The sequence below is a fragment of the Vitis vinifera genome, chromosome 16 (assembly GCF_030704535.1).
Source record: "Vitis vinifera cultivar Pinot Noir 40024 chromosome 16, ASM3070453v1".
Lineage (NCBI taxonomy): Eukaryota > Viridiplantae > Streptophyta > Magnoliopsida > Vitales > Vitaceae > Vitis > Vitis vinifera.
In genome coordinates this window covers 18,133,446-18,277,624 of record NC_081820.1, presented here as the reverse complement: position 1 = coordinate 18,277,624, position 144,179 = coordinate 18,133,446, and the positions used below count along the sequence as shown (strand labels likewise).

General features: G+C 31.4%; 9 protein-coding genes across 11 annotated transcripts; 4 read left to right on the top strand and 5 right to left on the bottom strand.

Moving 5' to 3' along the window:
- The first annotated feature begins 3,949 nt into the window (after positions 1–3,949).
- LOC100258347 (40S ribosomal protein S20-2-like) lies at positions 3,950–7,034 on the top strand. Of its 2 annotated transcripts, none has more exons than XM_002265311.5 (4): positions 3,950–4,135; positions 4,906–5,028; positions 5,556–5,669; positions 6,620–7,034. In XM_002265311.5, the coding sequence occupies exons 2-4, from the start codon at positions 4,917–4,919 to the stop codon at positions 6,760–6,762; spliced, it is 369 nt and encodes a 122-aa protein (XP_002265347.1). In that variant the 5' UTR covers positions 3,950–4,135; positions 4,906–4,916; the 3' UTR covers positions 6,763–7,034. The 2 variants fall into 2 exon arrangements, with proteins under 2 accessions (XP_002265347.1, XP_010662389.1); XM_010664087.3 differs by having other exon boundaries at positions 3,959–4,135; positions 4,903–5,028.
- A 2,448-nt stretch (positions 7,035–9,482) lies between these two features.
- LOC100242871 (UDP-glucuronate 4-epimerase 4) lies at positions 9,483–11,106 on the bottom strand. Its single transcript, XM_002266493.4, has one exon. The coding sequence runs from the start codon at positions 10,867–10,869 to the stop codon at positions 9,643–9,645; it is 1,227 nt and encodes a 408-aa protein (XP_002266529.1). The 5' UTR covers positions 10,870–11,106; the 3' UTR covers positions 9,483–9,642.
- Positions 11,107–24,054: 12,948 nt separating this feature from the next.
- LOC100248004 (transketolase, chloroplastic) lies at positions 24,055–28,210 on the bottom strand. Its single transcript, XM_002266458.5, has 7 exons — positions 27,500–28,210; positions 26,477–26,567; positions 26,286–26,391; positions 25,904–26,186; positions 25,641–25,789; positions 25,406–25,559; positions 24,055–25,278 (listed from the first exon to the last, which is right to left on the bottom strand). The coding sequence occupies exons 1-7, from the start codon at positions 27,944–27,946 to the stop codon at positions 24,319–24,321; spliced, it is 2,190 nt and encodes a 729-aa protein (XP_002266494.2). The 5' UTR covers positions 27,947–28,210; the 3' UTR covers positions 24,055–24,318.
- A 37,930-nt stretch (positions 28,211–66,140) lies between these two features.
- Positions 66,141–67,413, top strand: LOC100266367 (protein EXORDIUM-like 3). Its single transcript, XM_002264687.5, has one exon. The coding sequence runs from the start codon at positions 66,178–66,180 to the stop codon at positions 67,222–67,224; it is 1,047 nt and encodes a 348-aa protein (XP_002264723.2). The 5' UTR covers positions 66,141–66,177; the 3' UTR covers positions 67,225–67,413.
- Positions 67,414–73,786: 6,373 nt separating this feature from the next.
- On the bottom strand, positions 73,787–78,710 carry LOC100261162 (protein LPA2). Of its 2 annotated transcripts, none has more exons than XM_002264686.5 (2): positions 78,274–78,710; positions 73,787–74,266 (listed from the first exon to the last, which is right to left on the bottom strand). In XM_002264686.5, exons 1-2 carry the CDS (start codon positions 78,653–78,655, stop codon positions 74,121–74,123), a joined length of 528 nt encoding a protein of 175 aa, XP_002264722.1. In that variant the 5' UTR covers positions 78,656–78,710; the 3' UTR covers positions 73,787–74,120. The 2 variants fall into 2 exon arrangements, with proteins under 2 accessions (XP_002264722.1, XP_059589661.1); XM_059733678.1 differs by lacking the exon at positions 73,787–74,266 and adding an exon at positions 77,718–78,164 and having other exon boundaries at positions 78,274–78,692.
- A 1,891-nt stretch (positions 78,711–80,601) lies between these two features.
- On the bottom strand, positions 80,602–81,968 carry LOC104882128 (protein neprosin). The gene is made up of 2 exons (XM_010664159.3): positions 81,828–81,968; positions 80,602–80,994 (listed from the first exon to the last, which is right to left on the bottom strand). Exons 1-2 carry the CDS (start codon positions 81,897–81,899, stop codon positions 80,602–80,604), a joined length of 465 nt encoding a protein of 154 aa, XP_010662461.2. The 5' UTR covers positions 81,900–81,968.
- Positions 81,969–88,930: 6,962 nt separating this feature from the next.
- LOC104882129 (protein neprosin) lies at positions 88,931–93,936 on the top strand. The gene is made up of 8 exons (XM_059743376.1): positions 88,931–88,984; positions 89,082–89,206; positions 90,466–90,613; positions 90,892–90,978; positions 91,926–92,138; positions 92,246–92,410; positions 92,659–92,805; positions 93,473–93,936. Exons 1-8 carry the CDS (start codon positions 88,931–88,933, stop codon positions 93,869–93,871), a joined length of 1,338 nt encoding a protein of 445 aa, XP_059599359.1. The 3' UTR covers positions 93,872–93,936.
- Positions 93,937–96,489: 2,553 nt separating this feature from the next.
- Positions 96,490–100,710, bottom strand: LOC100250930 (geraniol 8-hydroxylase). Its single transcript, XM_002264799.5, has 3 exons — positions 100,225–100,710; positions 98,380–99,371; positions 96,490–97,181 (listed from the first exon to the last, which is right to left on the bottom strand). Exons 2-3 carry the CDS (start codon positions 99,340–99,342, stop codon positions 96,552–96,554), a joined length of 1,593 nt encoding a protein of 530 aa, XP_002264835.1. The 5' UTR covers positions 99,343–99,371; positions 100,225–100,710; the 3' UTR covers positions 96,490–96,551.
- Positions 100,711–109,084: 8,374 nt separating this feature from the next.
- Positions 109,085–113,116, top strand: LOC104882131 (uncharacterized). The gene is made up of 3 exons (XM_059733859.1): positions 109,085–109,351; positions 111,039–111,827; positions 111,935–113,116. The coding sequence occupies exons 1-3, from the start codon at positions 109,342–109,344 to the stop codon at positions 111,967–111,969; spliced, it is 834 nt and encodes a 277-aa protein (XP_059589842.1). The 5' UTR covers positions 109,085–109,341; the 3' UTR covers positions 111,970–113,116.
- Positions 113,117–144,179: the final 31,063 nt, after the last annotated feature.

The window sequence follows — 144,179 nt, the reverse complement described above, 5'->3', positions numbered from 1 at the left end:
AATTGAAAGCTTTGCATGAATTGAATTCATTAGACCTAGCAACCACAAGTTGCTTAGCTTCTAATTCAAGATAATGAACTATATCATCAAAAGTCTTGAAACTCTCATTATGTGTCATGTTCACCACTATGTGTTCCCAACACTTTGGTAGAGATTCGATGACTGCCTTAACTTGTTTCTCATCAGTGATGATATGTTGAATGCCTTAAGCTCTCTTATCATTCTTTTCATCTCCTTGAGATGTTGTTTCATTGTATGGTTTGATCACATTTTGTAATTTCCAAATTTCATTACAAGTTCCCTTAGCTTTGTAGCTACAAGTCCACCATACATCTCCTTTAGAGCTTCCCACATTTCACAAGTAGTTCGATATGTCTTATACTCAATCAAGAAATCATTTTGCACACAACTCAACAATGTAATGCAAGCTAAAGATTTTTTTTTTTTTTTTTCTCTTCTAGCCCCCATAAGCTTCTTGGTCTCTTTTATGTTGAGTAAAGTTTTGTTGTTCAAGTTCTTGCATGACATGATTTAATGTTTCAAGAGTCACTTGCTCTTCAAGGATATACCAAACTTTATGATGTCAAATCTTATAGTTATAACCATTTATTTTTCTTACCCTTGTTTAGTTCTCCTATGATGTTCCTAGTTGTAGTTGACATATTTAACTATATAGCAATATTGTATAATCTTATTAATTGGTACTTTTATGGATATTGATACTCTTGTTTTAATTATCTTTTAATATGTAATAATCTTAAATTGCAATAGAAACGAAAGTTTACTATGTTCCCAATTAATTCCTATATACAATTTTAATTATTAGAAATTAGAAATAATTCATACAAGTATCTTAATCTTTGGTAAGAAATTACTTAAATTTCTTTTAACCTAAAAACTCCCACTCCATAAAAAATTATTGTACAACTAGCATGCATCAATACTATATATTAAAAATGAAAAACATATTAATTTATCAAAGGTAAATATTCATGTCATGTCTTATATATCAAATATTTACATTTCATGTACAAAGCATTAAAATGTAACATATAGAAGAAAACCTAATCTTCTCCCTAAAAGCTAAAAAGAATAACAACTAGATTATATACGATGTCTTCTATAACTCTAGATGTTATTTTCAATAACCATAATCCTCTAATATTTTTCATACATGATTGAATTTAGATTTCTCACACTTCGCAAGTTAAGAGAAACATAAAGCATTGTTGTTCTTGTTTAATGACATTTTTCACAAAGCATATGAGCCAATATTCTTTAAAAAAAAGTCGACCCATCAAAAAATTTATTCGTCAAACCCTGAGGCCGTTTTTGAATGAATTCTCATTTACATTCCAAAATTTTAACCTCTTGTTCAATTAATGACGTTTGCAAAATTCGTTTCTTATAACTTGGTGGAAAAATATATTCCACTTCTAATCTCTCAATCATATTGACGATATGATCCACATGTTGATCTACAGTATGGCTAGGATTCTTTTTGTGGTTCATGAACATATCTAATTTCAAGCAAGGTCCTAACCCCTTAGTACTTTCACATTTGTCTTCATTTTTATCATTTTAGACCTAACCAAAAAAAGATTGTAATTAATTTAATTTTAATGAGTAACATATACTCATACTTTAATTAAATATTTGAACAAATAAAAAATTTAATTGGAAAGACCCAATTGTCCATCATTTAATAAATTAAACGTTTGTTTATCATTACCTAATTATGTTTTGAACAAAACAACATATATAATTGGACTACAACCCAAAAAATTTACTAAAATTTATACTCATTGGGATACACCGTTTTTTTAATTTTTAAAAAAGAAAAATAAAAAATAAATTCTATATAAAATATAAGAACTCTTAAAAGCTTGTATTACAAAATTATTGGTTTTTAAAACTATTTAAAAAAATTAAGGCAATAAATTTTTAAAAGTAATTTTTGAGGATAGAAGGTAGGTTTCATACTATAAGAGTTCATCTTTCTTGAGGAATGGGAGAAAAAGCTTCTTAGTTTTAGAAAGAGCTTGCCATAAAAAGAAAGGAGGGTTGAAATCTACATATTGATTCAATTAAAACACCAAAAGTGTATTTGAAGGAGTTCTTAGTTATGCTAAGTTCTCCTTTCCTTTTTAACATAGCAGGGTCAGATAGTTTGAATTGTGAACATAGCTATCACTCAATCTCAAATTTGCCAGTGCACTTAAGTGAGTGCCCCTAATCAAGTAAGAATTATGTTATATCCCTTAATCAATTATTAAGTTATTGACAATCTAATGTCTTCCCTTGGTGAGGGTGTAACATCATAGCTAATTGGAATGCTTTCTTTTGTCTTTTTTGGCAATAAGAGTCCTAGTTCCCCTTTCGGAGCCCACCCTAATCTACGATCAGCCTGCTTAAGATCTAGGACCAACCTCATCACTGACAAACAAGTTTTTTATTTTTTATCCTATAAAAAGTATTTTATGAAAGGACTTGCTAAACAATAAAAAATATGTTTTTATTCTTTAACTTTAAAATAATTTTTAAAAACAAGTTTTAGAAAGCATACCAAACTAGCCTTAATATTGCTTCTACTAAAAAAATTAAATTCAAATATTTCTTTTATACACCATTAATATTTCAAGAAAAGTAAGTTTACAAAAAGATTAACATTTCAAAGGTAATAACCTCTCCTCACCAAGGGCTTATTTCATACTGTTTAGTAAAAGTTAACTTGTACCCTTCTCTCCCAATTTTTTTAATGGACAAGGAGTGAATGTTTCAATATAAACAAAAAGGAAATGTTTTTGCAGTATTTCGATGATATATCAACTATTTTTTTTTATAAAAAAAAACTCCTATAAAAGGTATTTGGTAAGTCCGCTTAATAATTTAATTTAAATTATCAAATTAATTAAATATATTTAAAAAAATAACCAAATGCTAGAATTTAAAGTTAAAAAAATTTAAATATTAAAATCAAAATAATTAACTAATTTTAACGGTCCGGATTTTAGGATGCATTTATAGTCTTTCTAACCTATAAAATACATTTGGTAGTGACTATGAAAAATGTTTTTAGTATTTCTACTACTCGAAAAAAAAAAATTTAAGTGTTAAAAAAACTAAAAACACTTCCTAAAATCACTATCAAACGCACTCTTAAGTTGTGTTTGATAGTGATTTTAAAAAACGTTTTTAGTCTATCTAATACTTAAATAATAAAAAAATTTAAGTGTTAAAAAATTTAAAAAAGCTTTCTAAAATCATTGTCAAACGGGCTCTTGGAATGTGTTTAGGAGTACTTTTTCTTGAAGTGTTTTTAGTGAAAATGTTTTTTCTTAAAATATTTTTAGGAGAATCACTTATTAAGCATTTCTCTAAAAAATACTAAACATCTGTTTGACAGTAATCACGGAAAACATTTTTAACCCTTTTAACATTTGAAAGATAAAAAAATTTTAAGTGTTAGAAATGCTAAAAATGTTTCTTATGATCACTATCAAACGTACTCTATGAATGCATTTGAGAAAAATTATAGAAAACGTTTATAACATTTTTAATACTTGAATGATAATTTTTTTAAATATAAATATTAAAAGTACTTCCTAAAATAACTACAAAACGGACTCTAATTTTTTAATTTTATGTGATTTTTAAAAATTTAAAAAGTGTTTCCTAAAATTTTTCAAACATTTTTTTTTATAAAAAATACTTTTTAGACTAAAAGTATTTCTTGAAATCACTGTGAAACAAACTTTTAAAAAAATTTATCTTTCAAATATTAAAAAAAAGATTAAAAACACATTTTTAAATCACTAATCTATCTCCCTACCCTGTTTGTTTATTCACATCAACTGGTGTCTTTTATACTCATCACTCCGCATCCGAGCAATACTGCGAGAGATTTTCTGGAATATTAAACAACCATATGCTCATATGGACATAGCCCGAATGGAAATGGGCTGGATTCGGTCACTTCGAACAAGGCCCAGCAGTGGCCCCATTTGGACCGAGAAGAAAACCTAACCCTAGGCCGTATATATAAAGTGCAGAGTCGCTGCGGCCAAAACCCTAACCCTTTGCTTCTTCAGAGTAGAAGCCGCCTTCTCTCCTCAGCTCCAGAGCTTCAGGCCAGGTGATTGCCTTTCACATTCTCTCGTTACTATTCGACCCTCTCTATGATTACCTTTTCTTCGTTTGTCGAGAAAATAGAGAAAACAGCAACTTTTTTGATGCATTTTTTGTGTTTGGTATTCTTTTGGTAATTGGATCTAGATTGGATTTCGATATTGTAAATCGTATAGTGGATGTTGTTTTGTATCCTTTTGCAAATCGTTTTGCGGCATATGATTAGGAGATCCTGTACTTTGCTTTGGTGTTACAAAATCGAGGAAAAGAAAATGGACTTCAAATCGAGTTTAAATGTTCTGGTTTATGGGTATGGTTTATTATGATTTGATTTGGAAGAACTAAACCTTTGTTTGCTTGCTGAGAAAACTCGAAACATGAGATTAATGTCGTTTCAAATTCTGTATTTCCTATTATTTTGGGTGTCGTAAAAATTCTGTTTGATTTAATGAGGAAGAAGTTTGGTTGCTGGGATAATTGAGGGAAAAATCTGTTATATAATATGTTTTGTGGTCCGTTTTGTCTAAACCCCCTGTGTTTTGCCTTCAAATTTTTGCCTTCAATTTCTTCTTCTTTTTTTTCTTTTAATGTTCTCTCACACTCTTTAGTCCAATCATTGACTAACTGAAAATTTAATTCAGTTAGCTATGTATATTTTCTGGGCAACGACATGGAGTGAAAGGAAAATTTTTGTTGATTTCTTGTCTATGTTCAAATTTGACATATCTTTTCTAAACTAACGTATAATTTATATTTCATGCATCAAATCTAAAGCAGACAAAGGGACCATGGCGTATGCAGCAATGAAACCAACAAAGCCTGGGTTGGAGGAACCCCAGGAGGCTATTCATAAGATCAGGATCACCTTGTCCTCCAAGAATGTCAAGAACCTTGAGAAAGGTCTTTTTTTATTCTTACCTGTTATTATATCCATTTAATGTTTAATTTTTTCAGAATTGATCTTCTCTATGTTAAGCTTGTTTTATTCTTTCTTGTTATTTATATTATATTTTGTTTTATTGTAATTTCTTGTTATTCTAATATGATTTACATGCATAATCAAACCCATTTTGATCATGTAAATTTATTTTTGGGTAATGTGTACAAATATTTTTTTTAAAGAAAAAACATTTTCTGCTTTCCAAAGCTCTAAAAACCAGGAAAACCACCCTGAAGATAATACATACAGTGGATGCAATGAAATTAACAGAATTAGGAATCAATGTATTTTAATTTTAATTTTGTTTTTATTGTTTTAATCACATCAGCCCCATTTGATTCTCTTCATAATGTAGCATCATTTTCTGGTACTTTGTATTTTCTGATTAATTGGTGTAAACCAGTCTGAACATTTGTTTAACTTTCTATTAGGATGGCTAGTTTTCATTTTAACTTTCTTTGTTTGTTTTTGGATTTATTGTCCACAGTGTGCGCTGATTTGGTTCGTGGTGCCAAGGACAAGAGGTTGAGGGTCAAGGGACCTGTGAGAATGCCCACCAAGGTTCTTCACATCACTACCAGGAAATCTCCCTGTGGTGAAGGTATTGATTTTGAAACCAACTGGATAGAGCTATTCACAAGTGAACCTTATTTTAGTTTTTGTTTATGCTTCTCATCTTAGCTATTGGGTTGTGCATTAGTTATATATGAAATTATAGTGGAGGGAGATCTCCAAAATAAATGGCATATCATATTCAACTATGTGAACAGTAAAATCTATGTGATGAAATATCCATTCTCTATTATGGTTTAATTTCTGACTCTAGGAAATTACCTTTTTTTTACTAATTCACTATTATTTAAAAGAGTATTGATTTGTGTGTTATGGATACTGAAAGTAGTGGGTACATGGGATGTTGCAATCTCAGGATAGACCACCAGTTTCTGGGGCTGGTTCCTGATGTGATGAGGTCTTTTTTGGTCTTAAGAGGTAAACAGAGTATTGGATTTTCAATGCTTGAGAGGGTGCTAAATTAACCAGTGCTATTCCTCTTTTCTGTAGTAAATATCAAAAACATCAACCCTGTTCATATCTTTCTGCCTATAAAAATAAATGAATAATCCCATAAGCAGTTTATGTTCTGATGTGAATGTTAATTATCTACACAAACAATACACTAAAATAGGTGTATTCTATTGTTGGGTACTTGTTGCTCCACCTATCTGAATTTCATCTCTTTAGTATGCCTAGCTCATTTAAGGTCTTCAGAGCTTGACAGTGTTCAGGATATCTTATCCATTATATTTATTTTATAATCCCTTTTAGAACAGTTGCGAGTATAGTAGCTTCTCTTGCTTTTGGGTTTTATATTCTCTATGTATCTTATCTCTAGTTCCTTGTACCTGACTAATTCTTAGCATGTGTTTTGAAGAGTGATGTTTTGCTTAAGGCTGTCATTTCCATAGCAAATGAAGTGCCACAGGCTATTTATTTCTTGACATGGAACTTCTCCCAATTCTAAATCATTGTGGCTCACTTTTTGATTCACAGGAACCAACACTTGGGACAGATTTGAGCTTCGTGTTCACAAGCGAGTGATTGATCTCTTCAGCTCTCCAGATGTAGTTAAGCAGATCACCTCCATCACAATTGAACCCGGTGTGGAGGTTGAGGTTACTATTGCAGATTCTTAAATGCACTGGGCGTTTCCTTTAGCTTTCCTATGTAGTCTGTTTAATTAGAACATTCCTTCCTTGCAGCCATCTAGGCTTTTGGAATCTATATCCTGGGCCTCGAGGGTTCAAGAAGGTTTTAGGCTCATGTGGTTCTTGTTTAAGCGTTATAATTTCAAATTTAAGAGTTTGGTACGAGGAGAGGGATTCTTGTTTTCTGTTTACGAAGTCAATTTTGGGTGCTATTAATATTTTTTGCGAACCTACCTCAGAATGGAAATACTTCTTATTTATTGTTGTGTTTTTGATGCTGAGATACATAGGCGACTTCTGAATTCTGGGTGCTTGACCTTTACCTTTTTTTAAACATGGATTTTTCCATGAGTCGCATCATATTCTAGGAACAGAATGTTTTGAAATTGTGCACCATCCCTACTTAAGTCTCTGAATCGGTGTTGCATAGCGTCCAAGTTTGCCCTATTGATCGGTTTTCCCTTGTGTGTTCTGCTGAATCTGCACATGAGCATAGGCACAAAAGATGCTATGAACAAGCTGTTGAACCTCAAATTGATTCATCATTGTGAGGGTGAAGACTCAGTGGTTTTCCCTTGGTTATTTGATGAGGATGATGGGGCGCACATTATATGTTTCATTTTTTTTCATGCTTAGCTTTTATATTTGAAAGATGTTATCAATATTAGTGTATGTTTTAAAAGTCATTCAAAAAATTTTAGATTATATGTATCGATTTTTAATTACCATTATCTTTCTAAGTACTTTAAGACTTTTATATCTTATATAAAAGTTACTATTATTTTTTGTATCTAAAAGTAGAAAATCGGAAATATATATTGAAAATATATTGAACTTGAAACTAAGTTTATGATTTATTTTTATTAATTTACCAATTTAATGTATGTGTATGAGGGCATAAAAGTGGAACTTTGAATAATTAGAAGAGAGGTCTTCCTACCCCTTCTTCAACAAAACTAAACCTATTCTCATCTCATGCTAACAAAAAGAACTTGAAGGGGTTGACGATGGGTATGAGAGATTCTCTGTCCTCTTTATTTATTTATTTTTTTAAAAATAAATTATATATATGTTTTATTTGAGAAGTATACTTTTTATTTTTTTGTGTTAAAAAGGAGAAAATGAAAAAAAAAAAAAAAAAAAGCCATTTTAAAATTGAATTATCTATATAATTGAGAAGAGATGGGGTAGGAGAAGAAAAACCCGGAAACTAGCTTAAAAGTTAAACCCACATTGGGTTTTGAAAAAAGAAAAAAAGTCTCGATCTCATTCCGAATTCACATATCTTCGTACTCAACTCATTCAATGGGTAGAGTAGGACGAGTTCCCAAAAAAACATGCCTTATTTTCATTCATAGCTAAAAACACACCTCATTCACACATGTACTTCTAAAGAAATCAAAGTCTAATAAACAAAAAAGTATGTAATTTTTTTTTTCTTCGGTCCATATATTTACATATGACCATCAATGGATGAATCTTTTTTATAAAGGATTTTTTTTTTTTCTAAAATAGGAATTCTTCCTAGCATTTTAACATATAAGGCCCATTTGGTCATATTTTTTAAAACTTGTTTTCAAAAATTATTTTTAAAATTGATGAGAAAAACAGTTTTGTCCATTTCTTAAATAAATAAATAAATAAATAGAAGTATTTTGACAAGTTATTCCTAAAAAATGTTTTCAACCAACAAAAAGAAAAAAACTCATCTGGATAAATAATTTTTTATTATATTTTTAAATAATTTTATGTTTTGATTTTATAAAAAATTTAATAGATTCAATTTATATAATATTAATTAAATTTAGTTTGTCTTATTAAAAATAAAAATAGCTTGTTAATTACGAATAAAACAAGTTAGTAGTAACCGCTCACAACTCTCCCCTCTTGTACCAATCTTTTGCCCGTGGTTTTCCCATCTAGGGTTTTCCACCTACTTATCTAAATTATTGTTTTTTTATTATTGCCCATTCTCGTTATTTTGTAACAACTTTCATTAAAAATCCTTGCTTTAATCATAAACTAATAGTTTTGATCTCATAGCTTAGTAGCAGTGACTTTACAATATGCTCGTTTTCTGCTAGTTTTCTTTTTCCTTCAATGAGATTAGATGCTTCACACACAATGTTCTTAAATTCTAAGGAATTATGCCTGCTTTGATGGGCAAAGCCAAGACTTAGCAAAGAGTTATAGGACGTTCCAAATCCCTACTTCTCTACAAACTTATGAACGAATGTGAAACATTAATGGTCAATCGCCTCCTTCTAGTACATGGGATGATTCAATGTATTAATCAATGCAGCTTAAAATTTTCAACATGTTTAGAATGATCAAATTAGTATTAAAGAAAAGTCTCCGAACCCATTTTTCTATGAATCCTAATTGTTAGCGATGTCTTCTCTATTATCGAACGGAGATGAATGTGTAGAAGAAGCAGTACATTGATAAAGATAATTTTTTCAAAAATCAAAAGAGCCATTGGATTGATGAGTCTGCTTCTGCTTGTCTTTAAGGTATCCATTTCTTTTTTTATTATGATTAGAACAAAACACAGTAAGAAAGGTATCACCATGGCCTCAAAGTTTCACAAGAAAGCCTTACAAGTAAACCAAAGACATCACTCAGAAAGCGCACAACCACCAACATGAATGAAAAGGCCAGAAAAACACGTCTTACTGAATTGAATTTCAATATGAATTAATTATAATAACTTAGTCACAAGCATTTTTGCTCATAACTTGTCTGTTTGTACAGTGTCTAGACTACCAAAAAAAGCAGAAGAGGGAAATAGAGGATATGTTCTAAATGAAATACTTAAAAAAAAAAAAAAAAATTGATAATGGGTCTACCATGAAATCCCACAAAAGCTTAATTTACAGTGGATTGATTATAGTAAGTGAGGTACCACTTGACAAATTTCTCCAACCCACTCCTCAAATCTGTAGTGGGCTTGTATCCAAGCTCCTTCTCTGCCAAACTTATATTCGCATGTGTATACATCACATCCCCGTTCCTGGGCATTGGCGTTGCAACTCGCCTGGCTTTCACCTTCAACAACCTCTCCAATATGCTTACAAGGCTCCCTACTTCCACTGGAGATGTGTTCCCAAGATTATACACTCTTAACTGGGCTGGCCTCATCTTCTTTCCCCCACTCCCAGTACTCTTCTCTGCAGTATCCAATGCTGCCAAACAACCCTTTACTATATCATCAATGTAGGTAAAATCCCTTGCAACTACCCCTCCTTTACCACCCTCAAAAATTCGTATCGAATTTCCCTGCAATATATCCTTGGTGAAGAAGAAATAGGCCATATCAGGCCTCCCCCAAGGTCCATATACTGTGAAAAACCGCAACCCGGTGATCGATAAACCGTAGATGTGATTATAGCTATGTGCAATCTCTTCACCAGCCTTCTTTGTTGCAGCATAGAGACTTGCAGGCTGGTCTGTTCGATCGGTTTCGGAGAAGGGAACCTTAGAATTGAGTCCATATACCGAGCTAGAGGATGCCCAGATAATGGCTGGCTGTGGTTTAGCCTCTTTGCAGACTTCAAGCAAGTTCACAAAACCAGAGAGGTTGCTATCGATATAGGAAGCTGGGTTCTTCATTGCATACCTCACGCCGGCCTGAGCCGCGAGGTGCATTACGTGAGTGAATTGAACAATGCTGAAAAGCTTCTTGAGAAGCACCTGGTCGTTGATATCGCCGTCGACGATGAACACGCCGGAGCTCTCCAGCATTGCTCGCCGGTCATGCTTCAATGATACATCGTAATAGTTGTTGAAGTTGTCCAGTCCCACCACGCCGTCGCCGCGGTTCCTCAGGGCGGCGGAGACATGAGAGCCAATGAAGCCGGCTGCGCCGGTGACGAGCACCGTGGAGCCGGTACTGGAGCGGGGGCTCGCCGACGACAGGACCCGCTGTTCCCACCCCTTCCCTCTGTTCCGGAGGAGACGCCTGTCGTTGTCGGACAGCAGCAAGTGGTTGCTTACGAAGCACAGGAGCACAATGAAGAATAGGCACCACCAGAACGCATATTTGGAGATGGAGAACTGGAAGCGGAAGCGGTTGGCACTGGAGAATCTCGTCATCGAGGAAATTTTCCGAGAAAATCCAAAGAAAGGGATTTTCTCAGAAAATTTCTTGAGAAAAGCAATGCGGGGTTCCAGGCTCTGAGTCTTATTTTAAGAAGCAAAAAAGCCAATGGGAAGAGAAAGACTTTGTGGGGTTTTATAGTTTAGGGGTGGGTTTAGATAAAGAGGAGGAGGTAATAAAGAGAAGAATCAAAGAAAGAAAAGGAGAAGAATTCTACCAAGAACCAAACACTGTGGCGATAGAGATGGTAATGGGAACGGCAACGACAAGTCTGTTGTCATGATTCAACTGGGTTTCTTTCTTGTGTGCACTTCCGTCCTTATCAAAATTTCATCACCTTTTTAAAAAGAGTCCTTCATAATTAATTATGTGGGAGCGTTCAGCATTTTTGAAAGATGAGTTATTGATTTTAAACGTAAGAGGCTCTAAATAAAGATAAACAACAAGTACTTTAATTAATACTTAGAAAAATCTCATTCATTAACATAATTTATGATATAATCTTTATTTCATTTTTACTCGAGTTTATCATTCGTGATTCTAAAAAGCCCTTTTAATTTCTTAGCATTAATAAATATTTTCAAATGCTAAGAAATTAAAAGGGCTTTTTAGAATCAGTATCAAACAAATTTATTAACAAACTTTATATATTATTGATTATAAAATGATTTTTGGGACAAAATAATCTTAAAAGTAAAACAAAAATCATCTTTTGTCATTCTCCCAAACTTATAGCAAATTAACTAAATTTGAAAATGCATAGTTTGTTAAAATACAAAACCGTATTTTTAAAATACAATTTCACTTAAAAAGGAGACTAGACTTGAAATTATTTAGTAATAAAAAAATGTCATTTAGGCTTAAAATTTAAAGGAAATAGAAACTTACCTATTTTTATAAAGGGTTATTTGATTACAAGGGTTATTGAAAACCTAATTTTGAAAATTCAATCTTTTATCATTTTTTGGTCTTATTTTGATAAAAATACTCTTATTCTTCTCTTATAAAACACTCATTTTTTTAATAAAAAAATACGTATAAATACTCGATATGATAAAGGGTATTTATGTAAAAAAAAATGGATTACTTTTCAAGGAAAACTGGAGAAGGGTTAAATCACAAATATAAAGATTATTTTATTATAAAGTATCTTTAAATTTTGGCTTAATCCATGTAGAAAACAAAAAATAAATAAAATTAAGAGTGATTTATTGAAGTTAGAGTTTGGTTTTCGATATTATTCCTATATAATAGTTAGAGTTTTTGTAAAACACTAGTAAATATGAGAAACTTATGTTAAGATTCTTTAACTTTTTCCCAAATATATGAGACTTTAGAGTATTATTTTTTAAATTTAATTTGCAATATGTAGTATTTAATATTTAGAATAGGAATATGGTCAAAAAAAATGAATTGGATACCTTTCCATTAATGGTATGACTAATCCGGATTCTAAAAGATATTTGAAATAGATGGGACTCAAAAACCATACAATAGAAGGTATATACATTAAATAGAGTTGTGAACATATCTTAATTATTTATATATGACAACTTACTATACAAGTCAATATTATGAAAAAAAAAATTCTCAAATTATATTTAATGATATATATGGGGAAAAAATAGATTAATATTTTCAAGAATATTATCTTGATTTAATAATAGGGAAGTGTAATTGTGTGATTGGACATTTTAATATTAATATTTTGTAAGATTAAATTAAAATAACATAAAAAGTTAATTTTTAATTTTATTTTTGGTGGGAAATTATTATTTATTTTTAATTTTTGAGCATCTTACTTAATGATTGAGAGGAAAATAATTGAGAAGATAAGAGCTTTATGTTAAATAATTACTAAATTTAAGCTAAATCCAAACTACTCTACTTTAACCCATTTGATATCTTCTTTACTTAATCAAGATGTGTGCATTAAAATATTAAAATATATGACATATTCCAAAAAAATATTAAATTTAGTTTATTAATTAATATGAGTTAAAGTTGGATGTAATTAATTTGGTAAAATTTTTGAATATGTAATCCATAGAAGGAAAGTGAATTAGAAGGAACTCCATCTTTGTAATTCAACTTGATAATATATTTGATCTCATCGTGGGAAAGGAATAATGGAAGTGATTATTTAACATATTTGTTTGATGCTCAATTAAGCCTCCCAAATAAATTCAAAAATATGCATGCTTCCTAAATTAAGAGCTCGATCATGAAAAGCAATTTTGGTGTTGGACAAATTTTAGGAAATCCTTTTAAAAATCTAAAAAATAATCTGTAGTCTTGAAAAATCACTTGTATTTTCTATAAAAAAAAAAAATACTTGGGTTATGTTGGTTCTCGAAAAATTTAAAGGAAAATAGAAGAAAAAGAAAGTAGAGAGGAAAGTAGAAAGAAACAAGTGGAGGAAAATAAAAAACAAATTCAAAATCAATAAATTATTTTTAAATGTTTTTTCAAACTAATTTCACTTATTTTCCTTTATTATATAAAGATTAAATAATTTTAAAATACATATAATTTTAATTAATTTTAATTATATTTAATTTTCTTCCATATTTTCCATAATGAAATCAAATATGAAAAAAGTATTTTCCTTAGTATTATGTTTTCGGAACCAAACACAGCCTTAAGAATGATTTTTCTACAAACACTTCCAAATAAAATATTTTCGTTAAAAATACTCTAAATAAAAATATCACCAAACACACACTAAATTGGGTCTTAAATAAAAACACTCCAAAACGCATACTACACTAGGTTTGGGTTTGGGTGGAGATTTATAATAAGAAATATTTGGTTAAAAATGATGAAATAATCCTTAAATCGGAAATCTAAGCCCTCCCATGTTTTTTCTGGAAAAGTAACCTATTTTTGACATAAATGTTCTTTTCTATTTCTAGTATTTATATGTAAGTTTAAAAAAAAAATTAATTTTTACAAGAATATAATGAGGGCATTTTTGTCCAAATGATGCCAAAAAATGATAAGAGGTTAAATTTCAAAAATTGGGTTTTGAGAGGTCTTTTAATCAAATAACCCTTATAATAACTTTTAAGAAAATTGTTTTTAAGCAAATAAAAAATAAAAAATAAAAAATAAAATTCACCTCAAGTGTATCTATTTCTTATCTAGATCCCCATGTGCTGAATAATGACTAAACATCTATCACTTTAATAATATGATGTCTATCATTAAATTCCTGATTTCTTATCTCTTCATATTTGAATTTAATAAAAACTTGTTCACCAGAATATAAACTATAAATAAAAATGGAAATTAAGATTGATGATAGTAAAATATAAAAATAAAAAATAAATTAGAATGACCGAAATTGTTGATTTCTATTTAAATAAATCACCAATATATTAACAATAAAATATAAAAGTTAAAATAAAATAAAATTGAGAAATAAATATAAAAATGATAGAAAATATTAGTTTCTGCTTAACGAGAGGGATTACCCAAACTACTTGTAGGAATACCCATACATTTGATCTCATGTTATAACTCATTCAAGTCTCATATTAATAACCGAAAAACAACAAGATCATATTATAACCCAAAATCATGATCATGTTAAATCATTAAGAAAAATAAATCGAAAGTGTATCTAGATTTATTGTGACGTAGTGAAATGAGATTTTAGTCTTCCATGTCTTCTCTAGAGAGAAAAACCTTATTTCACTCGATGATGGGATATGAGTAAATTCTTTAATTCTGTTTAGACTAGGGATCTCAACTTATTTATATATTTATTTTTATTTTATTTTTTGGCCTATCATAAAAATAAAATAAAATTAAGTGGTCTTTATACATTAAAACCCACACTTAATGAGATGCCCAAACCCAATTAAAAATTATAGGGAGAATTGTGTTTTGGACCCAAAAATTAACATTTGGTCCATTTATCATGTATATTTAAGCCTAAGACCCAAACAAAGTATGAAAATTAAGATGAAGGATATTGTCTTTCATTAATCCCTAAAATACCCTTAACCCTTACACAGGCACAAGTGAGTGTGAATTTCAATTTTTTTATGTTTTTTTTTTCTTTTTTCTATTCCCTATTAAGTATTACTTATTTCTAACTTTTTTTTTTCTTCCAATCTATATTTCTATTTTATGTCAAATAAAAAGTAATAATGTTTTTTTGTTTTTCATTTCTAAAGATATTGAATCTTTTTGCTCTTATTATAAGTAATGATAAAAATTTTGGAATTTTTCATCCAAATATTTTTTTATCTTTTTGTATTTATCTTTTAGTTTTATTTTTTATTTTTTATTTTTTATTTTAAATTTATATTACCCTTTTATTTATATTTTTCTCTTATTTTTAATTATTTTTTATATTTTCTACATTAACCATATTTTAAAAAAATTTAAAATTGACTATCACTTCACTCTATTATATATATATATATATATTGAATCTTTTTGCTCTTATTATAAGCAATGATAAAAAATTTGGGATTTTTCATCCAAATATTTTTTATCTTTTTGTATTTATTTTTTAGTTTTATTTTTTATTTTTATTTTAAATTTATATTACCCTTTCATTTATATTTTTCTCTTATTTTTAATTATTTTTTATATTTTCTACATTAACCATATTTTAAAAAAAATTAAAATTGACTATCACTTCACTCTATTATATATATATCCTTTTAGCTTTTTAATTTTTAATGTTTTTATTTTAAAATTTTTAAAAAGATAAATTTATTAAAAAAAATAACTAAGATATGAAGTTCTAATATTATATTAATAATTTTTTTTATGTAGATAGACTAATGCAAAGTATTTTGATTCACAACAAGAAAATTGTCAATACAATTTTTTAGTAAAACTTTAGAAATTAAATTTCAAATAAAATATATTATATAAAATTTTATCTAAAAATTATTGAAATTGGTATTTATTTATTTTTATTGACTTTCAAACTTCTCTAATTTTTTACTTGAAAGGTAATAGAACATGTTTAAAAAAAATTAGTTTTTCATTTTTTAAATAAATAAGTATAAATATATTAAAAAAAATTAAAGATAATCTTAGTAAAAAATTTGATAAATATGATTATAATTTTAAATATAGATTCATTTGGATAAAATTTCACCAAAAAAAAAAAATAGTGAAAAGAAAGAACATTGCTAAAACTACAAAAACAAAATATGCAATTACAAAATTTTGATGATGAAATTTAAAAATAAAATTCGAAACAATTCTTAAGTGAGAGAATTTGAGTGGGGAAAAAATATTTGAGTAGAAAAAAATGAGAAAGTTTTTCAAAATCACTTGAAATCTTGAATAAAAAATAGTCTTGTACACCTTTGTACAATTAGTAAATTTATCTTGTACAGTTAGTGTAATACCCTTGTACAATAACTCAAATTTCATACATCATCTCATGAATATCTGACAATAGGTCGGTTAACCATGTTTGCATTGGTTTGATTTAAAAAAAAAAAAAATTGTTGTATAATATTGTTTTACAATCATTATAAGTGAGGTACTTATTCAAATGACCATATACAAGTTAGATAAAGTGTGTGAGATGAATGTATGTTTAACCAATGTGTGCAAGGAATGTTATTTATCATCGATTAGGGGAAATAAACAAACAAGTTTTTCAGAATCACTTAAAATCCTTCACAAATAATAGTCTTGTACACCCTTGTACAGTTAGTATATTTGTCATGTACACTTAGTGTAAATACCTTGTACAGTGACTCAAATAAAACGTTATTTTATTTTATTTTCAATGCAAAATATAATTAAAAATAAGACAAAGAAATTACTTAAAAACTATTATTTAAGCTAAATTTATTTATTTATTTCCTTTTATTTTTGGAAATAAAGAAAAAAGAATAAAAAAATTTATTTAACCATAAGAAATATGAATATAAGATTAGTTGGAAAATTCAAAATTTATTTATTTATTTCATTTTATTTTTGGAATTAAAGAAATAAAAAATAAAAAATTTATTTAATCATAAAAAATATTGATATAAGATATGTTAAAAAAATAGAAATAACCCCAAATTTATTTACTTATTTCATTTTATTTATTAAATTATAAAGTAATTTATTTTAATATATTAAAATGTGCACAATTGATTTATTACTTTGTTAATTATGGATATATTAAAATTTTCTATTAGACAAAAAATAAATAAAGAAAATAAAATTAAAAAGAGTAATAAATATATATAATTTAGTTATTTAATTATTTTTCATATAAAAGATAGTTCCACAAAAAACACATAATTGATCAATTTATTTGTTTAATTGTAAACATATTATATTTTTTTTATTATTAAAATAACTAATGGAAAAAAATAAAAATGGATAATCAATTAATGAAATTTAATTCTTTTAATTATTTTCATATAAAAAATAGTACTAAATAAGGTTTTCAATTTTTATTTTTTAAAATAGTTTTCATTTTTTAATTAAATGTTTTTTCAAAAAGAAAATATAAAAAATATAAATCATATTACTATTTTTTAGAAAGAATTTTTTAAAATAGTTTTTGAACATAATTTTTCTTTATTTATAATTTAAAATAGAAAATAATGTTGATTTTCAATTATTTATATAAAAAAAATTAAATAATGAAAAATCCAAATTGTTAAAATAGAATTATTATGGTTGCATGAATAGTGGTGCAATAAAGACAAAAAAAAAAAGCTTATGTGAAAAGTCATTAAGTATTTTAGTCCATCACTATTTTATATTTTAATAAAAGGTAATGTATAGAAATTTGAAGGATATATTGGTCTTTTAACATCTCATATCATTTCCATCAATTATGGAAGTCATATGGACCAAATGTTAATTTTTGGGCCAACTGGGCCCAAAACACAATTCTCCCAAAATTATATATATATATAAAAAACTTATATGATAACTTTAATTGGCTAAACGAAAATGATAGCAAATAATTTACAATTAATTAACATATGTGGGCCCATTTTAATAATTCCCAACAATCTTCCACTTGGGTCACACATGTCACTTTACAATAGTACATTATTAAAGAACTTTATGAGCTCAATATTTTCTATCTTTACCAAGAAACATCTCTAAACAATTTGGTCCATCCGTTATACTAGTATATGATCAAAGCAATCTTCATTACATATTTCATAACTAAACCCATGAATGGTCACATATATCAATATAATCAACAACGTAGATCAAGTGTAGATGCATAGCATGGAAATTTCATGCAATGTAATCCCTTAACATGCCTATTTCCAATTGGTCCAACTTCATAACTCAAAAGAGTTAAACAACACACTTTCAAACTTTATTCAGAACTACGGTTCAAAGAATATAACTTTATTTCAAAGAATTCAATGAAGAAAGAATAATACTTAAATCTAATTAGAATAACATGTCAATAAGAAATGAACATCAATTAACAAACTGTCACTATACTAGCATATCACTAAGATGAACCACACCCATACCAACTACAAGCTCATCAAACATGGTAAACCCTTAGTGAGTGGATCTATAATCATGAAGTTTGTACTGATATGTTTAATAGACACTTGAAGACTATGAACTCTTTCCTTAACAACCAAAAACCTTAAGTCAATATGTTTCGATTTTGACAAGCTTCTGTTTTTAGAATATAATTTTGTAGCTTTATTATCACACTTTATTCTCAATGGTCTCTCAATGCCATCAACAATACACAATCTAGTGATAAAATTTTGCAGCGATGTTCCTAGATTCGATGCCTCATAACAAGCTATAAATTTTGCTTCCATGGTGGAAGTAGCTATAAGTGATTGCTTAACATTCTTCCATGACACAACTCCTCTAGCCAACATGAAAACATAGCCAAAAGTGGATCTTCTACTATCAAGGCAACCAATAAAGTCAAAGTTGGAATACCTCATGATCTCTAAATGATTAGATCTTCAATATGTGAGCATGAAATCTTTTGTGGATATCGCATAACCCTCTTAACTACTCTCCAATTATCTATTCCTAGGTTACTTAAACATCTTCCAAGCATACCGACTATGTATGCAATATCTGGATGCATACAAACTTGAGCATACATAAGACTCCATACTGCTGAAGCATAAATATTTTCCATCTCTTTCTTCTCAATTTTGTTCTTTAGGCATTGAAGCAAACTGAATTTATCACCCTTAGCAATGGGCATATCTCCTGGCGCACAATCCTTCATGTCAAATCTACTAAGCACTTTATCAATATATGTCTTTCTTGATAAGCCAAGAATACCACAAGAACGATCTCGATGAATTTGTATTGCCAACACAAAAGATGCATTATTAAGATCTTTCATTTCAACATTATTTGAAAGAAATCTCTTAGTTTCATGCAGTAGGCCTATATCGCTACTTGCTAAGATAATATTATTGACATACAACACCAAAAGAATAAATTTGCTACCACTAATCTTGTGATAAATACATTGATCAATAGTGTTTTCCTAAAAACCAAAAGAGGTAATCACTTCATCAAACTTCCAATACCATTGACGGGATGCTTGCTTTAAACCATAGATGGACTTCTTTAATTTGCACACTAGGTGTTTTGAATCATTAGATTCAAAGTTCTCTGGTTGCACCATTTATATCATTTCTTTAATGCCACCATTAAGAAACGTAGTCTTAACATCCATTTGATGTAGCTCTAAATCATAATGAGCTACAAGTATCACAATGATTCTAAAAAAATCTTTCAATGAAATTGGAAATAAAGTCTCTTTATAATCAATGCCTTCTTTTTTTGTGAAACCTTTGGTGACTAGACGCGCTTTATATCTTTCAATATTGCCTTTCGAATCCTGTTTGGTTTTGACAATCCATTTACAACCAATTGGTTTCGATCCTTTAAAGAATTTGACTAGATCCCAAACGTCATTGTCTTTCATTGATTTCATCTCATCATTCATGGCATTTATCCATTTATGGGAATTTACACATTGTTTAGCTTAAGTAAAAGATACTAGATCATCTTCCAATCCTATATCAAACTCTTCTTCAAGGTACACGATATAATCATTTGAAATCATGGATCTCCTCTCCCTAGTGGATCTCTTCAATGGCACCTCCAATTGAGACTGTTGTTGCCCATCTACAAGAGTAGGAGTGAGTTCTTTAGTACGAGTAGGAGATATCTCAGGAGCATCTTGATTATCTGTATTTGCATCTTGCATAATGACAGGTGCAATTAATTGCTCATTATCAATTGCAATAGTAGGAATAGTGGCATATTCCTCTTCAAATACAATGTTCCTACAAATCCTAAGTGAATGGGATTATCTCCAACCTTTATGAGCCTTTTCCCATGTTCATTAAAGGGTTAAGATGTCAGATTATCCACATAAAATAATTTGGGCTTGTGTCAAATCCCATATATCTTGATTTCCAATTTTCAATTCCTTGTTGCCTTGTTTTTTACTTTCAAACTATTTTTGCAAATCTAAACTTCTTAACTTGTTTTAAATTTTTTTTTAGGCTTAGGATTGTTGGGATTGAGCTCCTAAAGACAAGACATGATGTAATAATAAAGTCAAATTTGATTGTTCTCTTACTATCCCTTTTATGCATTGACATTAATTTAAGCATTTAATTAGTTCATATTTCTTACATTGTACATAACTTGGGTACATTAGGAGTTGAATAGAGGATACAAGCTATAAGTTCCTTATAAGTAGATAAGTTGTCAACAATCAATTCATGAATTTGGGTAATTTAACAAGGACTGTAGTGCACTATCTCCTAATTAGAGGGGTGGTTTGTCTTGATCGTCAGGATAGGTTTCCCATGGTGAGTGCATTAGTATATGTGATGTACACTAAACAAAACCTACGGTGAATCATGATGTAAGACTATCAATTTTCATGATTCACCAAGCTACTATATTGTATGAACTCTCAACCTTGAGAGAATATTAAGTTTATGTCAAAATCAACAAGAGGCTTTGATATATAAGTAAGACCTTAAAGTAGTCATATATCCTTAAGGATTAGGTTACCATTGATGAAGACTAATGGCAACAGGTATTCTCAATAGAAACATCATGATATCTCATGGGATTGAGACAATGTGTCCCCTTGAGTTATCCAAAGGGCATGTGATCATGAAATCTGTGGTCATAATAATTCTTTTAGTGAAATTTGACATGTTCCTTGAAACTAAAGTATGTCAATTAATCATATAATAAGTGGGATCTGTAACTCAAGGATTAGGGATATAATCTTGATAAGTGATAACATTATCTTATTAGATTACAAACACCAATTCATGGGAAGTTTGCATGCAGTGGATAGTTGGTCATTGACCTAACCTTTGTCTCATTGTTATTTACATAGAGTATTGGAGTGTAGTTGATTCTCTATAGTAGGATGTTAAATCAAATTCAGAATTAGATTATGAGGGAACCAATACTCATATGGGTCCTAGTGATCCCCGTTCCAAACTCATCTACCATGTCAGCAAGGTTTATGAGGGCTGGATGGGTTCTTGGTTCACTCATGTGCATAAAGGTGTTTTGTTAATTATACAAGGTTGCATAAGGGATAATAAATAAGGTCTTTAGATTGAATTAATTAATTAATTAGATGGTCATGTGTGGTTAATTAACCAATTAGGACTCATTTTGGGCTAAATTAAGTGACCCAAACCCATATGGGTTCAAGTCACATAAGCACATGGCTTTAGATAGTCGTCTTTCACTTTCAGAGAGAGAGCCTAGATTTCTACTTTTCCATACCCCATACTTTTGAGTACTAAGATCATGGTTCGAGTCATCGAGTAGAAGATTTTGGGTGAACGGGACCTCCAAACTATCCATATACATTCTTAACTATAAGGAATTGATTTTGGAACATCTAAATTCAAGTATGAGTACTTTATCTCTAAATTTATAGTATAACGGTTTTTTTTATCATTTTATTCCACTGTGATAGATTTAGAGATGTCTAGGGACAGATGCATGCACCTTATGAGATCCAAGGTTCAGGAACGAAGTAATCCGAAGTTCCCAATAAGAATGTGTTTTAGACATCATGAATGTGTCAAATAATTCTCTTGGTTAAAAAACCCTTTGTCTAGCTTGTTGAATAATTTTTTTTTCTCAAGTGCTTATTTACAACTATTTTTGCATGCCAAATTGTTTTTGTAAATCAGTCCTACCTCTTTGATTTTTAATTATATTTTAGTATTGGATTATGTTCTACACATCTTAAATGACTTAGGGAGCTTTTACCCCATTCAAAAATCTTTTGTTATGCTTATTTAGATGGATAGATCAACTGTCATTCATATGGTGGAAATACTAACATTGAAAAAAAAATGCAATGAAAAGAATATAAAAACAAAAAGTGAAAAAAAAATATATAAATATATTTAAAACATCTCATTTAGGACATATTTACTAAACTTCATGAAAAAAAAAATCACTCAAAAAGGAAAAGGGAGAATATTAGGAGAGAAAATCATGATTAGGGAATATTAGGAAAAGAAATCAAAATAAAGAATTCTATTAAAGTTTTTATTTGTAAAACAAAATCAAAATGAATTTGTTTGCCCTTAAAGTGAATAATTTTATTACTTTACCCTTATGCACATAATTTTCACAATTATTATTCAAGGTTAAAAAAAATATTTAAATGGAATTGAAAATGAATGAAATTTATTTTATTAACATCTTCATTTTTTTAAAAATAATTAATTTAAATTATGAATTTATTTTTAAAATAGAAATGCTTGTTGTTTGGGGCTTAATTAGACATAATATTATTTTTTAAAATATTTGTTGTATAGCGGTATTGAAGACATCTTGGGTGATGTTTAGCATGATAAAAATTCAATTTTGTTTCAAAAAGAAAAAATTAATCACTAGGGTTTTCTAAGATTAAATATTATTTTAAAATTTGATAAATATGTAATATTTTTAATAATTTTAAAATATTTAAATATTTTTATTAACTTTACATATTCAAATGTAAAATTACTTAATTATTATTATAATTATAATTATTTATTTTCATATATTTACTAATTATTTTTAATATTGGGTTAAAATTTTCTTGATTCCCTTTCCAAGAATCACATTCCTCTAGTATGACAGAGGACCCATTCCTCCCCTTTGGAGAATGAATTTCCCTTAAATTTGTGGGATCCATACCCCCTTTCATTCCTATACGCACGTAAACAAGGAAATGAAAAGAAAATGAATCGATCTCGTTTCTTTCATTCTCTTTCTTTGAAGTAAAGATGTCATTATTTTAATCTTTTATATAAGAATTAGATAATTAAAAATTTCATAATTTTTTAATTAATTGTAATTATATTTTATTTTCTTTCATTATTTTCATAGAAATCAAATAATTTTTTAATATTATAATAAAATCATAAATTATATTTTTATTAGAAAATATATTATTTTATTATATGTTAGAAAAAATAATATTTTATTATATTCATAAATTTTGGTATTAATGAATTTATTATTTACGTTTTAAATTATTTTTAAAAATTAATAGGCTTATTTACAAATCTAAGGATTTAAGTTTTGTTTATTTTGTGTAACCAAAAAAAATTAAAAAATAATCATTCTACATAGAAATTAGATTGTGTTTCTTTTTTAAAAAAAATCGGTTGAAAATAATTTTTATTTATTTTTTAAAAATTATTCCCTATTTCATTTTATTTTTAAAAACTGAAAATAAAGAACGATAATCAAACGATGTTATGAATTTTTAAAAGCTATATTCTGTATAAAATATATATGTTTTTAAAAACTTCACGAAACAGGCTATATTTATTATATATTTAATTATTTAAAAATAAAATAAAAATGGCAAGTCTTAGGAATAAGAGCAGATGCAAGGAATATCCAAAAAAAACTAGGCAGGGCCGCAGGAGTAAGGAAGAGTCAAGGATAAGTAGGTGAGAGTGAGGAGCCACACAGGCATCACAGGCATAGGAATACCTTAGCCCATACACGAAAAGGATTGCCTTAGCCTCATTGGATGGCTTCAATCCACTCCTAAATCGATTTCTGTCCTCACAAAATCACCCACATCCCCCCCTTCCATGCCAACCATTCACATCTATTTTCCCGGATAACCATTGAAAAAGAGAGAATTGCTCCCAGTCCCATCGCAACACAACATATAAAAAGAAACATGCGAGGATAATATAACACATTTGAGACCATCCTTTGTAAAACTACATTTTGTCATATCCCGGGAGACTCATCTCAAATGAGAAATCACCAACTTCATTGATAAAAGACCAAAAAAAACAACAAAAACACATTCCCTTATTACTTTTTCTTATTTTGCTAAAGCTAAAGCTCAAGCTCTTCTCTGCTGAATTCCCTGAAATCCCATCAAAATGACAATGAACCAACCGAAGGACTACAATACAGGTCTAGGCCTACCAAACTGCCTTAGCTGCTTCAATTACAGCCTCCACTGTAATTCCAAACTCCTTGTAGATCTTTCCTGCTGGTGCACTTGCTCCAAATCGGTCAATGCCAATCGCCTTTCCCTTGCTTCCTACAATCTTCTCCCATCCAAATGTGGATCCTGCTTCAATACTGACTCTAGCTGTTACAGCAGCTGGGAGGACACTTTCCTTGTATGCATCGGACTGGTCATCAAACAACTCCCAGGAAACCAGGGATACCACCCTTACAGTCTTTCCTTCCTTCCTCAGCTCATCTCCTGCCTTGGCAGCAATCTCCAATTCGGACCCAGTTCCAATCAAAATAACATCTGGCTTATTGCCTGAAGAATTGTCAGAAATGGCGTAACCTCCTTTCTCAACTCCTGCAATGGATGTTCCAGGAAGCTGAGGAAGCTTTTGACGTGAGAGAGCAAGAATCGAGGGTCTCTTTCTGTTAACAACTGCAACCTTATATGCACCAGCAGTCTCATTTCCATCAGCAGGACGGAGCATTAGAATATTTGGCATGGCTCTGAAGCTTGCCAGATGCTCAATTGGTTGATGAGTTGGTCCATCCTCTCCAAGCCCAATTGAATCATGGGTCATCACATAAATAACTCCAGCTTCACTTAAGGCAGAAATCCTAATGGCGGCCCTCATGTAGTCGGTGAAAACAAAGAAGGTCGCACAGTAGGGAATAAGGCCAAGGCTGTGCAGAGCAATTCCATTGCAGATGGCACCCATTCCGTGCTCCCTGACACCAAAACGGACATTTCGCTCTTCAGGGGTGCCTTTTTGGAAGTCACCAAACATTTTCAGCAAAGTCATGTTGGAGGAAGCAAGATCTGCACTGCCACCTAGGAGCCCAGGAAGAACTTTGGCCAGAGCATTAAGACATTGTTGAGACAGATTTCTGGTAGCATCAGCAGCACTTTCAGGAGTGTAAGTCTGAGAAAAAGACAGAAAATAACGTTTTACTAAAAGCAATAAAAAGTGCAAAAATTGTACGTTCATGATCATCATTAGGAAAATTGCAAGTCCATGAACACCGTGATTAGGGAAATCCATCACTCACCGGAAGTGCTTTATCCCAACCAGCAGGTAGTTCACCAGTGATGATGGACTTTAATTCTGCTGCTTCTTCTTTGTATTTCTTCTCATACTCTGCAAACTTGGCATTCCATTCAGCTTCAAGGGCAGCTCCATCAGGGATGTGGCGGCTCCAGTGCCTGTGAAACACAAGAAGCTCACTAAAGGATTCAAACTTAATTTGAAACATGAAGCAAAAGCAACCTTCTCAATTTCAATACTTTTTGACATCCTCTGGCACGTGGAATGGCTCGTGAGGCCAACCAAGGTTCTTCCTTGTTGCATCTACTTCTTTAGCACCCAATGCACTCCCATGAACACTATATGAGTTTGCCTTGTTAGGAGAACCATAACCAATGGTAGTTGTCACCTGCATAAACAGAGAAGTTTATAGAGGTAAAGTCCAACTTCAGAAAAGGGGGAAAAGAAGTTTAAGTTGGAACTCTCTTGACCAAAACCTTAAAGATCATGTTGGAGAAATGACCTTAATCAATGTGGGCTTGTCTTTAACAGCCTTTGCTTCCTTGATGGCAGCACGAATTTCATCATACCCAGTGTTACCATTCTTCACCCAAATCACATGCCACCCAAGTCCCTCAAAACGGGTGTCAACACTTTCAGTAAATGCAATTTCAGTGTCACCATCAATTGAAATGTGGTTATCATCATAAAATGCAATCAGCTTCCCAAGCCCCCAGTGCCCAGCAAGGGAACAAACTTCATTTGAAATTCCTTCCATTTGACATCCATCACCAAGTATCACATACCTAAGAATAATCAATATCAAAAAACCAAACAAGTAAGGCCAAATGATTGTATACATTGAGATAGGAAACAGAACAAGAACACCAAGAATGAGGATTTACGTGTAGTGGTCGACAATCTCATTGTCAGGTTTGTTGAATCTTGCAGCCAAATGCTTCTCCACAGCGGCCAAACCAACAGCATTGGCAATACCCTGACCAAGAGGGCCTATAAAAGCAATAACACATAAGGACCGGTTATTAGCATTCTAACATACAGACATTGAATTAAGTTTCAAGGAACAGCAGCCAACCAGTTGTCACTTCAACCCCAGGTGTCTCGAAGTTCTCTGGGTGACCAGGAGTTCTACTTCCCCATTGTCGGAAAGACTTCAAATCCTCTTCCTGAGCAATCAAATCCCAGAGGGGGAAGTCATGAACAAAATTAAAATGTGATATAATCTGAAGAAACATATGGATTTCTTTCATCAGCATATATCCTTAAACTTTTTTGTTTGTGCTAGTCTCAGCTCAGGCTTCAATTATTACAGTTTTTTCTTTTCCTTCCCTTTCCCATGAATCCCACTTTGTCCTACCATCCAAAGTAAACTAGCTATTTTCCTGCCCAAAGTTTATTCAATCAGGATTTCACCTCAACAATTTTAAAATAAAGATTCCTGCTAAGAAGTTCACAAAAGAGTTCAAATCTAGTTTATGAGCTCTAGCCCAGAATTTCAAAAGAAAAACAACCCATGCAAGTGAGACTAATACAACTAATTGGCTTAATTTAGTTCAGCCTGCAATTTCCGACAATCCAAAGGATGAAAAATACAAAATTTAAAACTTCATTTTTTTTTTCTTCTCTTTCTCAGCCCGACCCAGAAACATTTCTTTCCTTTTCCTCAATTCCTTCAGGCAACCAAACAAAACCCAGATGAAACCCCAGAATCAAAACCAATGCAATTAACATAAGTACTAAAAAAAAACTCAATTTAACAACAAAAGGTTCATTTTCCTTTCATTTCTGGCCAGTCTTCCTAGGAACCAAACGAAACCCAAATCAACAAATTAGCACACCCAGAATCATGCCCTTTTTTGCTCAGCTTTCTCAGAAAACAAACAGAACGCAAATGAAAAAAAAAATTAAAAATTAAAAAAAGCCCCGATTCAAAACCAATTCAATTACCAAAAATAATCAAAGAAACTAAATTCAAGATTAAAAAATTCACTTTTCTTTTGTTTTGCTAAACTCTGGCAAAGCCCATATACCAAAAATAAAAAATAAAAAGATTAAAAATATACATTTAAAAAAAATGCACTGGAAATAAAAAATTCACCTTAACACTGTCATAGCCAGCAAGATGAAGTAAAGCATACTGCAACATACAGCCGTGGCCAGCGGAGAGAACGAATCGATCACGATTGAACCAGTAGGGGTTGGAGGGGTTGTACCTCATGACCTCATCGTACAGTATATGACCCATGGGAGCACACCCCATGGGCAGACCTGGGTGACCGGAATTCGCCTTCTCCACTGCGTCTATCGACAGAAATCTTATCGTGTTGATCGACTTCTCCACCAGAGACGTGTCCGCCTTCTGGAGCGTCTCCACCGCCGCCGCCCTAACGGTGGCCCTTGCGCGCCTTCCATGGCGGGTGCGTAAAGCCTGTGTCTTTGGGGTGAGACCCGACAGGGAGAGGCGGTTGGGGTGTGGGGTGGAGCTGTGGTGGTTGAGGGTGCGGGGGAGGAGATAGAGCGATGACGAAGCAGAAGCAGCCGCCATGGTGGTGGTTGATGGTGGCTCTGGGTAGTTGTAGAGAGAGAAATAGGGGTGTCTCTCTCTCTATGTGAAGGCTCTTATTGTATGGATTGGGTTCGTTACGGGGACGAAGAGAGATAGACCTAAAGGATCGAGCTTTCAAGTGTGTTGTCCGATGGGCACAAGTTGTCTGACAATTACAACCGTTGGATGTGGAGAGAGTAAATTGTGGCCGTTGAGTTTGGCTATGAAACCATCGCCTTTCATTTGTTCCTTTTTCCTCATATTTTATCGATTTCCCCTCGTCCTTTAGAAACAAATAAAAAAGAAATTATCATATGCCACCTGGCAAAATGTCCTTTCTTTTTTTTCGAAACCATTACCTGTATCATATGCCACCTGGCAAAATATCCTTTCTTTTTTAATTTATATAATTTTTTTAAAAAAAAAAAATTATAGATGAAAAGGTTTCTAATCTATATAATTTCATGAAATGATTGATCTTTATTACATTGAAATTTGGAAAGAAATTAATTTTGATTTTTTTATTTATTTTTAAATATTATGCCTTTTATATACTGTTGATGGGATATACTAGAGATGACAATGAATTGAATAACTTTTTTTACTGTATTTTAAAAATTAGAAAATAATAATATTTTTTATAAGAACTTCTAAAGACTTACATATAAAATAAAAAAAATTTTAAAAGTAATGCTTTAAAAAATTGTTTTGAAAAAATTGAGATATCAAAAAAAAAAAATTTCTTGAATCTTAAAATTTCTTAAATGATTTTTAAAGATATAAGGTAAGTTTATATTTGTTGAAAAAAAAATTACATCATATAAAAGTTCCTTGTTTTATAAAAATAAAAAAGGAAGTATATTCAAAAGCATTATTTACCATTTAATGAATTATAAAAAAGGAATAGATGAAAAAAGGAATTATAAAAAAAAAATGAATTATGTAAACATGCATTATTTATCATATAGATGAAAAAAAAAATTCATTTCATGTCGTGAAATAGTATCGACCTATTGTATGTGTTTTGATCTTAAAGTAACATTTTTTTAGGCTTAAAATATATTTGGTGGTTGAACGGTGTATCATCCTTGACATATAAAAGCATTTTTTGATAATGTATGGTAAAACACTCTTCTATTGTATGAAATTACCATTATTTTTCCCAAAATGCTCTCCCATAAACATGCATTTTTTTGGACCGTTTTTTCATCCATATATTTGTAAATGGTGCATATTTACATACTTCCCCATTTTTATATTTTTTATTTTTTATTTTTTATTTTTTTAATATAGGAAAGGGAATAATAATTTTATTTTCGGTTACGGCCACAATAATGAATGTGCAATTTAAAAAAAAAAATACTAGATGTGGGTAAGTCCAAGATACCTTACATGCTATCTAATAAAGTTTAAAATATTTAATTTTGTGTAAATTGTGATTGATTTATAATCTCTTAAATGCATACTATATTTTATATGTATATGCTTACGAGTTTATTGCATGATATGTATAAAGGGATCAGAATTCATGCGTTCTTGAAAATTTGGAGGAAAAAAAATGAGAAAAAGAAAATATAAAATAAATAATAAAGAAAAATAGAAAATAGTTTAAACTTAATATATTATTTTTTGCATAATTGTTTCATCTTTTTCTTTTCTTTTTTATATATAAATTAAATAATTAGACATACATATTTTTTAACTAATTTTAATTTTATATATAAATATATTTCTTATTTTTCATGGTTTTATCATTTTAAATGCATGAACCTTTGTAAATTATTTTTTACCATATTTAATGAAATAATTTAAATTAGATTTAGGAGTTTTCCATGAATATATTCATTATTAAAAAAAATATTAATTTCAAATGAATGATATAATAGACTAATAATTCAATTAAGAATATGATATTAATCAATAAATAATATTTATAAATATTAAATATATTATCCAATAATATTTGATGATAAATTAAAATTTATTATGGTAATTTGAAAATTAATTTTAATAATTAGGTTGTGTTTGGTTTGAACAACGTTTTCTAGTTTTAATTTTCTATTTTCATTTTAGCTTTTATTTTCGGTGTTTCTTTTTTTGAAAATTCATTTGATTAATAAGAGTGAAAAATGTTTTGTTAAATAAAAGTTGTAGAACATTATTTGGTTTTAAGTTAAAAGAAAAAATTGTGAAAAAAAAATATATGTAAAATTTTATATAATTTATGCCATTTTATGAGACTTATTATTACAATGAATAATATTATTTCTTTTATAAGACACATGATGTGATATTAAGTAGCAATAATGATAATTATTATTATATTTTATAAATATTAATTTTATATTTCATTTTTTATTATTCTTTTTATTTTAAAATATTTAATAAAATTTTCTAATATATTTATAATTAATCAAGTAAAGTATTTTAATATAAAAATATATTCATTTATAAAATCGAGTCTAATAAATAAACAACATATTTATAAGATATATAATATTTGTTTTGAGATAATATTGTATTTATATTAATATTTCTTTTATACCAATAATACTTAATATTCCCTTTATATCGAACCCACAAAGTCTTTTAGTTTCAATTTAAAAAAAAAAAATTTCTAAGAAAATTTTGAAAATACCAAAATGATATTTTTACTTTTTTCCATTTTTTGAGCTCAATTTTCTAGAAAATTAAAATGAAAAAATATAATCCAAACATATTTTTAAAGTTGAATTTTGTTTTCTTTGAAAATAAAAGTAGAAGAAGAGAATAAAAAACCTTACTTTAATGTCGTTTCCAAAAGGCAAACAATGTGATAGGGGGGAATGATTTACTATCAATCGAACTAATGGTGAAAAACCAAAAAGGGAATATGTTGAAGGAACATTAAGGGTAGGTGGAATGGGAATTCACAAGGTAGAATGGTGGGTCAAAGGTTTTTGTTGAATGAACATTAGGGGTTGGTGGAAATTCAAAAAGGTAACATGGTGCGTTGAAGGAAAGTTATGAATGGATGTCGATTGAAGGTAGGTGTCAATTGAAAAGTTTTTTTTGACTTATAGAGTAATAAAATTTTTAAAGAATTTAGGAATGAGTGGAGAGTGATTTTAGGAATGGGAAAAGCAATTCCTACTTCTAAGCATTTTGGTAAAATTTAAAATTTATTTTTAATAATTTTAAAAAGTATATTAATGATCCTTTAACTAAAATTTGGTACATTTTGTTTCAAAATCATTTTTATTATTAAGTATGTAACTTGGGTGCGTTGCTTCAATCTAACTTAAACCTAATCCTATGTTTAGTCAAATTTAAGCAATCATCTTTAATACTTGAATTAGAATTGTGTTAGATTTTTTCAATTTGAACTCAATTTGGTTGAATTTGGAGTAAAGTTTGAACTGTAACGACTTACTTCCAACCGTATAGATACTATCTGTTTTAAACCCAAAAAAGTTCTTATGATTTTAAAACACGTTTACAGGGTTATAAGGAGTCCATATTTAAATAGCGTCAGAAACTTTTCACCTTATTCAATATCACCTTATTCAATATAGGATGTCACAAATACCCTCATACAGACACAACATCCTAATTAATAATAATTTAATAAGTTTCCAAATTTTCATAAGAGTTGTGTCTTTTTCGAAAAAAATAAAAAATTCAAAAACTATGTTATGGCTTTTGTATGAAAGAAAAAAAGGAGGGAAAGGAAAAAAAGTAAAAATTTGACATTTATATTGATAAAAAAAGAGTGAAAAAAAAAAAGGTGTGGTACAAATATGGCAATTTTGGTGATAGCATAAAGAAGTTTTGAAGGGTAATTTTGGAATTATAAATGAGTAACGATTTCAGTGCATGTGAGATGGATGAGTAGGTGTCAATCTTGGGTTGGTGAAACCAAAATTCAAAAGAAACTAACTTTCATAGGAAGCAAGTGGGGGTTGCCTTAGGCCGAATTGGATGGACAAAGTCAAGCGGTTGTTGGATGTACACATCTTCCCTAAGACTTTCCCTGCAAAAAAGTATTGAAAATGTCCGGATATATCCCGAATATATGAATATATATTGCGTTCACGTCGTCGATTTTGACTTCCTGATTTTAAGCCAAAATTCTTTTCTGGGCTCAACTCATAGCCCATTGTGTGGGCCCGCACGTCCAGCCCAGTGCAGCTTGATGTGGTTGACGTATAAGAGCTGCTCTCTGTTTAAATATATCATTACATTCCGATGTGGGATGGCATTTCAACATTTAAAATTTAAAATTTAAAATTTTTAGTGCTGTTGGGTCAAGGATTTGAACTCAAACACTCCACGCTTAGAAGGGGAAAGAACATATCACCAACTTTTACTTTGATATATATATACATTTTGGGTCAATTACATTAAAGGAATTTTAGATTTTTTTTTTCTAAATAGATTTGATAAATATTATCATTGATCATATTTGTGCCAATTACATTTACAAAATAACTTTAACATGTGTATTCTTACTTATTTTATCATTTTCTTTTTTCTAGTTTTTCAAACATTTGCATGAATTTTGAATAATTTTAATCAATCGATATATTTTTGTCAAGATATATGATATTTTCGATATATCTATAAAATTAAATACTGATATATATGAATTTATCGATATTTATGACACATTTGTTTATAAATTATAGCTTAAATCAAAATTAATCGGGAGTTGGTTTAATTAAAAAAACCTCTTTACCATAAAAAAAAATTTAAAGAAAAATAAAATGTTTAACAAAGTTTAAAAATTATTTTTAAAAAGTTAAAAAATTACTTATAATGTTTTCGAAAAAAATATTATATATGTGATTCTCTCGAAAATACTTTTACAAAAAACATTGTCACTATAAACACTTCTAAATATTATTGGGTTTAGGTTGTTCGGCATCTCAACCCAAGTCTAACCCAAATTGAATTACGGTTGGCTTTTGGGCCAAATCACAACCCAAATTGTAAAAGGAGCTGCCAAGCCGGCCCGAAATAAGTTGGGGTGAACTCAAACAAGTTGGTCCCGATCAAGAATGCACTTTCGGGCATTCTCTAATTAATGAAGGCCTTGTTGCATTTAGGTGTATAGTTTCTGGGTTTTTGATGGGCCTACTGGGCTTTGGTTTCCAAGTTGGGCTGGGTCAGTTTTCTTGCCCCATTAGTTGGGGTTACTGAACATTTTTGCCCTGTTCTCGGCAATAATATTTGAATATGTATAAATAGTTTGGCCCTGTTTGACAGCTAAAATGAGAATGTCTTTTTATTTAAAAATAAAAAATAAAAATGAAAATGACACTTAAACATAGTTAGCAAGTTTCTAAAATATTTATTAAAAAATAGTCATTTTTAAAATATTAAAATAGTATATTTTGAATATTTAACAACATGAAAATTTTAGGGCTCGATTATGCTTGTTTTTAATTTAAGTTTATGAACAATTTTTTTTAATATTTTATAAAAATAAGAGTGTTTGACAAATTGTTTTTTAATTTTTTTTTCAAAAAATAAAAATAAAAAGAAAATTATTTGGATAAGTTGTTTTCAAAAATAAGCTTTCTATTTTGATTTTGTAAAGATATTGTAAATTCAATTTATACAATATTAATTAAATTTAATTCAAATCTTATTAAAAATAAATAAAAATAGTTTTATAATTAAAAATAAATAGTTTTTAGTAAAATATGAATAATACTATTTAATAAATTCATAAATTATATGTTTATAAAAAAAGCGCTTTTTCACAATATATTATAAAAATATGTTTATAAACGTTTTTCTAAAAGCATAATTGATTTTTTTTGTTAAAAATGAATAATAATCATTTAAAAATAATAATTTTTTTATAATATTTATTTAGAATAAATAAAGTTTAATTTTTTTAACATCTAAATAAGTGGAAGTTTTCACTAAATGTATATATTTAGTCCTCAATTATTAACAATGTATATTTGGAATGCTTTGATTTAATTTGTAATTAATTGAACCAATTATTTTAATTTCAAATTATTTAAAATTAGAAAATTTATTAAAAAAATTAAATTATTAATTATGTATTACTTAATTTAGAATCTATTTACTTAATTAAAAAAAATATAATTGTGTGTATAGAAAAAACAATAAAGTCATGACTTCATTTTTGGTCCATTATTTTTTATAAGGATTAAATCCATTTTTTGAGTTATAAATTATTTTAAAAAAACATTAAACTTATTAATAAATTTAATATAAAATGCCGTTTGATTTGAAATTTATTTCTCTAGTGAGAAAATTTATAAAAAAAAATATAATCATGTATAGAAAAGAAATAATAGGGTCATTATGGACCAATGTTTATTCATAATTTTCTTTTATATTAACTTTTCACTATTTAAGTTTGAAATTATTTTTAAAAATTTATAAACTTGTTAATGAATCCAAAAGATTAAGTACTTCTTAATTATTGTTTAATTATCTATTTAAGAAAATCAGAAAAATATTATTTTATGTAAAAAATAAACAATACAATTATTCTAGACTAATTTTTGTTCATAAATTTCTAATATTATTTAGATCATTATTTAAGTTTTAAGTTATTTTTAAAAATTGTTGGATTCATTGATAAATCCAACTACGTTTTGCTTAATTTGGAATTTATTTTCCTAGAGAAAAATTTACAAAAATATAATTACATGTAAAGAAAACTAATCAAATCATTCAAAATGAATTTTGGTTTATAACTTTCTAATGTGATTAAGTTCCATGACTTTATAGTACCATTGAAATCGGTTTTAGAGATTCAAACTATTTTTAAAAATTAATAAATTCTATATATGAAATATAGTATAATTTGGATTTTTATTTGTTGGATGAAAAATGTTAGAGTTAAAGAAAATTTAGAAAAAGAAAAACACGTGTAATTCAAAGGAAAACCATATTTGAAGTTATGTCGTGGAGAGAGAAAATGAATAAAGGCAAGTGTTACTATCTTCTAGATTTTCGTTGGGATAGTTTACATAGAGGTAAGAAGGAAATATTTAATCATAGCATTCATATTTTAAGTGCACAATTGAAAAAAAAACATTTACCATTTGAAATAATAAATAAAGAATGTTATAAGAAATGCATAGTTTTCCTCTTGAAAAACAAGTTGAGATTTGTTATTGCTTCAATGACTCTTCACAACTTTAAAAGGATTAATGTTAGAACATATATAGAATTTATACCTTATGATGATCAGTGATTAAAATATCGAGATACTTCGGCGATATATCACCCGAAATATTGAGTATCGATGCATCTCGATATATGGAAAACAAATATTAGTATCACGATATTTTTGTAAGGTTTGGTCGGCATGGAGCCAACCACTAGGGCAAGTTTGCCCTTTGATATATAAACCGCACCAAACATATACAAACTCAAATTCATCATATAAACATAATTTAATATATATATATATATATATATATATATATATATATTAAAGAACAAATTAATTATAATTATTTTATAATTAAATGAAAATTTTTCATCTATTTGAATACCAAAAATATAAAAATTATCATGATAATTTTCTTCATAGTGTTTTTAATATCATTAATAGATTAATTAAATATTAAAAATTATACATATATGATCATTTATTTTATATCATTTAATACAATTAAATTAAATGAATTATAATTTTAATATTAAATATATTTTAAAATTAGATATATTATAATCAAATATCATAATATTATTATCGAATAATATTTAATATAATTTAATAATAAATGTTTACTTATGAAATTCATTTTTTTTTTATTAGCACATACAATATTATTATCAAATATGATAAATTATGTTATACATATATCAATTTATTGAAAAAAATAATTTTAAATATCTATTATATTTCTAATTTTATTTTTAAGTGTTTTTTCTTCTATTTTTATACTTTTTTTATTTTTATTTTTATCAATTTTAGGTTCATCGATATTTTATGTCAAAATATCTGCTGATATATCTGATATATCCATAAAATGAAAGTATAGATATATCCGTAATTACCGATATTTTCATCATTGATGATGATGATCAAGGGTTGCTTTCACCTAATGGAGGGAGTAGAGTGGATTCATTTATTGAGGAAGGTGGTTCATATCATGCAAAAAAGATAGAAAAAGAATGTAATCAAATTACAAATTTTTATGTCTTGTTGATATTTTATTATGGCACTAATACGTAAGAATCAAAATTTTGAAAGGTGAAAGTGTAAGGTGAGGCGTTCGTGTGTTCGTGAGACGAGACATAAGTCTCAAAGCGTTAAGGCGTAAGCCTTTTAAGACCCTCATTTTATAATTAATAAATATTTTAAATTATATAAAAAAAAATAACTTAACATAAATCGAAAACATGAAAACGATCTATTAGAATCATAAAAAAAAACCATAACTAAGTCACAAAATAGAAAATAGAGTCAACCATACTAATAGTTCTAAAATTTTACAAATAACCACAACTAAGTCACAAAATGAAAAATAGAGTCAACCATATTAATAGTTCTAAACTTTCACAAAAAACCACAACTAAGTCATAAAATAACAAAGAGAGTTGAACACATATGACTAAAATGTTTCAACTTAAAGCCTCTTCTCCAATGTCATCATCATCCTCATCCAATGTATCAACTAGGTGTAAATATTATAAGTTCATTAATACATTTAGTCACATTTATAACTTAAAAATTTTAGTACTCACTTGCAAATTCATCATGTTTCTTTTTGTTGGAATATGAAAAAATCATATTATCCAATGATACTTGAGTTTCATAGTCTTTGGATGACACAACTTTAACAACATCAACATTGAATAGCTCATTATCTTCAAGCCAACAAAGATCAGGAGGAAGGATGGGAGCTTTTTTTTCCACAATCCATTCATCATCCGAATTAATCTCATATACCAAAATCATATTAACATTTTGTTTCCTTTGTAGACTTCGCTCTCTTAATCTAGTATTGTACCTCACATACACTACAGCATTTAACCTCTTACGTTCAAGTCTATTTCATTTTTTTTGTATGGATTTACAAATAATAAAAGAAATAACTTTGTGTTAACAAGAAATTAAAGTTATCTAACACTAAAAATAGAAACATATGTATACAAATTTTGAAAATAGAAGTATTATTGATTCAAAAGTACTTCAATTTTTCTCACATTATGAAGCACTGCAGGTAAGGCTAAGGACTCAAATAGCAAACTTTTGCAACTCCGGTGTTGAACCCCCAAAACGAATCCACCAACTTATAGGACTTCTTAATTTTCAAGAATCAATTGTAACACGACTACCAAATCCACCCATTATTTTATGAGTTCAATTGAATGTCAGCTTTTAAATGATCTTAATAATCCAACATCATATCTATGCATTCAAACAATCTCTTCCTCACTTCATCTACATTAGAGAACTTATCTTCATATCGTAATTGAATATTAATATAATAACCTGTTGCATGTAAAAGTCGATGAAGTTGTGAAGTCCATCTTGCATCTATTTTTCTCCAAATTAGGCCATATTTTCTCTTTATGTCCTCACAATTAAATGCAATCTTCTCATTAGCTGAATCCATCAACTCATAAGTATAACTCATTGTTAACATTTCCTCTTAATCAACCTCTCTTAAGATACTAACTAATGAAATAGTGGTTTTTATATAAAAAGCAACATGAGGCCAAAAATTTGGATCAAACAACACTATACTTTAAGGTTTTACACTTTCTACCTTCTTGGCCCATATACTTGAATACCAATTTTCAAATAAGAACATTGTTATAAGAGTTTGTTTTTGCTTATAAAGACTTTGGAGAGTAAGAAATGCAATAGCAAATTGTGTAATTTTTGGACAAATAAGTTCATGGTTTTTTGTAAATGTTCACATCAAGCTAAGAACCCAAGTATATCTATATATGAACTTCACTACTTGCCTAGCTCGTAAAAGTTTATTATTATGAACATTTAGCTTTCCAACATCCTCCAATATCAATTCAATACAATGAGCAACACAAGGAGTCCACCACAATCTTTTCCTCTTTCCCATAAGCCTTGTTTTAGCATTCACATAATTAGAGGCATTATCAGTAATAACTTGCACAACATTCTCCACTTTAATTTCTTCAAACACCTCGTCAAGATATTTGAACATCAATTCTCATTTTTCTTATTGTATCATATGCATCAATTGATTTTATAAATCATGTGCCAATAAGATTATTCGCCAAAAAATTTATAAGACACCTACTCTTTTCATCTGTCCAACTATCTAACATAATTGGACATCCATACTGCTTCCAAGCTTTTTTGTGCTCTCCCATCATGATATTTATGTCATTCACCTCTTCTTTAAAAATCCATGTCCTGAATTCATACATAGAGGGAGGCTTAAACCTAGGTCCAAAATTTGCCATAGCATTAATCATAAGAACCCAATAAGGATCATTCACTATATTGAATAGGAAACCTTTTAAGTACATAAACTAACCAATTTTTCTACACACTTCCTTCTTTTATTCTTGCTTCCACTTAGAATTCAAAGTACTTTGTCTAGGTTATGAAATGGTGAATTTATCCATGGGTCCCTTAGGTATAGGTTCCCCACTCCCACTTTTCAATATCCTTATTGTTTTAAAAAAGGCACTCTCATGTGTTGAAATTGGATCCATACCAATTTCTTGGAGCAATTCATTTCTTTTTTATTTTTTATCCTTATAATTGGTCAATGCCTCTTTGCATTCTAATCTAGCATCTTCACTAACTTTGTTGCATGGTTTTATACCATGATGAGTTCCGACTAAGTGATGTTTAAGTCTATTCACCCCTCTTGTACATCTTTGATTGCAAAATTTATATATTATATACTTCTCCCTCAAACCTTCAATAACATACTTCAACATAAGATCTTTTTCTAAAGTTTTTTAATCGGAGGAACTCATTCTAAAAATAAGAGTAATAATAATAATAATCAAATTTCTATATATAATAATATAATTGATTTAAAAAAGTAATAAGACATAATTCACTTGAAATTTAATTTTTCAATTTGTGATTTAAAAAAGCAAAACAAAATAACATAAACAAAATATTTTCAAAATTGAAGAAAAAAAAATCAAAAATCACTATTTATTTGTCACTATTACTGTTCACCATTTAGTGTTTTTTATAAGAAAATCAAAACAATGAATAAGTTAAAATTTTTAGAAAAACTGAAATAGTGAATAAGGTAGAAAATTTGAATGAAAAAAAAAAAAAAAAGTGGAGTTAGCATAGTGAATAGGGAATAATAGTGATTAGTATTGTAAAAATTGAATGGAGTTGTCAAAAAAATAAGATAAAGTAAAAAAAAAAATTTTAAATCAAAATAGTGGGTGGGTCGATGAAATCAAAGTGCAAAACTTTGTAAGTGAGAACAAAAGTAAAAAATAAATAAATAAATAAAATTAAAAAAATGAAAAACCATAACGATGGGTCGTGAAATCAAAATTGAGAGAAAATAGAGAAATATAGATGAGGAAAAGTGAGACTAAGAAGAGAATAAGGGATTGAGATAGATAACCAACCTATGGAAAATCTAGAGATGAAACAACAATCGATCTTCTCACTGCATCGTCATTGAAAGTACAAAACAACAAGAAAATGTCGTCAAAGACTCGCAATGAGAAAAGAGCAACAATTCTATTGTTGGGAGGTTATTAGAGAAGAGGTTGATATTCAAATTGTCGAAGGTAGAGAGAGCTATGATTAGGTTTCTTTCTTAAAATCATTTTTTATTTGCTCTTCAATGGGTTTTGGGAGGTTTAACTAAGTTTTTTTTTTTTTAAATTTTATTGACCACCTCAGCAAACCAAAAAAGCCCATGCTTTACTAAGGGAGACGTCAAAGGCATACCCAATGCTCACCTCAAAAGCACCTCAAGCCAAAATGCATGTGTCTTTTGTGTTCTTTGCTTTTTTCCAACACTTTAGGTATTTTCAAAACATTTTGCCTCAAAGCACACCTCATTGCATGCCTAAAAAACACCTTTTAAAACATTGGTAAGAATAGTGTCTTTTTCCTTTTTTTTGTTAAAAAATATTTATCTTATTTACTTTTAATAAGTTTGTTTTTTTTTTTGAAGAAACTAAATTGATACGTAATTATATACTTGCTTTATTTTGAAAAATTATCTTTAATTCAATGTTTCTTTATTGATTTAGATCTTTTTGTAAGTATTTTTCAAAATTTTATCATAGTGATAAAAAAAATATTATTTTTAAGCTAATGCATAAATAAATAATTTGTTTATTTTGAAAAAATATTATATCATGATTGTTATTTGTTTATTAATCCAAATCTTTTTGTAAATATCTTTCAAAATTTTCTTGTAATCATAAAAATTATTATTTTAGTTTTTTTTTTCAATATAGATGTTTATATATTCTTTTGTCATGAAAAATTATTGGTCTATTGTAATATTTTCTTTTTGAAATTAAATTTGTATGTCCTTTTTGGTAATTTATTAATATTAAAAGCATTTTTGTAATCATGTGACACATTATCAAAAATATTATTAGAATCACTTATCTTATTATCATAAAACTATTTTTCATGTAACTGATCTTAAAGAAAACATCATAAGTTAGAAGCATTTTTACTAAAAATGTTGTCAAACAAGTTCTAAGTTTTATAAAAGACTCTTTATGATGATCTCTTTGATTTTAAAAAATGTAAAAATAATAATAATAATAATAATAAAATGAAGGAAACATAAGGGGTGTTAAGTCATGTATAGCTATAAGTAAACCAAATTAGTTATACTAATCTATACTTGGTTAATTACTTTTGATATTGTTAGCTAGTTAGTTATAAGGTTATTATACAACTATTGATTGCAACCAACTTTTATACACATGAATATAAAATCATCTTTCACAAAATGAGAGAGATTTGAGAAGATTTTTCCAAAAACTCTTTTCTTTGTTTCAATTTCTTTATTTTTATTTTTATTTCAAGCTTTTCATGGTATCAAACATCTAACAATGGAATGTCACTCATTCAATATGACTCCATTGCAAGGTTCTAAAATAACTCTAACTACTGGATCTGGTATGATTACTGGGATAAATGTTTCTTGGTAGAAGATATGATTTCTTGGATTGAGGTTTATTCGTTTTTAAGTAAATATGTAACTCAACAAAAAATTTCCTTACTTGTCCAATAGCTCATATGACAAACCAATCGTTTCCAACACTTGGTTAATGTCTTATAATCAAACTCAATCGTAATAACTTTCCCACCTAGCACATGCAACTGCTTAATGTGGTGGTTGCAAATGAGTTTAATGATATTCTTGATGGAACTCGACCATGTCCTCCACTATTTATTCCTTATCCAAATTCTACCTCTACCTCAACAATCATATCTATAGATGTAAATCTAGAATACATCACCTGGCAATATCAAAATTGATTGGTGATGAGTTAGTCTTATTCTTCACTCACTAAACCAATGATGACTCAAATCATGAGTTACAATACAACTTATAAAATCTAGGAAGCTTTAGGACGTAGTTTCACTTCCAATTCTCAAGCTCATAAAGTAGAGCTTTATCTACATCTTCAAACTATACGCAAAGGTGGCTTGAGCATGCCCTAGAAAAGTGCTTGCCCTCAATGATGTTCTTCATGTGTCAAATATCGGTTGGAACTTGGTGTCAGTATCTTTGCTTGGGAAAAGAGGAGTGAGGATATTATTTGACTCTGATAAAATAGTTTTAACCAAGAATGACGCATTTGTGGGGAAGGACTATTGTAATCAAGGTTTATTTATGTTGAATTTTTATGATATTATCAATAATAATGCATCTTCTTCTTCTGCTTATATAGTTGATTCTTGTAATATTTGGCATGGTAGACTAGGATATGTGAACTTTTCATATATGAAGAAAAGGGTTGAATTGAGTTTAATCCTTAAATTGTCCTTAGAAAACCATGGAAAATGTGAATCCTGTGTAGAATCTAAAACCACAAAGAATCCAGCAAATCAGTTGAAAGAGAATCAAATCTACTAAGTTTAATACACAATGACTTAGGAAACCTAAAAAATACAATGACTAGAGGTGGTAAACGATTTTACATAACTTTCATAAATGACTACTCAAGGTATACAAGGGTATATCTTTTGAGAAACAAAGATGAAGCAAGACATGTTTTCATTAAGTATAAAAATGAAGTGGAAAATCAACTGAGTAAGACAATTAAAAGGCTTAGAACTGATAGGGGAGAAGAGTAAGAGTCCAACCCCTTTAATTCTTTTTGTGAAGATTATGGGATCATTCACAAAACTACTCCTCCTCTTTATTCCCCTGAGTCTAATGGAGTAGTTTAAAGGAAAAATAGAACCTCAAAAGAAATTATGAATGCAATGTTGGTAAGTTAGGAGCACTCTTGAACTTGTGGGAGGAAGCTATCCTCTCTGCTTGTCATATTCAAAATAAAATACCTTACAAGAAAACTAGTAAAAAATCTTATGAGTTGTGGAAGGGTTATGCACCTAATATAGCATACCTGAAAGTGTGGGGGTGTTTAGCTAAAATATTTTTCCTTGAACCTTAAAAATGAAAACTAGGTCCTAAAACCTTTGATACAATGTTCATTGGCTATGCTGAGAATAGTGCGGCATATAGGTTTCTTGTTACTAAGTTAGAAAATAATCTTGTAGATGTTAATACCATAATAGAAACAAAGAATGCAAATTTCTTTGAAAACATTTTTCCTATGAAACTAAATTGTGAACAAGTTCAAAAAAACAAGTAAAGATGAGTCTATTGAACCTTCTGAATTTGAACCTAGAAGAAGAAAAGAGATAGGAAAGAAACAAACCTTGGAGATGGTTTCTACACTTTCCTAATAAATGAGGACCCTAGATCCTACAAAGAAGTTATAACTTCTCCTGATGCACTATTATGGAAGGAGGCCATTAACAGTGAAATTGAATCAATCATGCATAACCATACATGGGAGTTAATAGATTTACCCCTTGATGCAAAGACTATTGGTTGTAAGTGGATCCTTAAAAGAAAGTTAAAACAAGATGGGTCCATAGAGAAGTATAAAGCTCATTTAGTTGTCAAAGGCTTTAAATAAAGGAAAAATGTAGATTACTTTGACACATTTGCCCCTATGACTAGAATAGCATCAATTAAAGTATTGATCACTTTAGCTTCCATTCATAATCTGGTGATACACCAAATGGATGTCAAGACTGCATTCTTGAATGGGGATTTGGAAGAGAAAATTTATATGGAACAATCTAAGGGTTGTGTGATTCCAAGGAAAGAGAAAAAGGTGTGTAGGCTGGTTAAATAACTATATGGGTTAAAACAAGCTCCCAAACAGTGGCACAACAAGATTGATCATGTGTTAGTAACCAATGGATTTTCCATTAATGATGTTGATAAGTGTATCTACAGCAAGTATGAGGATAACACATGTATAGTCATCTGCCTTTATGTTGATGACATGTTGATCTTTGGAACTAGCCTAGAGGTTGTGTGTGAGACCAAGAAATTCCTAAGTTCTAAGTTTGATATGAAAGACCTAGGAAAGATAGAGGTGATTCTAGGAATTAAAATAACTAGAACACCTGTTGGGTTTAAACTTTCTCAATAGCACTATGTTGAGAAGATCCTAAGGAAGTTTGAACACTTTGATTGTAAACCAATGTCAACTCCTTATGATCCTATCTCATAGCTAAAGAAAAACAAAGAACATAGTGTTGTCCAAATAGAGTATGCTTAGATCATAGGGAGCCTAATGCACTTAATGAACTGTATTAGACCTAATATTGCTTATGTAGTAGGTAAATTGAGTCGGTATACCCAAAGTCCTAATCAAAACCATTGGACTGCTGTTTGTAGAGTCCTTAAGTATTTGAGAGGCACCATTAACTATGGTTTGTGCTTTAGTGGATTTCCAAGTGTCCTTGAAGGATTTAGTGATGCAAATTGGATATCAAATTCAGATGAAATGAAATCCACTAGTCGATATGTTTTCATCCTTGGTGGAAATGCAATTTCTTAGAAGTCTACCAAGCAAACTTGCATTACTTGGTCTACTATAGAGGTTGAGTTTATTATCTTAGAAAAAGGCAAGTTCCGAGGCTGAGTGGCTTAGAAACCTCTTAGCAGATATCCCTTTATGAATGAGACCAAGCCCGTCTGTGTCTATGCGTTGTGATAGCCAAGCTTCAATTGCTAAGGCTAAGAGTAAAATATTTAATGGGAATAACAGGCATATACGCCTAAGGCACAATATTGTGTGGCAGCTGCTTGAAACAAGGATTATATCCCTAGAATTTGTGAGGTCGGAGTTGAATTTGGTCGATCCTTTGACCAAACCACTAAATAAGAAACTAGTGGAAGAAACATCAAGGGGGATGAGGCTTATGCCTATTATAGAAGTTAAAAGTGGTGGTAACCCAACCTATTATAATGGAAATTCCATGAAATAAGTTCATAGGGTTAATAACAAACCACTTATTGACTTAAGGTTCTCTATCAACTTTAATAGTATGAGAGTCTATCTCTATGGTGTAGATATAATGCATTCTGCATTGATTAAGGTTGAGTGTTTACTCTTAATGAATACCATATTCCTTATGAATGGTATGTTTAAATGTAGAACATACTTGATGGATTCACCTATATGAGAGTGGAAGTGGGGCCGCTTCCTATGAGAACTTAGGTAGGTTCTCTATAGCTCTCATGAATATCCAGACAGGGTGCATGGCCTATTTATGCCAACCCGTTTTGTACAGCTCGTAGTGTAGTTGAGAAAACCAATGTGGATAAAAGTCCCTTGAGTTACATCAAGAAACATTGGTTCATAAAAATTTATTTTCACTATGTTTTGTGATTTAATACTTATTTGTCCTAAGACTGGTTCATAGCCTTTGGGCACCAATACTAATGCATTGGATTCTTTTTTCTTCCAAAAAATAAATAAAAAATTTCATGTTTACACTTTGTGGGGGATTGTAGGAAGAATGTAAATGTGAAAAGTGTTTTTTGCTTGTCCCACATAGGAAAAAGAGGAACACCTTTAGTGGGTCTATTAACTAGCTCACTTTCCTTAGCCTAATGGGCTTGTGAAGAGGTGTGGGAGAGCCTCGCACGCCCATAGAGCCCAAGCCCATTTGAGTGAGGCTTTGGGTTGGTTGGGCCAGAATTCCTTAATGCGAGTTATGTCCACACATGCATCCTACATGGGGGTTTCCCCCCTTCTCTTGCGCATGTACGCATGCAATCTCCACTAATTTTTACAAAATTCAAAATAATTTTTTAAAATTTTATTCTGTTATTCTTTTATTTTTGGGAAAAGTCTCATTGGGATTGTGCCAGTAGAGTCTTGTTTGGACTGTGTTAGTGGCTTATAAAAGTAGGTCACCACTCCTCTCTACATACCAATTTTTAAAAGAGTTTTTCAGAAAGCCTTTCATACATCTATCTAGAGGAATATTTCAGAACCCGAGTTGTACATGTCTCACTTATAGAGATAAGAGAAGAGAGAACAACTTTTGCAACAATGGGAGACACTTATTGGTTTCTTAACACAAAAGTTACACATCATTTCACACCTAATCTTAATAATATGATGATCCATAATCCATTTGCTGGTAATGACAAAGTAATTGTTGATAAGGGCTTATCTATTGTAAATATTGGTAAATTTTCTTTTAACTATTCAAGTGGTTCTCTGATTTTCAATGATTTCTTGTATGTTCCCTCTATTTTGATTAACTTGATTAGTGTGCAACATTTTTACTTAGATAATGGCACCTTTATTGAATTTTATCCTTCTCATTTTGCGGTAAAGGATCAAAAAACCAGACTTGTTCTTCTTCAAAGGAAACTATAAACTTCCTACCGCACCAAGAGATATTGGCAAACCATTGGCATTTTATACTACTAATAACACTTCAAATGCTAGTTCTTTGAGGTTTTGGCATAATAAAATGGGTTATGTCTCTTTGAAGTAAGAAATAAGCTCATAGGTATAAGTTGGTCTACAAAAGAAACAAAGTTCCATCATTCCCATGGTTCCAAACCACGTAGTCCTTCTCAGACGCGAGAAACGTACTCATGTCAATTAGAACGCATCTTCAAGTTTCAAAACGCAACATTTTGGCCCGTGGACTTTTGGAGGGCTGTTTAAGAGCTATGTAAGAGTTGATAGCTAGTTGGGTTAGGCTATTTGGGTTGTGCGGGCTATAACAAGATGATGGGGGTTGATGGTGATGCAAATGGGGAATGGTTGGTGAAAATTGGTAGCTTTAGGATTGAAGTCGGGTGGTGTTTGAATGGTGGAATGAGTGGAGAAAGTAGTGAGAGGATAGGGGTTCAGTGGGTTAGCTGATGAGTGTGGTGGGGAAGGATTTTAAGAGAGGGTCACATGCACCTGGGCAATAAAGAGGAAAGAAGCTTGTACAGGACGAGTGGAGGAAGAGAGGTTCGGATCAAAATGGCTAAATGGGTTTCTCTTGGGTGAGCTTGATGGGTTGTTCCTTTCCTGAAGTTTGGTAACATTGATACGGTTTACCATAAGCCAAGGGGTCTTCGTTTCATAAGGTAATGGAGGCCACCAAACAAAATGGTATGATTCCAAACATTAAAACAAGATATTTGCAACCATTGGATTTCCTGGATAAACCATGTCAAAACCAACTGGAACAAGGCATTTGGCTCCTTGCTCGCTGAGTAGCTCAAATTCCGGAAGTGAGCTCTTAAATACGATCTCAAGTTCACATTACTCTCTTTATTCTCTTCTTTACCCACATACTTGAGCCAAAGTGGCTCATTACATGGGAAATTTATGCATGGAGAGAATGGCTTGGTAGGTTTCGGAATGAACCTTATCTTCTCTTTTGTCGTTATTTGTCCCATCACAACGTGAATTTTGAGTTTGCTGAAGGGATAAGTTGAGGACCTGGGGCCATTTCTAGCTTGCTCTCTATGATTGTGGGCTGCTAATGGGTGCAAGAAATGTTTCCCCCTCTCCTACTATTCTTTCAACTCACAAACAACGTTTGGAGTAAGGCGCAAGAGTGAAAGAAAAAAAAAAAAAAAACAAAGCAGCACAGCTAAGAATAAGGGAAGTATGTGAACCCAATCAGTAGTCATAATCAAATCCATTAGTACTCTTATCCATTGTAGTGCATTTCATTTATGAGATACATCAATTGGATATCAAGATAGAGTTTTTAAACAGTCATCTTCATGTTAACATCTATATGATGCAACTAAACATTTTCATAACAAATGGTCTTATGTGTACAAGAAAGCATAGGGAAGCATGGTGGTGTTTTAAGATCTTGTAGGTAGATAACAATCTACTCATTGAGAATTATGTACAAGCATTATCATTAATTAAGTCTAGTTATCTACTTAATTCTAGATGAAAATCTAAAAAAAAACGTAATATATTCTTGAGATTAAAGTCTTTTAGGACTACAAGAATAGAAAATTGTACTATATCACCTACACTAATAAGCATCTGGTCAAGCGCATGATGCATGACTCTAAGAAGGATTTGTTACCCTTAAGTTTGGAGTTGTCTTTCTCAATATCAATGTCCTTAGACATCTGAAGAGAGAACTTGCATTAAGGCAATACTTCATGCCTCTGTAAATGGTAGCCTCATGTATGTGATGTTATGTGCTAGACTAGATATCTACTTTTCTATAGAAATAGTCAATAAATATTAGTCCAATTCAGGATTGGAGCTTTGGTGGATGTCAAGCATATACTCAAGTATCTTAGAAGAACGAAGTAATATATGTTTGTAAGTCCTTGTGATGAGTTAACACTCCTTGGTGCCAGGAATTAGACGTTAGTCTGATAAGGACTCTCCTGAATCTACATTTAGGTATGTGTATACTCTAAGTTGTATTGTTACTACTTCTGAAGCAACAAAGGAAGTAATGTTCCTTTTGGAACTATGAGCAATTTCCTTAGTTGTAACATCCATGATCTTTTTTTGTGATAACAATGGGACGATGGCACACTCTAAAGAATCAAAGTGCTACTGGAAAGGAAAACACATAAAGAGGAAATGTTAGTTTTTTATGAAATAGTTAAAAAAAAAAAAAGGTGATATAACCATGGAGCATATTTTTCTAAGATGTCCAATATGCTTTTAGGGCTAGTAGGATTTTGTAAGGATAGAGCCCTTAAAACCAAGATATGATGTAGCAAAGTTAGACATATGCTTTCACTTTTCTATCCATCATTTGCACTAATATTGATTTAAGTATTCAAGCTCATTTCACTTACATTGTACATAACTTAGGTGCATTAGAAGTTGCACAAAAGATACAAGTCATGGATTCCTTATAAGATGATAAGTAGTTCACAATCAATTAATGGATTTGGGAAATCTGGTAAAGACTATAGTGCACTACCTCCTAATTAAAGAGATGACTTGTCTTAGTCGTCAAGATAGGGTTACCATAGTGGGTGCACTAATATGTATAATTACATATTAGACATAACTTACAGTGAATCAAGACATAAGGCTATCGATCATCATGATTTACCAAGCTACTATATCATATGAAGTCTAAACCTTGAGAGGATATTGAGCATCTACTAAAATCAATAGAAAGTTTTTATCTATGAGTAAGACCCTAAAGTGGTCATATATCACTCATGAATTGGATCACTGTTGATGGAAACTGGTTGCAAAAAGTATTCTCAATAGAGACACTATGATATCTCATAGGACTAAGACACTGTATCCCCTTAGGTGATCCAAAGGACTTGTGATCATGAAATTTGTGATTAGAGTAATTCTTTAAGTGAAATTTCACATATACTCTTTATAAGCTATAGTATGTCAGTTGATTACATAATAGAAGGATTTGTGACTAAATGATTGGAAAGGTAATCTTGATGGGTTTATAGCACTACCTTGTTAGATTACAAACACTGATTCATAGGGAGTGTGCATATAATGAATAGTAAGTCATAGACCCAAGCTTTAGTTTATTGTAATTTCATAAGATATTGGAGTGTAGTTGACTCTCTTAAGTGAAGTGATGATTCACCTTCAGAATTGAATTATGAGGAAGCTAGTATTTTCCTATGGGTCTTAGTAGTCCTCACTTGAACTCTTAGTTGATGGTGGCATGCTTGTTTTGAGGGATTTATGTTTCTAATTCAAAATGTACATAAGGACATTTTGGTAAAAATGCAAGATTGCACTAGATCTTATGAATTGACTTTCTAGATTAAGCTAATTAATTCGTTAGAGCTCAATAGGGTTAATTAATTAATTAATTAGGACCTAGGTGGGCTAAAGTAAATGACTTAGGCTCAATTTGGGCTTTAGTCACTTAATCCCATAGGGAACCCTATATAAACCTCTTTAAGGGGTTAGGGTTAAGATATTTTGTATATCATCTTTAAAAAAGCCTTTAAATCGAAACCCTAGCCACCCTCATGGGAAAAAGAAAAGTCCACCCTTTTCCTATGTCTAAACCCATGGAAGGAGTGATCGGGTGGAAAACTCTTGGGTAGATGAGTTCTACCATACCCATGACATCTTTTTTGAAGTAGATTCAATGTTGGAACATCCAGATCACAAATATGTAACCATATCTCTAGATCTAGGTTTTAATATGTTTTTATAGTCATAGTTTTCTATTACGTTAGATCTAAAGAGCCAAAGGATAAGGATCATGCACCCTACAAGATCTAGGGCCCAAGAATGAAGTAATTTGGAATCCCCAACACAACCTTGTTATCCAAACTACTACTTGTGAACCCTCTTCCTTCATACAAGTTATGTTACATTTTGAGTGGTAAGCTATTATGCAGGCTAAGTATGCTACTCTTCTCACCAATTCCACATGTTCATTGGTTCTAAAACCTATTAATAAACATATTATTGGTTGTAAGTGGGTGTACAAATTGAAACTCAAGGTCGATGGTTCAGTTGATCATTTTAAAACCCATTTAGTTTGAAAGGGTTTTAATTAGACCTATGGTATCAATTATTTTAAAACTTCTCACCCTATTATTAAACCAACTACCATATGACTTGTTCTTTTTCTAGCTATTTCTTCAAGAGCTTTCTATCTCATCTACTTCCCTTTTTTTTTCTATTTTGTGACAATCTTTCAACCATTTTTCTTGTTACCAATACTATATTTCATTCTTGAGTTAAGCATGTGGACCTAGATTGTTAAGTGGCATTTTTAAAAATAGTTCTTAAAATAAAACTAGAAAACAACAAAACTATGATTAAAAAACCTCAAATACGAAAAACAAAAAAACAAAAAAACAAAAAAACAATTTATTTAAAAACTTAAATGCAAAAAAGAAAATTATTCTAAAAAAAAAACTTTGTTTTTGCAACAAATTCTCAAAAACTGTTTTCAATCAAAGAGAAACCCTTAACATGAATGGAAATTAGTAACAACTAAAAATTGTAAGCTCAGGTATCATCTATGAAATAAATTAATGTTGAAAACTTGAAATCATAGTGACTCTAAGATTGAAGAAATAAACGAAAATCAGGCAAATGAGTGTAAAATAAAAAAAAAATTAAAAATTAAATTAAAAAAATAAAAATGAAAGAGAGAAGATATGTATTAATTTGAACAGTTGGCATGATTAAATATGCCCCTTGCTGCACTCAGTTGTATAACTTCTGGGCTTTTAATGGGCCGACCATTCCGGTGGCTTCCAGGTTGGGCTGGCCCATAATTCAATCATATAAGATACATATATATAATTTTGGAAGCTACCATACCATGCCACCACATCCTACCATTGATGTGGAATTCGATGATATTTATTGGATTTCTATTACATATTAAAGTAATGTTATTCTATCCAAAACAATTATCCAATTAGGCCATTGGATTAAGAATATTTCATAAATTGATTTTATTAAAAATCATGTAACATTTCATTAAATCTTGTAAAAATATCCCACCAACAAATATCTTGTTTAGAAAATAAGCATTTTTGTAATATTTTATTAAAATATTTTCCCGTGGCATATCATTAAAAATATTTCATTAAATAATTTTAAAATATATAAATGTTTAATTAATGTTGATTAAAAATGAAAAAAAATTATATACTTTTCATGAATCAAACATAACATTTAGTTTTATATCAATTTTTTTTTATGTACTTCATAAAATATGGATATTTAAAAAAAAAAAAAAGTATAAAGAAATCAAATGAAAGTACAAAGAAATAAAACTTAAGTTGACAAATAAATAAAGGGGTTCGGTAAAACTTAATACTTATCATTTAACGACCTAAATTGACTTTAAGTTAAATTGTATTTAAATTGTTGGTTTAAAACTTATTATTTAATTTTTACTCTAAATATTAAAGTTGTTTGATAAATTAATTTAAAATTTTATTTTAAATCATCATATTGACATATTTATCCTTATAAATTATAAGTAAAGCAAAAAAAGTCAAATAACAGTGAAGGTCGTGGAATAGCAAAAAAGTTTATGAAAGTAATTAGGACAAATGAGGGTAAAAAAGTAAAATGAAGATGTGGACTTGAGAATAAGTTAATTGTTTTTACTTATTACTTAAAGTTGTTTTTTACTTTAAGTCATGCTATTAAACTATTTTACCTAACATATTTAATTTACTTAATTACTTAAATTAAGTTATTGATTTACTTTAAGTTACTAAGTTGATTTACCAAATACCCACTTAATTTAAAAAATAAAATATGAATCAAAAATACTATTACAAGGATTCATTTTGATTGGACATTAGTTTTTTATTCTATAGTAATATAGTCGTACTTATAGAAAAAAGAATTCGAACTGTTGAATATGTGTGGTAATATTAAGATTGTCACATAAAAGTATAAACGAATAAAATATAGATATAAAGATACAAATAAATTATATTAGAATTCAAATAATAAGACTTGAAAATATATACATGATATTACCTAATTAATGATGTTTTTTTATAGATATTGAAAAACTCATAATACAAAAGTATAAACGAATGAAATCTAAATACAAAGATAAAAATCTATGAGATTACTCATAAACAATAAGACTTAAAAATTATATATACGACACTACATAATTAATTGTGTCTTTTCAATAGACATCAAACAAATCATCGAATGAGAGTAAAAACGAATGAGATTTAGGTATAAAGATATAAATAAATTATATTAGAGTATAAACAATGAGACTTGAAGATAAATACGTGACATTACCCAATTGATAATGTCTTTTCAATTAACATCGGGAAAATACATTTGTGTTTTCTGTAGATGCAATAATAGTTTTATTCAACAACTTCTTCCACAAGTTGACATGCACCATGTTTCTCCCTCAAGATTTTTTTGTCCTTTAAATTTGTTTTATTCAGTCACTTCTTACGCAAGCTAACATGTAATGTACTTCTTTCTCTAGATATTTTTATTTTTCAAATTGTTTTATTTAATGACTTCTTACACAAGCTCATATGCAACATAATTTCTCTCTCTACATTTTTCACTTTTTCTTATTGTCTTATTACATAACTTCTTATAAAAGTTGAGTTCAATTCTTTGAAATTATTTACTTTTTAATTGTTATATTTTAAAAATAATTAGTACTTCGAAAAATGCAAAATTTTTAGGATATCTTTCTTATTTTTTGCTTTTAAAAATAAAAACTTTTATATAAAAATACAAATTTGTATATAAAAATTATAAATTCATCTTATATCTTAAAATTTTGCTTTCAAAAACTTTAAAAATAATTATATTACTTTTAAAAATTGTTAAAAAAGTAAAAGTTTTTGAATATCTTATTCTTTTAATCAATTGTTAAAAATAATTATATTTTCAATGTAAGCTTATAAGAACTCTTATAGTTTATATAAAATGTATTATTATTATTATTATTATTATTATTATTATTATTATTATTATTATTATTATTTAAAAAAAACATATTTAAATATATACTAAAAATTTTAATTTTAAAAATAAGAATTAAAAAAATCAAAGTTTACAAAGTAAGATGAGTATCAAGGGTATGATATCTCGCATAAGATAAAAAAGAAAATTATTGGAATATTCCTTTTAATAACACTCATTTGAATTTAAAGTGAATAATATTTAAGTGCGAGTCTTTTCAAATGACACTCCAAGTTATGATCGAAAGAATATCGAGAACAGTATGTGATGAGACAAAAAGAAATAAAGAAGGAAAGAAATAGTATTAGAAATAGGAATTTTGGTATGTAATAGAGATTATTGTGTTTTGTAATGATTGTAAATTGGTAGGAAAAGCAGAAATGTTAAATCATAAAATGTAATAAATGAAGAGAAAAGAAGGAGCTTCTTTCGGCTCTTTTTCAAAAAAACAAAGATTTGTGGTCTCTTTTAATCATTCATACCAACAGACATGATGTGTGCCTCACTTGACTTTTCATCTCTCATCAAAATCATCACACCCTTGTTTTCTTTGCTTTTATAAAACATGTTTTTCAAATTTCTTTTTTTTATTCCTTTTTTTTTCAATGAAATTCAGGGTGATCAATTAGTTCTTCATTATTTACTAAGCTTAAATCCAATAAGCCACTAATGGGTCTCGATGTTAAAGTTTGATGCGATTTACCAACACCATACAAATTCAATGAATTTTTCATGTATTTGGGTTAAGTATAAATGAATTTTAGTTAAATTTATATCAATTTATATAACTCATTTAACAAATAAATAATTTTTTTATCAATATGTATAACATAAATTTAATCCAAATTAATTCATCTAATAATCCCGTTATTAATTTAATTATATATTTAAATTATTTAATTCATATTTGACTTATTTTAAATTTATTTTTAAATAAATAGATCAATTATGTCATAAACATGTTGATGAAGACATTATTCATATAAATATATATAAGACCTAACTCAACTTGATTATTAAGTAGGAAATTCTGATTATTAAATGAGTTAAATTGATTACACGACATGTTACCTACTTAATAACTAATTAATATTTGGCTTTATACCTTTAACATGATTATTATTCGTGTCAAATTTGGATTGAACTATGTAGTGAAATACTTAAACTTTGACACAATGGGAATATGATGGTTGATTTGTCACCCCTTATTTAAACAAAAAATAAAAACAAAGGGTTTGTTGAGTTTTTCTAAGACTGTCTTCTATTTTTTCAAAACAAAAGAAAGCAAAAATACATATTTATTAATTAAAAAATACAAAAAAATATTTTTAAGTTTTCAAATAACATCTTTTAATTATTTTTTCATTTATTTTTTAAGATGGTTTCAAAAAATAATTATCTAAATACAACCAATGATAGAATAAAATAAAATATTACAAATATAAGTTATTTTAAAATATATCAAAAAAAATTTAGAAAACATGTTAAAAAAAATTCTTAAATGGACTTTTGTTAGATGAGACATCAAAAAACTACATTCCAAAATTATTTTTGAAAACACTTTCCAAACATAGTCAAAACTACTTAGGCTCCATTTGAATCCTAAATAATATGTTTGACTGTAAGAAAGTATTAAAAAAAAAAAAGAAAAAAAAATTGGTAAGGTTACATTTGGTTAGAAAAAATTGAGGAGAGTTATAAAAAAAAGACAATAAAGAGCAAAAATTTAAAAAGAAATGTGAAAGAAAAAAATTAAAATTAATAAATTATTGATTTTCAAATATTTAGTTTTAAGAAAAAAATAAAATATAATTGAAATTAATTGAAAACTTATAATAATAATAATAATAATATCTTGTCAAATATGAGCCTGAAAGCCATCATTGTAGGTGACAAGCATAAATTGTGGGCATGAAAGTTGATATATTATCCTACCCACCAAAAACACGAGACTCATAAATATTCCACACCTGAAACAAGGTTACCACACTCTCATTTATATGGTTTGTGTTGAGTTAGATGGAGATTATTATTGTGTATACTTATGGAACTCATCAACTGTTATCTCATACATTAAATGTAACATTCCCTAGCCCAACCCCCACATTCATGCATACTTTTATTTTATATCTATCTATCTATCTACCTCTATATATATAATAATGCCATTATGAAGGAACTCGTATATATCGGCAAAACTACAATTATTGTTAACCAAGGAAAATAATTCTTAGTAAAGACAAGATATGTTTGAATCAAAAAAATCGATTATGAAATCAAGATTTTGCCAATTAAAAAGGATATTTCAATCAACTAGACTCATGTTGTCAGTTGTTTCATATCTTAAATAAATTCACACTCAAAAAATTTGTTAGATTAGTAAATTCACATCTCTTACAAACGATGTAGTCTTCTGTCTCTATCCATCCATCTATATATAATAATGTAACCATAATAATGGATATTAATTACCTATTATAATATTTGATTTAAATTAAGGTTTTGTTTACTTCTTTCTGAGCTTGAGGAAGAAGACGTAAGGAAAGTCTAAATGATTTTTTTAATTTAATTTTGTAATGAAAAATATTAAAAAATAAAATACATTTAAAATTAATTAAAATTTTATATATATTTAAATTATTTAAAATTTATATAAAAGTGATAAAATAAGTGCAATTAGTTTATACAACATATAAAAATATTTTTTTGATTTTAAATTTATAAAAATGATACAATTGTATAGTAATTTTCTATATTATTAATTTATTTTTGAAAATTTTTATTTTTATTTTAAATGCTGTTTCCTTTATCATTTTTAATGTTCTTTAAAGAAAGAAAGAAAGAAAAAAGTTACATGAAGTGTGTTGAATTGTATAAGTGTCGTACCATTATTGGGAAGTGAGGTGGTGAAAGAGTTAGTTGCACGTAGGCAACAACTTCAAGTGTCTTGAATGGTGTAAATAGCATATAAATATCTGAAGTACGACCTGCCAATGGAAAGTGAGGTGGTGAAAAAAGTTGGTTGAATGTATAGAAACGAAGGTGAATCAAGCAAAATCTTTGAAAATTTCGTAAGCGGCATATGGGATTTTCCTGGTATACACTTCCAATTATTCTCACCTGGATTCAACCTAAATATTATTTTATTTTTATTTTTATTTTTTTCTTTTTTCAACCTTTTCCTACCACCAGTCACGGCCACCCTCATACTCAAAAGTCAAGCAACTCTTAAAAGTGGAATTATTTGTTTTCAAACCTACGACTTTGGGGATTCCCATATATATATTTTATATATATATGTATATGTATATCTATATAGTGCCCGTGGAGGCAAGGTAGGGCTTTCTAAAATTTTTTCAAACACCAAAATTAAATTGGAAAGCACTTCCAAAATAACAAAAAATTAGTTTTTGAAATGGTCAAAAGCATTGGATATCGGCAAAAGTTGATTTAGAGTGTATTTGGATATCGGTTAAAGTTGATTTAAAGTGTGTTTGGGAGTGATTTTAAGAAGTGTTTAACTTTTCTAACACTTAAAATATAAAATTTTTTAAGTATTATAAAACCAAAAACATTTCTTAAAATCACTATTAAACACACTCTAAAATTGCATTTAGTAGTGATTCTAAAAAATATTTTTAATTTATCTAACAATTAAATGTTAAAAAATTTAAAAACACATCTTAAAATCACTATCAAACGGGCTCCGAGAATTTATTTGAAAACGATTTTAGGAAGTATTTTTAATTTTTTTAATATTTAAAAAATAAAAATTTCAAGTATTAGAAATATTAGAAACATTTTCTAAAACTATCATCAAAAGCATTGTTATTATATGTTCAAAATACTTAAAAATATATATTTTTAAAAATAAAGGGTATGTTTGCGAATTGTTTTTTAAAATAGATTTCTATTCTTCAAAACAAAAATTATAATATGCTTTTGAAAACTAATTTTTTTTCTATTTTAAGTATAGAAAATAAAGTATTTTCAGACAACATCTTTTAACTAGTTTCACTTATTTTTTTAAAGTCGTTTTAAGAAATAATTATACAAACATATAAAATTATTAAAAATAAAATACTATATATAAAAATCATTTTTAAAATATATTTAAAAATATTAAAAACATGTTAAAAACATTTTAGGTTTTCAAATAAACTTTTATTTTACAAAAATCACAAAACAGTTTTAAAAAATTATTGTCAAAAACTATTTTTAAAAATGCGAAACAAACCCAAAATATCTTCCTTGATTGCATTTATGGTTCTTTTGTTTTAAGAGACATTAAAACTTAAATGTACTTTATAATAGAGTAGCTTTTCCTAAGAGAGTCAAAGAAGTTAGAATTTACAAGTTGGGGAGAGTTACCCAAATGCTAAAATTTTCAAAATATCTTAATTATTCTTGAAAAAAAAAATTTAAGTATATTTTTCATATATAAGATAGAATTAAAAATGAGATTTATCATATTATATTTTATAAAATGAAAATTTTAATTTTTAGAATATTCTAAAAAGAAATAAAAAAAATACCTAACTAGTTTCAAAGAAGCACTCCAAATAATAAAAGGCAGAATCATTATTTATTTATTTATTTATTATCATTTTTATCATTATTATAAGAAGAATATTTAATCTTGGAAAAATATCTCAAATAATCCCTTCTTAATTTATTTATATATATAAAAACATAATTATGGTATAAAAGTAGGTCTAAAAATGGTCCTCATCCTCCAACATTTGACAGCTGCGAGCTGAGAATCTACTTGTATTTTCCAAATAATATTATTATAAGAAACAAATATATAAATATAAGAAAGTTACAAAGGAATGAAATTTCGTAAATGATACAAATAAATAGAATTCGGATACAAAACGATAAAACTTGAGTTGTAAACATCACCTCATCTAATTACTGATACATTTTCCATAGTTATAAAAAAAATTAAAAATACATCTTGATATAATAATCGAACATTGCCGGAAAATACTAACATCTTGTCTTGATAATAATTTTTTATTTTTCAAAACAAGAAAATTACGTGTAATAACTAGAAAATTAAAAAGAAAATGGGTTTTATTCTTAAAAATAAAAAAAATGATATTCTTGCAAAACATTGTATTTTTAAAAAATATCTTTTAATTATTCTTAAATATTTTTACTTATTTGTAGGATTATTTTAAAAATAATTATACAAATATAAAAATAAAATGTTATACTTAAAAATTATATTTAAGAATATTAAAAACATGTTTAAAAATATTTTAAATTTCAAATAGATTTTTATTTTCAGAATATTAGCATCAAAATTTGATTTTGAAAATCGTTACTTTCGTTAGAGTATATTTGAGAATTGTTTTTTAAAATAGTTTTTTTTTTTTTAGAATAAAACATAGAAAATATATTTGATAATTAAAAATTATTTTCCTTTTTAAGAACATAAACTATGGTGTTTTTAACAAATATTTTTTAATTGTTTTTATTATTTTTTTAGGATTGTTTTAAGAAATAATTATACAAATATATAGAATAATTAAAAATAAAATATTAGATATAAAAATTATTTTTTAAAATATTTTAATTTTTCAAATCAATTTTTATTCTAGAGAATAATTTTAAAAATTAATTTTTAAAACAGTTAGCAGGTAAGATATTAAAACTTGGAATTTGAGTCATTAAAAATATGATCCAACCTAATAAGTGGTAGCTTGTAAATAGTTACCCAAAAAGTATAGTTAAGTGGCGTACCCTTGGGTGCGTGTCACATGTGTACGTACAAAAATCGGTGGGTGTGGTCGGCACGCGCCACCACCGAAAGTAACCGCGGAATGACAGAGCATGCAGCGCACTAATCCCACAGCAGACCAAAGTTTTCGCAACAATGTCTCAGTCTCACACTCACACATTGGAATTGGGAACGGAGAAGAAAGCGCGTGAGATGGTCGGCCACGCGCCAGGCATGACAATGAGAGAACCAGCAAGTTGAGTTGAAGGGGGGTGGAGTGGTGATTGATGGCTGATGGAGAGTGAGGGCCCCACAAGAGATCGCTGTCCATCTGTCAATCTCTCTCAATCCCAAAGCTAGCTGTTTGATTACTACTTTCTTTCCATCATTTCCACCACCGCAATTTCCTCCGTGACGACACACCTCCTTCACTTCTCTTTCCAATTTCTATTTACACATAAATATAAAATTAAATATGGACAAAAATCCAACAAGGATATACTAAAAAATAAATTCCAACAAATTAAAGAAAAAACATATATAATAATAAATAAAATTAAAGTATAAAATGATGATACTAATCCATCAAAAAATGGAATGTTGTTGTATAAAAACAAATGACAACTTGTGATGGTACCATTATTTATAGAATCATTTTAATTTTTATTATAAATGAAAAGATGTATCGTAATAAAAAATTATCGAAAAGACATTACTAATCATATAATATTATTATTTAATTTGAATCTTATTTTTCGTATCGTAATCTTATTTTTTTATAGTTTGATATGTTTTAACATATCTCGTAAAAAATTTTGTTTAATTAATTAATTATCCATAGTTGAAGGATATCAACAAAGAAATTATCCCAAAGGATGTCATATAACTCAAAAGTCAATTCATCTTGGCAACCAACCAAGTGATGGATCATGCCCACACATTTCCATATCATCCACTCACGAGTCATGAGTCATGAGTCATGACCCCCCTTCATGATTGCCCTTCTCTTACTCTGATCATATTTTCAATCCTCTCATAGCATAAGATTAAATTATCATAGTTAATGTAAATTCTCCTATTATTCTCTCATATCTCAAGAACAAGAACAAAAGCAAAATTCAAGGGCTTGAAGAGACATGGGCATTATTGAGTGATTTTATTACTGGGACTGGATTGGTTGATGGGACAGAAGGAGGGCATTGCCTTAATGTGAGTAATTCTTAGTAATTGGGATAGTTATGATGAAAAGATTGCCAGGGTGTAAAGGGGTGTTTGGGAGGGGTTTTTAGGTTTAAAAGCCTTTTTTTTGGGGGGTTCCATGCTAAAAAAATCTACCTCAACTGCATTCCTCCTGTTAATTGCTTGTGTTTGCTACATTACTTTTCAGCTGCTTTGTCAAATGGGTCTCCAAAAAGTGGAACAAAAATATCTTGGAAATGAGTAAATTTGTATCCAATCATTCATTCTTAGGTGAAACTCAGGCTGGTTAGATAGGATAGATGTGGTGAATTCAAGCTCAACCCCAGATAATGGTTGTTCGGTACCTGTTTTTAAAAACACTATCCACAAAAAGAAATTAAAAAAAAAAAAAAATCAAATCAAATAAATTTGATAATAAAAAATAGAAATTAATTTTTTATTCTTAAAAATAAAAAATAAGATGTCTAGGACATCTTTTATTTGTTTATAAATGTTTTACACTGTGTTTTTTTGAAATTATTTTAAGAAATAATTACCAAAATATGGAGAATAATTAAAAATAAAACATCCTATATAAAAATTATTTTTATATATGGAAAACGGATTTAAACCATTTTAAATTCCTAAATAGATATTTGTTTTACAAAGTTTTAGAGAATAATTTTTAAAAATAATTACCAAATAAGACCTAAAAATTTAAATTTTGCATTTTATTCATTTGTATCTTAGTCTCATTTGTTTTTATTATATTCTTTTATAATTCTGATTTCATACATTTATGCCCTTATCAAATGATTTAAATCTCATCAAACACTTTCAATCCCAATATTACAAATTTGATGAGTATCGAATTACTACTCTTAACATTTTTCTAAAACTTATTTACTTGAAACCCAATTTAGCTTTTGGTTTAACTTAAATTTGATCCAAACTTATTTTTCTAAACTTGAGTTCAAATCAAATTAGATTCGAGTTAGCAAATATATGGTACAGATAATTCAACTAATAAACATTATATAAGTATAACATCCATTTTCCTAAATATTTTTAAATATAAAAAATAGTTATTCATAATTAATGCACTAAATCTTCATGTGAGAGATAGTTTTTTAGATGGAATAATATCGTATTATTTGATTAAAAAGACGAAATAATCTTATATTTTTAAATCTAATTTTTAGTATATTTTTATCCAAATAATTAATATTTTTTTCTAAAAATATTTTCTATATCTTTTTTGTAAAAATAATATTTTTTTAAAAAAAATTATATGAAAGTAATAAAAATATTAAGAAATATTTACATAAAAAAATGAATTATTTTCTACGTTGGGACACGGGAAAGACTACTTTTATAAATTTAAGATTATTTCATCTATTTTAATAAATAATCCTTATTTATTCTTAACACTAATAAAAATAAAAACACTTTCAAAAAAATAAAATTAATTATTTGTACTTTTTACTCCCCGAAGAAGCAAAAAATTGAAATCTTGGCCAAGACGTGGCTACAAATAAAAATAAGGGGTTTAGGTTAATAATGTTGGGAATGGGGCCCCGAGTGGCTCAACCTCTATGGACGGTCCACATTGAGCATAAAATCTATGGAGACATAAATAAAGAAAAATAGAATAGAAGAAAAGGAAAAATGGAAAGCATACCCACATTTTAAGGATGTCCTGCATCCAAAGGACAGCAATGAGGGCCCCCTGCTCTGACCCTTGTACCACTATGACGACAATTTGGTCTTTTTGGTATTTTCAACCATATTATCTTACACTTTTTTTCTTAAAGGCTGGGCTTCTCTGTACCCGCTTCCCCAAATTCCTCTCCATTTTTACATTAGATTCCCGATTACCCAAAGTGCAGAAATGTTTTTAGTCTTTCAAAAAATATTTTCAGGAGAATCATCTATGAAATGTTTTTTTACAAAACATTACAATTGATTTTTCAAAATTTGAAAAATGTTTTCTAATTTTCTTTTTCAAAAGTACTTTTTGGATTAAAAGTGTTTTTTAAAAACACTACCAATAGGCTCTTAATAAGTACTTTTTTATTAGTAAGATTTTGTTTGTCAGTGTTTTTAAAAACATTTTAAAAATTATTTAAAAAAAATTAAATATCTAATAAAATTTAAAAAACGCTTTTAAAAAATAAAAAATCGCTTATAGTGTTTCCTAAAACACACTTTAGAGTATGTTTGAGAGTGATTTTTAAAAATATTTTTAATATTTCTAATACTTAAATGATAAAGAATTTTAAATGTTATAAATATTAAAAACATTTTTTAGAAATATTAAAAAACACTTATATAAGAGCAATTAAAAGAGAAACACTATCACATCAAGTCTATTGATAACGCGTCATTTCTAATACTCAAAAAATAAAAAATTTTAAATATTAGAAAAACTAAAAATATATCCTAAATTTACTATCAAATGCACTCTAAGTGTTTAATAAAATTTAAGAAATATTTTTAAAATTTGAAAAATTATTCTATAGTATTGAAAAATCACTTATAACATTTTATGGAGAAAACTTCTTGAGTAATTCTTTTAAAAACACTTCATAAGAAATTATTTTAAGGAAAAACACTTTCAATAGATATACACGAGAGTATCAAATTGGGAGAGAGATGATTAAGGTGGATATGGACACCAATTATTTTTTAATCTCAAAAATACCCCCTGAATCGTACCGCGGGAGGTGTTACCCCCCGCACCCCCAACCTATCATCCGCCCTTAATAATAAAAATACAAGCTTGAATGACAAATGTCATCATTCCACTTCACTTTACTTCGACATTTGCCTCTTTTTTTCCATATATATTTTACTTTCAATTCACATACTACAATACCATGAAACAAGATTTTGATAATATTTTAACATATTAATTGATTTAACAATTTAAAATATTTGGTAATAAGTCAATAACATGTATTTAATTATTTGGACAACTCCAAAAATAAAAATAATTTCTATTTTTTATTATGTTTTAGTGATGTTAATGGTAAGATTAGTCTTTGATATTGTGTTGAACTGTCAATTTTCCTAAGGCTATATTTGGTTATGGGAAAGCAGTAAAGAAAGAAAAAAATATTAAGGAAAATAATTTTTTCATGTTTGATTTTATTGTGAAAAATGCAAAAAAAAGTTAAATATAATTAAAATTATTAAGAAATTTATATATTTTTAAATAATTTAATCTATATATAAAAAAGTTAAATACATGAAAAAAAGTTTGAAGTGACATATAAAAATAATTTATTACTTTTAAATTTATTTTTTATTTTCTTTCTTTCTATTTTTTTTTTCTTTATTTTCATTCCCTCACATTTTCCTTCAATATTCTTGAGAAACAAATATAGCCTAAATGTTTGCGGACATCATGCTTCTTAATGGTTATCACATTGGAGAGAGTTTTTCTTTTTCTTTTTATTTATTTATTTTTTGATAACTCTTTTTAGCCAATTTGGAAAATAATTTTTGTGGTAGATTATTGTGCATGTAAAAGTACTTTATTGAATGTAAATCTATTTTTTATTGTTTATTTCCTTTTATTATTTATTATTTATTTTCTTTTTCATGTATTTTCTCTCAAAATTTCCTATGTTTGGTTCCTAGATAGTAATAGCGAAAGGAAAAAAAAATGCTAAAAAAATAAATTTTTTATGTTTGGTTTCAATATGAAAAATATGAAAGAAAATAAAATATAAGTAAAATGAGTTCAAAATTTATATATTTTTAAATTACTTAATGTTTGGTTCCTAGATAGAAATAGCGAAAGAAAAAAAAATGCTAAAAAAATAAAATTTTCATGTTTGATTTCAATATGAAAAATACGAAAGAAAATAAAATATAAGTAAAATGACATATAAAATAATTTATTAATTTTAAATCTAATTTTTCTTACTTCCTCTCAATTTTTTCCTCCTCACATTTTTCAATAACCAAACATTACCTTAACGTAATAGTAAGATCACATTCAGTATTATGCATTGAAATAAATAATACACTAAAATTTTAATATTAATTTTATTTTAGCATTTAAAAATAAAAATAAAAATACTATTTAAAGCAATTAAGGGTATTAAATGATGGGGCTTGGCATTGTACATTTGTGCATAAGGAGATGGTAGAGGAGAGCAGCAAAAACTTAAAGGAGCCAAGTCATGAATTCAAAACAACTACTCATAAAGAAATTTAAATGCTGGCTTTGAGCAAAGGGATCACCTTCAATTTCTTCAACAACAATTCGTACCCACCATTACTTAAATTAAATTAATAACTGAACCAACTATTTTGTAGTAATTACTTAGCCCATCAAATTTTCCTGAGTACCAAACAAAATCTAAGGCTTCGTTTGACTTTTGTTTTCAATAATAGTTTCTTTTTCTCTTTTTTTCTTTTTTTTGAAAAATAAAAATAAAAATGAAAATATGTTTGGTTATTCATTTTTCCAAAACAAAATTTCAGAAATTATTATGAAATTAAGTCGTTTTTTAGAACATGTTTTAATTGTTTTCTAAATGTTATTTTACACAATAATTATATCCATATGGAGAATGATTAAAAAAATAAAATATTAAAGATTAAAGTCTTTTTTAAATATATTTGAAAACATAGAAAACAAGTTGAAAACATTCATTCTAAGTATCCAAACAATTTTAGTTTTTATTTTTTTTATTCTAGAATATAAAAGAGAATTGTTTTTACAAAATATTCTTAAATGATAATTTTTTAAAACATTTTCAAAACTTAGAGTCTATTTAGTAACTGTGTTTTAGAATAATTTTATATTTTTCAAAACCAAAAAAAAAATTTGGAAAATTAGTTTGATAATCAAAATCTATTTTTTATTTTTTTTTTAGGGCGTTTTCAAAGAATATTTTTTAGTTGTTTTGTCTTATTTTCTAAGAGTTATTTAAAAAAATAATTATATAAAGATGTAGAATGATTAAAAATAAAATATTAAATATAAAAATTATTTTAAAACATATTTAAAAATATTAAAAACATGTTAAAAATATTATAGATTGAAAAAAACATTGTTTTATAAAATATCAAATAACAGTATAAAAAACTATTATTAAATACTGTTTTTTTAAAACTGTTTTTGAAAACAGTTACGACATACCATAGTTTAAATATGTTTTATGTTTTTTTGTATAAAAAATCTAAATTCTTACATTTTAATTATTTTTTTAAAAATTATTATATTTTCAAGATGGGTTTGTAAGAATTTTTGTATTTTGTATACACGTTATTATTGTTTTAAAATTTTTGGGCTGTTTTCACTTTTTTGTTGGGTGTTGTTAAAAATTAATTATGTAAATATGGAAAATGATTAAACATAAACCCATAAAAAACATAATAAGAAAATTTTAAAATTTTAAATAGATTTTTATTAATGAGAACATAAGAAAATTGTTTTTAAAAAATGTTCTTAAATAACTATTTTTGAAAATGTTCCCAAATAATTCCTAAAATTTCCTTCCAATATCATTTTTGTTTTTTGATTTTAAAAATAAAAACTTTTATATTTTTAGAGCCATTGTATCGTAAATATAAGATTAAATTTGATAATTATTTTTGAACAGTTATAAAATTTAGCTTTTGAGAAGGGATTTTGATTCTTTAATGTTTTATAAAACAAATGTCAATTTGGAAATTTGAAATATTTTTAATATGTTTTCTATATTTTTAAAAATAATTTTTTATTTTTAATCATTTTTCATATTTAAATATAATTATTTTTTAAAATAATAGTAAAAAATAAGTAAAAATAATTAAAAGATGTTTTCTAAAAACATATTTTATAAAACTGTTTTTTATTTTCTGGATGCTAAATTATCAGCTGCAACTTACAGGCAGTTTTCAAGTGAATTTTTAGCCAGGTGGCAGTAGAGGAGGAGTATTATAGAGAAGGGTTGCAGAGATGGCAGGTGGATCGAATCACAGAGAGTGCCCTCCCAAAGGGGCCAGAGAATGGACCCTTAAAATCAAAAGACGTGAACAAAAGGCATAATTACAAAGCTACCCCCAACCCTCAAATTCCCGCCCTATACAAAACAAAAAGTGATCAGACATGGGATGAGATGACGACGGACCATGATGAGGATGCTCCCATTCTGACCTGTAGGCCCCACCCTCACAACTATACTTTAAGAATCTACCTGTCCTCCATTAACCCACATTTCCATACCATGAGCGCCCCCGCACTCGAATATTATTAAATCAAATTATAGTTGATCATTTTCAAAATTTAAATTAATTCTTCTCTCTGTGTATATATATAGCCTCCGCAGCATAGATTGCATACTCAGCCACTCAAATGGGCCAGGGCTGTGTCCGCCGGTTCTCGGCGCCCACTCTTCCCATGCTTCTCGCCCTTATCCTACTTTTCCTACACCTCTTCGCCGGCAACGCCGTCGCTTGGCGGCCGTGGCCTAATCACAATGTAAACGCCACCGATCTCCAGTTCGGCGGCTCCAAGAAGTACGAGGGCTCATCGGAGTTCGTCCACCTCAGGTACCATATGGGTCCGGTGCTGACGGAGAACATCACCGTCAACATCATCTGGTACGGCACGTGGCAGAGGGCCCAGAAGAAGATCATCCGGGAGTTCATCAACTCGATCTCCTCCCGCGACGCCAAGCGGCCCTCCGTCGCCGGATGGTGGCGCACGGTGACGTTCTACACCGACCAGACGGGCGCCAACATCTCCCGCTCGCTGCACCTCGCGGCAGAGAAGAGCGACCGGTTCTACTCCCACGGGAAGAAGCTCACCCGCTTATCGATACAGTCTGTGATCAAAAGTGCGGTGACAGCCAAAACGAAGCCGTTGCCCATCAACCCAAAAAGTGGGATCTACCTGCTCCTCACATCTGATGACGTGTACGTCCAGGATTTCTGCGGTCAGGTCTGTGGCTTCCACTACTTCACCTTCCCATCAATAGTGGGCTACACGCTGCCGTACGCCTGGGTGGGCAACTCCGCCAAACTATGCCCAGGCATGTGCGCCTACCCCTTCGCCGTACCGGATTACATCCCGGGCCTCAAACCGCTAAAATCACCCAACGGTGACGCAGGCATAGACGGAATGATAAGCGTGATTGGCCACGAGATTGCTGAACTGGCAACGAACCCCCTGGTGAACGCATGGTACGCCGGGACGGACCCAGTTTTTCCAGTGGAGATTGCGGATCTCTGTGAGGGGATTTACGGCACTGGCGGTGGGGGTTCATACACCGGTCAGCTCTTAGACGGCGAGGATGGCGCCACGTACAACATGAATGGCATCAGACGGCGGTTCTTGGTTCAGTGGCTGTGGAGCCACGTGCTGAGTTATTGCACTGGCCCGAACGCACTGGATCAGTAATATTTCCCTATTTCTTTCTTCTTCTTCTTCTTTTTTTTTTTTAATTTGAATTTTTTTTTGGGGTGTTTTTGTTGGGGACCTGGTAATGCATAATTAAGTAGTTGTTAAGTTAGTTAAGTTTGTTAAAAATGTAATAATATTTACGTATACTTTGTTCGTATACTAAATAGATTTTGGTGTTTCCCGCCATATTTTCAAGTAGGTGGAGATGGGGTGGAAAATACATTTTTGTTTGTGCTGGTGGCGTGTTTTTGTTTTTTCTGTTTTTTGTTTTCTTGTTTCTGGTATTATTTGTTTTTTTTTTCAAAAATTGGAAGAGAAAAAAGAGAAAAAAGAGAAAAGAGAGAGGGAGGAGCAAAGCACATAGGGACATGCGATAAAGGGACCTTACCTTTTGCAAGCTTCACTTTTTCCGGACACGAAGCAATTATTTTGTTTTTAGAGAATATATTTCATAACAATATGGCCCCGTTTGGTTCGGGATATACCAAGGATAGATAGAAAGAAAAACTGATTTTGATTATGAAAATTTTATATATTTTTAAATTATTTAATTTTTATATAATAAAGAAAAATTAAATAAAATAAATTTGAAGAAGTATATAAAATTAATTTATTTGATTTAAATCTATTTTACATTTTATATTTTTTTGTCCTATTTTTTCTTAAATTTTCAAAAATAAAACATGGTATGTGTGGTTTTAACTTCAATGGTTTTATTTATAGTATCAAAGAATTCTAATAAAATGTCATTAAAAATAGAATAATTGATGATAGAAAATAAAGTTTTCGATCGTTAACCGAGGTAGTTCAATAGGTTCGATCTTGGGTTTGCTCTCCAATGATCACTAAATCGAGTCCCCGAGAATCATTGTTATTTTCTATTAACATAGACAATTTATTTAGTTACAACATTAACTAAAAAATATTGGTGGGATATGTATCAACCATCAAACTCAACACCTACTTTATGGGGATTTGAGCTGCGAGGGTTATGAGGCAGCACAGCAGCGAGGCCTCTTTTTTTTTCAAACTATTTTGAATGCTTTTTCTGTCTTTTCCTTTCTTAAAGTGACCAACTTTTGTCCTGTTTCACTCACTGCCCTACCAATCATCCCTGCCACCCTTGCTCCCCTCTTTCCATTTTTTTTTTTTTACAATCTAATTTATAAAAAATAAGAAAAATAATGTATGACTCAAAATATATATATATATATATATATATAACTTTAAACCTACTACATTCTCACCACAACTACTTAATTATTTTTAAAAATAATACTAAAAAAACAAATTTAAAAAAAAAAAATGAAAATAATTTCTTTAATTTTTATAAAATAAAAATCTATTTAAAACCTAAAATATTTTTAATCCATTTTAAATAATTTTATAAATAATATTTTATTTTTAATTATTCTATATATTTGTATAATTATTTTTTAAAATAATATGAAACAATCGATGTTATATGAAAATACCTTTTTATTTTTATTTTTAAAAATAGAAAATAAAAAATATTTTTTTATTATCAAATATGTTTTTTATTTATTTTTTTAAAAATAAAAAATTATTCTAGAAAATAGTTTCCAACCAAACCCTCATGATATATTTTTTTATTATAAATATTTTTAAATAAAAATAAATTAAGTGTGCGTTTCATAATAATTATAGAAATATTTATAATATTTAAATGATAATTTTTTTTTAATTATTAAAAATATTAAAAAAACATTTTAAATAAACTCTAAAAAAATTAGACCATTCTTGATAGAATGTTTGTTGATATTATATCAAACATATTGAAAAGGAAAATATTTGTTTTGAAATATTGAGGAAAAGAATATATATATTATAAAATCAGTGGTTGGGCCCAGTTTGGTTGAAGACCGTGAAACCCTAACCCAAAAGGTTGGCAAATTGAGGAGAATGGTCAGACGACTCAGACGGCAAACTAAACACATTTGACTCCAACTGGAAGCCACTCAAGAACCCATTAAAATCCAATTACTTTTCTAATTTCAATTAAATATTATTATTAGCAGTCAACATCGGCGGAAAGTGCAGCCGCGCATGAAAACTTGGTCTTCTGTCTTGACCCTAAAGGATTTTTATTTATTTTTAAAATGATACTTTTATAAAAAAAATCATTCAGTTTAATTATGCCTATCTTCTCCTATTAATATTAGGAAAGAATGGTGAGGGTATCCCCATTCAACTTTTTAGGAGTCAATTTGGTAATGATTTTAAGGTACGATTTTAATATTTTTAATATTTAAAAATTTGTATTTTTTAATTGTTAGAATGGTTAAAAATATTTTTTAAAATTTAATAGATTTTAAAAATACATTTAAAAATAATTTTAGAAAATAATTTTAATATCTTTAACACTTAAATAATAATAAAAAATTTAAATATTAAAAATATTAAAAACACTCCTAGAATAAATAGCAAAAACGCTCTAAGTCTTATTTGATAACTTGTTTTGAAATATATTTCTATTTTTCATTAAAAAAAAAAAGAGGAAAAAACACTTTTAATGATCATAAAAATTAAAAACAGATTTCTAACATTAAAAATAGAGTATTTTTAAATTGTTATCTATTGCTTTTATGTGTTTTTTAAAAACTGTTTTAAAAAATAATGATAAAAATATGAAAAATGATTAAAAGAAAAACACTACATTAAAAACATTTTGGTTATGTTTGGTTATTAGAAAATACTAAAAAAAAAATGTAAAGGAAAATGATTTTATCATATTTGATTGTTAATGAAAAATATCAAAGAAAATCAAATATAATTAAAACTAGTTAGAAACTCATGTATTTTTAAATTATTTAATCTTTATATCGATAAGTTAAAATAAGTAAAACGAGTTTAAAGTAGTAAATAAAATTATTTTTTATTTTCCTTCACTTTCTTTTCCTTTTACTTTTCCTTTGTATTTTCCATCCCTTATAATTCCCTCAAAATTTTCAAGAACCAAACATAGCCGAAAAGGTTCCTAAACAAACATTTGTTTTATAGAACATTATAAAATTATTTTTAAAAATTATTTTTAGAAACTATTTTTTAGAATTATTTTTTAAAACAGTTACCAAATAGGGTCTTAGTCTACTGTTTAAAGTATACAAAAAAATCCGAATCGAGAAATAAAGGTACAACAAAATAAAGGATACAAAATAATGAATTTTAAATACACATATAAGGTCATATGATTAGTTGTATTCTTTTAGGTTATGTTTGGTTTTCGAAAAGTTTGAGGGAAAATGAGAAAGAGAGAAAATAGAGAGGAAAAGTAAATGAAAAGGAAAAATGAAGAAAAATAAAAAATAAATTCAAAGTCAATGAATTGTTTTGATATACTACTTCATACTTTTTTCACATATTTCAATCTTCTATATAAAAATTGAATAATTTAAAAATATATAAATTTATTAATAATTTTAATTATATTTGATTTTTTTTATAACAAAACCAAATATAAAAAATTATTTTTCTCAATATTTCTTCTCTTTCCCTAATACTTTCCGGGAACCAAAACCTTGCAGTAATAAACCCTAATATTAATATTAAGATTGGAAAGGGTAATGGTTATTTAGTTTTGATGATCTCCAAAGAGAGATGGAGAACCTACCAATCAAATTAGGTGACAATAAGGTATAGTATTTATAGAAAGGAGTAGAATGTGTGTTGGAATTTATCAATTGTCATTGCTTGAGCGGTTTCATTTGGGTTGTGTTATTAGTTATTAGTTATAAGTCATAAATAAGGGAGGATGAATTTATGTTCAAAACTTGTGTTGATTAGAGGGTTTTCAGTCTCTATCAATATTATGGGGATGGCGATGTTTTGAATCTTCAACCATAATGTTTAATGATGGAATTTAATTGACAAGTATTGGATAATATGTCGGTAATGACTTGAACATGTTGGATTGAGTTAGATTTGAGTTATCGGATAGTATGTCGGTAATGACTCGAACATGTTAGATTGAGTTAGATTTGAGTTAAATAATAATTTATATCGTACTATATGCTAAAATAAAATAAAAATATATTGTCAAAATAAAATGAAGTATATGGATGTTATTTAAAAAATTTATATTAAAATTTCGAAATAATTTTAAAAATTCAATCTAAATATTGAGAATAAGATATTATATTTTGGGTTTAAATTATAATCAACAAACTTTTATAATAAAAATGATTTTCAAAATTTAGTAATAAAAGCCTAAGACTTTAATATACAAATTATACAAGATGGAGGATTTTTTAGGGATTAAGGGAGGAATTTTTTTTTTTGAACCTGAAAAAAATTTCTCTTCACCACCTGCAACAAAAGCCCATTTGAGAAAATTAGAATTATAAGGCATGGGAATGAATTCTATTTTAATTAGCTGTGGAAATAAAACAATTTTAAGAAATAGTTTTTATTTTAAAATTGAAATTTATAAAGATATCATTTTTAGAGAAATTTTAATTATTAAAATAAAATAATAACAATATTTTATTTTTATCAGAAAATATTTTGAAACATGTTTTACTTAATATTTTCATTTAAAGAAATCAATAATCAGCTTAAATGATTATCTAAAATTTTGAAATTAATTTTTAAAATTTTCTTGTGCGTATTTTTTGATTATTTTTAAAAACGGATGAAAATAACTTCTATTTTTTTAAAGAAATTATTATCTATTTTATTTTGTTTTTAAAAAATTGAAAATAAATAACAATAATCAAACAGTGTTATAAATTTTTAAAAACTATTTTCTGTTTTTAAAAACAAAAAAATTGTTTTTAAAAACTTTGTCAAATAAGTTTTAATTTTTTCTAAGTAAAAACATTTTCAATCATTATGAAGTGTTTTAAAATTTTCAAAATATACCCATTTAATTATTTTTAAAAAAAGAAGAGGAGAAAGTAGAATGGCATGGGAAGGGAGAAAGGGGTATTGTATAATAAGAATTTTAGAGGGGGTGGGGGACCTCAGAAGCTCCATCATCTTATTTTGGCACTCAGAGTAAGAGAGAGATAGCCAATTTATATATTGAATGAGTTGGAATTTGGAAGTGAGGGACCAACATCCATTTTTTTTTTTTAAATTTTTTTATTTTGTAGCAGGCCATCTAATGATTGAGTGGTCCTGCATGTAGGTGACTCCAACACTTCCCCAAGGGTCAGTGTTTTGCATTCAATGTAATGATTTTGACAAATTTAATTTGATCCAGCAAATTTCATGATTTTCTTTAATTAGTTGTAACATTTTTAAATTTAATTTGGACTACCCTTGGGCTTAAATTTATATAGTTCTTAAAGTTTAATATTTTTAATACATATCACCAAGTTTTGTCAGCTAGTTTAAAGTTTTATTAAAGAATTAATTAGTTAAAATGGATGAAATAATTTTTAAATTTTTAAATTTAATATTTCTTATTTTTTTTCTTAAAAGATAATTTATTTTTTTACATAAATGTTTTTTATCATTTCAAGTATTTACACGTAGATTTTTTTTAAAATATAATTTTTTAAAGAAAATAATAAAGACATTTTATCATAAAAAAATTAAAACTTAAATAATCGGATTTTCAAACAACCTTTTAATAAAAAAAACCCTTTGTTAAACTTCATCAATATATATATATATATAAAAGGATCAACCCAAGTAGAAGTGGAGAAAGGTGGAAGAGTGTCCACCCACTATGGATGTGGTGGCTCCATAAAATTATTGGCCTATTTGATACTTTAAAAAAATAAAAAATAGATGGATTTTTGAAAAAAAAAATTTCTTTTGTCAGATTTTATTCTGAAAATAAGGCTACATGGTTTTTGAGAATTAAAAAAAAAATAGAAAATCATGTTTATAATAAAAAATAAAAAATAATTTTTTGTTTTTAAAAATAAAAAATAAGATTTTTTTTGAGAATATATTATTTTTGTTGTTTTCACTTCTTCTACAAAGATTGTTTTAAAAAAATAATGAAATAAATATGAAAAATAATTGAAAGTAAAACATTACATATATAACAGCTTTTGAAAATGTCCTTAAAAAAAAAATTACTTTTTAAGAACAATTTTCATAAACGTTTTCAAACAGACCTAAGTTTTTTTTTTTTAAAGAGTATTATAAGCAATAATTAAAAAGATGAATAATAATTTGAAAACTTGTGCATCGTACATGGAAAATTAGACTCCAAGACTATTTTACACAATGAAGTTCTAAAAAAAAATTTGTTCCGAAAATAATTGAAGACCATTTTTAAAGACTATTCACAAAAACTATTTTTTGATAATTATTTTTGAAAAAATTGCCAAACAGACAGTTGCCTTGAAAAATAAAAACAATTCAGACCAGTAGAACAACACTATGGAGTTATAAAGCCTGCAAATTAATATGGCTCTGCACACCAGGACATCCATTTGTAGCAAATTCACTAACACACAACAGATACTAAGATGCTCATTGCAAGCTCACAATCATTCAAATATCGCAAAAATCTCCAGAATCATAATGAGTGGTCCTATCACCCCCTGAAAACTGAGATGGATGATGGTTCACCCAGAAAAAAAGGGAAACTGTAATGCATTAATCCCAAAGAGTGATCCAAATTACAGAAGCAAATATGCAAAATCATACATATGGGAAGCTAGCCTCATAGAGACTAGTCACCACTCAATTAGTGTGCAAACCTACTTAAAAGTCTCCAGCATATGGGGAAGAGTTGTATTCACTTTGCCCAACTGTCTGAGTTATGCTATTTTACATCCTTCTGTTCATAGTGGAAGGCACTGCAGGTAGAAGCTGAGTCCATAAGAAACAACTCAATGGTCACCAGTGAGATGCTCCTCCCATAACCTGGAAACATATAACCTGGAAGTATTGTTTACATTCATGAAAAGTCATTTCGGGGTTTTGATTTCCTCGTTCTGCAGGTACTTAAGCACTCCATATGCAACAGTTCCAGCAACAAACAAGAAGACTGTTGGGGTGAAAGATGGGTATAGATACTTCACAAAGAATTTATCCCACTCTTCTGGTAGGAAGCCTGTGGATGTAAAAATAACAAAGTTAAAATCTGAACAACATAAGTCTTCCAAATTGAAACATACATCACTTGTTTGTTATTCTTTCCTTTATATCAAATCAGTTCTGATTCTATAGGAATCATGCTGGACGAGATATTAATTTGTCTGGTATGTGGTGGTCGCAAAGTCAGGGCTAATGCCATACGGTTGTCAGCCACATTACAGCTGAGAATATAATGTGCTTTAAAAGAGGAAATGACATTCGACTTACATAGGATGTGGATGGGACAAGTGTAAAGGAAAAATGAGAATCATTCTGCATGTAGTTGTGGTTTAAAAGAGGGGAATGTATTTTTACAGATGTTTGGTGTCCACACTGTTAGCTTCATCACCACAGTTTTTCTTAAAAGTATACACATCTTCCATGTGAATGAAGTTACTCTTCCTGGAAGTTGCTTTCACAACCATCAATAGACCCAGATAATGCCTAGGCATCATATGCATGTGTTTTGCCACCAAGCGATGACCACATATGTGCATTCCATCCCTTTCTTAACTCATTATATGTTTTCTCACCCACGGTTTGATAAAGGCAGCATGTAGGGATGGGAACTAGGTGGGTTTGTGACAAGTTGTGCAATTAAAAGAGCTCATTGTGTGTTTGGGTATATGATCTTAACTGATAAGCAACCCAAACCCAGATCACACCTGAGCCCAACTTGGGTTTGAGTATGTCATCTATCCCCATCTGCAACCCTGATTAGTGGGCAGGAATGATTGGTTATTTGAATTATATCAGACTAGTTTGGGTAGTTTATGTGGATCCATGCCATATTAAAATGTGATGTAATATAATATTTAAATAGTGATACTAATAATAATATGTAAGCCCAAACCATCACAACAAGGTTATGCAATTAACACAACCTCTGCCATTCACCAGCATTTGAACCCTCTCTGGTCAATACTAAGCAATAGTAAGATGAATCTGTGGCAACATGAGGTCTAACCAACAAATTTGAAAATCAAAATAAGCCCTGTTAAAGCTCCATAGTCAAGTTAGGGAGCTACTTGGAACACTTGCTAATTATAGGATGCAAATTCATCTTGGTTCTGGTCAATCTTCTTAAGCAGGAGGAGCTGAAGGAAAAACCCAAGCCAAATTCAATGATTATGTTTATTTGCTCTTATTGGGGCAGTACCCATGCTATCGTGCATTTTATGTCTGAGTACTGGATAATCATTTATTTCATTGAAATCATTCATTATTGATGAAGCCATAAGGATGTTTTGGCATAGTAGTATGGCAGAAAGCAGCCATGTGGAATCTTTTCAGTGGGTTTATGAGTATAGTTCAGAGGATTTACCTTAAATCCTCTTGACTAGGGTAAAGAATATTGTAATCCAACAAGACATCTGACATGAAACAATATTTTTGGTAGTTAAGCTAGGCTGCAGGTAGGTTTTACCTATTCCTTTCAGGTAAAGAAAAAAATAAGGCAAAAAAAAAAAAAAATTTTCATCCAAAGAGGAAACTCAGCGGTACAAACCCCCTATATCGAAGAATAAAAAGTTAAAGAACATGCAAAAGGCAACTGGCTGGAGGAGATTATGAATAAGTCAATGACCACAAACATGTGGCACATGATACCTGGGGTCTAGATGTGAGAATATAGCTGGAAAAGGTCATCCGGCTGTAGAAGGCCCAGAACACAGATTAAGGGCCCTGTTCAGATCTGGATAAAGCTTAAATCAAATAGCCCAAGTGGGAACATAGATTTTAAGTTGAAAGGTTCTTGTTGGATGGGTGAATGACATAACAAGGAAGCAAGTAGCAGTACATTCACAACTAATCAAAAAGACCTACTCCAAGCTTTTCCTAAGGTCCATCTTAAGAACTAAAGAAACTATTATCACAGTAGAACTAATCAGACACTAGCTTTTTACCAAACAAATCAAGGAAAAGAATGGTAGATTCTGTCAATGTCCCTCTCCAAATCCTAGTTAGAATGATCCAAATCATCCAATCCAACTATCTACAGCAGCCAAATGAACTCTATTCTGGTGGACAAGCCTGTCAAATCTGAGCCTTGAAGCACCATAAATACACCTGGGTCTTAAATGTGAGACAAAGTTGCAAATAGTCATATGGTTGTAGAAGGCCTAGATCATATATTAAGAGTCCAATCCAAATCTTATAATGAAAGGATGGTAGATGAAGATTTAACCAAATAGCCTAAGCAGCAATATAGATTCTAAACCAAAAGGTTGAGATGGGTGAATCATATAACAATTGAAGCTAGTAGGGTACATTTATAGATAGTCAGCAGGATCTAGTCCAAGCCTTTCCGACAGCCTACTTCCCACTAGTGAAACTATGGAATCATCTAACGATACAATGTAGCTCATCTTTTAACATAAACAAGTTCAGAAATTTTCACATTCTATGGAAAACACAATTGATGAAAATTGTCAATTAGTTTCCCTTTTTTCTTTTTTTCTTTTTTTTTTTTTAATTTTTTTCTGTTTTCTTTAGATATAGGATGCCATTGATAAGACAAAACCAAAAAAATGTTAAGTACATGTCCGTGTCCCCAGTCAAACTCTAATTAACATTATCCAAGTGATCCAACCCAACTACTCATAGCAACCAAATAAACTCTATTCAAGCATACCGACCTGTTACAAACCAAGCACCTACCTATTACAGACAAAGGCATTGAAGCATCATAAGTGTATCTTTTGCCAATGAAGCATACTCACATCCCTGCTCATCATTCCTTCAGAAACCTTCAGCTAGAATTCACTCAGATCTTGCAAGAGTAGTTTCTTGGGTGCAATCTCACAGGTATATTGATGGTATTTTAGTCCATCTTAGCAGGTCTCTCTTAGTCTTCCATTTAGTCATTTCACATCCTCATCTCTGTATATTTTTGCTTTATGTTTTCCAGAGTATTATAGTCATAAACACTTTCTTTTTCCATTTTAGGGTGGTGGCATTTGACGTTCCTCAGTAGACATGCATGAATATTTCCATTTATTTCAATCACAAGTCAACAATCAAGAAATACCCTAAGAGCACACCTCCACAACTGACTAAACCTGCAAGCCTCAAATCTCCTAGTTTCCAATTCCATTCATAAGTGCAGTTCAAGGTACTAAAAACTGTTTAATTACAAGCAAGCCAAAATTAATTAACTATGCTAAAGCAAGTAAATTCAGCCATGTTTCCTCATGTGTAAGTCAGTGGTGTTAATGAGTTGAAACTTATTCAATGACAACAATTGAAAGGTTGACCTTAAAAACCACTAATCAAGGGAGGGAAAAACCCGAATCAACTTCATAACTCCACAAAAATTGGTATTTGCAGATTCCTAAATGTAAGATAATATAAAACTAAAACAAATCAACAGAGCTTCTAAACCATATCATTTCTTAAGTTCACAAAAAGGACAATGCTATAGAGATATATTTTGCTAATCAAATTTTTTGTCTGTGAGATTAATATTTGTATCATTTTTCATTTTGCCAACTAAATGACCATCATGTTCTTATTCACATCTCATAAGTGCTCTATTCTTCCCTTATAAAATTAAATGACAGACTTGAAAAAAAAAACCAAAAAATTCCATAATTTGGAACTAAGAAAAGACAATTAGGATGAATCTGAATGCATTATTCATGTTCAAATTGCCTAAAAGTGGTGGAACTTGGGTTGAAATCGCTTCAGCATATAAAAACTTCTCTAAAATTTAATCTTACCATCTGTCTTTTTCTGATCACACCAAGGGCAACAGGGTGGATAAAAAAATTGTTTGACATTTCATTTTTCCTGAAACAATTTGCTAAATTAGAAAGGAAATGAAACGCATATCCTTTTATTTCCTTTCCCCTTCCGTTCTTCATTTAGATTTGGTCCTAGAAAGAGAAACCACACAATCAAAGCAAATAAAACCCAGAACCCAGAATGCAGAATTAGCATCTAAATTTCATTAACTCCCAACAAATCCAAGATAAGAAAGCGTACCAGAAGCAGCAAGAACAATGCCCTCCACAAGAATGATCCCACCAAGGCCTAGCCAAGCAAGAAGAAAAGCACTCTCATTTCTACCCTGCTCCTTAGACTCGCCCTGTTCTTCTACACCAAGAAACTCCGGTTTTTGAACTGGTGATCGACGGATTATGGATGCCCTCTCCCTTCTACCCTTCTCTTTCTTCTTATTGACTGCTGTTTTGACAGTTGAAGAAGCGGATCCAAAGCCCTGTCCTGGAGAAGTGGGTTGGGCACTGGTGGAGGGCTTTTGAGGCTCAGAGGAGTCCTGGCACTTGATTCTGAGTCTGGGTTTGGTGGGGGTGATGAGAATTGGTGTGTGGAGGAGAGCGTGCGGCTTTTGGATTAGCACTGCCATTTTTCAGTTTTGTTCTTCCCTCTTCGTGGTTTGTTGCTTTTGTTATGTACTTACTGAATTTTTAACACCACGAGGGAGTGATTTAATGTAATTTAATTTATTTATTTAATTTATTTTTATTTTTTATATTTAATTTTTTTAGATACATTATTTATTTATTTATACATACATGAAAAAAGAAAATGTCTTGTATTGAAAATGTGTGTCCAAATTGTAAACCATAATCCTCGTCGAATTATTACATTTTCTTGTTTTGATAATCCGATTTAAGGCTGGTTTGTTTGTCCTTTCTTAGTTTTTTGAGCTTTTTTTCTTTCGTTATCTTTGGTTATGAAAAATAGTAAGAAAAAAAAGAAACTATTAAACTAAATGTTTTGCATAAAAATTTCACATGATGATTCAAATTTTTGCACAAGTGATTATTTGCATAGCAATTTCGTATGATTATTTGAATTTTGTTATGATAGTGTGAAATGCACTAGAGAGCATGAAAATGACCTTTGCAATGACTCATTTTCTACCATTTTCTCATTAAATTGTATTTTTTTGCTTCATGGCTTTCAAATTCTACAAAATTATACAAAAATATAACTCAAATGTTTCACAAAAATCATTACAAAGAAAAGCAAATATATAACAAAAATGAAATAAAAGTAAAAAACATGGTTAGTTAGCCTAAAGACCATGCCCAATTCATCATTACATTTATTAAAAAATAAGAAAATATATTTGTTGATAAGAAAATACAACATTGTTTTTTGTTCTTAAAGTATAAAACATAACATTTGTTTTCAATAATTTTTACTTGTTTTTTAAAGTTATTTTAAAATATAATTATACAAATATGAAGAATAATTGAAAATAAAGAACTACGTATAAAAGTTATTATTAAAAAACATTTAAAAACATATAAAATAGAATATTACAAGTTCTCAAGTACATTTTTGTTCTACAAAATATTATAGAATAAATAATTTTCAAAATCAATTTTAAAAATAGTTCTAAAAATAAGTTTTAATTAAGAATTATTTTTGAAAATTGTTTTTTGATGTTTTATGAAACAAAAGTTTGTTTCGAAACTTGAAATGTTCTTAACTTATTTTATATATATTTTTTAAAATAATTTCTATATAGTGCTTTATTTTCAATCATTTCCGCATTCTTACAATTATTTTTTAAATCATTCCTCATAATACAAGCATAAACAACTAAAATATATTATTAAAAAAAAATGTTTATGTTTTTTGGTTATTAAACATACTTGTCTATTTCTTGTTCCTAAAAAAAGAAAAATTGTTTTTGAAAACAATTTTCAAACATATCCTAAACCACCAAATTTAAGGGATGAGCTAGACTTCGAACCTACCTCACCCCAAAGGTGGGCAAAGTAGTAACCTTTGTTCTTGTTTTTTGCTAATTTTATTTTCAAAATTAATGAAGAGAGAAATGCAAGAAAAATTACAATAGCTCTCATCCTTTATTAGGGTTTGCATATTCATGTCGCTGTATTCCATAAATAGAAATAAAACTAGAAACAAATTAGCTTTTTGATTAGAGAAATCTTTGACAAAGTTCGGAATTCAAATAAAAGAGAGAGAGAAAGACAAAACCTAAGTAAAATCAAAGTGATATAAAGGTTCTATAGCTCGTTGACAATAATTTTAGGAAATACTTCTAATTTATTTGATAATAATTTTAAAACGTGTTTATAACTTTTTTAATATTTGAAGAATTTCATTAAAAAAAGGTTATTTTCAAGTATTAAAAAAGATTAAAAACGTTTTCTAAAATTACCGTTAAATACGTTTGTAGTTTCCAAGTGAACATTACTCTCAAACGACATAAGAAAAATAATAATGACCGATAATGGTGTAATGAACCATGATGAAAATCCTAAGACATAACGAAAGATCGATATTTATTCATGACCCAAAAGTACTTTCACTTCATTTAGCATTACAAGCTGGGCCTCCAGGTCCCCCAAACAGCATAGCATATCTTTCAAACTCACCTGTGAATCCTTCATAACTCACCTGGTAACAACTAGGTTTGTCTGTAAATGCTTGAATACTTATATTTTCGGGTTCGAACAGTGCATTTGATGAATCAACAAGACGAATGCGACTAATATAACATGTCCTTTTGAAATTATTATTGAAATCCCCACTACCCATTGGTGGGGCAGGCTCGCTTATAGGGCTATAAACATCTCCTCCAAACTGTATCTCTGAAGCAAACTCAGCCATGGTTGTGAATATGGACTTTGGCCAGTATTCAATGAAAGACTTTTGTTTACTCCTTGGATTACCCACTATCCACCAGTTTCCTGTTTTTGGATCCTACAATTAAGAAATAATCATAATAATACCATGGTTAGAAAAATGTAAATGATTTAGTATAATGTTAACAAAGGATTTGGTATAAGTACACATGATAACTAGCTACAAAATCATGACATAATATATGCTATCGATAAGAGCAATGCTATGAGAAATAAGACTCCGCTTGATAACTATTTTCCAAAACAATTTTAAAAAAATATTTTTTGAAAACGGTATTTGAAAATTGTACTATGATATTTTGTAAAACAAAAAATTATTTGGGAATTTAAAATGTTCTTAACATGTTTTTAATATTTTAAAATATATTTTAAAAATAATTTTTATATTTAATCATTCTATATATTTATATAATTATTTTTTTAAAACAATTCTTAAAAAAACAACTATAAACAACTAAAAAATATTATCTGAAAACAAACTAAATGAAAACATTGAAAACAACTGAAATGTGTTCTTTAAAAATATCTCGTTTTCTGATTGTCAAACATGTTTTTCTGTTTTTTTTTTCTAGAGAAAAGAAAACTATTCTCTCGAGTAGAAAACTGTTCTTGAAAATAGTTGGCAAATATGACCTAATTTTTTATCTTCCTCTTATTTCTTTAAAAATAAGATAACTCCTTCATGGGTTGTTTGTCTCTAACAAAGAAAATAGTGATAATTTGTATTCAAAAATTTCTCCTAATATCTCTTTTGAAGTGGTTTTTGATGCACTATAATCATAGCATAAAACTTGTTACCAATATAGCACTATAATACATCAACAAAGTGGAAAATAAATTGGTGTTAGCAATTTACGTAGAAAAAATAACTACTGACATAAAATGTCTTACCTTAAAAATGAGTCTGTCCAAAACATACTGTCGAGATGCGCCATATTTTGAGATCTTCAGTGCCTCGCCCATATAATGTTTTTGACTAATTTGTACGATGCCAGGACACAAAGAGTTGAAACACCCAGTCCTTTCAAAAGCATCGGCCTATTGCTAGCCAAATATCCAACTCATAATCCAGTCCACACTAATCTTATGTAACAAAATTCCACATAAATGAAGGTTTGAAGACGACTTACAGTCCAAGAACTAAACGTTCGTGTAAGATTATCTCCATACAATTGTGGATTTACCTACAAAATGCATATAAAAGTGTTAAAAAAGACGGGAATAAAAACCGAAAAAGGCTGTGTATAGTACTTAAGAAAGTGACTCATTACTCAATTTTGAAACCATAATCCAATTATATCAAATATGAGAGCGATCAAGATATACATCGACTTACAGCCCAGCCATGATGTATACCATTAAATTGATTTTGGATCGATATGAAAGCTTCGCTGAATTGGCTGTCTAAAACCGTCACACTACGTGTATTGATATCTACTTTAGCTCCATAATATTGTTGGGATGAGTCCTGGACTGTTTTAGCTATTGCAAACTTCACATAAGATATGGACATTCATAAATGATTTATTTCAATCAATCACTAAACTCGACAATTACGTATAATTATTCGTATATATATTATAAATTGAATACGATAAATCATACATATGCAATCGTATTCTTACATGATACCCTGGGGATTTGGAGGTAGATGGAAAAGTATTTCTGCGATATTGATATAGTAGAGCTTTTGCTGCTATTAAATCTCTTTTGCTAGTCCTTCGGATGGGGATTGCTCCCCTTGGACATGTTATGCTTTTATATCTCTTAGTCATACTTGGCATGGAATCTCCAATCTTTGTAACTTCTTTAGGGAGAGAACTAGGTTTCATCTGTTTATAGATTTATTAACATATCATAAAGAAAATATTATTAGTAAAAATACAACCATTTAGGCAAAATATTATTGGTAAAAACTACTAATTGAATAAAAAAAAAAATACCTTCATTTTAATGATTAAAGACTTACTTGAAGTTTATAATTTTTGAGTAATGGATGATCAAAAGCGGGTTGCTTGCTGATATTAATGCAATCCACAATGTCGTGACCCTCAATCTGTTATTATACATATCCATCCATCATATTTAAAGTTAATAAAGTTAAAGTATAGATACAATTTAATATTTATTCTTGCCTTCGTATTTTAGGTTATATTTGGTTCCCGAAAAATTTGAGAGAAAATGTAAAGGAAATAAAATAAAGAGGAAAAGTAGAAGAAATAAAAAGTTGAGGAAAATAAAAAATAGATTTAAAATTAATAAATTATTTTTATATAATACTTCAAACTCATTTCACTTATTTCAACTCATCGATATAAAGATTAAATAATTAAAAAATGCATAAGTTTTTAATTAATTTTAATTATATTTGATTTTTTTTTAATATTTTTCATAGGACAATTAAATATGAGAAAATAATTTTCCTTAGCGTTTTTTTTTCCTTGATACTTTCCAAGAACCAAAAATACTTTTAAGGATGTGAAAGCATAAGTGCATTTAAAGTTTCAATTTAGGTTCAATCTAATTGAGCACGAGATCAATTAGATTTACCATTTGAGTTTGGATTATCTCATATTATGTCAATTTTAAATGCCATATTATTTAATTTTAAAATCATTAAAATAAGTAGCAAGTCATCAAATCATAAATATTTCCTTTCAAATGAGAGCAATTTTAAACTTCAATACCCTAAAACCAATGGATTATGGTTATGAATTTATTTAAATTTTTTAGAACAAGAAGCTAGGCTTGGAACCACCTTCACCCTTGTAGCCTTGGCTTAAAATGCATAGTCATTTTTAAGAGGTTGGATTACAAATTTATGTTAGTAATTATTATGCATATCTCACTAAAAAAGGGAAAATATAAAAAAGGAAATCTCAAAGTTCAAATGGCAAGACCTGATAACTCATAACAGGTGCTTTGTTCAAAATCTTGAGTTGTTTTTCCAAGTCTCTTTCTTCTTCTCCTTCCCATTTGCTCATCCTTCCCTGAATTCTCCAACTAAAACCCAGAAAAGCTAGCACAACGACTACAAAAATCTCATCTTACTAGCAAGGATGGTTCACAAAAAATAGTTTCAAACACTATTTTGATCTTGGTTCCTGGGGTTTTATATATAGTCACCAATGCAATGCAATGCAAATTCATTGTTGATAAGCATGTAATAAATACTTTTATGATATACTTGTTGATAAGCAAGCAATAATTTTTTTTTGTACTACTAAGGTAAAGTAGTAGATGATAAGCATGTAATAAATTTTTTTGTCATTACCTACTCCTATACAAACTTATCTTGTCATTAAATTAAAAGCATCTATCTAGCTCCCTTGTCAATCAAAACTTCAAATTTAATACTAGGCTATCATGGGTTATTTAATTGGACCTATCAAATTAATAACCAAACTAACATAAGACAAAGATTGAACATTTTGATATTTAACTGAGAGTGCGTTTGACATGAGTGATTGATTAGTCATTTTAATATTTGAAAATTTTTATATTTGAAGTATTAGGAATGTTAAAAATACTTACTAGCATCACTGCTAAATGTACTCTAAAATATGGTACTTGATTCTCTATTAAAGTTGTTAAGGTATTTTTCTAAAATCTATATATTTGACAATTTATGTCAAAATTAAAGGTTTTCTTGCATATTATTTTCTTGCACCCAACTCAAGAATTTTTTTTTTTCGAGATTCACATCAATATAGATATTTGGAGACATCCTTCAATTTCAAATAAGGTTAAAAAAACATCATATTTGAAAAGTTTATTGTGTTCCTAATTCCATCTCAAATATTTTTTGAAAATTTATTAGTCATCCATATTTGTCTACAGAAAATTAGTTTGGTAGCATTCAAACTTATCCAAAAAAATTAGTATGAAAAGTTTCTAAATTATTTTTATGAGTAGAATTAGAGATTAAACTTAAACCCAAGGTTAAAAGCATCGGTTCTAGTTCTTGATTCCCTCTCAACCTTAGGCCACAAGCAACTAGTTGAGGAGGGGGGCTAGTTTGGGGGTGCATTTCTCAAAGGATCTCCACTCTTGATGCCTACTTTGCTTTCATATTTCTTTAGTTAATCACAATACAACATTTTCAACCAGCTTTTGCTGCATTTTCTGATCACCACTTCCAATGCCATTCATCATCTACCTCCCGCTTCTAAACCTCATCTTGGAAATCATCCCATCTCCTTGGAATCAATGCTCTTTTACTCAAAAAGTATATTAGTTCAAAGATAATTAATGCTTAGGGAACCAATGACATGATCTAAGCATAAGTGCTTACCACTTGTTTGGAAGGAGAAGTTTATCTAAAAGAATTCAAAAAGTTTCCAATTTTTTTTTAATATTAAAAAAAGGTTACCTTGTAATATTCTTATTGTTGAAAATTGCATTATTTTAGGAGTTAAATTTCATTACTTTAGGGAGCTAAATTTGGGATTGTCATTTGCAATTCAAATTTAATTCTTATTCTAGAATAGGTTGACAATTGTACACTTTCCTATTTGAATACATCTTGTATGGGCTATAAATATCAAATTGGACTCCTCAAATAATACTGAAAAAATTCATATTCAATCCATATTTGTTTACATGGTAACTTTGATTTGTAAACCCGGCCCGTTCCTTCGTATTTCTTCTTTTTTCATATAAAAAAAAACCTGTTCCAACTTTGTTCAAAATCATGTTTGGTGTAAGTAATGAAGCTACATCCAAGTCAAACATTGAGTAGTCACCACATGCATTTCAAGTTACTACCTAATCCTTCCCTTCATAAAACATCTCACAAACGAAACATATAAAACTACTTGCAATGTGTACTCAATCTATAAAAAACATGTTTATTTGAGGCAAGGGAAAATTTTGTTATCTCATTGGAGCAACATAACAACTAGAAAAAGAAGATGAGGAAGCATTTCAAACATGGGAGGTAGAAAACTTGATGGTGATGGCTTGGCTTGTTAACTCAATGGAGCTAAAAATCAGACAAACATATTTGTCATTATCAATAACAAAGAAAATGTGGGATATTCTCAAATTTAGGCACTTCAGCTCAAGTATATGAGATTAAAACTCGAATCTGTGAAACGAAACAGGTAGCTTAGGGTGTTACAAAATACTATGTATTCTTAAGGGTCTTTGGCAAGAGTTATATCAGTATTGTGAAGTTGAATGAGAGAATGTAAGAGATGCTGCCTAGTTTAAGTGGTTGTTGGAAAAATAACATGTTTTTGAATTCTTAGCAGGATTAAACTTGGATCTTGATGAAGCAATGGGGACAGTCCTTGGACAAGAACCTCTCCCATATGTTTGAGATGCTTGTGCATATATGAAGAGTGGAAAGTAGGAGGATTATTATGATGAATGGCCTAAAAATTGGTCAGAATTTAGAGAAACATGTTGGAAAAATCATGAGAAGAACTCCCCTTGTTTCTAGTTAGAAAAACTATAGGAAATGAGAAGAAAAGGCCAAAGTTTGGTGTGATTATTGTAATAAACCTAGACATACCAGAGAAACATGTTGGAAAATTTATGAGAAGCCTACTAAACTAAAAAATAACTGGTTTCCAAAGAGAAACAACCTTTTTCTTTAGGTTGAAAACTCACAATCAAGTAACATTGGAGGAGCCGGAACTTAGCTCTTCATAAAGGAACAATTAGAGCTTCTACATATGTTTACTAACCAATAAAAAAATGATCCAACTCCCAATCCTTCATGCTCCCTTGCCCAAAAAGGTAATTTCTTCATGCCTTAAGTGTTTCTTCTAATGTAAAAGATCCCTATATCATAGATTTAAGAGCAAAAAATCATATGATTGGTTGTACTAAATTATTTTCATCATACCATGTTCTAGTAGCCTAAAGGTAAGAATAGTTAATAGGTCTTTGTCCTTAGTTGTAGGAAAGGGATTTGTTTCTATTCCTAAAATGCTTGATCTGAATTTGATTTTGCATATGCCGACCTTTCTTGTAATCTTTTTTCCATTAGTAAATTCACCAAAGATAACAATTGTGGCTTTGGGAATAAAGATTGAAAGTGTTAAAAAAGTTGTTAGGTGATAAGAACTCAAACTCAACACTTTTATGGTGCTAAAGAACTCATTTTAGTGTGTTTCAAGAATTTAGAATTAACCCAATGCTTTATCTTGTTGTTAGAATCTTAAAAACTTTTATTTGATGCATTTTGTGAGGATTATGTAGGCTTTAAGATTTTTTTTTTTTTGTGTGGAAGAGCTTTTTGGGGAGAAAAAACAAATTGCACACCTTTCACATGTGCAAGACTCAATTGTGTACTCCTCTTAAGCGTAGAGCACAAAACACACCTCTTATGTGTGCCCTGAAGACCAAGCGCATTAGGCTCTCTAGATCACCTCCTAAGTGTGTTGGACCAAATTGTGTACTCGGTTTAGGCAACTCAAGTTGCATGCTTGTTAAGTGCACCAAGCCAAGTAGTTGTGCACCCTTTCACCTAAGCTAGTAGAATGTTCACACAATGCACCTCCTCAAGGCTTGAAATGTGTAATTAACTATTGACATTTATACTTGGGATGACATTTATACCAATAACATAGTGCACCTTTGGATGCCATTTATACTTGTGCACCATTCATATCTTTGTAAGGGCTATGCACTTAACTATTCTTCTAATAATTAGCATGCTCGCCAAAGTAGTGTAACCATTCATGCCTTAAAGTCTTCAATTGTACTACTAAAGCCTACACTATGCTGATTACATAGAAAAAGAGTTAATCACTAACTCCAAGCTAACACATCAAGAATGATGATTGATTGATTATATTGACCAATGTTTTAAAAACTGGATTGGATCGGTCGATCCAATAGGTCTGATCACTAACCAATGGTCTTTTGAGTATAGTCTCCTCTCTTGAACCTTTTAGCTATTGAACTGGCCATGAACCACTTGAATCGACAGTTGGATCAATGAATTGGGTGAATCGAGCAGTTCTTCAAGGACTGAATGGTTCAATGACCCTCCATTTTCCTATTCAAAACAACCCCCTTGCTTATTGTCCTCCAAGCCTCCAACAACCTTTGCCTCCAATCCATCGGAATGGCGACATTGATGACTAGTCGACATCGATTGGCTTGTTGAGAGGCTAGGTGGGGTGGTAAGAGAAAATAGGTGGTAAGAGAGAGAGAGAGAGAGAAAGAGAGAGAGAGAGATGGTAAGATGAGAAAGAAGAAGGGGGTTGTTGGTCGGAGTGGTGTCGTTGGTGATGGTCAATGAGAGTGGTGATAGTGGGGGTTGAGGTACAGTGGATGTGGTGAGGGAAGAAAGAAGAAAGAAAAGAAAGAGAAGGGAGAAGAAAAAGGAAGGAAGAGGGAAAATAAGGGTGGCGGTTAGAGAGAAAAGATGGGTCTTTAGGGCTTATTTTGACTAAACAATAGGGATTGAAGCCTAAAAATGGAGGGTATAGATTGGTTCTCTAAAAATCGATATAAAGGAATGAGCTTGGACCTTAGGCCACAAGTCAATCAGAAAAGGCCAAGAAAACATAGAAAATAAAAAGGCCTAAAAACCACAATTAGAAATGGGTTTGAGACAATTTTTGAGGTCTACAATTATATATATACATTCTATTTAATAAAATTTAAAATATTAATGTATTTATATTTATCTTTATCATTTAATTTGACATGTCAAATATAAAAATAAAATAATACTTCTCTACACCTATTTCATTATTAAAAAAGGCATATTTTGTGCAAAAACATGACTTCTTGAAGAACAAAGTAAGGTTTGATTTTGTTAGGGAGAGAAAGAGAGTAAAGAGGGAATATGATGAACTCGAGGTGAGAATCAACTCCTTACTAGAATCTATAAGGTGAAGATCGAATGCATATAATGCCTATGAAGAGCTTCGAGCAAAGAAGAAATAAATGGAGATGAGGGGCAATCTTTCGAAACCCATTAAAGTTCCAAAAGCTACTTGGATGGTTGATGGTTTATATTAGCCTGGAACATGGTCATCAATAGAGATAAACCACTCAAGAGATATCATGTTGGTATAATTCAGGTAATTTTCATCTCATTTGATTTTAAATTGAAAAATATATGTATATATTGAATTGGGTGAAAATTTGAATACTAAAATTCCTACTCTGATTTTGCAGGCAATGTTAATACCCCCAAATGTAGAACTAGTTTTTGGCATAGAAGCAAGTGGCGAGAACTTGATTGATACAACAAAAGTTAATACAAGGTTGCCAATGTTGGTTTATGTATTTTGTGAGAATAGGTCAGACTATGATTATAAGAAGAAAGTCAAAGCCACGAATGCTTTAGTCCAAACTAATACAATTATGTCAAATAGGTCGTCTATTCTAAATCTTGATCGTGATCACTATACCCAAATTATAATATGTTGTGGTTTAATTTCAATTTTAGAAATTACAAGCACATGTATCATGATTGTTGTTTATGTTTCACATCAATATTATATACCAAAGAATTGACAAATAATGAATTATATATAAGAAAGAAAATAGTGATCTCTAAGACAAATAGGCCAAATTCAATTGATCTTTGTGTACAATTTAAAGATTTTTTTTTTCAATAAAACATAAATCACCAAAAATTTTGGGTCCCAAAAAAACTCGTCTCATTGCCTTCCCTGTTTATAGCCATCCTATTAGCATTCATTACATAAATCACCAAAAATTTGGTTTAATAGAATAGAAAAAAAAAACATATTACCTGTTTGTAAGTATTAATTTGCACTAATTGGATGACTATAAATAAGGAGGAGAGACGAGTAGATACTCACACTATCCCTAATGGAACATATTTGAAATTTAAATAAATAAGTTAGGGGTGGGTTTAAGATTTTTTTTAAAAAAAAACTAGGATGAGTTCGAGTATTGTCTTGTCCCGCTTTGCCCTACTCCGATTATATATAAATTAATTTAATTTTTATTTTTCTATTTTTAAATATATAATAGTAATAATAACAATAATAAAATACTTTTCAATAAAATAGTTTACAATTTTTTTAATATTTTAATTATTTATAAAATATTTATTTTTTAATGTAATTAAATTAGAAAATTTTCAAAAAAGGTTAAAAGGGGAATAAGATTTTTTTTTTTTTTTTTTTTTTTTTTTTTAATGGGACAAAGATGAAAATTATTTTAAATAAATGGGGTGGTGTATAGAAAACTCATTCTATACATTATGCCATTAATTTGCATTAATGACATAACCAGAAAAAATATACCACATACATATATATGCTAATTATATCTTCATTTCAACATTAATAGGTTGAGCTATATATGCAAAAGTCTAATAGCAAAAATGGGGATATCCACACTAAAGGTAGTACTCCCTTACAGAAAAATTATTATTTGATTCATTTCTGCAACTAATTTCCATTAATTGCAGCACCAAAAAAAAAAAAAAAAAAACAATCGTAGTATTAACTATTAATTTTCATTAATGGTTGAGCCTATGCATAAAAGTCTAATAGACTTAGATTCAGAAACTGCTTGATGCTAGCAAGATGAAGATTTTACTTGTTTTTGCACTAATTTTTCTTGGTCTAAATTGGAGGAGCCAAAGAAATATTAGTGTCCTGGAGAAAGAAGAGTCCGAGCTAGAAAGACAACTCAAGATTTTGAATAAACCGCCTGTTAAATCCTTCCAGGTCTCACCATTTTAATTTTCAAGTTTTTGGTTTCATTTTTTTCTTCTCAAACAAGGATTTTCAATTTCTACTTTAATCTACCCTCCTGAAAGTTGTAGTGCACTTTGATTCGGAGTCTCGCTTGTTTGTATCAAATATTTGAATAAAACAATAGGGTTATGTTTGGTTCTCGGAAAAATATGAATATGCACATTTTTGGTAGTTTAGTTCATCAGTTTGTTCCATTACTAACATCTTTAGAATTAAAAATCTAATGGATGCATATTTATGTATGACAGGATGTGGATGGAAGCATTCTGGATTGCATTGATATCAACAAGCAACCTGCTTTTGATCACCCATTGCTTAAAGATCATAAAATCCAGGTAAATGCAAATCCCTTCTGAAAAAGAAAACATGTTTTTTTGTTAAGTGATAGATAAAAAAGGAAAAAAAAAAAAACTTATGAAAAAAAGGAGAATCTCAGTTTTATCTTCATCAATTTAAAAATATTTTAAAATACATGCACTTTTTTATAAGTCTGATAATTATTTTTTGAAATGATATTTTACTTAATAATATTAAATAAAATTATCAAAAAAATAATTTATCATTTTAAAGTAATAAAAATATATTATAGATAAATATATTATAAATTTTTATTATTTAATATGAGGTACAAATCATTGTGGAAATTTTTTAAGGATTCTCAAATGATAAATAAAATATTTTCTAATTTTTTAGTTAATAATGATTTTATATTTATATTATATATATATTTTAATATAATTGAATAAAATTTTTATTGGTTAACATGGAGAATAAAATAAAAAATTTTAAAAAATTTGAAAGCTAAAAATATAAAAATAAAATATTGACTTTCATTTTGTTGGTAAAATATGTTAGTTAAAAATATAGATATCATATACTTATTTTTTAAGTTTTTTTTTTGTTTTATTTGTATTTAATTTTTAAGTATTTTAGTTTTAGTTGTATTTTTTTTTTTTTTTTAAATCTTAAGTCCGACCTCATGATTTTTATTTTTTATTTAAAAAAAAAATAAAAGTAAAAGGGAGATCGGTTCATTACAATTAAACATCTATTTTATTGACTTGCTAATTAGCATTATTGATATAACAAGTGAAAGGATCATCTCAAGAAATAATTATTTGAGGTTTTTCTTCAAATGGATGAAAATAAAACCGATTTAAAAAATTTGTGGATATATTTTCAAATTAGTGAATCATAACCCATTTTTCTCATTTTTTATATTCTTATGATTGATTCTCTTATTAGAAATGAACTGATTCATGTCTAAATACCTTGTAAACAGATGACACCTAGCTCTCTCCCTAAAGAAATTCCAAACATTAGAGATTCAATACCGCAACACCCCATGCCCAAGACACTGGAAAAATGTCCCGAAGGAACAGTCCTCGTACGAAGGACTAGGAAGGAAGATTTAGTTGCAGCAAAAGCCGTCTCAAATCATTATCGCGCAAATGCAAATGCTCATCCATCTACCTCAAAATATTTTGGATTTCATGTAAGCCTTCCGATCTTTTCCAACTCATGATGTATACACACAACATTAGACATGTCAAAAAATTAATTGAAATAAAGTATTGATTCATGTTCGTGTCTTGCATGAAGTTCCAACTGGTCAAAACAGCACCAGACACGTCCAAAGGATATTGTGGAGCTGCAGCAAAGATCAACATCCGTAACGTAAAAGTTTCAGAAAACCAATTCAGCGAAGCTTCGATATGGATTCAGAATAGTCTTGAACAAACCAATAACATACAATTCGGATGGACTGTAAGTGATCTAACTCTATGATCTTCCTAAAATGATTTTTCTAGCTCTTTTAATATGCATGTTGTAACTTTTTTATTTTTTATTTTGGATGCTTTCAGATAAATCCGAAATTGTTTGGAGACAACCACACAAGATCTTTTACTTATTGGACTGTAAGACTTCGAAACTTTTATTTACATGAAATTTTATCATATAAAATTGTTGGTTTGAATATGTTAATTAGACGTATATTTGGTTTGCAATATTAGGCTGATAATTATCGAACAACCGGGTGTTTCAACTCTTTGTGCCCTGGTTTTGTACAAATTAGTCGAGAAAACTATTTGGGTCAGATACTTCCGATTTCCGAGTACGGTGGGGATGTGCAATATATGTTGGATATACTCATTTTCAAGGTAAAAACTATACATATATACATACATACATATGATGTTTTTAGATAAGTAGAAAATAGAAAATAGTTTTCTATTCTTAAAAACAAAAAATATGGTGTTTTCAGATAATATATTTGAGTTGTTTTTATTTTTATTTTTAAAAATAATTATTTTAAAAAATAATTATGCAAATATAAAAAAATGATTAAAATTGAAAAACTACATATAAGAGTTATTTTAAAAATACATTTAAAAACATAGAAAACAACTTAATAATATTTCAGGTTTTCAAACAGACTTTTATTTTACAAAATATGAAAGAAAAGTTTTCAAAAATTATTCTTAAATTTTTTTTTTTTAGAATTGTTTTTCAAAACACTTTTTGAACAAAACCTAATTTTTTTCGGTTGCTCATTCATATTATGTTGAATTAATATAAATTAGAACATCAATAAAAGAAAACAATCATTAAAATCAAAACTCACTCTTATCAAAATTATGTTTTCCTCTTGCACACAATATTGTGATTTAGTCCAAAATTTCTCTATTTCAGTGCTAAACACACGTCCAAATTGAAGTATGCAAGACTACGTATTAATCATGCTCATTACTATCATGTTCTTAGGTACATACTTTATGCTAAAATATTTACACCACTAATGCATTTTTTTGTCCTTTTGGACTGTAGGACCCAAAATCAGGAAATTGGTGGATGGCACATGAAACAAAGCATGGAAGAAAAGAATTCATTGGTTATTGGCCAAAATCCATATTCACAACCATGGCTGACTCTGCCTCAGAGATTCAATTTGGAGGAAAGGCTTATAGCCCTCTAAATCAGCCAGCCCCACCAATGGGTAGTGGCCATTTCGATGCTAATGATTTTTCAAGGACATGCTTTATTAGTAATATGCAACTTGTTGACTCCTCAAATATACTTTTTGAACCCAAAAATACAAGCTTGCTCGAAATTACAGACAACCCTAATCCTAATTGTTATCAAGTGGCATATAAAGGATATACGGGAGAGCCACGGCGGTATGCTATGCTCTTTGGGGGACCTGGAGGAACAGCTTGTGATGCCTAATGAAAGGCAACTAAACTTTTTGTTTATGAATAATGGTTTTCTTGTACCTTGAACTTCTATCATGATTGGCGTGAATTATATAGTTTGAAATACTGCTCAATTCAATTTTTATTATTGTACTCTCACAACTAAAATGGTTGCTTTGCAAACCATCTATCTTTTAAGGCCAATGGTGCCAATTGGTTCAGCCGCCACCCGAACCGAAGATATTGTCGATCGACAGTTCAGCCAGACCAGACCCACAACTTAGTCTTTGAAAGTATAAATAACCAGGACTTTGTTTGATATTTACTCATGCAAATTGCACTATAAAATTAACTTTTAGATTATAAATATATCCAAAATCAATTACGGTACGAATTTCTAAATTACTTTTCATTTTTGTAAGTAAGCCAAATTCATTGAAAAATAAAAATACTTAGAAAATGAGTACATCCTTCAACATAGAAATAGTTCAATTATTCTTAATCAATAATAATGTTGTCACTAAGTTTGACACCTTACCGTGAAACCACAACTAATGAGCTTACTACATGCAAATGTGAGCATTATGTGGTCAATGCAGAAATCAAGTGACCAAAACAACAGTTACTGCTTGTCTATCAAATCTAACTAGCAAAATGTTCACATTTAACTTTAGGATCACCTAGTTCAATACAAGCATCGCATAGGAGGCAATTCAAATGGATTACCAGTTGAAATATTAAACTTGAAAAATAGACAAGGTGATTGTTAACTTATTGTCACAACTTATCAAAATGACACTTATTTGAGCTTTTATAGTGAACAAAAAGCTTTCGAAACCCCTAAAATCATCTACACTAGTCTACTAGTGGAGAAGTGTGGAAGATTTTAGAGAAGCCTAGAGATATTCACAAATTTCTACACAAGAATGGAAGACAATAAAAATATGTAGAGAAATATAGAGAGTTCCGAAAATATCTTGTATAGAGCTTGTACATAGGATTTGTGTAGGTAATTATAGAAAATTCTATAGATATAAAGAACCGTTGAGGGTTTTAAAGAGTTCTATAGGTGGCTATAAATAGGGGATAATCTCATTTAGTTAAGGCACCAAATACTTAAGAGCATTCTTAGTCTCGTAAAGCATTTTAGTGCAACACAAGTTTCATTTTTTTCAAACTCTTTGAGTGTTGCTTCCTTTGTTGTTCATAGTGTTCAATTCGTGTACATTGCTTAGTATGAAAAGTTAAGTTGAGAAAAGGCTCACTTAGCGGCTTGAGTTGTCTAAGTACCACATATAAGCTTGGGAAATACCCATGTCCATGACATTATGCTTTGAATGGGCAAATATGAATGCATTAAATTAATTTATGAGAAAACAAAATCTCCTTCATATCCAACCACCCTTTAGCTTAGCAATAGAGAGAAAATGGGGTTTCTTACTTAGAAATGGTTTGATTGATGCGGTGCCAAATATAAGCAATGATTGGTGTAAAGGTGAATAAATGGTCTTGGTGACATGATAAGTTAATACTGAAGCTATATGGCCGTAGGTTATAAGCATAGTTTTAGGTGAATAAGTTATTAATATTAAGATCCTTTCAGTTCTTTTATCTACATGACACTAAATAAGTCAAGCTTAATAAGTTGACACTGTAAATTTTTGAAGTCATAAAGAATTAAACTTTGTTGCATATGCATACCTACAAGTTCTACATTTTTGGCTTTGTATTAATTAGCTTAAATCAAATATTGAATAGGAAGTTCCTTTACAGTTTTATCGTAAATTTATCTATTATTGAGTAATCAATTATATCACGCATACTAAATTAATATTGTTTACCATTGCACTAGAAAAAAATTGAAGTTAGCAATCTCTCAAGATATTCTAAACTTTTAGAATGTTTGATAAATCAACTTAATAGCTTAATATGATTTAGTAACTTAATTTAAATCATTAAATAAATTAAACATATTTAGTGAAATAAATTAATATTACATCTTAAAATTATTTTTAACTCTTAATATTAAGTTAAAATAGTAAATTTAGTTTTAATCTCAAATCATTTTTACCTCAATTTCCTATATGGGTGAAAGCATATTTTAGAATCATGATTCCACATCCATAACTCATTTTTTATGATAAATATTTTTATATTTATCTTATGTATCTACAATACTTTAAATATAGACTTTTTATAAATAAAATTATTACTTAAAATTAATAAAAATAAATATGAGTTAAAATCAATGAGGAGAAACATTAGTTAAAATTAATAAGGGTAAGTGTATCATTTTGATAGATTTAAAACAAATTTTAAATTGATTTTATCAAACAACTTTAATATTTAAAGTAAAAAATAAATAATAAGTTTGAAATTAACAACTTAATAATAATTTAATTTAAAATCAATTTAAATAATAAAGCAATAAGTATTAAGTTTTATCAAATACCCATTTAATGCTTTATAAAAAATATTAGATGTAAACTCTAATTCTTATGACAATTTTTAGCCTTGTCATTTGGAATTTGAGTAAATTGAAGTTTCCTTCCCAAAGTTTCAACTTATTTTGACTTAATTGAGGTGAAACTTAAAAACTTTTCTGTCCTAGTGAAATCTTAGATTGCAAACTAATATAACAGCACCTGAAAATTGGTTAAGTAAAGAGGCCATTATTTTGAGTATCTACTCCATTGAAGAAAAAAAGCATGCATTTAAGTATATAAGTCTAGGTTTGATAGTCTTGGCTTCGGAATTGCGACAAAGGGCGTCGCTTTTCTTAACACTAGGCCAAACTTCTCAGTGAGATCGACACCATTCACCCCATCCGGTAGCCTCCAATCGAACAAATGTAACATTGAAGCTAGGATATGTGGTACTATTCGCTCAGCTAATGGAACTCCTGCACAAATTCTCCTCCCTGACCCGAAAGGAAGATATCGAAAATCATTTCCACTATAATCACATTTCAAGCTCCCGCTCAAGAACCTTTCAGGCTGAAACTCTGAAGGACTGTCCCAAAATTCAGGATCTCTATGTATCGCCCACGCATTTACCAGGACTTGTGTGCCGCTTGGAATTGTATAGCCCCTTAGAACACATGGCTCACGAGTGCGACGAGGCACCAGGAATGGTCCGGGAGGGTGTAACCTTAGAACTTCCTTTACTACGGCATTTAGAAAAGGAAGTTTTGGGAGATGAGTCTCTTCTACCATATTGTTCATACCAACCACTTGTTCTAGTTCTTTTTGGGCTCTTTCCATTTTTTCGGGTTTGTTCATCAGTTCAGCCATCGCCCATTCTACTGCGCTTGATGCTGTATCTGTTCCTGCTGCTACCATGTCCTAATTGTCAAAATTTAAGTGGTAAGTTGTTGTCATACAGAAAGAATTGGCTGCAAACCAATCTCACCTAAAACAGTTGGAGTTAATACTAGGCAAGATATTCAGCCATTGATCAATCAACATTAATCAATTGAGCAATGGCTAAAATTCTACGCTCCATTTGACACTTAGAGGGTGTTTGATAAATCAACTTAACGATTTAATATAACTTAATAACTTAATTTAAGTCCTTATTTAAATTAAATATATTTAGTAAAATAACTTAATATCACAACTTAAAGTTAAAGTAATTTTAAGGATTAAATTAAAATAAATAATTTATTCTTAATTTTATTTTTTATTTTTTATTTTTACCTCATTTGCTCACATCTAATGATAATATATTTTACAACTATAATTCCACATTCATAACTCACTTTTTATAATAAATATTTCATGGTTATTTTATATATTTACAATATTTTAAATATAGGTGTTTAACAAACAAATTTATTATTTAAAATTCATAGAAATAAACATTATTTAAAGCAAATAAGGATAAATATTAGTTAAAATTAATGCAACTAAATACTTCAAGTTGATAATTTAAAATAAATTTTAAGTTAATTTTATCAAATAACCTTAATACTTAAAAATAAAAAAATTAAATAATAAATTTTAACTCAACAACTTAATAATGATTTAACTTAAAAGCAACTTAATTAATTAAGTATTAAGTTTTGTCAAAACACTTTCTTGAATTTTAGCACCTCTTCAAGCAGATGTAACGACTTTCTTGGCCCTAGCCAAGCGTGAGGGTTGGAATTTTGGACCAGAATTTATCCTAACTACCTAGGAAACACTACTTTTCAACATTTATCTTAAGCCTAGACATGCATCAATCTTATGTTGTGCTTCCTAGGAAATCTTTTAACTCAATTTGGAGATTAACTGAGTTTACCCAACTTTGTAGATACTAAATCTAACTAGTACCTTCTTAGTTTGGATCAAACGAGGCAAGTTCCCTTGACTCGGTAGGAGATTTATGACAGTCTTTGGGGTTACTACTACAAGAATTATGCTTTGGCCAAGATGAGTTTCAAAAGACAGATAATTTTGATTTTGCAAAAAGCAGGAAATTGTTATTATGTCACCAAATTATCATTAAATTTTACGACACTGCAAGAACAAGGAAAGAGATTATGGACAAGAGACTTACTAAGAACAAGGCCTTGAGTTGAGTCTTGTCCAAGATTCCCTTAGAGCCTTCCTCATTCTGCAGAAAGATCTGTAGTAAATCCTTGTGCTCTCTATCTTTGTTTTCTATCCCTTCCATGCTTAGTCCTTTAACTTCATGGTGATTGATGATGAAGTCGAAAATCCGATCCAATCTTGATCCTAGCTTCTTCATCTTACTATTCTTGCCTTGTATATCCAATGGGGCCAAAACAGGAAAAAGATCTGAAACATCAGGTTTTGTTAAGAGGTCAAACATTTCCCACACCACTTGTCGAAACTCTTTGTCTGCATGTCTTCTTTCCTCACCTTCTAGGGTTCTTCCCCATAACATGCTGGTAATCACATTTATCATAGCCGAGAAGGTATGCTCATTGACATTTACTGATGTACCTGCATTTGCATATATCCTTCTCATCGAATCCCAAACCTCTCGGTGTCTAAGAGCATAAAGCCTGTCAAGGCTCACTTTGCTTAGCATCTCCCCAACCCAAACCTTCCGAAGCATGCGCCAGTTTTGGTCACACCGCGCCCATATCAACCCAGAGCCACCATATGTCATCGTTAGCATTGCAATTGGCGTGTCCCGGTCCGCAAAAATAGCATCGTTGTCTCGAAGAACCTCCTTTGCTAGAGAGGGTGAGCTCAGTACAACAGTAAGCTTGTTACCGAGCCAAAGCCTCATCACCGGGCCATATTTTTGAGCCATTTTAGCAAAGCAGCTGTGAAGGTCAGGATGTAGAAATGGGAGGTTGCCTAGTACAGGCATGCCTCGAGGACCTGGTGGCAACGCAAGACTTTCCTTCCTCAATATGTGCCATGAGATTGCACCCACAGCAATAACCGCAAAAGAGACAAAGAGTCCAGCACCTCCATAGCCAATGTTGCACCACTGTGACCAGAAAGAAGATGCCATAGCCAAAAGTCTATGAACCATGCTGCTCATCAGCACTGCTTGTGAGTTGTGCCTAACAACTATACAATGAAATACACAACATATTAGATAACCACAGAATAAATACATAACATAAAGTTATTAGATAACCACACAAGTTAACATAATTCAATTTTATAACAATCTGCTTTCAATGAAAGCATATAGATATCGTCAGTTTTAGATTTGATGGACTTTTATAACTATAAAATATGTCCACATAATTAAGAGTTCATATACGTATATCTAGCATCATAAACATTTTTTTCTATCCAATATAAGATATCATAACCATCCCCATACAAACACAATATCTTTATTGTATTCTACAGAATTGAGGGATCAAGCAAATAGACACTATTTACGAAGTGCTTCCAAACAAACTTTCATATTGGGATAGGGATTTTAATAAAATTTGTAATGATCCTGTAGACCCCTCTTGGACCAGAGGATGATAGCTGGTCACCCGGGAAGAGCTGGGATTTTCATTTTGGAGGAGTGGGGGACGGCTTCCATGAACGAGCTGCTGAAACGTGTGGCAAGGACCACCAACTTGCCATGGTGGTGGTTGAGAGAGGGACAACTCTGAACGAGGAATGATGGCTGGAACAGGGAACTTTTGGGTGAAGAGAAGAAAAGGCTGGGTAGATGATGATCCGGGGGGAAAGGAAATGGTGGCAGAAAAAATTGGTTTTTTTAGGAGGACGTTGAAGAAAAGAAAAAAACAGAGAAAAGAGGGAGTAGCAAGAAACGAAAGAGACTTTTTGGGATTGGGAGAAAAACAGAGCTAGGGAGATGGCTGGAACGGGAGAGCTTCAAATGATGATGATATGAGCATTAGATAGAGAAGTTGAAGGAGGCGAGCCGTGGGTAGCAAGGAGGAAGGAAGTTTACCAGTCTTTGGAAGATTGGAGGAGCACTTTCAGGTTAGAGCAGGTTGAAGGACTGCAACCACGCCCTCAAGATCCAACCAAATTACACCAAGGCTCTTCTTCACAGAGCTGTCTCAAATGGGAAGCTTGGACGATGGGCAGAGACAGTGAAATATTATGAGGTCTTGAGGAGGGAACTTCTTGGAGACATTGAGGTTGCTGAATCTCTATCCCAGGCACAGGCTGCATTGCCAAAATCATGGGAGGAGGAAACTCATAGTGTGAAGTTTGGTGGTGAAGTGGAGGAGAGCCCAACAGTAGCAAAAGCCGAGAGCATAAAAAGTGTTCCAACCTTCAAGATTTACAAGAACGGGGGTAAGGTCAATGAAATGATATGTCCCAGCCATCAATACTTGGAGTACTCAGTGAGGTATCAGCGTCTCTAAAATGGATGTGCATTTGTGTCCACCCATTGCCCAACCCCACTTCGGATTGGGCTCTTCCCAGTATCCCGACGGCCATATGCCATCCTCTCGTTTCTTTATCCTTGTATGTTGAAAATTTATTTTAATTTTTAAAAATTTCATTCACAAATAATTTTCCAAAATTCTAATTTTTAAATTTAATTTTTAAGAAATCTCATTCTCAAATAATTTTTCAAAATTTCAATTTTCAAAACTTCAATTCTCTAATAATTTTCCAAAATTTCAATTTCCAATTTTAACTTTCAAAACTTCAATCTTCAAATAATTTTCAAAACTCCAATTTTCAAAACTCCAATTTTCAAAACTCCAATTTTTAAAAACTTCTATTTTCAAATAATTTTTCAAAATTCCAATTCTAAAATTTAATTTTCAAAATTTAAAAATTCCATTCACAAATAATTTTTCAAAATTCCAATTCTCAAATTTAATTTTCAAAACTCCCATTTTTAAATAATTTTTCAAAATTTCAATTCTCAAATTTAATTTTCTAAACTCTAGTTTTTTTTTTTTTTTCAAATAATTTTAAATTCACTCAAGTTTTCAAATAATTTTAAGTCCTCAATTTTCTGTATTTCCTTAAGGTTTAGGGTCACCAAAAATCTCGTTTTTAATAAACTTACTACCTTTCCCTTCAAGTAAGTACTTTCACAAATTTCCTTTGATTTTCAAATAATATTTTGTTTCTCTTGATTTTTAATAAACATGAATAAATTTTTTATAATTCTAAAATAATGGAATTTGTGGGATTAATTCATACAAAATCAATTGGGCTTTAGTGGGGACCCAATATTCATAACATTTATTTCTAAAATAATTCAAGTGAATTGCATAATTGATATTGTTTGATTTTAATTGGTTTTGTGTGAGACATTTTACACTTATCATTGCGCACTAACTCTATTTCATGATAGTGCTTTATTACCTGCTTGCAAGGTACACTCTCATTCTCACCTTTTTTTTTTATTATTTATTTATTAGTTATCATGACTTGTTTTGATCTATGATCATTTTGTTATCCATTGATTTCTTAGTTAATTGTCATGTTTGCTTCACCTTATTTAGTAGAGACCCGTTTTTAGGGATTTAGAGTGGTATTATGGTATTTTTACCTTACCTTCCCAATAAGTAACCTGACCCTCAGACTCGACTTTGGTTTTTCACAGACATATTTTTTTTCCTTTAGGAGTCACACTTAGGGTTTTTCTTTTTTATTTTGTTTTTCCCCTTTAAAAATAAAACAAAAATAAATGTTGACTCCAAGTCTTTTCTAAAAATCAAATTTTCACCAAATAAGTAAAAAAAAAGGACTCATGCCATCAAGTGGGAACACGTCGAGCAAAATGCGGGGTCCACAGATCCACTCTCCGTCATGTCAATATTGTTCATTATAGGTTTAATAGACTCTCGCACCTTAAAAATGTGTCTACATAATTAAGAGAAGTTCATACCTATATAACATTAAGAATCCTTATCCAATATAATTTAAAACACAATTTTCTCAAGATGGGTCAGGACTTGCATGTGGAGGCTTGATTCATCATTTAGCTTTGCTAGCTATGTTATATTAATTTGGAAAGCACTGTGGGTGGGTGGCTTAAAGAAATGGGGATGGATGAATGGAGTAATTTTTTGTTCGTTTCCGATCAAATGATAAGGAGGTCCAGCTACATATATAGGGCCTGTTTGGTTGTTGTTTTCAAGAACCGTTTTTTGTTCTTGAAAACAAAAAGACACTGGAAACATGTTTGGGAAAGGGATGATTTTTGTTTTTTATGTTTCCTGTGTTCTTGAGAGGCCTCTTTTCAGAGAAAAAAAGAAGTTGTTTTGGTTGTTTTCTTCACTATTCAAGGAAGAGTTGTTCTCTGTGTTTTCTTCTTTTGTTTTTTTTGTGTTTCCCTACATGTGGTTTCTCCTTCAGCAACATGAAATGAAGGTCATGGAGGATGAAGATGGTAGCCATGTTGGCTTTACCATGGTGGTCTTGGCATGAGTGAATGGTTGTGGGTGTGAAAGGCATCAATGACCGTGCAGTGCTTTGAAGGGCAAGGCCACAGGTAGAGATGTCGTGAGCGACGACGCGTGGCAATAGGGTGGAAAAGAGTGGTTGTAGGGTTCAAAATATCTGTCAAGTCAGCCAAGTCGTACCCACCACGACATTGACCGCGCTAAGTCTGATACTAGGTATGACGAGTCCGATTATGAGATTCTCAAATCCCAATTTCAAACCATCAATCTTGTCTGCCATGAAGATTAAAGAAGGAGAAGAAGTATTCTCATTTAACCCAACCGTTACCTCCAAAGTCTATTAAGATGAGAGATCAGGGGATGAGAGCTCCCTTACCTTACTACAATTGACGAACTACGGGAGCTTCGATGCCAGTGGATGGTGACTCATCGTCGCCGACGCCGGGACTAAACATAAGATTCCTTCTCCAGCTCTGACAACCCTCGACTGTGATTGGAATTTGGAGGAGAGCTTTGGGTTTGGGGATTTGCTGGTGGTTGTTAGGATATGGAGAACCATATTTGGTAAACTTGTAATTTTATAATTTATAATGCAACATCATAATTAAATAAGTATCAAATTTAATATTTGGTAAAGTAATATTTAGTCATTCATAATTTATACATTATAAAAAAAAAACTTGAAAATTTTATAATTTATATGCAATATCATATTTAATAAATAATAATATGGTTTGTATAAGGTACATTTATATGTTGATCAACATCTGACATATATTTATATGGTAAATAGATTATATTTACATTTGAATCATTTTTAATTTATTATATCATGTAATTTTTTTTTATCTTATAATATTTTAAATTATATTAGGAAATCAATAATTATTTTTAAATGGTATAAAATTTATATTTATATTTGAATTATTTTTATTTTATTAATTTTTACATTTATTTATCTATGTTCATATTTATCTTCTGAAAATTAACAAAAATTATAATTGATGTAAATAAATTTCAAAATAATTTTTTTTTAATTTAAATAAAATATTAATTTAAAAATTATTTATATACTTACAATATCAAGTTAATTGAAGAAAAAAAACCTTTAAATATGTTTTTAATTTTACTTGTTCTAAAAAACTTCTTTTATTAACTCAATCAAACACTTTTTTTTTTTAAATAAAAAACTAGGGCCTGTTTGTTTAGTGTTTTCAAGAACTGTTTTCTGTTCTTGAAAACAAAAAACACCAAAAACTCGTTTGGTTGAGAGAGTCATTTTTGTTTTTGTTGTTCCCCGTGTTCTCAAAATGACACTGTTTAGAGAACAACAAAATGTTGTTTTCCCCGTTTTTTTACTGTTCACAGAACAAAATTAAACAAAAAAAAAACAATCTGTTTCCCGTGTTTTTTTTTTTTTCTTCCCGTTTTCATCTCTTTTCCAGCACAGTGGCTCGCCTCTTCTTGATTTTTCCCGTTTCTCAGTTTTGATTCAAGGTTCGTGAAATTTAAATCCAATCGCACAATAGCAAAGAGACCCCTAAAACGGATCCAGAAAACGCAGGGAGCAAAAGAAAATCCATTTTTTTGGTTTTCCTTGGGGTTTTTGCTTGGATTTTCTCGGAAATCAAACGAGGATGAATTTTCCCGGAAATCGAATGGGGGATGGATTTTCTTGGGAATCAAACGGGGGTTGCAGGGTTTTTGCTTGGATTTTCTCGGAAATCAAACGAGGATGAATTTTCCCGGAAATCGAATGGGGGATGGATTTTCTTGGGAATCAAACGGGGGTTGCAAAAAAAAAATAATAATAATAACATGATTAGATTAGTACCTGCGAGGATTGAGAGTGGCAGAGGAAAATAGGGCCTTTTAGGGATTCTCTCGGCTGGAGGGCAACTTCAGAAAAGGGCTTCTTGATGCCCGATGAGAGAAGTGGGTGGAGAAGTGGGTGGCATTTTGAATTTTAGATTTAGTAGAGATAAAAAAAAATTAACATCATGAGAACAATTTTATCTCCACTTAATAAAATATGCTGTAATTTTTAATAAAGTTAAAGATTAAATAAAAAAATATTAATAAAAATAATTTTATTATGTTTGATTTATTTTAAAAAAATATAAAAAATATTTTTATTTTTAAATTAATAAAATAAATAATTTTTTTAATTTAAATGAACTATATATCTAAAAATTATTTATAAATTTATAATATAAAATTACTTGAAGAAAATATTTTATTAATTAGAAAAGAAAAAAAAATATCTTTAAAACGTGTTTTTTGTTTTATTTGTTCTAATTTTTTTTTTATTAACTCAACCAAACATGTTTTTTTGTTTTTTAGAACAAAAACTGTTTTTCAAAATTCAGTTCCCAAACACGATTTTTTTTAAAAAAAACACCAAAAAACTGTTCTCAAAAACTGTTTTCTAGAATAGTTTTCAAAAACAGCAACCAAACAGGCCCCTATTTTCCAGAATTCAATTTTCAAAAACAATTTTTTTTTTTTTTAAAACACCAAAAACTGTTCTTAAAAATTGTTCTTAAAAACTATTTTTCAGAACAGTTTTAAAAAACAACAGCCCAATAAATGCATAATATCTCTCTATTTCAAAAACCCATATGGGGCCTTCTCTCAATAATAGAGATATGAGATAACTAGAAACCAAAGTACGAGTATTAGACGGATATGCAATGTCTGAAAATCAGTAAATTCACAATAATGCATACTTTTTAATTCATAAATCATTTCAAGCTAAGCTCCTCCAAGAGGTCATATGCGCTGGCTGCATGCACCAAGAAAAGACTAGAACAACATATTGGATTAATTTATTTTTATTTTTTAAAGTGAAGTCTTATTTTATTTTCAAATATTGTCTCTTAATACAAAAAAATCAAAATTCACAATTCAATTAATTAATTAATTTTTTATCAAAAAAAAAAAACTAGTTGATCCTCTTATAAATAAAAATATAAAATTATGTTATGTCACAATTGTTAGATGTCCAAGTTGGCAATCAACTAATAAACCTAATATTAAATTTTAAATATTTTTAAATGATATCTCTTATAAATAAAAATTGGTGAGGTAAGTGGGTGGTGAAACAATCCTTTATCCTAATTATTGTTTCAATTTAGAATATACCTAAATTGTTGGTGCATGGATAACAATTTCATTTTCAACTAGTTTCCTCCAAATGGATGATGAGCATACCTCCAACAAAGCTTAAGTTAGTGTTTAAAACGACAATAGTTTTTCTAGGAAATTATTTTTCATACCTAAATTCAATGTTTGGTGGTCTTTTATTTTGATAGAGTTGTAACTTTTGTGTCTCTTTAATGTTTTACATATCAATAATTGGTCTTTATGAATAATAGTTTTTGTGTTTGAATTCAAACATTTATGTTCATTATTTCTCTTAACGTAACAATTCAATATATTTACCTCTTATGTAATGAATGTAGTAGTTGTTGCCCAAGTGACACTTAGCTCATTCAATACCAGGCCAAGAGAGGGGTTACTAGATGAAAGTGGGGACCCACATAAATTAAATAAATACATCTACAAATGGGCATCTAAGGCTTGAAAAAAATTCATAATTATAATATTAATCAAGCTCAAAATATTATAATTAATTACACTCTATCAATGTAATATAACTTGATAAAAAACTCCATCTCTAATGTAATCAAATGAAATGCTAGTGAGGGGCCTTCCACCTAAGGAAGGTATGGTAAACTTAAGCATGCTTAAAACCACAATTTAAACTCAGCATAACATACACAAACAAATGGGAAGATATAAAAATTTATTTACATAATTGTAGACCCACGTTTCGCATGATGTGTTCCCACTTGACGGCGAGACTCGCTTTTTTATTTATTTGGTGAAAAATATGATTTTTAGAAGAGATTTGGAGTCGCTACTTATTTTTGTTTTATTTTCAAAGGGAAAACAAAATAAGAAAGAAAAACCTCAAGTGTGACTCCTGAAGGAAAAACAGGTCTGTGAAAAATTGAGTCTAGGTCCGGGGGTTAGGTTACCTATTAGGAAGGTACGGTGGTGAGTCGTAACACTCCTCTAAGTCCTTAAAATGGGTCTACTAAATAAGGTGAGGCAAGTGTGACAATTGATAAGAAAATCAGTGGATACCAATGAAATGATCAAATAATAAAACGAATCATGTATAAGAATAAGCAAAGTGGGAATGAGATCGTACTTTAATAGCAAGTAATAGCACGCTATCATGAAACAAGGTTAGTGCACAATAAAGAATACAAAACATATTGCAGGTGTCACAAAACAGAGCAAGAAATCATCAATGACAATTATGCACTTCACTCAAATCATTTTTTCATAAAAACATTATGGATGTTGGGCCCCACTAAAGCCCAATTGATTTTGCATGAATTAATCCCATAAATTTCATTATTTTGGAATTATGAAAAATTCATTCATGCTTATTAAAAATCAAGAAAATAAAAAAAAATTAAATCAAAGAAAATTTATGAAAATGCATGCCTAGAGAGAAAAATGGCAACAAATTTATTAAAAACGAGATTTTTGATGACTCTAAATCCTAAGGAAGGAAGAAGAAGAGAAATGACTTAACATTATTTGAAAATCGAAGTGGAATTAAAATTATTTGAAAATCTAGAGTTTTGAAAATTAAATTTGAAAATTGGAGTTTAAAAAAAATAAATTTTGACATCAAAAGATGAAGAATTAAGAGGATGACACTTGGCATTTGGGTGGTGAACTAGAGGGTGGCCATGCGCACGTGGGGCCCAAGGTGCAATTGTGAGATGTTTTCGTTGTTGTAATCATCAGTTCCATTAGAAAGGTAGCACCTAAGCCCTTGATGACTAAGGATCTGTCCCTTGAACAAAACTCTGGCAGCTCAGGTCGATAAAAAAAATAAAAAAAATAAAAACCTTGCCATACAAGGCTTGGACATCCATCATTTGCAGGGCGTTCATCATACCATTCAATTGGGCATCTGAGTTTGAATCATCACGGTTGTCAAAGCTTGAACTATCACTTGATTCAACCTTCTTTGCAGCAGCCAATATCCATGTCCAAATTGTTAGAATCTAAAGCCTTAAACCTTGAACCAAGCTTAGACACTAACAAAGCTTCTTTGCATGCTTCCTAGGCCTCCCTATCCTCATTATTCAGTGTTAGACTTATAGTTTTAGCTATCTGGTGTTGCTCCCATGCATTGTAGGTGGCCACGCAAGTTGAACCACGTGTATGAGAGCTCGGGATGGAGTTTATGAGAAATGAGTGGTGGGGCTGCTAACTCTCATGCAAATCACAAAATGATGGAAACTTCTAGCTGTAGACTCACCTTTTTAGCTACATTGAAACCTACAGAACTGGAAATGAAGTTTCGCCATAAAGACGTCGTCAAGGATGACGACGTTGATGGTGAAGAACGAAGAGGAACAAGGTTTGCGAAATAAAAAAATTAACGAGTTTAAACATAGGTAAGTGAATCTGAATGAATTTTAAAACAAGAGCACAAGTATTATTCAGTCATTCTACAGGAAAGCTATAATGACAAATTTTTCTTAAATAGAGCCAAAAGAAATAAGATATGAATCAACTTTAGCCAAATTACAAAAGAGGTCAACAACATCATTTGTGTGGCCTGTGACTATCCACACCCAAACCAACGACAAATGATACTCAAAATCAACAATGGCAGGGAAGGAAAACAAATAAATCCAGAGTAAGGATATCCATAGTGGCCATACCTGAGCTCCTCAAGTAAAGCTTGTTCAGCTTCTTCTCTTCTGGCTCTTTTTTTCCTTGCTTCTTTATCTCAAAAATAGTTTTTCTCACAACCTCTCATTCCTTTTGTTTCATACATTTTCTAGAATATGCTTACTCTCATTCTCTCCTCGGAATCCTCCTCTCAACTCTCACTCAAACCCCTGAATATCAGAAAACTCATCTACCATACCCAGCTCCCCTTCATTTGCTCAACTCAACCTCTCTTAATATTCTTTTTGAAAACCCCCCTATTTTTCTTCTCTGGCCAGCCTCTCTCTCTCGAATCCCTTCCTCATGACATTCCAGCTCATCTCCTCTTCTCCGACCCCCTTATAGCTGGTACTCACTCCGTTTTTCTATTCATCATTTTTCCTCCCCTCCAAGCCTCCACCAATTCCATTGCTCACCATTGAGTAAAAAGGTCTCCATCCTCAACCACCACCATGGCAAGGTGGTAGTGTCTTTTTCCACACGTCCCATGCAGCCCGCCCCTATGCAGAGGTTGTCCCCCACTCCTCCAAATGAAATGCCCAGCTCACCCGGGTCTACAATAATATAATAATAAAAACTCTAATCATACAAAATTAAAACAACCTGATTAATTAATTTTTCTATTATGATCATATATCATATTGTGTTATCAAATCACCCACGTTCCGCTGCCCTGAAGTGGTCCAACACTTGGCCACGTCCTTCATCATGTAGCTGCTGTTAAGGAGCACGTTTCTCTCAACTGCTCATCGTGTGGCAAATCAGAGAAACGTGGCTTTGATGGGAAGCCACGTTTTCTTTGTATTTTAAATATCGGTCTTGGTCCCGAGCTCCTCTCTCATGCTGCTGAAAATCTTCAGAAACTACACCATCCATAAGGAGAGATAGAGTTTTGGAAACCAAAGACTTGCAACCCAACAATGGCTGGAGGTAAGTATGGCATAAGTTACAAATTAAGATTGTTTATATGCATTATGAATTACTTACATTTGGTATCAGAGCCTTGCAATCTTGCCTCTGCCTTGGTGTTAGTTGCTTAGATAATTGTTTCCTTTCTGGAAATAAAATCAAATAGAACAAGAAATTGGGTGAAATGGTTCAGCTTTTGTGGTTTACTTCCACCTACAGCCATGCCACCCATTCAACTACAACGTCTTTGATCTAGATTATTTCTTCACCATAAAAACCCATTTCTTTCTCTATCTACATACATATATTATATATATATATTCACTACATGCGCCATTTCGAGCCCCATTTAGAGCACCATTAAGCACCACTGCAGGTGCTATTCAAAGCGTCGCTGCAGGCACCATTTAAGGTGTTCCAAAAGAGCCATTTTCGGTGCTTTTGGGGCTGCAGTTTCAGCCACTACAGGCCCCACATTCAAGCGACATTAAAGCGCCGCTGCTGGTGCTGGTCAAAGGGGCTGCAAGTGCCATTTCCAAACGCCATTCAGGCGCCAATTCTGAGCATTATTCAGGCACTCATTCCAGCATCATTCAGGCACTCATTTCAGTGCCATTCAAGCGCTGATCTTTGCCGCTGCAAGCCCCTGTTACGAGCGCCATTCAGGCGCTGTTCAAGCGCCGATGCAGGTGCCTGTTCCGAGTGCCATTCAGGCACCACTGCAAGCGCCATTCAGGAACTAGTCAAGCGCCGCTGCAGGCACCATTTTCGGGCGTTCCAGAAGCGCCATTTGAGGTGTTGTTTTGGTGCCGCGGATGATGCGGCTGCAGGAGACTAGGGTGGTTATGATGCCAACGTGCTGAATGTTGGAACAAATAAATTAATAAATAAATAAAAACTAGAGAGATATTGGGTTTTTACTTTTGGACCCATTAGGCTTATTAGTGACCAATAAAATTATTAAAGGTCCTTGTGTATTGGGCCATGGGTTAAATCTAATAAATTATTTTATTGGTTTTGAATTAATTGTTTTTATATGGATTTAGGTACCCTTTCATAATATGAATTCCTTTTAAATTATTCTAAATTATGTGTGATTTTTATACATGCAAATTAAATTATTTATTTTAATTTATATGTTTGTATGTGTAAAATATATAGCCTAATTGATGACATTGTTGACTAAAATTTAGTTAGATATATTAAAATTATATCATATGATTTTAATGTCTAGTGAATCCATATGATTTTTTAAATAATTAAGGAATAGCCACAGCATCCTTAATTATATATAAAAAATTATATATTAATAAGGATCGCATTATGGACATTAATTGTAATTAACTATATAAATATGATGTTTTACCCCACAGGGTTTTCATTATGTTTATATAATTAATTAGGATAAAATATTAAAATTAATTTTTTCTAATTTACCCACAGGAGTTAGGAAGAATTAATTTAATAAGTTTATCATAAAGATTATAGACAGAAAATATCAAACTATATTTAGAATAAATTTCATGATTTAATAAAATAGTTTGATAAAGTCTATCATAAAGATAATGAATCTTATTGAATTAAAGATTTAGCCCACAGGCAATTTTTAATAAAATTAGATTCAATTTTAAGCATGTTCTACATTGGTAAAGCATGAATTTATATTAAAGCCTCAAATTTTTAATAAGCTTCTAATCCTTTTGTGCAGTTTTACCTAGCATATCTGATATTCGTTGTGAGGTTCCCGAACTTAGAGGAGATAACTTTAAGATATGGAAGGAGAGAATTCTTCTTCAATTAGGGTGCATGGACATAGATTATGCTATAAGGAAAGATGAACCGCATAAGATCACAGATACCAGCACACCTGAACAAATTTTATTGTACGAACGCTGGGAGAAATCTAATCGCCTTAGCGTGATGTACATTAAGACAAAAATCAGTGCTGGTATACGTGGTTCAATCGAGCAACATGAGAATGTCCGTGAATTGCTAAAGGCTATTGACGAGCAATTCGTCACTTCAGATAAAGCCTTGGCAAGCACCCTAATTATGAAGTTCACATCCCTGAAGCTCACCGGTGTAAGAGGTGTGCGTGAACATATCATGGAGATGGGGGACATTGTGGCTCAATTGAAGAAACTCGAGGTAGAAATGTCTGAATCTTTCTTGGTGCACTTTATTCTTAACACTCTTCCACCTCAGTATGGACCTTTCAAAATCTCTTACAACACACATAAGGATAAGTGGTCTATCAATGAATTGATGACCATGTGTGTTCAAGAGGAAGGAAGGTTATTGATGGAACAAGGAGAAAGTGTCATGCTGGTGACGCAAAGGAAAGGAAAGAAAGGAAAATCTCAAGCTAGTCAGAAAGGGAAGCAACAAATTCCTCCCAAATCTGACATTAAGAAAGACGAAAAGTGTTTTTTCTGTAAAAAGAAAGGACACGTGAAGAAGAAATGTCTGAAATTTCAGAATTGGCTTGAGAAGAAAGGTAACCCTACCTCATTTGTTTGCTATGAATCTAATATGGTTAATGTAAATACCAACACATGGTGGATTGATTCTGGATCTACAATCCACATTTCAAATTCCTTGCAGGGTATGCAAAACCTAAGGAAGCCAGTGACAAGTGAGCAATTCATCTTATCCGGAAACAAGATGGGCTCGCATGTGGAAGCAATAGGGATATGTTATTTAACTTTAAATAGTGGTTTTGTTTTAGAATTGCAAAAGACTTTTTATGTACCAAGTTTCTCACGAAACTTGATTTCAGTTTCTAGACTTGTACCGTTTGGATATTCCTTTCATTTTTCAGAAACATCTTTCAGTTTGATTTATAAATCTGAATGTGTTGGGAATGGTATCTTGTCTGATGGTCTTTATTGTATATTCTTACAAAATGATACTGCTCATAATTCATTGCATGTCCAAACTGGCATTAAGAGATGTGTTGTAAAAGAGGATTCCTCTACATTGTGGCACCGGAGATTAGGTCATATCTCCATAGATAGAATCAAAAGATTGGTGAATGATGGGGTACTTAGTACTCTAGATTTTACTGACTTTGAGACTTGTGTGGACTGCATTAAGGGTAAGCAGACCAATAAGTCAAAGAGAAGTGCTACTAGGAGTTCCACCATACTAGAGATCATACATACTGATATATGTAGTCTTGACATGGACTCTCATGGTCAGAAATACTTCATCTCTTTCATAGATGATTTCTCACGATACATGTATCTCTACATACTTCATAATAAAAATGAAGCTTTAGATGCCTTTAAAGTCTTCAAGGCAGAAGTAGAGAAACAATATGGTAAACAAATTAAGATTGTGAGATCAGATAGAGGTGGAGAATATTATGGTAGATACTTGGAAGATGGACAATCACCTGGGCCATTTGCGAAGTTTCTTCAAGAGCATGGGATTGTTGCCCAATACACCATGCCTGGTTCTCCAGACCAAAATGGTGTAGCAGAAAGAAGAAACCGAACTTTATTGGACATGGTGAGGAGTATGCTTAGCAGCTCAAAACTTCCTAAATTCTTGTGGACTGAAGCACTTAAGACAGCTGTGTATATATTAAACCGAGTTCCAACCAAGGTTGTCCCAAAGACGCCATTTGAGTTATTGAAAGGTTGGAAACCGAGTTTGCGACATATGCGCGTTTGGGGATGCTCGTCTGAAGTGAGAATTTATAATCCACAGGAGAAGAAACTGGACCCAAGGACTATTAGTGGGTATTTCATTGGATATGCTGAAAAGTCTAAGGGGTACAGATTTTACTGTCCATCTCACAGCACTAGGATTGTGGAATCGAGAAATGCTAAATTTCTTGAATATGACTTGGTCAGTGGGAGCGATCAATTTAGAAACATAGTTTCTGATATTGATCATACAGAGTCTCAACCTTCCACTTCAAGTGATAGATTGTTTATTGTTCATAACACCCCTCAAGTACAAACGGGTGTTGAACGAACAATCGATGAAGTTCAACCAGTCATTGAAGTTCCACAAGTTGTTGACAACATTCCAGTAGACCAAGTTGATCAGGAGTTGCCTAACACTTCTGAACAACAAGTTGAACCTCATACTTCCTTGGAAGATATTGGTACAACCTTAAGAAGGTCTGCTCGAACTAAGAGGTCAGCAATTCCTAGTGATTATGTAGTGTATCTACAAGAATCTGACTATAATATAGGAGCCGAAAATGATCCCGAATCATTTTCACAAGCCATGAGTTGCAAAGAATCTGAATTGTGGTACAATGCCATGAAGGATGAGATGAGTTCCATGAAGTGCAACGATGTTTGGGACCTTGTTGAGTTGCCTAATGGTGTGAAAACCATTGGTTGTAAATGGGTTTTTAAGACAAAGAAAGACTCATTAGGCAACATTGAGAGATACAAGGCCAGACTTGTTGCAAAGGGGTTCACTCAGAAAGAAGGAATCGATTACACGGAAACCTTTTCTCCTGTATCTAAGAAAGATTCCTTGCGCATTATATTGGCATTAGTAGCCCACTTTGATTTAGAATTGCAACAAATGGATGTGAAAACTGCATTTCTTAATGGAGAGCTAGAGGAGGAGGTTTACATGAAACAACCTGAAGGATTCCCCTCTAGTGATGGTGAGCAATTGGTTTGTAAGCTTAAGAAATCCATATACGGTTTAAAACAAGCATCCCGTCAATGGTATTTAAAATTCCATAACATAATTTCTTCATTTGGTTTTGTTGAAAATGTTATGGATCAATGCATATACCTTAAGGTCAGTGGGAGTAAAGTTTGTTTTCTTGTTTTATACGTGGATGACATCTTACTTGCAACCAATGATAAGGGTTTACTTCATGAGGTAAAACAATTCCTCTCTAAAAATTTCGACATGAAGGATATGGGCGAGGCATCTTATGTCATTGGCATTAAGATCCATAGAGACAGATTTAAAGGTATCTTAGGTTTGTCTCAAGAAACCTATATCAATAAAGTTTTAGAGAGATTTCGGATGAAGAATTGTTCACCTAGTGTTTCTCCTATAGTGAAAGGTGATAGGTTCAATCTGGACCAATGCCCGAAAAACGATCTTGAGAGGGAACAAATGAAGAACATTCCATATGCTTCTGCAGTCGGAAGTTTGATGTATGCTCAGGTCTGCACAAGGCCTGACATTGCATTTGCTGTTGGAATGTTAGGACGATATCAGAGTAACCCAGGTATAGACCACTGGAAAGCTGCAAAGAAAGTGATGAGATATCTTCAAGGAACCAAAGATTACAAGCTTATGTACAAACGAACAAGCAATTTAGAGGTAGTTGGCTACTCAGATTCAGACTTTGCTGGCTGTGTTGATTCACGTAAATCAACATCTGGATACATTTTTATATTGGCCAGTGGAGCTATATCTTGGAGGAGCGTTAAGCAGACCATGACTGCTACTTCTACTATGGAAGCTGAGTTCATTTCTTGTTTTGAGGCTACTTCACATGGTGTATGGCTTAAGAGTTTCATTTCCGGGCTTAGAGTTATGGATTCAATATCTAGGCCATTGAGTATATATTGCGACAATTCAGCTGCAGTCTTTATGGCAAAGAACAATAAAAGTGGAAGTCGAAGCAAACACATCGACATTAAGTATCTAGCCATAAGAGAACGTGTTAAAGAAAAGAAAGTGGTTATTGAGCACATTAGCACTGAATTGATGATTGCTGATCCTTTGACTAAGGGCATGCCACCGTTGAAATTCAAGGATCATGTAATGAACATGGGACTTAGTTCCCCTATGTAGTTTTATTGTACAAACTCTTATTATGATGTTTTCTCATATTGATGTGCACCTTTATTTAATTTTGAGAAAATTCAACTTCATTGGACCAAGAATGAACATAGGGTTTATTCATTAAGCAATATTGCCACATAAAGTAAAATGTTAAGAAATGAATACATTGTAATACATGGAAGATAACACTCGTTATAAAGAGGACTTATCGCCATGATTCATATATTTGTTACTTAATGCGGAAAAATGATGATCTAAGATAGGACATGAGGTTAAAAGTGTGGACCAAGTGGGAGAATGTTATCAAATCACCCACGTTCCACTGCCCTGAAGTGGTCCAACACTTGGCCACGTCCTTCATCATGTAGCTGCTGTTAAGGAGCACGTTTCTCTCAACTGCTCATCGTGTGGCAAATCAGAGAAACGTGGCTTTGATGGGAAGCCACGTTTTCTTTGTATTTTAAATATCGGTCTTGGTCCCGAGCTCCTCTCTCATGCTGCTGAAAATCTTCAGAAACTACACCATCCATAAGGAGAGATAGAGTTTTGGAAACCAAAGACTTGCAACCCAACAATGGCTGGAGGTAAGTATGGCATAAGTTACAAATTAAGATTGTTTATATGCATTATGAATTGCTTACATATTGACCATTCCCAATTACATTTCCTTCCCGATACCTTCTTATAAAAATCCTAAAGTGGATCCCAAATTGACAGATTCGTGTGAGTTTATCTAAAATAAATTTTTTCGATATATCTTTTTAATAATATACTTAAACATGTATTATATAATCATTTAGTATATATACCTCTTTCTTGTAAATAAAGACAAGGATACAATGTTATTTTTAGGCTTTCATTAAAGGATACATATTTATATTCAAATACAATCATCATTCAAAGTTTTTTTAGATAAACTTTTCATAGTAAGTATCTCACTCACTTTTTAATTCAACTTATTTAGGATCTTTGCATTTCTCATTTTCCTTTATTTTCTTTTTTATTATACAAATTGCTCTTTTAAAGGTCTTTACATTTTCATTTCCCTTTCTCTTTTCCTTTTCGTTTCATACAATTTTTTTTTTCGTAGTCATTTTTTGTACAACTATAGATGCAACTGGAATCATCAAGGTAAATACATTGTTCAATATTATTCTCAAATGTTAAACATATTTTTTTAAATAATATGAAAAATCTAAATCAACACGAATTTAATCAACAAAAAAAAAAAACTATTAATACCAACATTATTATCATCAATAACCAACAAAATTTTCATATAATCATAAAAGAAATAAGGTATAAAATATATATACATGAAATCACATGAAAATTCCATAGATCCTTATTTATTTTATTTGGCGCTTCCACACCAACTCCCACTCATCTTTTATTTTAATTTTTTCCCTTAATCTTTTGCTTTTTTCTATTTATTTTTTCTTTGGAGACTTCTTCCTCTTTTTTTTTTTTCCATGTTTCTTCCTTTGTCATGGCCGCCATAGACTTTGTTTTTTCGAGCTGCCATAACCCTTCACAACAACTCCCAACTATGTGATTTTATTTTATACTATACCCTTTTCCTTTTTTGTCTTTGGTTTTTTCTTCTTTTTTTCTTTGAAGTCTTCCAAATCTCTACCTCTTACCCCAGTAATTCACCGAGTGTGTTTATTTATTTAGTTTTTTTATTTAATTTATTAATTTATTTTTTTATCGAAAGTAATTTGTTTTCAAATTTTAGGTTGTTTGCTTTTTTATTTTTTTTTCATAACTTATTATAAATTTTTTGCTAAATAGAAAAATTTAAAATATTTTACTTTTTCTAAATAGAAAAAGTAAGTAATATGTTTGTTTTTTTTTTTTTTTTACTTTTTAATGTTTAATAGGAATAAAATATTACAAATATAAATAATCTGATACTTAATACTATTAAACATTATTTAGTTTTAATTTCTATTTAAAAATAAGTATAAAAAAAAAAACCAACACCATCCAACTCTCTATGCCTTTTATCATGTAACTTATAATTAATATCTTAGTAATTTATAATCATATAATCATATTAATTTAATCCATTTTTTTTGTCAATTATAACCCAATTAAACCGGTCTTTCAAAATTTAAATCCACCAATTAACAATTTAAATTCTCATCTTTAATCAGTTTATGCTTTATATAAATTTTCATATTCATATATATAACACAATTTTATTCCAATTTTAATTCCCTTTCATCTTTTTTAACTTTATAAGGTTCATTTTTAATTATAAAAAAAATAAATCTAATTCTTTATAATTTTTAATTATGAAAATCTAATTCCATTTCATCTAATTTCATTGGAAAAGAAACTAGGAGTGAGCAAAAAAAATATTTTCTTATTAAATTTGGTGGGAAAATGAAGCCCTTTTTTTGTGTGCTCTAAAATGGTAATTCTAGCATCAATCAATTAATGATGATGTGGAAGCATTTAGAGATAACACATGTTACAAATCAAATATTTATATTTCCTTCTTGTTCTGGCCTAGATGGGGTTTCGGACGTAAGAATCTCACTATACCAGACGGGTGTTTATGGTCATAATGAATATAGTTTAGAAAAATGTTTAGGTAAATTTAAAAATAGTTTAATTAATTAATTAATTATTTTTATTTTCTTGACATATAAAATTTAAAATATGATTTTTCAAATAAAAAAATTTGTAACATTTATTTATTTATTTATAAAATATATTTATATTAAATATAATTTCTGTTGTAAAATGAGAATAAATGTGACTCAAATAAAAGTAGAGATGACTATGTATTACTTTAATAATATATATATATATATATATATATATAGAGGGGAGAAAGAAATCAAAGAAGAGAAATGTTGAGAGAATGAGAGGAAGAAAATATATTTCTTTTGCTCGGGATGTTTACATGGGGTGTAAGAAGCCTTTTATAGGCTTCACAATATGAACTCCCATTACTCATCTTAAAGATGAGTAAATGGAGTTCATAAATAACCATAATGTGGTCATTCACCATTATATTTACAACACTCCCCCTTGGATGACCACCATATTAAAAGAATATGTCTCATTAAAACTTTGCTAGTGAAAAACACTATAGAAAAAACCTAGCAAATGAGAAGAGTACAATATTCTTTTCTTGGTATGTTAGGACTACCTCGTTAAAAACCTTGCCAGTAAAACCCAGTAGGACAAAACTTGGACAAAGGAAAAAAGAGTACAGTACACTAACACCCTTTTACAAGCATACTCCCCCTCATGTTGATATCTTTGAGTTGACGCATTCTAATCCTATGTATTAACTTCTTGAATGTTGAGGTTGACAATGATTTTGTGAATAAATATGCTAGATTATCACTTGAGCGTATTTGTTGCACATCAATTTCACCACTCTTCTGGAGTTCATGTGTATAAAAGAATTTTGGTGAAATATGTTTAGTTCTATTTTCTTTAATATAACCTCGTGTTATTTGTGCAATGCATGTAGCATTGTCTTCAGATAGTATTGTCGGGTCACCTTTGATAGAGGAGAGTCCAAATGATTCTCGAATATGTTGGATCATAGATCTTAGCCATATACATTCACGACTTGCTTCATGAATTGCCAGTATTTCTGAATGATTTGATGATGTGGCCACCATTGTTTGTTTGACAGATCTCCATGAAATAGCAGTACCATTGCAATTAAACGCATACCTTGTTTGTGACCTACCTTTATGTGGATCTGAAAGATATCCTGCATCTGCATATCCAAACAATTGTTGCTTTTATTCTCTTGAGTAAAATAAACCATATCAGTAGTTCCGCGAAGATAATGCAATATATGTTTGATACCATTCTAATGTCTTTGAGTTGGAGCGGAACTGTATCTTTCTAATAAATTGACAGAAAAAGCAATGTCTGGACGTGTACAATTGACAAGATACATAAGTGCACCAATAGTACTAAGATAAGGTACTTCAGGACCAAGTAACTCTTCATTTTTTTCACAAGAACGAAATGGGTCATTTTTCACATCAAGTGATCAGACAACCATTGGAAAACTTAAAGGATGCACTTTATCCATATAAAAACACTTCAAAACTTTCTTAATGTATGTTGATTGATGTACTAAAACTTCATTTGGAAAATGCTCGATTTGCAGGCTAAGACAAAATTTTGTTTTTCTAAGATCTTTCATCTCAAATTCCTTTTTCAAGTAATTTGTTGTTCTTGTGAGCTCTTCAGGAGTTCCAACAAGATTTAAGTCATCAACATACACTATAATAATTGCAAATCCGGTTTCTAATTTCTTAATGAAGATGCATGGGCATATAGGGTCTTTCACATACCCTTCTTTTAACAAGTATTCGCTAAGCCAATTGTATCACATACGTCCAGATTGCTTTAATCCATACAAGGATCATTGTAACTTGATTGAGTACATGCTACGAGGCTTTGTACTATTTGCTCTAGACAATTTTCTCATTGCGCTTTCGTACAAATACCCATTTGTACCCAACAGGCTTTACATCTTCAGGTGTTTGGACTACAAGTTCAAAAACTTCTCATTTTGTTAATGAGTTTAACTCTCCTTGTATAGCTTCTTTCCATTTTGGCCAATCATTTATATGTTGACATTCTTCCACATTTCATGGTTCGGGATCTTCATCATTTCTTATGATATCAGAGGCCACTTGGAAAGCAAAAATATTGTTAATAAAAATATTATTTCGATCCTATTTTTCTCCCGTATGTACATAACCAATTTTCAGGTACTTGTGCCTCTTCAAGGGCTTTTCGTTCAATATGTGGCTCTTCAGGGGCTTCTCGTTTAATATGTGGCTCTTCAAGGGCTTCTTGTTCAATATGTGCCTCTTTAGGGGCTTTCTGCATTATTTGTGCCTCTTCTAGGGCTATAGATTTATCAATTTTAAACTGATTAGTCATTTTGATGACCTCTTCTAGAGTGCCAAGTTTTTCTTGGGGTCTCCTCTTCCGGGGAGTTACATCCTTTGAGCCGACAGGTCTACCACGCTTTGACGTATCTTAGATTCATTTGTTAACTGTCCAACAGGGACATGTAGACCCCCATTTAGGCATGGGTCACTTTTTCTCTATTTGTTTTTGCATATCACATTTTTAGCCAGGTGTCACTATCCCAGCGGGCCACGTGTCACATCCTTAGTGGCCATAAGGAATCAACCTCGCTTTTTGAAGTTGTAGTAGGACTTTGACTCGTGGAGGAACTTTCTGGAGGGGGGGTCCCGCAGGCCGTCAAAGGGCGCGGATGAGAGAGAAAAAAATGTGGCTATAGAAGGAGTGGTGCAAGATAGGTGGTTGCGGCAGAGATCGTTGGAAAGACAAATCCAGGAAAAAAAAAAGACAGATACAGAAGGAAAAGAAGAAGAAGAGAGGAACTTGAAGGAAAAACGGGATGACGTTTTCTGAAAAGGGGGAGGGAGGGGGGGACAACATTGTGAAGGAGGGAGAACAATTTTTCTGAGAGTTTTAAGGGAAAGAGAATTGGTTGAACTGGAGGAGGAAGCTAAGAACAGAAGAGCGTAGAGTTGCTGGGAAGAGTCCAGGACACGGAGCTGAGAAGAGAGATTTCCAGGTATGACCATTTGTTTTTTTTGGATATTTTCCATTCTTTTCATACTGTCCAGGGCTGATTCTTAGTGATTTTTCATTTCTGCCTGTTGGGTTGTTTTGTTTTGGTGATTACTGATTAAATATTGGAAGAGCTTGTTATGTTTTATGCCCTATTCTGACGAGTATTTTCCATCTTAACTCACTGGATGTTGGACCCACGGATGAAATGATGAAATGGGTCTGATATGCTGGTTAAAGTCTTCGTGTTCTTCTTCTTGTTGCTATCCTGTTATCTCCTTATTTTCTTTTCCTCCCTGAGTGCATACCTTACCCGTCGTTCATCTATCCACCTTTCTCTCTAGGTCGTCAATACCCATTTCCTCACTCAAGCTTTACAGGAATCAAACATCCTCCACCACACCCATCTTCCTCTCATTCATTCTCCATCCAACTCCCTCACTTACATGGAGTCTCACGGGTGCATGCCATCCTTCACTCCTTCACATACCCATTAAAACCACTCACCTAAGCCCCCATATCCATACAACCCATACCTATCCTTCATGCTACTCATAACCACGTTCTACCTTATCCGGATGTCTCGTATCCGGAATTCTTCTCCACCGACATTCCACTCCGGATGTCTCACATCCGGAATTCTGTCCGGACGACGTTCCACCTTCTCCAGATGTCTCACATCCGGAATTCTGTCCGACCGACGTTCAACATTCCACCCAGATATCTCACATCCGAAATTCTGTCCGGCCGACGTTCCACCTTCTCCAGATATCTCACATCCAGAATTCTGTCCGGCCGTCGTTTAACCTTCTCCGAATATTTCGCATCCGAAATTCTGTCCGACCGACGTTCCACTTTTTTCTTCATCCTTAGAGAATTTTTTCTTTAAGTTCCAAAATCACATTTTTAATAAAGCTTTGCTGCCACTTTTATTTCTGGCAAGCAATTTTCATACTTCCATGTTTTTAAAATGTTTTAAAATAAGTGTGAATTTATGTTCGTAATTCTTAATAATAGAATTTGCGAAACTGATTCACCCAATAGTAAACGGGCTTTGGTGAGGGCCCCACATATGTGACTGATCGATTGATTGACTGACTGATTGACTTGATTATCATACATAATCGATTTATCCTGTTCTTTGATATGTATGCTATTGTTTCTTAATTGAGCACTAACCTTCCTTCTTGATAGCGCATGGTGGCTCACTGCCCAGGTACATATCTATTCCCATTCTGGTATTTCTATATACATGATTTGATTCTCATATGTGTATGATAGTTCTGGGTATTCATTGATTTCCTCATCAATTGCCATGTCAGCTTCATTTTATTAATAGAGACCCGACTTTAGGGACTTAAAGGGGTGCTACGGTCAGTATCGTACCTTCCCGATAAGTAACCTGACCCCCAAACCCGATCTGATTTTTCGTAGACCATCTTTTCCGAAATAAGAAGTCACACTTAGGATTTTTCTTTCTTATTTTGCTTACCCTTTAAAAATAAAACAAAAATAAGTGGCGACTCCCAAGTCATTTTTTTTAACCAATAAAAATCAATTTTTCAAATAAAAATCGAGCTCGCCATTCGAGTGGGAAACGCATTGAGCCGAAATGCGGGGTCCACAAAATGGCGACTCCGCTGGGGATCATTTAGAGGGTCAAGCTTGAACTTAAGATGAAACAAACATGGCATTTGATTTGTCGATCAGTGGATGCCTATCTCTTCATTGCACATTGAGAGTTCCCGAGTTTTCACTTGGGACATTGACATGTTGATCATGTTGGTTGATTATTTTGGTTGGGGATTATGATATAGCCAGTTTCTTCATGCTTCATTGATATATTTGTTTAGGATATTTGACATGCTGATTATGATGATTGATTCATCTTGATAGAGGATTCTGAGATAGCTATTTTCTTTGTGCTTCATTGTCATATTCGTTTGAGATATTGACATGCTGATTGTATTGATTGCCTATCTTATTTCACTTAGCATAGTGATTCTGATATTTGTCATGATTGTTTTGATCGTCTTGCACGTATGGATTCATTGTTATACATCGTTTGATTTGACATGTCGATTATATGGATTGTATATTCTCTTGATCGTCTTTGAGCATGGTGTTCTTATCACTATTCATCTTGATTGTCACGGCTTGTATGTATACATGAGTGATATATCCTGTACCCTGCCTAACCGCATGTTGCATGACTGTCCTTCTTCTATATGACTGCATGTCGTCTGTTCATGTGGGCCACATTTCTATCCCCTTAGCTCCAACTCTCTTGGTTTCGGTCATTCCCTTCATTTCGGTTCTCACTTTTGCAAGTGTGAGACCTTCTGTGTGCTTGCTCTCTGACCGAGCCAAAGATTAGGAGTAGGGTCTAGCGACGGGCTATATCGATGTATGGGAGCATTCTGGAGGAGAGCAACACTTTGATGTTGATTGGAGTTCGATCATTGAAGACCTGTATAGCCCGGAGCTAGGTTTCATGGATATTTGTGTGGCCAATGTGTTTCATTTTCTGTTTTAGCTTCCTAGGGTTATCGGATGCACCCACACCATTCACTGTCCACTCTAGTCGACCATTGAGCGTTAAGAGTTTGAGAGGTTTCACCATAGGAAACACCCTGGGATGTCGAGGTAGTGCATGTGTGGAGGTGATGACCACCTTGCATGGAAGCGCCCCGTCTCTTCAAAGGCGTGCAGAGGGTTGCGTATCGCCGGAGGGTACGATTGCTTCTGCTAGGGATCTTTAAAGTCCACCCATATCCATTTAGAGCCACTTTGACCTCGTAGGTTGAGCCGTAGATCCTTCGATTAGGACTCTCTCCCTATACGTGGGTGCATCTGAGGGCCTTCAGAGCCTCTTTAGTTACAATTCGGATCCGATATTCCCTCTTTTTAGTCTCCAGTTGAGAGTGCTCGGAGATCGGTATGAGTTTGAGTATTGGTTAGATCACCTTTCGTCTTGTCGTTCTAGATTATATTTTTTACTCGATGAGTTTGGCATGTTTTCTCCCTAGGGATTTCGTTCTCATTTCTTGGCTCAACACACCCCTTCACTTTGTTGTCACTCACTCGATACTTTGGGATATGTTCATTGATCATCTTTTTGCACTGTACACTCATCACGGGCTCAACACCTCATCATTTGTTTGATCCTTGGTTCGATTTTCGACTAGATGCTCATATTTTTATTACAAAAAGGTGAAAGGCACATTTTCATATTTACACCTTTTTCGAGAGATTCGTCTTGATCACCTTATCTTTTTTTCTCTTATGGAGCTCGATTTGAAGGTTGAATCAAGGATATTTTGGTCTATATTGAGTATCGATCTCGTGATAGTGTTCTTCACGCCCCATTTACTTTCTTCACACCTCGATCATTTTTTGGATCATCGATAGAAATTCTTTAGTCATATTTGTAGTTGTCTCACACTGGACACTCATGTGACTCTAGAGATTCTATCATCTATCCAAATTTTGATTGTCACCATATGATTGTGTGTCACACCCTATCATGTATTGTATCATGCATTGGTCATTGTTCGTTGCATCACATGTTGTTGCATGAGTCATGTTTGAGTCGTTTTGGTTGGGTTCTTTTGTAGGAGTCTATTTGTAGTCCCATTCTTGGTTCAGTGCCCTAGGTTGAGTGGGAGAGGGGTTGATTTGTATCGTTGAGCTGCTATAGACGGATTCATAGTCAGGTTCGATTGGTTAGCTTATCGCTTTTGTGGTTTCGATTCAGGGGGCATTGACCAGTTTGAGTTAGAGGATGGATACTCAGCAGAGTAGGCACGTAGTGCTCGAGGACACGTCATCTGATTTAGTGGCACCACTTGTTATACCTGTTCAGATGCCAGCTACACAGACTTTGCATGATCAAGCTGCTGTCATTCCACCCATTGTCACACCAGTTACCATTATTGAGGATCCTCATTCTCGTATGGACAGACTCGAGCGGAGGATTGGACAAATGAGTGATCCTGATGAGATGATTTTGTGGGATGACCCTGACGATGTGCCAGTGGCCACTTTACCAGTCGGTTTCAGGATGCCTGGTATAGAGAGATATACGGGTGTTGGATGTTCTCGTATTCATCTCAGGCTTTATAGCACAGTTATGAGGGCTCTTGGCCTATATGAGGCACAGTTGCTCTCTTTGTTCCCATTATCATTGAGCGGCATGACACAGAGATGGTACGCTTCATTAGAATCATCTCGTCGGAGAACTTGGGAGGACTTAGCACATGAGTTTCTGAGACAGTATTCATTCAGTGGTGAAACAAGCGTTACACGTAGAGAGCTCGAGTTTCTTAGACAGCCATCAGATGAGCCTATTTCTTCTTTTATCTCCCATTGGAAGGAAAAGACCACAGAGATGATTGAGCGACCTACCGAGAGAGATCGGATGAGCATGTTTTTGAGGAGTTTGCATCCTAGGTTTGCTCGACATCTGACATGAGTCCCATTCCAGGATTTCAGATCATTGGTTCAGGCTTTATTCTATTTAGATGATGGCATCTCTAGAGGATTATGGTCAGATATTATTCCTTCTCCGGATACTGAGGGGAAAAGAGTTGTTGGATCATCTGAGAGCTATGGAGGCGTATGTTCTGCGGACTTTCAACATCGACGACCTGGTTATCATCCCTATGCGAGATCATTGCAGATACCTAGGAGTGATTTCCCGTCTTTACATCATCGTCATCCTCATTCAGTTCAGAAGTACCCTTCTGTGCATCCTCATATTGTCACGGTGCGACCTTCATTTCGGTTTCAGTGTCCACAGACTAGTATCCCACGACATGAGCCGTCTCGTCCCCATCGACGACATCAGAGGACTTATTCTGATTTGGGGATGCCTTTGGATAGAGCTTTTGAGCGACTCAGAGCTACTGGTTTTTTAGTACCACTGGCCCCTAGGCCACCCCGAGTACTTTACCTCCGCGTTTTCGTGCTCACGAGTTATGTGCATTTCACCAGATGGCAGGCCACCGTACTAATTATTGTGCTTCTCTACGTCATACCATACAGGATCTTATTGATAGTGGTGCGGTTAGCTTTCCCGTATTGACCACAGATACTGATCCTGGTCCAGATATGACTGCGGATTCCTTTCTAGCCAATTCCACACATGCAGTTCCTCCTCTCTCAGGCTTATGCCATCATGTTTTGGACACCCAGGGCACTGATATTCATAGGACATTTTGATATTGCAGACCTTGTTGGTGTATTTTGGGACTACATTGTTAGTTGGTCGTTTGAGTTTTTGTTCTCTTTTATTTTATATTTGAGTCTTGTTTTATAGTTAGTGATTCGTGTTCGTACCTTGTGTTTCGAGAGTAGACCTTATTGTCTCATTATTTTGCACGATGTACTCTCATTTCACTTAGTGATATTGTTATTTTCTTGGGTATGTGTTTCTGTTTTCTTTTTATTATTATCAGTGTTTTGTATCATGCATTTTATGTGTTGTTATATTGGGTATCATCTTGTGTTGCTTTGTTTTTGTCTCTTGCACGTGTTTGCCTTAGAGTCTTGGACAGTTTTAGTGTCGTGACTGGTCCCCGAGCATAAATTGATGGCATGATGGTTATGATATTTTTAGAGTACATTGAGATTAGACTTCTTCAGTTGAGGTTCACCATGTCGGACGAGATCGCACCCATTACTCTTACTACTCTTTATGAGATGATGGTGGATTTGACGTAGAGGGTTGAGAGGATTGAGCTTATTTTTTCGGAGTATCCATCGTCATCGAGAGGAGCTCCAGGAGTAGCGATGCCTTCATTGTCACATTTGACTTCATCGACATTTGTTATTTTGGGTGCCTCGCATCCACGACCTCGCCCACATTCAGTGCTCCAGCAGCATTCCTCATCCATTTCATTGGCTACGTCGACACGACCTCCATCCCGGCTTCGGGGCCTCTAGTTATTACAGTTCCTCAGGAGCGACTTCACCCTCGTCGACGATGTCAGAGACACTTTTCAGATTTGAGCACACCCCTGAGCAAAGTTTTTGAGATGTTCCAAGCCATGGGATTTTTGGCTCCTTTGGCTTCTAGGACACTTCCAGATCCTGTGCCTTCACAGTTTCATCTTGATTTATATTGTACGTACCATCAGTCAGCAGGACATCACACTGATCGTTGCACTACTCTACGACATGCCATACAGGACATTGTTGATTCTGGGACGTTTGGGCATCCTCAGTCCGATATGTTTCCTATTCCTACCTCAGCTCAAGCCATGCATGCAGACTCCCCTTCACCAGCAGTCCCTGATCTTATTGATTTGGGCGATTGACTCATGATTGGCTTACCTTGGTACGATGGGGCTCAGATTTTGTTCCTTCTATGGCCAGAGATGTGATGACAGGACCAGTCACTGTTTTTGTTTTTGTTTGTTTAGTCTTGTTTTGCTTTTGACTTTTAGAGACTATAACTCGATTCTTGAGTATTGTCTTTGTTATCCTTTTTTTGCATGATGTACTCATCGGTTATCCCATTGGATGTCTTTTTCTTTATGGACATATGCTTGTGTTTTGTGATATGTTGTGTTGTTATTTTTACTTGGGGCATCTCTTCACTTGCACATTGTGATCTTGAGGCTTGACTTGTCATGGAGGATATTGAGTCTATTAGCCTAGGATAAGAGATTTGACTTAAGGAGTTCGAGATTGTGATCCATTTTCTTATGATCAGAGCAGTACCTTGCTCACTTCCCGCACTTTGACTCTGTTTTGACCTGCATCCATCCATTATGAGCTTTGCACAGCATCACCCTTGAGATACATATATGATATTTCCATCCTCGACTTTTCTAGCTTTGCACATCCCCTCTCTGATTCGACCAGGTAGAGTGTGAGGAGTTTGATCCCATGGTTGTTTTTTCATGGCGATGGATAACTTATGATCTTTGGGTGGCTTACGATATGAGGATTGGTCGATTGCTTGATGAGACTATCACTTATTTTGCCTTGAGTACAGAGGTTGATATTGTATGATGAGAGTTGGCTTATGATGGGCAGTCGTGCCTGATGAGATCACCATTCACTTTGCTTTGAGAGGATCATCTTTGAGATTATTATGGAGCATTTGGAGTACGGTTTGATGCATGATTCTAGAGGGTTGACGTGGTTATATCAGATGGGCATCAATCTTTAGTATTGATCATTTGAGGGCTTGAGAGCACGATGTATGAGACCGTGGTCGCAGGATGGGTGGCCTTTATTTCAGTTAGCTCACACCCTATTACCTTTATTGACATCAAGACTATTGCTAGTCCTTTGAGCCTCGCATGAGCATCATAGCCTTTTCTTTCTTATAGCCTTGCTCACCTTCTGCACCGGGATAGGGGCCCTTTAGTGTATGCATGCATTGTTTAGGAGTTTCATGAGCCTTGGACCGAAGGACGCATCTTTCTCATTATCTTTTCACATCGTTGCATCATTGCATTTCATCATACTTCATCGATTGTGTCCTTTATCCTATCTGTTGCTCGTTTTGCATCACTTTCTCCCACCCCCGAGTGGTGATCATCCTCAGTTCCTTACATGGAGGGTAGTCATGTCATTTTCCACTATCTATCCTATGGACGTTGATCTAGGGATCCTTAGCTTGAGAGGGTCACTTCAAATAAATAAGTGCATGTGTGTATTATTCTCTATCATTGAGTATGTGTATATTGACGTTTGAGGGTCGCTTGATTGAGTATGTTTGATGATGGGAGTTCGTATGTGAGCTTTCCAAGACCTTCTATTCTTTGTATTCACTTTGTCGTACATTTTGAGCGTGAGATGAGTGACCTTCTCTTAGGAGCTTTGGGTCATTGTTCATTCCATCACTGTGTTCGTTATTGACGTGACCTCCTTTCATATTTGATTTGAGTGGATCATTACTCGTTCTCGTATTCCATGCTTCATCATCGTCCTCGTATTCACTTCTGATTCATCATTTTCATTTCACCTCTTATTCCGTTCTTACAGTAACCTAATTTTCGGGTTTGATACTCTCTTTGCATCATCATTATACATCTTGTCATCAATTCGGTTTTTCTTCATTGCATCATCACTGTTACCATGTTCACAATAGGCATCTTCAAGTCCATGGCTCACGAGATTTTCTATACATGTTGCATTTTATACATGAGGGCATGGGTTTTGATCATTGGGTATTTGGGCCTAGTTTCCCTTCATTTCTATCACCCTATCACCCTAGCCTTCGTTACGTCCTGAGTCTTAAGACCACCTTGAGGCCATGACATCACACATTGTGTTGGATAGCTCTTATGTGAGTGATACTTGGGATTGGTTCGAGAGCGTTCTGATTGTGATAGACCCGGAGTTATGGTATGATCCCTACATTGGGGCATAGCCATCTCAGATATTGTTTTTTTTTATCGGGTATGCGGTCTTTTCTGCTTGATACATCGCATTGGGGCACACCTTCATTGGTCGGAGGTTGATTTTTAGATGACCATCATGCCGAGGCACACTCCTCTCAGTCGATTTTGGATGTTTTTGAGTCATGGCTATCCCTTGGAGGAGATCAGACATTCTTTTTTCACATTGGAGCATGAGACATGATTGACATATTTCATCCGGTGTACTTTACACAGGGGCATACCTCTTTTGATAGATGATGGTTTTTAGGCATAGATGTTCCTTGGAGGTGTTTAGATTCCTTTCACATTGGAGTACCAGATATGACCGGATGATTTCTTTGATGTGATTACAGGAGCGTAGCCTTCTCATCATTGTTGACAGATTTTTCAGATGATTGGATCAGGACATAGACACTTATGAGAGTATGTAGCGGAGTTTAGTCATTTTAGAGTTTGCCCTATACTGGGGCATAACCTTTTCATTGGCGATTGATCTTAGAGATACCAGCTTACATCAGGGCATGATCATGTTTGAGCACATTTTTGTTGAGGCATACCACCTTGCTTGGTATTTTTCACATTGAGAAGTGCTTTTTCTTTAGAGGAGATCAGATACTCTCTTCACATTACCATGATGACTTTGAGGAGCAAAGGTTCATTTTGATTAGATGATGTATGATTGGTTGTACTCCTCTCATTGATGTTTGATTCGGAGATGCTTACACTAGGGCATAGCCCACTCATCGATGATGATTTTGTGAGATGATAGTTTATGCCAGACACATGCTTCCTAGAGTTTTATCTTGCACTGAGGGTTTACCCATTTTGAGATGATGCATTCACACTAGGGCATAGCCACCTTGCTGATTTTAACATTGAGACTCCACCTTCTGTTTATGATTGTTGTTTTCGATGGATCATAGAGTCATTGACACCCTGGGCTCAGTCTTCTCAGCATACCTAGTTTGATTTGGATATTCACTTATCTTTGTTACACACCCATACATCCTACATTGGACACTGGTATACCTGCACCCATCTTATCAAAGCCTTACATCTTTTGAGCCCACATATTTCATCGTCTTACATGACCTTATCCATTTCTCTTGTGATCAGAGGAGGATGCAGACCAGTCTCGGGCTTTCTAGTCGAGTTTTCACATGCCTTTGGACATTAGGTTCAACATCTCCCATGATGGTAGGGCCTGTTATATTGTTGATGCATTTGGGATGATGTACTCATATTGATAGTTGAGATGTTGTGTCTTGATTTGCTTACATTTCAGACCTAGAGTTTTGGTCAGCATTTGTTTGATCCATTATTTTGGTTTTACTTTGTCAGCATAGTTTTGGTGATGCTTGGTCTTGTTTTAGCATTGGTTCATTGAGGCTATGTATATCATTTTCACTGCATCATCATTGAGCATATCTCAGAGTGTCTTGTTTGGTGACATTTTGTGTCTTATGTTGGTTACTATCTTACACTGGGGCATACCCCCATCCTTGAGTTCATCAGATCTTTTGCGGACTTTCTCACTATTCGATCTATTTTTTGATCTTTGTGGGTCATCACACTGAGGCATACCCCCATCCTTGAGTTCATCAGACCTTTTGAGGACTTTCTCTTTGCTTGATCTATTTCTTGATCTTTGCGAGTCGTCACACTGGGGCATGCCCCTTTAGCGCTTTTCTACTGGGGCATACCCCCTCTCTTTGGGTTTACCGTGTCTCGTGTTGATTTCATGGTTGTCAGACCCATTTGTCAATCTTTACGAGTTATCACTTAAGGCATCTGTAGACCCTCAATTTTGTCCTTTTAGCACATGTCTTTAAATTCACTTCTAGTGCTCCACGGTAGGTCCTTGGTGGCCCATTACTAGTCATACGACTTACCTTTTTCTGAGTCACCTCGGAGACTTTGGTTAAGGGATTATCCGCCCCTTTATTGTGACCCTTGGCAGTTTCGATTTAGACTTAAGCTTTCCATTCCTTTTTAGGATAGTTCTTAAGCATGTCTAGGTCACTTAGACAATATCCCGATCACTTTAGGACACTTAGTTCATTAGGCACCCATGTAGGCCCGTTTAAACACTTCATCGGGCTTAATTTTTATATACATATATATATATATATATAACTTTTATTAGTATTATTATTATTACTGCATGCATTCGATAATTATATTTATTTTGTTTATTCATTTTCATTTTAGACCTTTTATTTGTTCATCATTGTCATTGTCATTATTATTATTATTACTATTTTTATTTTTTTATTTTTATTTTTTATTTTCTTATTTTATTTATTCACTCATGTAATAGGAAATTGCTCGAATTGTTTAGACTCCAAAATGTGCAAATAATCCTTGATTGGATGGTGGAATTATATAACCTGGTTTCTCTTTCTTGGCTTTTAAAAATGCACCGGAATTTCTCAAGAAGGATCCGAGGCACCAAAGTCTGAGAGATCGCCAAGAAGAAATCTTCATGCACAGTCGCACATGGGAGGAGTGGGTAGCGGTTGCACATAGGGAGATTATGTTGGAGAGAGGCGGTTTGACATAAGGGGAAAGGAGGTTGAGACTCCACATGGTAGATTGAGATTAGAACGACTTGAGAAATTGGAGAGGAAGAATTTTAGAGGACGGCTACATAGGAGAGGAGATATAGGCATTGGCGCCCTTTTGTTTTGAGAGGAAATTCACGCTTTGATAATAGATTAAAGAGCGAGTTGCTACATGAAAGTGGATTTTTTAAGAGAAGAAATACACGCTTCGATGATAAATTAGAGAGTGGGCTGCTACATGGAAAAGAAGAGGACTTTTTGAGAGAGGATGATTCACGGTTTTGGGTATTCAAGGGAGGAATGACAACCACTTAATGCTTAGAAAACATGGATGATCGTGTGCTTGAACTTTGAAGATACAGCCATCACAGAGAGCAGGCTGCTACATGAGAAAAAAAAAAGGACTTTTTGAGAGATGAGACTCGGATTTTTTACGGCGAATTTTCTCCATGTATGGAGAGGGCGACCATCTGAATGATTTACCAAGAATCAACATGCACCATGAGAAGGAAGGGAATTCCACAAAATTGTCCTTGAAGAACAGCGCACATCAAATTCGAGTAGAACTAGATTTTCTCTTAAAGATTGAAGACGTGATTTTGGAATAGAGACATCATCAGATTATATTTTTGGGAGAGAACACAAGCACCAGAATTTTCTGGGTGGAGATTAACACCAGAGTTTTCTGAAGGGATGTTGAAGAGATCGTGAGATTTCAGTTTGGTAAAAGACACCACTAGAATTTTGGTTTGAGGAAGACATAACCAGACTTTGGTTTGGAAGAGGAGCCACCAAAAATCCACAACACGCACTCCCTTTGATAACGGGAGCATGCACCAGATTGATGAGGACGCTGTTCAGGAACTGAGTGGTGAACATCAGATTTTTTTATGGAGCATGGTGTGGACAATTGGATAAAAAGAAACAAAAATCTGAACCCACTTTAAGAGAAACAAACATCTCATGCTGCCACTTTGGATGGACACTTGAAATCCAAGGGCACGGATTGAAGAGCAGACTGCACTCCCATAGGGACCATGAACTAATAGCAACGCTCCACTCCGGCGGCTAATCCTCAGCCATATCAAGAAGCAATCCCACGCACCCTCACTTTTCTCTTCAATCCTAATCAGATGGATCATCCTCTTCACCCAAATCTGGGAACTGAATCAATGCCCACGCACCGATGCCGCCACGATTGTCTAAGACCAGTTCGGCCTGTGGCTTCCACAACCCGTCTTTGAGGAGCAGACACGTGTGAGTGCACATGGTTGGCAGATCCGAAGGAGGATGATGAGATGGAGGACTTCGATGAAGACAACAATGAAGTTGACATTGAGTTAGGTGACGTAGATGATTTTGATGATGATGGGGATGGTGATAAGTATGATGAGAAGTGAATGTATGCTTTCAATCATCATCACCAATACAAAACGGCCATGCGATCACTAGGATTTGGACTTACCAAAACAACATGGGCTACATCCTTGAAGAAATTGCTAGGTAAGTCACGCATACATCACTTCCCATATCCACATGCATTCAAAAAAGGAAATAGAATATTCAATGATGGAGAGGTTGCCATAAAAAAATCCCCACTTCCCATAAGAAGAGGATCGCTACATGCTGGCTGTACTAAGGGGAATTTTGGAGATCCTCACGCAGCCATATAAAGAGGGGCTGCCGTATAAATAAGAGGAGGATTTTTTGGCTTGAGAAGGAGAAAGGCGAGAGGATTTTTTTCGAGGAGCAGAGAGATCCACACGAAGAGGGGAGCCACCTTAACGCATCAAAGGCAATTTTTTTTGTTAATACAGGTGAGTTTTTGAAATAGTTTTGATTATTTTTGTTCGTAATTCATAAGTCCATGCTAATTTTGTTTTAATCCATGTGATAGTTAAAATGTGTTTGTGAGTTTAATTTAATTAGTTTTGTCTTAATTCACTCCTTAGTTTAGTTTTGTTATTGATTCTGATTTCTTAGTTTAATTAATTAATCTTTTTTTAGGTACAATTTAGGTTTCGATTTGGTTTATTAATTTATTTTATTCATAATTCTAATTCATTGATAAAATTGATTCTATGTTTGAAAGTTTGCGTTTTTAGGATGTTTTAATTTAATTTGATTCATTATATTTAGTTTAGATATTTGTTATAGTTTAGTTCATTAATGAAATTGATCCCATGTTTGAAAGTTTCATTTTTTAGTTTGCTTTGATTTAATAATTTATATTCATTATTTTTAGGTGTTTTTATAGTTTTAATTCATTAGTAAAATTGATCCCATATTTGAAAGTTCATATTTTTAGTATTCTTTGATTTAATTTCGTTCATTTTAATTAGTTTATGTGTTTTTATAGTTTTATTAGCTTATTGATAAAATTGATTCTTTATTTGAAAGTTTGCGTTTTTAGGATGTTTTAATTTAATTTGATTCATTATATTTAGTTTAGATATTTGTTATAGTTTAGTTCATTAATGAAATTGATCCCATGTTTGAAAGTTTCAGTTTTTAGTTTGCTTTGATTTAATAATTTATATTCATTATTTTTAGGTGTTTTTATAGTTTTAATTCATTAGTAAAATTGATCCCATGTTTGAAAGTTCATATTTTTAATATTCTTTGATTTAATTTCGTTCATTTTAATTAGTTTATGTGTTTTTATAGTTTTATTAGCTTATTGATAAAATTGATTCTTTATTTGAAAGTTTGCGTTTTTAGGATGTTTTAATTTAATTTGACTCATTATATTTAGTTTAGATATTTGTTATAGTTTAGTTCATTAACGAAATTGATCCCATGTTTGAAAGTTTCAGTTTTTAGTTTGCTTTGATTTAATAATTTATATTCATTATTTTTTAGGTGTTTTTATAGTTTTAATTCATTAGTAAAAATTGATCCCATGTTCAAAAGTTCATATTTTTAGTATTCTTTGATTTAATTTCGTTCATTTTAATTAGTTTATGTGTTTTTATAGTTTTATTAGCTTATTGATAAAATTGATTCTTTATTTAAAATTTCATGTTTTTAGTGTACTTTGATTTAATTTAATTCATCTATTTAGTTTAGACACTCTCACAATTTTTGGTTCATCAATAAAATTAATTCCATGCTTGAAAGTATATATTTTTAGTTTGCCTTGGTTCATTAGTAGAATTAATTCTATGTTTGAAAGTTCATGTTTTTAGTTTAATTTAGTCAAACTCGTTATAATTAGTTTAGGTACTTCTATAATTTTAGTTCCTTACCCGAATTGATCCCTTTTTAGTTTTTATTTCAAAATCATTAATGTTAGTTCCTGATCACCCTTGTCTTAGCTTATATGCTTTTAAAATCCTAGCGGTTAGTTCATGAATTGATACTTTGTTAGTTTGTCTAATTTAGAATGTCTTGCCTGTTAGTGATCCTTCATTTAATCTGATTTTCTTTCTGAGGCCATTGGAAAATCATGAAGATTGGCCTCTACTATCACCATTATCATTTTTGTTAATTACTAAAAAAATTTTACTTTGAGGTTTCATTTTTGTTTTGTTTGGTATTTTATTTCTTATATTTTATTTTTTTCCCCAAATTAATCCCTTTTATTTTAAAATAAAATACTTTTCTCAAAAAATCATTTTAAAAATCTATTTCAAAAACTCATTAGAGTCCTCAGGATCAAAATTTCCTTTTTTTTATTATTTAAAAATAATATGCAACCATATCTTGTTCGGTTTGCATCCTTCTCGGTTTTCAACAAAAATTTTGGTTTTGAACAAAGACACGAATCAAAGCTTGTGGTCCCACATAAATGGGATAATTCTGAGCTAAATTCGTGTATATCAATTTGGGGAATTGGTGAAACCCCTACATAAGAAAATCTTTTCAAAATTTATTTTTGTTGCCACATTTGACACTTGTTGAAATCATGTCTATCTTTTTTTTAGAAATTGTATACAAGATGAGTGTGATAATTATTGTTTTCATATACTTTGATAATTTCTGCTATGATAACTAGATAACGAGTGCTAGGATTTCTATATTTTATTATTTATTATCTAATCCCTTACAACTTGAGGAAGCACGTTACAAATTATCTATGCTATCCAGGTATGTCCTCTATCATCTACTTTCTGAATTCTGTGAATATGCTTGTCATTGTGAAATAATATTTATGTCTAATAATGCTTGAGTGTCCTGATACGCATGTTTCATTGTTTGATTATTTCCAATAAAATACATGTTAGATGATATATTGTTTAAATTAACCGTTTATGTTTTATGATAGCGCTTGAAAAGCGGTTCAGGTACGCACCCTAACTCTCCTTTATTGTGATTTGATCTTGTTTAGCATGCAACTTTCTTTGAAATCACCTAGCCTACTTAGGTATCCATGATCAACCATTTAATTGTCATGCTTCCCTTAACTTAGTCAGTAGAGACCTCTTTAGGGCTTAGAGGGGTGCTACCTCCTAGAGGTACCTTCCCAATAAGTAACCTGATCCCCGAACCTAGACTCGGGTTTCTCAAAGACATGCTTTTTCCAAAACTATGGAGTCATTTTTTAGGGTTTTTCTTTCTTGTTTTATTTTCCCTTTAACATAAAAATAAAATAGGTGGCGACTCCAACTTTTTTTACACCACGATAGATTTTCATCTATGGGCATTTCAATTATATCACCACCATAGATCAGACATCTATGGGCTTTGATCAGTTATCACCACCATAGATCGGACATCTATGGGCATTTCAGATTCACCACCGTAGATTTTCATCTATGGGCTTTGATCAGTTTTCACCACCATAGATTTTCATCTATGGGGTTTGATTAGTTTTCACCACCATAGATTTTCATCTGTGGGCTTTGATCAGTTATATCATCACCATGGATTAGCTATCTATGGGCATTTCAGTTATTTCACCACCATGGATTTTCATCATTGGGCTTTGATCAGTTATATCACCACCATAGATCGGACATCTATGGGCATTTCAGTTATTTCACCACCATGGATTTTCATCCTTGGGCATTTCAGATTCACCATCATAAATTTTCATCTATGAGCATTTGTTTTAGATTCACCACCATAGATCGGACATCTATGGGCATTTCAGTTATTTCACCACCATGGATTTTCATCCTTGGGCTTTTCAGATTTATCACCACCATGGATCAGCTATCTATGGGCATTTCAAATTCACCACCATAGATCAGACATCTATGGGCTTTGATCCATTATCACCACCATAGATCAGACATCTATGGGCTTTGAGCAGTTTTCACCACCATAGATTTTCGTCTATGGGCTTTGATTAGTTATATCACCACCATAGATTTTCATCTATGGGCATTTCAGATTTATCACCACCATAGATCAGACATCTATGGGCATTTTTATTGTATCACCATCGTAGGTCTTCACCTATGGGCCTTCTAGTTTAGTATTTAGAGTTAGTTTTTTGGTTTGACTTCCAGAGCTATTCTCTTCTCAGTTTAGCATTTAGAGTTAGCTTTTTGGTTTGGCTTCCAGAGCTATTATCTTTTTAGTTTAGCATTTAGAGTTAGCTTTTTGGTTTGGCTTCCAGAGCTATTATTCTCTCGGTTTAGCATTTAGAGTTAGCTTTTTGGTTTGGCTTCTAGAACTATTATTTTCTCGGTTTAGCATTTAGAGTTAGCTTTTTGGTTTGGTTTCCAGAGCTATTATTTTCTCAATTTAGCATTTAGAGTTAGCTTTTTGGTTTGGCTTCCAGAGCTATTATTCTCTCAGTTTGGTGTTTAGAGTCAGTCTCGTCATTCAGAGTCACAGCTCCTAGCATTCATATTCACTGGCATTGCACGTCTCACCTTCATGGATTTGCACTTATTCTCACTCTCCTCACCTCGTTACCTTGTGCTTGTCGTTTCATCATTGCTCTTCTAGGCTTCCTCTCCCATTGCACATGACATAGTCCTTTGAGTTCACGACACATATTTCAGTCATATTGTTGGGATCCCTGGACATAGCATTCCCATGTAATTCGCATAGGGCGGTCCCCTTTAGACGCATTCTTTCTCATACTCTAGGGTGGTTCGACCGTTACTCATCTTTGATATGGTTTTTCGAGTCACTTTTGGAGGCATCTTAGAGGGAGTCTGGATCCTTGGTTTGAATTTGGAGGCACTTTGAGATATTGTTTTCTTCTCTTAGGATTAGAGCCCTTTTGTTCACCTATTTGGCCTGAGTAAGTTCGTGTTATACTAGCTTTCCATATGGGGGTCTCCTTGGTTCTTTGGTAGAGTTCACTTCACTCCACTCACTATTCACACTTGTTTTTCACTCCAGCGTTCATATTCCTTACACTCGTGAGCTCTACCGAAGAGGGGCATATTTGTAGACCCCCATTTAGGCATGGGTCACTTTTTCTCTACTTGTTTTTGCAAATCACATTTTTAGCCAGGTGTGACTATCCCAGCGGGCCACGTGTCACATCCTTAGTGGCCATAAGGAATCAACCTCGCTTTTTGAAGCTGCAGTAGGACTTTGACACGTGGAGGAACTTTCTGGAGAGGGGTCCCGCAGGCCGTCAAGGGGCACGTATGAGAGAGAAAAAAAGGTAGCTGCAGAAGGAGTGGTGCAGGAAAGGTGGCTGCGGTAGAGATCATTAGAAAGGCAAATCCAGAAAAAAAAAATGACAAATACAGAAGGAAAAGAAGAAGAAGAGAGGAACTTGAAAGAAAAACAAGAGCAGGTTTTCTGAAAAGGGGGGGGGGGGGGGGACAATATTGTGAAGGAGGGAGAACAATTTTTCTGAGAGTTTTAAGGGAAAGAGTATTGGTTGAACTGGAGGAGGAAGCTAAGAACAGAAGAGCGTAGAGTTGCTGGGAAGAGTCCAGGACACGGAGCTGAGAAAGGAGATTTCCATGCATGACCATTTGTTTTTTTTGGATATTTTCCATTCTTTTCATACTGTCCAGGGCTGATTCTCAGTGATTTTTCATTTCTGCCTGTTGGGTTGTTCTGTTTTAGTGATTACTGATTAAATATTGGAAGAGCTTGTTGTGTTTTATGCCCTATTCTGACGAGTATTTTCCATCTTAACTCATTGGATGTTGGACCCACGGATGAAATGATGAAATGGGTCTGATATGCTAGTTAAAGTCTTCGTGTTCTTCTTCTTGTTGCTATCCTGTTATCTCCTTGTTTTCTTTTCCTCCCTGAGTGCATACCTTACCCGTCGTTCATCTATCCACCTCTCTCTCTAGGTCGTCAATACCCATTTCCTCACTCAAGCTTGTAAGAATCAAGCATCCTCCACCACACCCATCTTCCTCTCATTCATTCTCCATCCCACTCCCTCGCTTACATGGAGTCTCACGGGTGCATGCCATCCTTCACTCCTTCACATACCCATTAAAACCACTCACCCAAGCCCCCATATCCATACAACTCATACCTATCCTTCATGCTACTCATAACCACGTTCTACCTTATCCGGATGTCTCGCATCCGAAATTCTTCTCCGCCAACATTCCACCCGAACGCCTCACATCCAGAATTCTTCTCCGCCGACATTCCACTCTGGATGTCTCACATCCGGAATTCTATCCGGACGACGTTCCACCTTCTCCGGATGTCTCACATCCGGAATTCTGTCCGGCCGACGTTCAACATTCCACCAGGATATCTCACATCCGGAATTCTGTCCGGCCGACGTTCCACCTTCTCCGGATATCTCACATCCAGAATTCTGTCCGGCCGCCGTTCAACCTTCTCCGGATATCTCGCATCCGGAATTCTGTCCGGCTAACGTTCCACCTTTTTCTTCATCCTTAGAGCATTTTCTTTAGGTTCCAAAATCACATTTTTAATAAAGCTTTACTGCCACTTTTATTTCTGGCAAGCAATTTTCATACTTCCATGTTTTTAAAATGTTTTAAAATAAGTGTGAATTTATTTTCGTAATTCTTAGTGATAGAATTTGCGAAACTGATTCACCCAATAGTAAACGGGCTTTGGTGGGGGCCTCACATATGTGACTGATCGATTGATTGACTGACTGATTGACTTGATTATCATACATAATCGATTTATCCTGTTCTTTGATATGTATGCTATTGTTTCTTAATTGAGCACTAACCTTCCTTCTTGATAGCGCATGGTGGCTCACTGCCCAGGTACATATCTATTCCCATTCTGGTATTTCTATATGCATGCTTTGATTCTCATATGTGCATGATAGTTCCGGGTATTCATTGATTTCCTCATCAATTGTCATGTCAGCTTCATTTTATTAGTAGAGACCCGACTTTAGGGACTTAAAGGGGTGCTATGGTCTGTACCGTACCTTCCCAATAAGTAACCTGATCCCCGAACCCGATCTGATTTTTCGTAGACCATCTTTTCTGAAATAAGGAGTTACACTTAGGGTTTTTCTTTCTTATTTTGTTTACCCTTTACAAATAAAACAAAAATAAGTGGCGACTCCCAAGTCATTTTTTTTAACCAATAAAAATCAATTTTTCAAATAAAAATCGAGCTCGCCATTCGAGTGGGAAACGCATTGAGCCGGAATGCGGGGTCCACAGGACATCAATCCATGCTGGAGTATTTGCAGTCGGGATATGTGACTTAATCACTTTCTTTGTATCAATGAATGCATCTGGTAATTGATTTGTAAGATTTTGCAAATGAATGATCTTTTGAACTTCTAGTTCACATTGATTTGTACGAGGATCAAGATGGGTCATAGTAGATGTCTTCCAACTAATTTCTCGTCGTTCTTCAAGAATCGACTTTTCTCCCCCTAATGACGGGAAAATACTCTCATTAAAATGACATTCCGCAAAGCGGGCTGTAAAAACATCGCCTGTCAAAGATTCAAGATATCTTATGATGGATGGAGAATCAAAACCTACATAAATCCCAAGTCTTCGTTGGGGAGTCATTTTAGTGCGTTGTGTAGGTGCAATTGGTACATATACTGCACAACCAAAGATTCGTAAGTGAGAGATATTTGGTTGTTGTCCAAGCACAAGTTGGGAAGGGGAGTATTCATGGTAACTTGTAGGTCGAATACGGACTAAAGCTACAGCATGCATAATAGCATGTCCCTAGGCGGAAGTAGGTAATTTGGTTTTCATTAGTAATGGTCGAGCTATTAATTAGAGATGTTTGATGAAGGATTCTGCTAAACCATTTTGGGTATGAGTATGAGCAACATGATGCTCAATATTTAGCCCTACTGACATGCAATAGTCAATGAATGTATGAGAAGTAAATTCGCCAGCATTATCAAGACGTATTGTCTTAATTGGATAATTTGGAAATTATGCTCGTCATATGATTATTTGTGCAAGGAGTCTAGCAAAGGCAACGTTACGTGTAGAAAGGAGACAAACATGTGACCACCTAGTAGAAGCATCTATTAAGATCAAGAATAGGACAAAACATTTACATGTACACATAGATAGGTGCATGAAACGAAGAAATGTTGATATTAGGCAACAATTATTGGCAGTAAAGAGAAAAGGTCATGGAAAAGTTCAAATTGGTGGTTTTACCTTTGATCAAGAAATCTCAAGAGATAAGCTTGCACGTGCAATTATATTGCGTGAGTGCCCGCTTTTAATCGTTGACTATGTGGGGTTTAGAGATTTTGCTACTAGTCTCCAACCCTTGTTTAAGATGGTTTCCCGCAATACGATTAAGTGTAATATAATGAAGATTTATGAGGTTGAGAAAGATAAGATGATTAGCTACTTAGAGAAACTTCAAAGTAGAGTTGCTATCACAACTGATATGTGGACATCAAATCAAAAGAAAGCCTACATGGCTATCACTGTACATTACATTGATGAGTTTTGGTTACTACAACATCATATTGTAAGGTTAGTTATGTTTTTTTTTTTTTAACTTCCAAAGTGTTTTTTTATTTGATCATTTAATGATATTGTTTGTGTTAATGACATGTTTTTTTTTCTTAATGTAGGTTTGTTTATGTGCCTCCTCCACACACAAAATAAGTTATTTCTGATATATTAATGGATTTCTTGTTGGATTGGAATATGGATAGAAAAGTATCTACAGTCACTATGGATAATTGCTCAAGTAATGACGGAATGATCAATATCTTGGTGGAGAAATTATCTTTGAGCGATTCACTGTTATTGAATGGAAAATTTTTTCACATGCGATGTGCGGCACATGTGTTGAACTTAATTGTTAAGGAAGGTTTGGATGTCATTGAAGTAGAAATTGAAAATTTTCGTGAGAGTGTTGCATGTTGGTCAGCAGCCCCATCAAGAATGGAAAAGTTTGAAGATGCAACTCACCAATTGCGTATTCCATGCAATAAGAAGTCAAGTCTTGATTGTAAGACACAATGAAATTCCACATACTTGATGTTATCAATTGCTATAACAGATAAAGATGTGTTCCCACGTTTGAAGCAACGTGAAAAATACTACATGGTTGTGCCATCAGAGGAAGAATGGAATATGGCAAAGGAAATATGTGGAATATTGAAATTGTTTTACAACATAACAGAGTTGTTCTCAGGACGAAATTATCCCACTGCAAATACTTTCTTCATCAAAGTGTGTGAGATCAAAGAGACATTGTATAATTGGTTGATCTGCTCAAATGATGTTGTGAAAATGATGGCATCAAGTATGTTGCAAAAGTTTGACAAGTATTGGAGTGGGTGTCATCTTGTGATGGCAATAACATCTATATTTGACCCAAAATGCAAGATAAAGATTTTAGAGTTTTACTTTCCACTAGTGTATGGGTCTGCAGCTTCAAATGAGATAGAAAAAATTCGTGGAATGTGTTATGAGTTGCTTTCTGAGTATTAATCAAAGTCTAAGTTGGGGCAAAAAACTTCATCCTATGGTACTTCATGAGGTTCAACTATTTTGGAGTTAAACTATGATGAACAAGATCCTCTTTCAAAGTTTGACTTATTTGTTCATAGTACCATTGGAGAAAGTCATACGAAGTCGGAGTTAGATTATTACTTAGAGGAGTTTATTCTGCCAAGGACTTCAAATTTTGATGTTTTAAGTTGGTGGAATACAGATGGTATAAAGTATCCAACTTTGTAGATGATTGTTTGTGATATCTATGCTATGTCGATATCTACAATTGCATTTAAGTCAGCCTTTAGCACGGGTGGTAAGGTGGTATCAAAACATCGTAGTAGGCTTCATCCAGATACTTTGGAGGCCTTAATGTGTGCTCAAAGTTGGTTATGGAAGGAAAAAGAAGGTAACCGATTTACATAATTATCAATTTTATGAATTGTTTTATATTAAAATATTTAGTAAAGTTCTCTAATTTTTTATTTTTTTTTTGTGTTTTCTTTTTACTAGGTGATTCATCAATTCATGACTCATAGCCCCAACTCACAATGATGGATGAAAATGATGATTTACTTGTGCTTTAGATTTTTTACTTAAGATGATGTTAGAGGATTTTTTTTTTTTTTGCTAACAATTTCTTTGTAATGTCTTTTTTTTTTTTTTCAATGTTGTTAAGCTTATGGATATCTTTTAATTTTGGATGTTGTATTTTGGGATGTCTTATATGGTGTTGATTACCATGGTTGTAACTAAGAACCGTCTTCTTTACAATCAAGTTCAAGACTTGCAAGGTAGACTCCTTGATAGGAAATTGTGGGTGCACGAACATATGCTAATTGAAACCAACAATGCCTTGAGAATGAAGGTACAAATTCTCAAATGAACCAGGTCTTTGATTTCAAATTGAAATCCTGTGTTATGGGAAGTGGGTCTGGTCAGTCTAGTCCAAAGGCCATTAACAGGCCTTCTAAGTCCAACTTGGTTAAAGGGGATTTAGGAATTTGCTTCATTCTGAAAATGATTTATTGCATGAATTGTCCTACTTTCATTCTTATGGGACCTTTTGGCCTGCCTTGTTGCTACTTTTCACCAGTTTCCACACCCATTACCTATACTTGTTTTATTAATCACTATCGAGCCATTAACTTGCTCTCAATTTTGTGATCTTTAGCTGGAAGAATCTAATGGAAAATATCCCCTTAAACAGTCATGGGAAGCGGCAGGAAACAATGGTGGTCTATAGATGGTTCTTCTTAGTATATTTGTTGTTGTTCGTGGCTCTTTCGAATTTGGGTCATGTGTAAGTATTGAGATCTCTTCCAATGGTGTTCTTGTCTCATTTGGTTTGAACATGATTTCCTGAGTCAATGAACTGGAAAGAATATGAAAAAGCATTCTACTAGTCATATTCAGAAATCAATGGCCATAATATTATCTGATTTGATGAGACTCATGAATTGGGGAAGCAGTAGATGTTGTAGGTTGTTTTTTATGTTACGAAATGCATATTCTAGAAAAGAATTCTAATGGCAATGATGTTTGCTGCATAAGGAATTATACATTCAGTTGGTGTCAAAATATATTATTCTTTAAAGTGCTTGTCTTTCTCTTTGTATCCAGTATTTTAATTTTCCTCTTATGAAAAACATTGAATCTGTTTATGTACTTTCTTTTCTTGATT

Bases quoted from the DNA above. Each gene is read 5' to 3' on its own strand.
- LOC100258347 (XM_002265311.5), top strand. From the start codon at position 4,917: ATGGCGTATGCAGCAATGAAACCAACAAAGCCTGGGTTGGAGGAACCC. The intron at 5,029-5,555 runs GTCTTTTTTTAT...TATTGTCCACAG, and splicing joins TGTCAAGAACCTTGAGAAAG to TGTGCGCTGATTTGGTTCGT. The intron at 5,670-6,619 runs GTATTGATTTTG...TTTGATTCACAG, and splicing joins GAAATCTCCCTGTGGTGAAG to GAACCAACACTTGGGACAGA.
- LOC100242871 (XM_002266493.4), bottom strand. From the start codon at position 10,869: ATGACGAGATTCTCCAGTGCCAACCGCTTCCGCTTCCAGTTCTCCATC.
- LOC100248004 (XM_002266458.5), bottom strand. From the start codon at position 27,946: ATGGCGGCTGCTTCTGCTTCGTCATCGCTCTATCTCCTCCCCCGCACC. The intron at 26,187-26,285 runs GTAAATCCTCAT...GATTATTCTTAG, and splicing joins GAGATTGTCGACCACTACAC to GTATGTGATACTTGGTGATG. The intron at 25,560-25,640 runs GTATTGAAATTG...TGTGTTTCACAG, and splicing joins GTGCCAGAGGATGTCAAAAA to GCACTGGAGCCGCCACATCC.
- LOC100266367 (XM_002264687.5), top strand. From the start codon at position 66,178: ATGGGCCAGGGCTGTGTCCGCCGGTTCTCGGCGCCCACTCTTCCCATG.
- LOC100261162 (XM_002264686.5), bottom strand. From the start codon at position 78,655: ATGGCAGTGCTAATCCAAAAGCCGCACGCTCTCCTCCACACACCAATT. The intron at 74,267-78,273 runs GTACGCTTTCTT...TTACATCCACAG, and splicing joins CATTGTTCTTGCTGCTTCTG to GCTTCCTACCAGAAGAGTGG.
- LOC104882128 (XM_010664159.3), bottom strand. From the start codon at position 81,899: ATGGGCGAGGCACTGAAGATCTCAAAATATGGCGCATCTCGACAGTAT. The intron at 80,995-81,827 runs GTAAGACATTTT...TCTTAATTGTAG, and splicing joins TGGACAGACTCATTTTTAAG to GATCCAAAAACAGGAAACTG.
- LOC104882129 (XM_059743376.1), top strand. From the start codon at position 88,931: ATGGTCATCAATAGAGATAAACCACTCAAGAGATATCATGTTGGTATA. The intron at 88,985-89,081 runs GTAATTTTCATC...CTGATTTTGCAG, and splicing joins ATCATGTTGGTATAATTCAG to GCAATGTTAATACCCCCAAA. The intron at 90,614-90,891 runs GTCTCACCATTT...TATGTATGACAG, and splicing joins CGCCTGTTAAATCCTTCCAG to GATGTGGATGGAAGCATTCT.
- LOC100250930 (XM_002264799.5), bottom strand. From the start codon at position 99,342: ATGAGCAGCATGGTTCATAGACTTTTGGCTATGGCATCTTCTTTCTGG. The intron at 97,182-98,379 runs GTAAGTCTCTTG...TTTGACAATTAG, and splicing joins AACTCAAGGCCTTGTTCTTA to GACATGGTAGCAGCAGGAAC.
- LOC104882131 (XM_059733859.1), top strand. The intron at 111,828-111,934 runs GTAACCCTACCT...AATTCCTTGCAG, and splicing joins GAATTGGCTTGAGAAGAAAG to GGTATGCAAAACCTAAGGAA.